The following is a 133,342-nucleotide window of genomic DNA, read 5'->3' on the forward strand; positions in this document are numbered from 1 at the left end:
TAAATATTCGACAATGTTACAGTATTTATAATAACTAGTTGGTTTGGTATTTAGCCTTGAGGCAAATACATGAACTTCCCGATATGTGTAAATAATCGACACTTGATCAAACTGTGTAAATAATATACTTCATCAATCCTACTTTAAAAAAAACGATAATAATTTTAGCAAGTTTGACGAATTTTTAAAATTAAACTACTTGTTGTAAGGACGTAATATTACAGTAAGTTCTATAAGACCATGATGTATATCGCCGAAAAAAGTTCCATGAAAAACGGCTTAAATTTTCTTTTAACAGTTAATTACAAGAAAACGGCTCCGTAGATTTTCACCTAAAATTAATCAGTACCATTCCCAGCTAATATCTTTCGAACAGTTATTGATATTTTAAAATCGGTTCGGTAGGATGAGCTTAAATGTGGACGAAAAGTTTAACACTTTTTTTCAATATTTAATTACAAGAAAACGCTCGGTAGATTTTCACCTAAAATTAATCAGCATCATTCCCAAATGATATCTTTCGAACAGTTTTTGATTTTTCAAAATCGGTTCGGTAGGAATGAGCTTAAATGTGGACGAAAATTTTAACACTTTTTTTCAACAGTTAATTACAAGAAAAACGGCTCGGTAGATTTTCACCTAAAATTAATCAGCATCATTCCCAAATGATATCTTTCGAACAGTTTTTGATTTTTCAAAATCGGTTCGGTAGGATGAGCTTAAATGTGGACGAAAATTAACACTTTTTTTCAACATTTAATTACAAGAAAACGGCTCGGTAGATTTTCACCTAAATTAATCAGCATCATTCCCAAATGATATCTTTCGAACAGTTTTTTGATTTTTCAAAATCGGTTCGGTAGGATGAGCTTAAATGTGGACGAAAATGTAACACTTTTTTTCAACATTTAATTACAAGAAAACGGCTCGGTAGATTTTCACCTAAAATTAATCAGCATCATTCCCAATGAATATCTTTCGAACAGTTTTTGATTTTTCAAAATCGGTTCGGTAGGATGAGCTTAAATGTGGACGAAAATTTAACACTTTTTTTCAACATTTAATTACAAGAAAACGGCTCGGTAGATTTTCACCTAAAATTAATCAGCATCATTCCCAAATGATATCTTTCGAACAGTTTTTGATTTTTCAAAATCGGTTCGGTAGGATGAGCTTAAATGTGGACGAAATTTAACACTTTTTTTCAACAGTTAATTACAAGAAAACGGCTCGGTAGATTTTCACCTAAAATTAATCAGCATCATTCCCAAATGATATCTTTCGAACAGTTTTTGATTTTTCAAAATCGGTTCGGTAGGATGAGCTTAAATGTGGACGAAAATTTAACACTTTTTTCAACATTAATTACAAGAAAACGGCTCGGTAGATTTTCACCTAAATTAATCAGCATCATTCCCAAATGATATCTTTCGAACAGTTTTTTGATTTTTCAAAATCGGTTCGGTAGGATGAGCTTAAATGTGGACGAAAATTTAACACTTTTTTTCAACAGTTAATTACAAGAAAACGGCTTGGTAGATTTTCACCTAAAATTAATCAGCATCATTCCCAAATGATATCTTTCGAACAGTTTTTGATTTTTCAAAATCGGTTCGGTAGGATGAGCTTAAATGTGGACGAAAATTTAACACTTTTTTTCAACATTTAATTACAAGAAAACGGCTCGGTAGATTTTCACCTAAAATTAATCAGCATCATTCCCAAATGATATCTTTCGAACAGTTTTTGATTTTTTCAAAATCGTTCGGTAGGATGAGCTTAAATGTGGACGAAATTTAACACTTTTTTTCAACAGTTAATTACAAGAAAACGGCTCGGTAGATTTTCACCTAAAATTAATCAGCATCATTCCCAAATGATATCTTTCGAACAGTTTTTTGATTTTTTCAAAATCGGTTCGGTAGGATGAGCTTAAATGTGGACGAAAATTTAACACTTTTTTTCAACATTTAATTACAAAAAAACGGCTCGGTAGATTTTCACCTAAAATTAATCAGCATCATTCCCAAATGATATCTTTCGAACAGTTTTTGATTTTTCAAAATCGGTTCGGTAGGATGAGCTTAAATGTGGACGAAAATTTAACACTTTTTTTCAACATTTAATTACAAGAAAACGGCTCGGTAGATTTTCACCTAAAATTAATCAGCATCATTCCCAACTAATATCTTTCGAACAGTTTTTGATTTTTTAAAATCGGTTCGGTAGGATGAGCTTAAATGTGGACGAAAATGTAACACTTTTTTTCAACATTTAATTACAAGAAAACGGCTCGGTAGATTTTCACCTAAAATTAATCAGCATCATTCCCAAATGATATCTTTCGAACAGTTTTTGATTTTTCAAAATCGGTTCGGTAGGATGAGCTTAAATGTGGACGAAAATTTAACACTTTTTTTCAACATTTAATTACAAGAAAACGGCTCGGTAGATTTTCACCTAAAATTAATCAGCATCATTCCCAAATGATATCTTTCGAACAGTTTTTGATTTTTCAAAATCGGTTCGGTAGGATGAGCTTAAATGTGGACGAAAATTTAACACTTTTTTTCAACAGTTAATTACAAGAAAACGGCTCGGTAGATTTTCACCTAAAATTAATCAGCATCATTCCCAAATGATATCTTTCGAACAGTTTTTGATTTTTCAAAATCGGTTCGGTAGGATGAGCTTAAATGTGGACGAAAATTCAACACTTTTTTTCAACATTTAATTACAAGAAAACGGCTCGGTAGATTTTCACCTAAAATTAATCAGCATCATTCCCAAATGATATCTTTCGAACAGTTTTTGATTTTTCAAAATCGGTTCGGTAGGATGAGCTTAAATGTGGACGAAAATTTAACACTTTTTTTCAACAGTTAATTACAAGAAAACGGCTCGGTAGATTTTCACCTAAAATTAATCAGCATCATTCCCAAATGATATCTTTCGAACAGTTTTTGATTTTTCAAAATCGGTTCGGTAGGATGAGCTTAAATGTGGACGAAAATTTAACACTTTTTTTCAACATTTAATTACAAGAAAACGGCTCGGTAGATTTTCACCTAAAATTAATCAGCATCATTCCCAAATGATATCTTTCGAACAGTTTTTGATTTTTCAAAATCGGTTCGGTAGGATGAGCTTAAATGTGGACGAAAATTTAACACTTTTTTTCAACAGTTAATTACAAGAAAACGGCTCGGTAGATTTTCACCTAAAATTAATCAGCATCATTCCCAAATGATATCTTTCGAACAGTTTTTGATTTTTCAAAATCGGTTCGGTAGGATGAGCTTAAATGTGGACGAAAATTCAACACTTTTTTTCAACATTTAATTACAAGAAAACGGCTCGGTAGATTTTCACCTAAAATTAATCAGCATCATTCCCAAATGATATCTTTCGAACAGTTTTTGATTTTTCAAAATCGGTTCGGTAGGATGAGCTTAAATGTGGACGAAAATTTAACACTTTTTTTCAACAGTTAATTACAAGAAAACGGCTCGGTAGATTTTCACCTAAAATTAATCAGCATCATTCCCAAATGTTATCTTTCGAACAGTTTTTGATTTTTCAAAATCGGTTCGGTAGGATGAGCTTAAATGTGAACAAAAATTTAACACTTTTTTTCAACATTTAATTACAAGAAAACGGCTCGGTAGATTTTCACCTAAAATTAATCAGCATCATTCCCAACTAATATCTTTCGAACAGTTTTTGATTTTTTAAAATCGGTTCGGTAGGATGAGCTTAAATGTGGACGAAAAGTTCAACACTTTTTTTCAAATTACAAAGAAACGGCTTGGCAGATCGTTGCACAAAGCTGACAAACGATAGTCCTCACCGAAATACATCAAATGGCTTTTAAATTTCTAAAATCGGTTCAGGCGTTTTTGAGAAAACGTCGATCAAAAGTCTAATTTTGACAAATGCCAAAAAGACCATACTGATTTTTGCAAACTTTGACGAATTTTTAAAGCTGAACCAGTTGTCGTAGGGCCGTAATATTTTAGTATGACCTAGAAAACTATGGTATCCATCGTCAAAAAAATAATCATAAAAATCGTCAAAAAATTTTTTTTTAAAACTTTATTACAAGAAAACGGCCCGGCCGATCTTTACCAAAAACTAATCAGCACGATTCCCAACCAATATCTATCGAACGGTTTTTGAATTATCAGAATCGATTCAGAATTGCGGGCTAAAACGTGGACGAAAAATTTTTCACTTTTCTGCAATTTACAAAGAAACGGCCCGGCCGATCGCCGCACAAAACTCAGAGACGATAGTCCTCATCGAGATACATCAAATGGCTTTTAAATTTTTGAAATCGGTCCAACCGTTTTGGAGAAAACGTCGATTTACGGCAAAAAATCTGTTCACACACACACACACACACACATACACACACACACACACACACACACACACACATACTTTTTCCAAATTTGGTCTCATTCGATTCAGAATGGCTCGAAACGTCGAGAAAACATAAAATTAGCGATTCGGATTTTTTGATGAAAACATAAACTTCTCCTTCGGGAAGTTAATAATCTCTTTGAAAACATTTATTATTCCTAGAACATTTTGTTACGGTACGGAAAGTTCCAGCAATTTGCCTTAAGGTACGATGCCATACACCACTAGTTTTACACTTTGTTTGACATTAAATAAAAATGCATTCTATCAAATATAAAAATATCAAGAAAAGTTTGTTAAACCAAGATAGATTAGTAATAAAAATAGACAGAAATAATTTCTGGAAACTTATCGTTTCTTCACAATAATATTAACTACTCTGAATTTAATTTCACTGATGGTAAATCACAATATGTCAGTATTTGTGGCGTAACGCATTTCCGTTGCATTTTGGCTGAGTTACTGCCTACTCGCGCCTGAAGAAGTTTTACTTCAATAAATCTTCTTACTAAACGTACGAATTATTGTAGTATTTAGTTATTAGATTATTAACTTCCCGTCAAATTATAGTAATCCCAAAAAATCGAAAATGAAAATTTTTATATAAATTTACGTTTCAATAGTTTCTGAACATCTTTCAATAGTCAATCTTCTTCAAAAATTTGAAATTCCTTAAAAATCTAATTTTTCCAAAGCTTAAAAAAAAATTTTTTACCTTTTTTAAAAAAATTAATATTTGGTATATATTATATAATATATTACCATTATTGTTAAATTAGCAATTTGCGTTAAGGCACGATGCCATGCACTACTATATATGGACAACAATTTATTTTAATAAATAAATTTCCACAAAAAAGTAAAAGGTTTGACCAAAAATGAGTCTCTCATCATTCGTTTCTATTATAATTAATTGCCCGTAGGGTAAGTTATAGTAATGGCAAAAAAATCGAAAATGAAAATTTTTATATATCTTTACGTTTTAAAGGTTTCTGGACATTTTGGCATACCTTAAAAAAAATAAATGTATGTGTGTGTGCGTGCGGATAGAAATTTTCGTCGACGATTTCGGGAACATCGATCAACCGATTTGAATAATTCAAAAAACATTCGATTCGTATTGATAAGGAGACGTGCTGATCAGTTTTTGGCGAAAGCAGATCTAACCGTTTTGAAGATACAGAGCAAGAAAGGCAGAAAATCTGATTAGATCCTAGTCATCCACTCGTTAATAGATGAAAAAGTCAAAACTGATCGGGTTCGAATCCCACGTCTGTAATAGTCTTTTTTAATACTTTTTATGTTTGTATAGTTGATACTATATAAACTATTCAAAATTGTGAACTCAGTGCATATATTTCGCGAACGAAAATTTGATGCAATTGAAATAAAATATGTTCATTCTAACAATAAGTCCGCTTAATTAGATTTTGTTTATATTTATTTTATTCAAACATATATAAACAACGTCGTCTAATCTAATAAGTTTTCACATTTTGTCTACAAGGAACAAATAATGAAAATTCTAGTTTTTACAATATTTATTCATAGACATTTTTGTTGACTGATTATTTTTATTCTTCGAATGTTTGATTACGGTACGGGAAGATTCAGCAATTTGCCTTAAGGCACGACGCCTCACTAGTTGGTAAAAATCAATCGAACTGTACTTAATAATGATTAAAATATTTTTCCTTATTCATTTCTATTATTATTTTTCCTCGTCTCCTGTATATTTAACAAAGGATATTTCAAGTTATTTTCCAAGTGCTACGGAGAGGTGGCTGCGCTGACACAAACGCTAAAAGTTTCACTTTATGAGTACAAAGCGTTTGTTAGACGTTTTCATGCAAAATGTTAAAGAAAATACAAAAGAAAAGAAAATATGTGTTCGACTTGTCTATTGTAGAAAGGCGAAGTGCAATATGCATTGTGGGCGAATGACATAAATAAACACATTATTATGATGTAGGTACATGCACCTTAGGGTGATGGAAAATTGTGTAAACATGCTAAGAAAAAAATATATAAACTAGTGGTGTATGGCATCGTGCTTTGAGGCTAAGTGCTGGTACTTTCCGTACCGTAACGAAATGTTCGAGGAATACTGAATGTTTTCAAATAGATTATTATAAATACATTGTCAATAACATTAGTTATAAAAATTATATGAAGTGATTTACAAAGGTAAAATTATTAATTTAAAATATATAAGTGAACCTTAGAACTTTAGCCAAATAAAAATTATTATTATTTTTTTTTTAAATGAAATAATTTTTTGTCCCAAAAGCAATTATTTTGTCAAAACAAGCAGAAAGATTTTTGAATCATTCAAATGCGAATGCAGTTAAATTATTAGGTTGAACAAAAATTAAAAATATTGGAAATATTAAAATTTGTGTGGACATTTTATATCGATTATATTAGTATTATAACGGACGCTTAGTTCTCTCAAAAACTGCCATTTTTGCACATTTAGCTCTGTATCCTCGAAATGGCAAGACCTGCCTCTGCCAAAAACTCATCACCACTTTTCCAAATCATTACAAATTGAATGTAAAAAATTTAGCAAGCGATCGAATCAGTGTTAAACAAAAAAACGAAAAACTTGAAAAAAAATAATTTTATAATTATTTTTCAAGAGAAAAAATAGAATTCTTTGAATATGCTGAAATGAATTCTGTAAAGTTTATGTATATATAAAATAAGAACAAATCTCTAATACTATATGTATAATATTTTTCACTAAATAAAAGTACTTCACATTCTCCTATTATTAACTTTCCGTAGGGTAAGTTATTGTAATGGGCCAAAAATCGAAATTGAAAATTTTTATATTTCTCGACGTTTTGAAGGTTTCTGAACATTTTGGCATACCTCAGAAAAAATGGATGTGTGTGTGTGTATGTATGTATGGATACAAATTTCCAGTCACGTTTTCGGGCGCACGGATCAACCGATTCGAATGGTTCAAAAAACATTCGATTCCTATTGATAGGGAGATGTGCTGATTAGTTTTTGGCAAAGGCAGGTCCAGCAGTTACGGAGATAGTGCAAAGAGTGCAGAAAATAGAAATTGAGTTTTTGAGAGAACGGAGCATCCGATTTGAATGATCTGAAAAACATTCAATTAGTAATGATTGCGAGAAGTGGTTATTAGTTTTTTGGCAAAGGCAAGCCTAACCATTTCGGAGATACAGAGCTAAATGTGCAAAAAATGTCAGTTTTTGAGAGAACTAAGCGTCCGATTTGAATGATTCAAACAACTTTCTGCTTGTTTTAACAAAATAATTGATTTTGGAAAAAAAAATGTTTCAAAATTTTTTTTTTCAATTTTTTTTTTCAATTTTTTTTTTTTGTATATCGAAAATATTTCAGATTTTAATTGTAATTCGGACTAAAGTTCTAATGTACTTGAAACAAATATGTTTAACTTTGCAATTCAGTTTATATAATCTTATAAATATTAGACAATGTTACAATATTTATAATAATCTATTTGAAAACATTCAGTATTCTTCGAACATTTCGTTACGGTACGGGAAGTTCCAGCAATTTGCCTTAAGGCACGATGCCATACACCCCACTAGTTTCCTTTTCAAAAATCAATTGTATATCATGTAGTTTGATTAGCATACTATTACTTCTACACAATTATAAAATCATAGTCATGTAAAAATAATATAATACTAAATATTTTTTGCTGGTTGTATACCATTGTACAACTATATTAATACAGAATATAGAATACAAAATTGCATTATTTTGGACCATTGTGCCAAAAGTAATAAATTTGCCTGTGTATAAATGTTTGTATTAGTAAAAAATCTCAAGCAAATGTCTGTACGTGTTAACAGATTTAGTACCAGTTTAGGGAAGTCGGATATGACAAAATCTCCGATACAACTCCACTCGGATTCACTCCGAGGGTAGAGTTGTATCGGAGTGATAACTCCGGAGTGAGTTACCAATCTCTAATATATATATATATATATATATATATATATAACGATTTATTTATCTATTTTTTATCATTATCTTTTTGTTTCAGATAAATCCGTCTCCTTCGAGAAATCGGTGTCATTCTCCGACGAGCCTCCCGGAATATCGCCGAAGCAGCACTCGCCGCAGCACTCCGGTGAGATACCCCGTCTGAAATCCGGTTACCTAACTCCGCGAAACATCTCCGTCGTTAACTCCAACAGATATACTCCAACATCTTTCGGATACAAACCCAATAATAATCAAAATACCGCCCAAAATCGCGAAAACAATCATAATCGCGAAAACTCAATCAGACATTACTCCGCAATTAGTAGAGACAGGGAAAATAAAATCCCGGAGTTTTCCACCAAGTATAAAGGGAAAAAGTTAGATCGATTACCGATTTTTTTCCAGACCGGTACGGTGCCTCTGGATAGGCGGTCTCATAGTGGTAAGGAGTCGGTAGATAGTGGTTTGGGTAGCGGTAGGAGCACTCCGGTTTTTCCTCCGGTTATTTTGGCGAGGACCACCAGTTTGAAGTCGGCGAATCGAAAGTCGCCTACTTATGATACTATTTATGAACATCCTATCGAGTATAAGTATGGGAAAAAATAAGAATACGTTTGATATTTGAAGTGAAACTTTTTTAGAATCAAGGAGTAATAGATACATCATGTCTGATCGTACTTCAGTGATATCTGTATTGCCGGACAATTTTTTCTATAACATAAAAGTTGTTATAAAATTTATTATTCAGTATATAATGAACACACAATTAGAAAAATTTTATTCCAATTTTGAAATGGATACTCATTGACCAAGAAAGATTTTCATTGGTTATTTTACTGATTCTGACCTAATTTTTGTACTCAGTATGATTTTTTTTTAAGGGGCACAACTAGTGTTACCGCCTAAAAAAGTTGATTTTTGGGAATTTATATTAAAAAAAACTACTTTATCAATCATTTCAAAATTTTAGGAATATATTTATACATGTTTTAAGAATACATAGTAAAATTTTTGAAGAAAAAAATTAAATATTTTTTAAGTTATCTTCGATCTTCAACGGCGCGACAAAAAAAGGCCCTTAACTGCTGCAGTGATTTCGGCCTTCTACATGGATGAAATAAAAAAAAAAAATTCTCGTTAAACTATATAATATTGTCCATAAAATAAACTACGATAAAAAAATAAATCCAAAATTGACAAAATGGCGGCGTTTTAAAAAAAAAGCCGAATTTTACCCAAAATTTTGGTCGTTTTTCGACTGCCAAAATTTGATTTTTGATCCGATCAAAAAATCGATATTTCATTTTACGGAGAACTATATATAGAACATGTAAAAAAAAATTGACAGTGATTAGATCATTCGTTTTTGAGTAATCTTTGCAGCAAATTCGAAAATGCTGTTTCGAGAAAAACGCGTTTAAAGATAAAATGATCGTTGTACTATACACTGTATATATACTTTTTAAATGGCTGTAACTCAAAAACTGTTTGAGATATCGTATTGAAATTTTAATATGTTATTTTGAAAGGTGTAATCTACTGAAATATGAAAAAAAACAAAAACCCATTTTTTCGAAATTTCACACTAGTTGTTGTCCCTTAAATATCTGATGAGTTAGGGTAAGGCGTGACTCAAAGGTCCAATTTGACTTTTATCAAGTATACTGTAAAAACCAAATGTACTAAATTACAACAATTTAGTAGAAAATTCATCATCGTAAAAATATGTTTTTTTCTGTTTCTCAAAAATTTGCCATAGGCGTGGTAAAAAAAAACATTCTACTTTCTTTATAATTTTAAAGAATTTTTACGGAATTATAGCTAAATTGTTTAATCAGTGCAATGCAGTTAAATCATTAGGTTGGATAAATAAATTAAGAATATTTATCAACTCCTGTTTGGACATTTCATATCGATCATATTAATATTATACCATCATCATATTAATTATATTAGTTCTGGAGATTTTTTTTACATTTTTTCAAATAACTCAAAAACTTTGAATTGCGCTTTCTTTTTTAGTTACAGTAGCAGAAACTAGATGAAATTTACTAAAATTTGATCATAAATAATTTTAATCAATATTTGCAATATAGTTTTTTATACAGTTCTTTCACTTCGTCCGACCCAATTTTTGTCTCTGTTATGTAAAAGAAATTTTAAACTATATTTGAATATAACACATAAGTTTAATTCGGATGTAGAATTTCCAGGATAACTTTACTGACTTTGAACTAATTATCATAAATTATCACATAAGATGTTTAGTCTTGATTTTGAATATATATTTTACCAAATTAGATTTTTTTTAGTTCTGTAAAGCTTTTTTCTAGTAAACAGTTCAGTTCTTCTGATAAAAGTTTGAATTTTTTTTATAATTGGTTTTTATAAAATACCATTAAAAACAAAAACTTATATAATGAAAAACTTATATAGCCTTTAGTTAATAGAAAGCTAATTTTTAAAAATTTAATAATAGAAAATATTATTAACGCATTATAGTTGCAATTTTCTCAAAAAGCAGAAAATTATCAGTTGAAAATTGAGAATAAAAATTGTTTCTCATTCCTTTGGCAGGATTATATTTTGTTTGGAAATTAATACATTTTTAATATGAACGTTGTCTAAACATGTTTAAAAATGTATTTTTATTCGGATTCCGTATTTGTTAATTACCTTTTAAATACAAAAGTTTCACTTCAAAATTCAGTTACCGCATTAATTACATATAAAAAATTTATGACTTCAAAATTTTTAAGACTTAGTTTTGTAAAAACTTGTATCTAAGTATGTTGGGGTATATCTTATAAGTTCATTTTTCATCTCTTGACAAATATCTTATATCATTTTCACCCATCGATAATAATTATTCGAGTAGAATTTATTATTCGTCTCGATTTATTTGTTAATTATCATTATTCATATGGATTTCAAGATAAACTATGATATAGCTAGTTTATAATATTTTATTATAGCAGATACTTATAAATATTATCTTTTAAAAATTAATATCACAACAATCACAAAGCACACATAGCTTACTAATATTGAATTTATGCTTTTCGCTTTTAATTAAAATTTTACATATATGAAAAATGTGTTTTCAGGGAAATCTTGCAAATAATAAATAGATATATATTATCTATCTATATATATATATATATATATATATACGTATATATATACGAGTATATATATATACTCGTATATATATTTAATGCAAGATTTCTACTCTAAAAATACATTACAAAATTTTTGTCAAAATTTTGCTTTTTCGTTCTTATTTTTTACTTCGTTTTCTAAAAATTAAAAACGTTCGGAAAAATAAAATTTTATACGCCATTGTATATATTTTTAACAATATAAACAGTATTATTTTTAATTGAATATTTAATATATATAAAGTAAAATACTATGCTTGGAAAAATGGATTTGCTAAGGAAATTTGGTTACCAGAAAAATATATACATATATATTTAATCGATAATTATTCGAGTAGAATTTATTATTAGTTTAGTAGATTTTTTTAAATATTTTATTAATTGTATATTTTTTCTAAATGTTTTTAAGTTACCAATATATTTATTGAATATTTTGTGGACTTTGATGGAAGACGTCACTATGAGAATTGACATATTAAAAAAAAAATAGGCTCAAAATTTTGAGAATTTTTGTTAGCGAATACTTTAACACGTTCGTGGATAGTAAAAATGAGCAAGGAACAAAAATTGACAGTAATTTTATTTTTATATTAGTTGTGATATTCAAAATTTGATTGAACACTCATATTTAAATCTTTATATACGATGAATGCTATAGCATCCATGTCAAGTAATAGCGCTTCATTTTACGCAATGTGCTTGTCGAAGGTAAAAGATAAGATAATATCAAATTTCTTAAAGAATCAATTAGTCATTAGCTTGACAGGTATAATAATTACAAAAACGTAATGTTATAAAAAAATTAAAAATTTGAATGCTATAGCATCTACATCATTCTGCATTACAATGAAAATAAATGCTATAGCATTCACGTAATAGGTATTCTTGAAGTCAATTATGGTGCAAAAAATTAATCATATTTTTGATCATTATATTTTAATCGTTATATACTAGATGGATGCTATAGCATCCACGTCGAATATTACGCTTGTATTTTACGAAGAATCAGTTACTTATTAACTTGACAGGTAGAATGATTACAAAAACGTAAGGTTATATGAAATTTTAACATTTGAATGCTATAGCATCCACCTTATTCTGCATCACATTGAAAATGAACTTTAGAAAAAAAAATTTGAATTTTTTTTAATATTGTTGAAGTAAAAATTTATCATCTCAATGTGACGTCATAACCATCATCTACCCCTATTTTTCTTTAAAATTAGTTTCTATCTATTTCAGTCTTATTTATTATTATATAGATTATTTAAATATATTAATATATGTACTATATATGATTTAATATTTTCTTCAATATATGTAACTTTATGAACAACTAACTTTTTTATACATTTTTCTTATTAGGCTCAAATTATTTTTCATATTAACCTTTTTTGGCATGGTTTGGTTGTAAAATTGGTGTTTGGTCGTTTATTTTAATTTTTTATCGATTTTAATTCAAATCATTGCTGTTCTGATTAAAAAAGAAATTTAAGAAATCATTGGCTTAAATAAAAGTCGTTTTATTAAAAAAAATGTGGACAGGGAAGGATTAAGAATATAATAAACAAAGATTTTTAACAACTTATCATCATTGTCATCGTTGCCATATTTATTAATTTACATTACTATTATTTAGGTTTAGAATATGTAAAGGTTCATAAAAAAATTGAATAATTTAGGTAATTTTATGGTGGAGCCAACAAAATATAATTATAATTTATAAAAATTACTCTGAGGTACTTTTCGATTTCAATCACGGTTTTAAAAGAATATTTTTTTATATGATCAATAGTCTTTTCCAGCTATTTTTTTTGTAATTAAAAAACATATATAATAAATTTTCCAAAGAAATTCATCAAAAAAACCGATTCGCTAATTTTACGTTTTACCGACGTTTCAAGCCATTCTGAATCGAATGAGTCCAAATTTTGAAAAAGTAACACACGTTGTATGTGAGCAGATTCTAGACTGTTTGTCGAAGTTTTCCCAAAAACTGCTAGACCGATTTCAAAAAATTAAAAGCCATTTCATGTATCTCGATGAGGACTAAAGTTTATCAGTATGCGCTACCATCAGCCGAGCCGTTTTTTTGTAATTAGCAAAATAGTGAACAAATTTCGTCCACGTTTTAGCCCGCAATTCTGAATCGATTTTGAAAATTCAACAACTAAAAAGATATTGGTTGGAAATCGCACTGATTAGTTTTTGGTAAAGTTTTGCTGGCACAGGTTCTTATAATTAACTGCTGAAAAAAGATAGATATCATGGTCTTATTAAAATATTACAGTCCTACAAGTTTAAAAACATGAGCAGCGTTTTTTGACGTCTGTTAAAGTTAGACCTTTTACTCTTTTTTTCTCAAAAACGCTTAAACCGATTTCAAAAATTTGAAAGACATTCGATGCATCTCGATGAGGACTAGCGTTTATTAATTTTGTTTAATCATCGGTCGAACCGTTTCTTTAAAAAAAATTTAAAGTTTAAAAAGCGCAAACTTTTTCGTTCGCGTTTCAGCCATAAAGTTCTGAAGCGGTTTTGAAATTGTTATTCTGATGATTAATTTTGGACAAAGATCGGCAAGGCCGTTTCTTTGTAATTGATTGTTAGAAAAAAAAGGTCGACCATTTTAATTAATGTTTGTATGACATTAGAGTATATGATCTTAATGTACAGAGTAAAATATTATAGTCCTACAAAAAGTGGTTCAATTATAAAAATTAATTAAAATTTAGATTATTCAGCCGAGGTTTTAGAAAATACTCCGTATATGTATTTGGCACGTGTTTGTTCTACAAAAATGTGAAATAAAAAATTGTTCAAAATTGAATAATCTGCAATAGTTCCTCACATTACATGCTCTAAAGCAACTCTGTATACTCATAAATTACTCATAATTTATATATTGATTTACACTAAGTCGATTATTTACACATGTCGGAAAATTCTTGCCTCAAGCAAAATGACACTTTCAACCATTTTTAGAGATAACAAAAAATTAGCAAGTACGGTTTTTCTGATGACGACAAATTTTTCCTTTAGCAAGTCAATATATAAGTCGAGTCTATACGGTAAATTTATTACTACTTTAAAATAATAATAATAAAAATCGATTAGTACAATATTACATACACTTTTCTTAAAAAAGATTGAAATCGAAAGAGTTTTTCTAGCAAAATTGTCCAAGATTGGCAATTATCAATCCGATCATAATAGGCTTCACAAAATAATTAAAAATAAAAATGAATTTACGATTTCCTATTGGATGAGCGTTTCCACCTGCAGTTTTTACATTCAGCAATGAATTTTCGAATAAAAGTTTGACTTTATTGTATTTATTGCTGCTTTTGGTTTTGGACAATCAGCCGATAGTCGCCCTGCCAAGCCTGCTATCAAATCTTCCACTTTGCCTAGAACTTCTTCACAAGGTAAAAAAATATTTGGTGATGGGCACTTTTTCAAAGTTTGTGACAGTTTATTTAGTTACACAGTATTATAGTTAATTAGAGTAGTAATATGAAATTATAAGGTGTGAAGAAAAAAAAATAGATATATATACAGGGTGTCCCAGAACTCAACGTCAAACCGAAACGTGGTGATAGTATTGATAGTACCTATCGCGGAAAAAATAAAACTAAATGTGAACATTTAGTTTGCAAATTTTGAGCTTTTAAGTGCAATCTAGAACTTTGGTTGATCTTTGATCAATTTTTGGTTATTGTAGTTGAGTTTTTATTATTTTTGTTACATAATCGTAAATAAAATTTCTGGGACCACGGTCCGAAAATAATGGCACAATTACCCCAAGCTTTCTAGAAATAAGACTTTTCGTTAAACTAAAAATTTACAATATAAAAAAAATATTTATGCTAATACTTTTTATAAATATTCTCAAATTTGTGATAATATGATAAATTAGTAAATACATCATTTTTTGTTGTAAAATTACAAACAAAAATAGAATATTTATTTAGCACATGTAACCCTAATTTTTTACCCTCGTACCACAAACCTCTATTTCGTAAAAAAAATTATAGTCATGTTTTATATCGAACATATCTAACTTTTGATGGAACTTGCCAAGTCACTAAGTACGTTTTTTTCAAATGGGCCTTTTAAATTTTGGAAATTTTAAGTTAAAAGTTTGACAAATACTTTTAATTCTAGAAAACTTGGAAGAAGTTTGTTATTATTTTTGACTGTGGTCCCAGAAAAGTTATTTACGGTTTCGGTTCCAAAAAGTTTAAATGGACAAAAATAATGAAAATTAACCAAAATAACCAAAAAATGTTCCAGTTTTACCAAATCCTTGGGTTATACTTAAAAGCTCATAATTTTCAAACTTAATAAGATTATCTTTTTTCTATTTTTTTTGATAGTTATAATAAATTCTACTACCCTGTTCTGACTTGACGTTGAGCTCTGGGACACACTGTATATATATATATATATATATATATATACTATACGAATGCAGTGTATTGTACATACTTAGATAATTTTTTGAGTATGTTTGGTTTTATTAACTTTTTGTTTAATAAATACAAACTTTTGTAGACATTGCTATATATAAGAGATCACTTTATAAAACAAGTGAATATATAAAAAAATTATATAGGAATAATTAAGTTTTATATATATCAAAAAAGGAACTAATTATATATAATAGCAGGTTAGTTTTCAAAAATATTTTCGCAATTTCTATACAATATCTACTATATCTTTTTATTATATTTTGTTAAGAATATAAACTTACAATTAAAATTCATTAAATATTTCGTAAAATTCAATTTTACTCATTATTTACATGATTTACTATTGAATTCAAAATACTTCATTCAATTTTGATTTTACTTATTATTATAAAATATATTACGTTTCCCACTTTTGTCTACAAATAATTTCAATCAATTAAACTTTTTGGATGACAAGCATTTTATATGTATTTTATCTTGCAAATAATAAGTACAATTTCAGCAAAAATTATTTATTCACATCTCTAATTTACTTGGTGATATTTTTAGATTTTATAAAATATAATTATAAAATTATATAATATAATATACAATTTTTAGTATGAGTATTATTTGTTTTTCCAGTGTAAAATCTAACTACCTTGGAGGTATAAAGTTCCTTCCAAATTATGTTTATATATTTTTCAAAATTATTAATTAAACACGATTATCAGAACAGATATGAATGCAACATATATTATAGTAATAAGTATTAAAATAACTAATTGATAATTAATATTTTATTAAAGGTTCTGAATGCATGTGCTTGATAATAGAAATAATTAAACTTAGTAAAATAATTTTATATATTTTTATTATATTATAAACTTGATATGAAAATAATTTTTTGAATGTTATTTTTATTAACTTTTTGGACTTTTAATCTGACAAAAAAGTTGCTTGGCATTGCCTTATTATTGAAAATTAATATTATGTGTGTTAATTCAATAAAATATTAATAAATACTTATTATATAGTGGTCCATATAATTATAGAGTAAATGAAAATATGTTTTATGAAATAATTTTTTTGTATTTGTTATGTTAAACCATAAGCATCTGATTATTTCTAAATTAAATAAAAAAATGAATTTAAAACCAAAAAAATAGAACTAGTGATCTTAGAAAAATAAATGCTTATGGGTTAAGATAGCAAAGAAATAATTGTGTATATATAAATACAAATTTATATCAAATATATATTTATATTAATATTATTTATTTATACAGAACGAGACCGACTGAAACCATTACCGCCCCCGAAACCGATGGGATTAGCCCCTCAAGCCGGAGGAGCCCCTATGTATAGAGGCGATTTAATTTTAGCCCCTGAAGTGTACAATCATTTGAGAGGTTTGCAGAAAAAGGCAAAAGATTTAAGAACAGAGGTAAGTGTAACAAAATTATTAACTTCAAAAAATTTACAACAGCTTCTAACAAAACTCTTATAAAAAAATATATTTATCATTGAGTTGTCTTCTATACAATCACATAGTATTGAAGTATCGAAAAAGTTGGCCAAAAAGTTGACCAATGTTTTTTTTTTCTTGTTACTGACTATTTTTTTTATTTTCCAGGTACGAACTCTTCGTCGTATGTCCCAGGCCCAGGCTTTGGCAGTCCGAGAAGATATCAGGGACGCATTTATCAGAATAAGGGCCACTTTGCTGGCCGGAGGCGCATCTGCCTTCAGACAAACTGACCAGGATAAGGTAAAAAGATTTAACATATATATATATATATATATATATATATATATATATATACATATATAATTCATCTGTCCTGGTGTATGATTTGATACTTCTCCTAAACGATTAGTCGGATTTTGATCATTCTTTTTAGAGTTTGTCAAAGGAAATGTTTAAGATTTAATCTTGTATATTAAAATGAATCGCAAAATGTGTTGGTAAGCGCATAACTCAATAACGCCTGGACCAATTAGGCCAATTCATTTTTTAAAATGTACGTTCAAGTTCAAGGATGGTTCTTACAGCAAGAAAAAATCGAATTATTGTAGGGAAAACCCCAAAAACAGCACTTTTCTTTTTCACATACAAACGTTTTCTAACTAAAACGTAGAATCAATTTGAGCGATAAAATTCCTCTGTAATGATGTATGAAAGGATAATCCTACTAAACGATTATTCGAATTTTGATAAATCTTTCTGAAGTTTGTTATGGGAATTTTTTAGGATTTTTTGAATTATAGAAATATAGTTCGATTGTAGAAATAAATGAAAAAAAATTAATTTCAGAAAATATTTGAGGCATTGTTTAGCATTAAAAAGATTGTCATTTGCCATTACCTTTAAAATAGTATATTACAAGTTCTGATGAAGTCAGAATTAAAAAAGTTGTAATCCAATCAATGCGGGGGGTGATGACGGAGCGCAAATTGTTTTCACTTCTGAACTTGAGATTAAAATTAGTCTATTTCAAAAATGTCATGCAAATTGGAGCACAATAAAAAAATTCACAGGGTACACTCTTTTTCCTCTCCATTTACTGCAATAATTTTGTCGATCGTAGGTTGAATAGAGCACATGAGAACAGGATTTGACAAATTAATTCACTTCAAATATGAACATAAACGATAATATATATTGAATTATTGCTGAGAAAAATGTAATTTAGATATTAAAATCACTAAAAGCCATTTAAAATATGGTACAAAATTATAAAAATTATAGGCAATATTATTGAAGCAATTATTTTGGGTAGAAAATTCCCAGGTGATATTGTACCTATACCGCGAATGCTATATATTAATTCTTTCTGAATTTGTTATACCTTTTAAAAGACTTAAATTTTCAACGCGTGTATCTTATGCTATGACCATAAATCACAAAGGCTGACGATGATTTTTTGTGTGATAAATTTGGAAAATCAATGTTTTAGTCGTGAATAAAACCTTGGCATTAAAATAAATTGAGCTATTGGAAATAAATTTGTTCTATTAATTGCAGTGTATAATTTTTAATATACAATTTTATTGAACATATTTTAATATTTGTTAAAGGGATAATTAAAGTGTTAACTATGGAAATTGAGAATCATCATTTTATTTTAAGCAGTTCTACATTTAACATCGCTCAAATTTGTGTAAATAGTAATTCGAAGAATAATAATTATTATTTTTAAGTGAACGGTGTAAATATTAGTATAGGATATTAAAAAAATGTAGATGTGGGTACAGGACAACGTCTGTCGGGTCATCTAGTATATATATATATATATATATATATATAAATAATTTTTCTCAGATGCGACTAACCCGCGAAGAAGAGCTCTACAAGCAAGAAGTCCTCCGCCTCGAGTCCGATTTATCGGAGCTCGAAGGGTCCGTCGAGACCCTTCGAGGTGAGGTCATAAATCGGCGGACACGTGTCAATATGTCCGCCGTGGAGGACATGGCCCTGGTGTTGAGCAGAGCAAGTAAAACTGTCGCAGAACTCAAAATGCGATTCCCGTCTCTCCAGCAAGGCTTGAGGGTGGCTTTGGCTGGGGAAATGGAACAGGTGAAATAAATGATATTAATTAAATAATATATATATATATATATATATATATATACAGTATAATCTGATTAGTATGACGCCGGATATATTGAAAACCGCTTATAATGACGTAATCGCACTAGGAAGTTTGGTTTTCATATAAAATTCCTTAAAAAACAGCTGTCTAGTCGGATATATTGACATCGCTTACATTAACATGTCGCTTATAATGACCCATTTTTGCAAAAAATTATGTCCAATTATAATGATCGACATAATTTCACATGATGTGGCCAAGTCTACGAAAGCAATTGCTATGTCTTTTGTGCACAATAGCACTAGGGACTGTTTTTACAATAAAATTATGTAAAGAAATCAATCAAAAATTACTGATTACTTACATTAGAAATCACATTTGTATGTTTATGGGTAGGGTAGACCAATTAATGGTCCACCACGGATATCTCGTAAACAAATAAAATTAGATTTTTTTTTAACAAAAATATCTGATAGTAGAGGGCAAAAAATGTATAAATTCATAACCAGCCATCACCTTTATTCTTATGACTTTGCTATCAGAAGATAAGCAGCACATGAGTGGGATAAAAAGGACCAGCAGAACCTTTACTTCGGCAAAGGTGTAAGCAATAAAATAGTAAAGTTTTTTAAAAAAAGCAATTTTACAAGAGATTAATTAAATAAATTGTTATTCCGGCTCGTCTGATGAATATTTCTGACCAATAGCAGATTAATGTAATAAACTGTGTTATCTTTGTAACAAATGTATCCACAGAATTAATATTTTGCATTGGTTCAATAATGTTGCGTAAAATCCTTTTAAAATTTAATAGAAGAAATTGCATCTATTTGGCCCTTGGTTGTCCCACTTTACCCCGTATGTGAGGTAAAATGGATCATATACCAAATTTAGAAAAAATAGTAAAAAAAATAATATTTATATAATTAGGAATTATGTGAAATTTTTTCTGTACATAGTTCGATAGATGCTTGTTTGACGTGTGTTATGTGTTGCAAGTATAATTACTGAAAGTCAAATTGAACCTTTGTGCCCCGCCCTGCTCTATGTCAATTTTATTTTATATTAAATTTTAATATGTGTCATTTTTATTTTTAATTATAATGTATGTATAGGCTTTTCTTTTAAAGTACTGAAACATGTAACATATTTATATATTAGAAATTTTTTGTTCAGTATGCTTTGTATGACGACCGGTTAGTATGACGAGATTTTGGCATCCCTTTGATGTCATACTAACCGGATTCTACTGTTTATATATATATATATATATATATATATATGTGTGTGTATATAGTTATTTATCACTTGATTTAAACTTTATATCTATGCCTAAAGAACTATTTTTAAATTATCAATATCCAACAAATGAATTCCTCTTTGTTACATAAATGAATATTCTAAGGAAAATGTTTACATAATTGAATAAAAATGTTTTTTTTTCAAAAATTTCCAAGTTTTAATTATTTTTTCTAATTTCTATGCTAAATTCTAGGTTGTAAGAGAAGAAAAGTTCTTGAAGGAGGAGCCTGAACGTCTAGAAAGTGCACTACGTAGGTGCAAAAAGTTAACAGGAACTTTAGTTACACTGAAAAGGTAAGATCAATAGAAATAATCAACATATTATTACTTCAGATATTTTTTAAAAAGTTATTGGCAGAAAATCAGTATAGTTTACAATGTTATTACTATGAGGCTAAAAGTGCCCTCAGCCTGAAACTCGTCTAGTTTCAGGTCAGAGTACAATCTCGCATATCTTGAAAACCACCGTATGAACCAATTTCCAATTTTTGTCACAAATTTGGCCAAGTATAATAACAAAGAGTGCTAAGTTTCATAAAATACGCATAATTCGCTTTTGAGAAATTTACCATGGTGCACTTAGGCCAAAAGTGCTCTCAACCTGAAACTCGGTTAGTTTCAGGTCAGAGTGCAGTCTCACATATCTCGAAAACCACCGTATGTACCAAACTAAAAATGTTGTCACAAGCTTGTTCAAGTATAATAACAATGTGTGCCAAGTTTCATTAAATTCGCATGATCCGCTTTTGAGAAGATACCACTGTGCATTATTCGGTAGGTCAACCGTGTTCTCAACCTAAAACTAGTTTAGGCTGGTTCTTCACTTTTTCGACGATTGTTCGGCTTGTAGGATAGGATCCAAATTGAAACTGAATGTAGGACATGTAGCGAGAAATGACGTCATATAAAAATTATTTTAATACTAATATGCTTCCGGGTTAAATTCGCTGAAAACTCGAAAAATAGCCTGATCAAATGCACTAACAATTTTTGGCCGAAAAATCTTAGTACCTCGGATTTCGATAAAATTCATAGTGTTTATTATTTATGAAATTAGTAAAATGCTATAGACATTTCATGACAATTGCTTTATTAGTTTTCAATAGGGTTTGTCGGTTTTCAAAAACCGGTTTTTTTACTAAAATTATAAAATTCGAAAACCGGTTTTTTAGTGAAAAAATTCGGTTTTCACTGTATAAATGGAAAATGGCAAATATAGCCAAATATAAAAGATAGATGAAAGCGTTTTGATACTTGAAATCATATCGGTTCAATAGCATTTGATATCTTAGCAGTCTGTAATAGTTTCCAGAAAGTTTTTGTATATATTAATTTAGATTTTTATATCAGTGTATATATTAATTTAAATCAGTATGTCTTCTTCTTGAAGAAGTAAATTCCTCTACTCAAACTTCAAAAAAAAAAGAATTTTCAGCCCCTAGAAGCCACAAGTAAAAGAACAAAAAACTTAGAATTATTATATCAGGCTTTAAAAAAAATTAAGCCTAGTTCAGTCGCAAGTATGAGAGTGTTTTCTATTTCAGGAAATTTTGTGAGTAAACAAAGGACACGTCTAAGTAGTAATTCGATAGACGTTCTAAGTTTTTTTAAATCATATGTTATTAAACAAAAAACAATTAGAAAAGAAATTAGAAAATTAATTAATTAAAATTGCTTGAAACAGACAATATACGAGTTTAGCTTAATTGTTTTTAAACTAATAAAACATGTATATAATATTTTTTTTTTAATTTAATGATTTTTTTTTTAATTTAAAATTGTATTATTTTAATTTATTCGAAAACTTTCCTCTCACTATCATTCAGATATTTTTATTCTTATATGTGAAAATGATGCATGAATAACGAATGATTATTTTAAAAGATATTTAATCAAGATAAGCTATTATTTTTTAGTTGTACTAATTAAAATTAAAATGATTTTGTTTACTATCTATAAAATCGGACAAAAAATAAATTCAGTTAAATAATGCTCTAAATTACACTAAATTTGCAGATAAATTACAGAATATTCGAGCAAAAATTTATTTTTTATATAAAATTCGAAAACCGGCTGAAACCGGTTTTTTAGTAAAATTAAAATTCGAAAACCGGTTTTCTGAAATGTAGGTTTTTGTATAAACCCTAATGCGTGCCCTCCGTCGCTAAATCACTTCAACCTAAAATCGTCCTCTATTCCAGGTTGGCGAGCGTACAAGAACAGCGCCTACCGCCGCCCGCAGGAGAAGCGCAGGGCGAATCGCCGCCGCCGACGACTCCGACGTCGGCCCAGAGCAAGGTAGGACCGATTTAGCCTGCTTCGATATCTTTCTGTTTCTGTTTGTGATGTTTTGTTTTGTTTTGGTTTTTTACGTTCAATTAATTCACTGTCAATGTTTTTCCAACGAATCACAAATCAATACCACAAAGTACCTTTCGAACCCGGTGTGTCGTACAGCAAAAATTGTCCCACCATTTGTGAAATTGTCAGTACCTAGATAGATTAACCTGTGCATGGATAAAAAAGATTGAATTAAGTTGATACTGTGGCACTCCGAGGTACGAGACGCATAAAAAGGCGATTCGTTGCTTCGACATACGAGCAAAATTCGTTATAGGAGCTTTGAGCTAGTAAGAGTTTTTTAGAAAATTGTTAAAGGCAAAATGAAAATATGAAAAATTTCGTCGGTTGTAATAATGATTTTCATACTATAGAAATATTTTGGCTGTTTTATGATTAATATAATTAAAATTAATATATATTTAGACATTTTAAATATTTATTCATATTAATTGTGTAGTAACGATTCACGCATAAAAATTACGAATTATTTCAGATATTTGTTATTTCAAATAAATAGCAAATGACACTGTATTTTATGATAAAATAGTCTAGTTTTTGTGATAAAATTCAAAACTCTCGATTTTGCAAAAAAAAGCTACAACAGCTTTTATTTATTCATATTTCTTTACTTTTACGTAAAAAATTTGAATGATAAAAAAAATCAACAAAATGATTTAAAAAAAACGTGTACAAATTTTTAATATTTTAATAAGACCATTTAATCTCGACTAACAATTATTGCTGTATGAACAGTTTAAATAAACTCTCGAAATAAATATACAGGGTGTCCCAGAACTCAACGTCATATAAAAAAATTAGGAATAAATTATCCCATGCATTTTAAAAATTATGAGCTTTTTGGAAACAACTTAGGACTTTGGACCATTTTTTGGTTATTGTGGTTAAGTTTATTATTTTTGCTTGTTTGAACTTTGGAACTGAATATAAATAATATTTCTAGTATCATAGTAAAAAATAATGGCAAAATTACTGCCCTAAGTTTTCTAGAATTAATATTATTTGTTGTATTTATAATTTTCAAAAATCGACTTTCGTTTAAAAAAATGACTAAGGTACCTAAGGGACACTCTGTATTGCAGAAAATTAATTTTGGCAATTACTTTTAGTACTCCAAAACAAATGAGAGGACATACTTAAAATGTGAAATTGAACCATAAAAAGTTTTGCATGAAAATATAATGAGGAAACAAAATAACTGAAAATGGATTTTAAATTTTAACATAATTATCTTCAAAATATATTTTTTTTAATTTTGTCCATTATTTTGATAATTTACATATAATTAAAATAAATTGTATATATAAATAATGCATTTGCAACTGACATTTAAAATATGTACCATGTATGATTTTTATTTGTGTATTAAATTAATTTTTATTTTTTTCTAGTATTATTTTGTTTCTTCAAAAAAAATGCTAGTAATAAGACCACATTCAATATCATTTTCACCGTGTTTATGTTATATTTGTAAACTGAAACTCAAAAACGCCAAACATTTCCAATGTGACCTCTGTTTGATTATAATTTATAATTATTGTGACAAAATTCCATTATGAATAATTTTATTTGTCCAAACAAACGACTTAAAAAAATGTCGTGAAAATCTAAGTTTATTGGCAAATAATTATATTTAATTTTTATATTATTTTTATTTGTTACATCTTGGAATGTTTTGTTGCTCAAGAGCGTTTGATAAAAAAATATAATAAAATTATTATTTTTAATTATTTAAGTTTGTCCATAAAGATACTTCAAGACAAACGTGTATGTAATTTTCGTTTTCAATATTTTTTTTGTTTATTTATTATTGTAATTTTTCATGTGAAAAATGAAAGAAAAACACCTATTTTATGTGTCATGACATTTGTGGTGATCTGTATGTGTTTTTTGTCGAATTTTTCCATGAATGTTTTCATATTTCCATTTCCAAAATGGAGTTTAAGGTTTATGAAAAATGAATTATGAATTTAGTACAATAGTGTGGAAATATTTTGATAAAATAAATAAGCGGTTTTTATTTTTGAAATTTATAAATTAAGTTCAAAATAAACATGTAAGTAACAAAATTAGGAAAAACACTTCTTGTTAGTATTATTTTTCATAATAATTATTTTAGTCAAAAATAACATTTATTATCTTTAGACCAAATAAGTCATTCGTTTTAAATGAAAACTTAATTTCCCAATTAAAATAAATCCAAGTTTTTTTTAACAATTTTAAAAATCTCTCAAACTTTTTGGTTACGTGAATGTAACTTTTATTTCCCAAAAAGTAATTAATATCTGCATGTAATAGAGAGATTTAATTATTTATTTTTTCATGTTTTAAACAAAATTCTAATTTCCTAAATAATTCAAATTCAAGTTCTTAAAAAATAAATATAAGTTATTTTAAATATTGTTTATTCCAGCCTTACGTAAATATTTCGTACGTATCTTTGTAAAAAAAATTTAAAAGTCTTTTTGAAAAATCAAGTATTTTCTAAATATATTGTAGAGAAGATTTACTTTTCGGTTTATTTATGTTTTGAATAACATTTTAACTTTTCAATTAAAATAAATACGGTCTCTTCAAGAAAATTACAAGTGAGCAATTATAGAAAAAAATCTTATTGGTTACGTAAGTGTAACTTTTATTTTTCGAGAATCCAAAAGTTTATATGCTCTATATGCAATATAGGGATCGAATTTTTAATATTTTAAAACATAATCACAATACTTATGTATATTACACAAAAAATTACTAGCACTTCAATGTAATTCTTATAATAACACTCTAGTTTTGCATTAATAGTTAGAAAAATGTCAAATTTTTAAACTTATTTAGATATATCTGCAATTTTCAATTAAATTTGTACTCACCGATTTTTTCATTTTTTTATATAATTCAATTAGTCAAAATTAATTAGTAATTTTCAAAATTAATTAGTACTTTTCAAAATTAATTAGTAATTTTCAAAATTCAACAATTATTTGTAGAATAATCATATTTGTATGGCGTTTTTTATAATGCATTTTTATTTTATTTCCAAAACTCTTAAATTTCTAAATTGAACTAAATATAAATCTATAATTTGCAATTGATATTATTCTTATTATATTAATTGCTATATAAATCATCTATCAATAAATATTTGGAAATATATCCAAATTTCTTCAAATACTTCAAAATTTTTTGTATAAAATATTTATACTATTACCCAAATATTCTTTAAAATTATATTAATAATTTGAATAAAAAAATTAGTAATTTTTAATAATTTACCATTTTTTCAGAAAAATTTTCTTTGATTCGCGTTTTGTATGAAATGCTTGTTTTATTTTCCAAATATTCTATAAAACTATGTTTATAATTTCAAAGAAGTAAAAGTTTATATAATAAATATGAACAAATATCCACCTTTTTTTTAGAAAAATACTTGAATCGCGTTTTACATAGATTAAAATTGAAAATTAAAAGAAAACGAAAATTTGCTTTATTTCTCAAATATTCAATGTTTTTTATATTATTTTGATTTTTGGATCTGAACCATTCTTTGAAAATTTTATTTTCATTATTTCAAAAAGTAGATTTTTCTATTTTACATTCACGTAATTCAAGGAGTTTTTTTGGGTAAAAATGCAAAAAGATATAATAGTCAAACGAAAATCATATACATATTTATAAATCTTTATTTGAGGGTAATTATATATTTAATTCCTTAGATTTTGCATTTACGGAAAATTTCGACTAATTACGTAAAATTGTTTATTTTGTTAAAGAAAATTCTAACTACATTTCATGAAAAGTCAAATGTTACATGGTAATTCAAGTTACATTCTCGTAATTCAAGGAAAATTTTTAGCATTTGTTAAGTCAATTCTAGGATTACAAAAGATTCAGGTACTTTTCAATCTTTATTTTGGGTAATAATAAAATTCCTAGGTACGATAAACTTTGTATTAATCTTTTTATTATATTTCTAAATAGAGACGAAAAAGGTTTGTTGTAACAGTTTTTAAATAATAAATTTGGAACAATGCTGTAAATATTCCTTTATCAAATCAAGTGAAAATAATTCCATAACTAAGGAAAATTATTTTAAAATTAATTATTTTCTAGAAAAAGTGCGGTGTTACAATATTTACCTGTAAAAACGACTTCTTTATTTCTTGTTCAAATTTAACTACTACTAAATTTTGGTGAAAAATTTGTTCTCATACAATTCCAAAATTAAAATAGTATTCGTACTATTCATATATTTTATCATTACAACGATTTAATTTAAATTAAAAATTTTAGTATTTATGAACACCAACCTTGCAAATTTTTACAAGTTTGGTTTATTCCAACTTTGTCGTGTTTTTTTGCAAAATCTATAACACTTACAAAAGTCATATTAACAGAGAAGATTCTTTATAGTATTTTAAAAGATTTCTAATATTTCTTTTACTATCGCGGCTAAAAAAATAATCGAACAATTCTAATTTTTTCAATTTTCGTCCCATTATAGTATAGCTGGAAATGGAGCTCCAACTTCAAAGAGGCAATAGCACACGAGTAATTAATACAAACAAATTACAATTAATTTTATTTATGCATAAAGCATTTTTTTCTTTCAATCTATTTGTCATAATTGTATTGATTCGATATATAGCTACTTAATATTATATATTATGCGATGCCCATGAATTGATTTTATTGAAATCATTTTCGTTCGTATGCCTGTTTAATGATTTTTTATTTATAAATTTTATTATTCTTGTATTTTTGATTTTGCCAATATTTTTTTCTGTATATGATGATGTTCGATGAAATGTTGTTACTGTACAAAGCACTTGAGAAATTATCGACAAGAGTTTGTTGACAGCACTATTATTAATATTATTATTAAAAAATCTCTGACTGTTTTTTAATGGACTACTGGACTCGAAATTTTAGAGTATTAAAGTAAAAATATTAGAATTTGAGTATTCTGCTTGAAATATTTATTTGGCAAATTGAACTTCATGCTATGTATTTAACATTTTCATGAACTGCTAAATACGATTTTTTATTTAAATAAAGGTATTAACATTTTAAAATTTTACTTGAAACTATTCTTCGTCGAATAAAACTTCTCTCCATAATCTGAATAGATTCTATATTGCAATATTATTTGCATTATACAGAATTATTTTAAATAATTTTTGAAATTTTATATGACTCAAAAGTAATCTGGTTGAAATATTTCTTTAGCCAATAAAATTTCACACTTCACCTCAAATTTATTATCTGTATTCTTATAGATTTATTTCAAAATTAAAATAATTATATCGTAAAAATATTTCTAAATTTGATTTAATTACAAAATACTTATATCGTAAAAATACTCATAAGTTTGATTTAATTATAAAATACTTATATCATAAAAATCCTGAATAAGTTGTTAAACAAAATACTAATATTTTAAAAATACTTTGTTAAAAAAATTGTTAAAAAAATGGAAAAAAAAAGATAAAACTTATACTATAAATAGGCTAAAAAAATTATTTTTATAAAAATAATTATAAATTAACTAAAAATAATAAATAGATTATTTAAGTTAATAATAATAAATAAATAATTACTATTTCTTATAAAAAATTAGAGCTTTTAAAATAAATAAATTAATTAAAATAAATTTTTTTGAACCAGACAAGTCTTTTGTCTAAAAAAATTAATTAATGAAAAAAATTTACTTAATGCCTTGAAATTGCAATTTTTGAGCAATATTCTTGAAATGAAAATGTGACAATAAATTTGACTCAAAAATATATTACAAAGCCATTTTTTCTAATTTTTAATATTTGAACATATATAAAAGACTTATTTCAAAATTTTCAATTTTTGGCATTTTTTTGTCATCAATGCAATAAATAATATAAAATCATATTGTTTAATTTAAATAAATTACTAATATGAATCTATTGTATTGTATTTGTGTAAACATTTTTATGATATTTAAAATTCAAATTTTACCAAATTTTTCTAATTTTTCTAATTTTCTTTGCATTTTTATTTCATTTTTATTTTTTGCAGAAAAATGTTATTATTTATCAATAACAAAAATGCAATAAAATGCAAAAATATAAATTAATAGTATTGAAAATTCAACTGAGAAAAAAGGATAAAAGTATTAATATTTTAATATTATTTTATATTAAATCAAAATTTTTATATTCATATAATTAAAAAGTTTATATTGACAAATTCAAAATTTGTGATACAAACATTTTTGCTGTAAAAATATCTAGAATTACAATTTTTACAAAACTTAAATTTCCAAATTTCTCACATTTTTAATTTTTGTCAATCAAAATTTTGTCGTCGAGATAAAAAAAATTGTAATTTACTACGTTTTCTTCTAACAATATTCTATTTTGAATAAATATCAAATAAAAAATTTGGTGTAAACACGTGTGCTGAAAATACATCTAGAATTCCAATTTCTGCAAAACTTCAATTTTCAAAGTTTTCATATTTTCAATTTTTTTAAAAAATATTGCTATTTAAAAAAATAGTGTCTTGAATATACAGCATAAATTCAACTGGAAATAAAGGAAAGTATAAATAATGGATTGTTATTGAAAATTTGGCTATAAAATCAAAATGTTGAAAATTTTTTTCTGAGAAAATATCTAAAAAAAAAAGTTTAATATTAAAAGAAATTATTTGTGAAGTTTTAAATATATCACCACGTTTGTCTTTAACAATAATTTAAAAATAAAAAAGGCCAAAATTTTATGTTATATTTATGCTGAAATTTTTGTTAAAGAAATATCAAGAATATTTTGTTTAGTTTTAAAGCATAAAAACATTAAAAGTACACATTTCATAAATTACAGCGTTTTCTTCTAACGTAACTCTAAATTGATAAAGATAAAAAAAATCCCAACTTTGTCCATCAATTTGCTGAAGAAATATTCAAAAATTTTTATTTAATTTATCTTAATCAAGGTTTATGTCAGAGACTTCGATAAATTCTTGTCGATTTTGCAAAATTATGAACTAAAAACTAAACGTCAAGTAAGAAAATTGCAACATTTTATTTATTACTAAGCACTATTTTATCTTATTTGAACACCAATCACGTTTATAAAATTATCTCACCAAGTTAAAATAATATTTCAATAAAAATAGAAATAATTGAAATATTATTTTAACTCCAACTAAATCCCTAACGATGATTTTATAGTAAGGTACATTGGAAATGATAAGCGTTTAATAATAAAAAAATATAAATCAAACAAAGTGGTATATTGTAGTCTTGAAACCCTCTAACAATTTATAATATGTTAGTTAAAATTTTACATTACATTTTAGTTAAAATTCTGTCTCCAAACTGAAAAACAAGCTAAAAGTAGTGATGTCGTATTATAGTAATTTATTACATATATGCTTTGTACGTGCGTGAATTTTATTTATTATTGATTTATTTTTTTTAAATTATTTTAGAAGTTTGTGACTGCATCATACTTTTTATTTATTTATTTATTAGTTTGTTATATTAAATATTGTTTTTTTTTTGAAACTATCATTCCATATGATCCAAAAAAGTAGCCTTACTATCAGCGGGAGGGATCTAGTTATCGATGCATGTTAGATTTTTATTTTAAACAAAATATATAAATTTTATATTTTTTAAATTGTATATTGTTATATATATAAGCTATAAGATTTGTATCGTCCTTTGAAATGTATATATATTTTTACATGAATTGCATGACACGTTTTTGCAATAGCAAATGTTTAGCAAACATGGTTTGACTTATTTTCAATAATTTTATGAACTTAATATGGATAGTTTTGAATTTCTTTGCTCTCTGGGTCCCAAATGCTTCCAAATTGATACAAAAAAATTCTCTGAAAATTTTAGCTCTTAATATTAACTTTAAGATAGTGCGCACTCCAACCAAAGTTTCTCATGGAAATAACATGGGTAAAATCACATTTGTTTATTAGAATTTTCATAACTTAGCGGCAAGTGAATCAAAATTTTCAGAATAATAATGTGTTTGCTCATTTTGATCACAAATAAAACAATTACATCAAAATTTTATATATTTTATAAAATCAGTATTTACTTAGCATGAAAAAGCAAAGAAACTTTGGTTGTAATGCGGACTATCTCAAAGTTAATATTAAGACTTAAAATTTTCAGATAATTTTTTTTAATCATTTTGGATGCGTTTGAGCCCCTGGGAGCAAGGAAATTCGTAACAATCCATATTGAGGACCACCCTAATATACATAAAAAATATTATGGTGTGAACGTGCACTATTTATTAATAATTTTAAATTCTACAAACGTTCCGAGTCGCAGTTTGTCCCTTCATCCGTGTAATAAATTTAACTTAAATCACTAAAATTTAGACCAGGAGGTGCGTGTTCTCTTATGCACTATTCAGTGGCGTCGGAAACAAATTTTTGATGGTGGGCTCGTTTTTTAGGCAGCCAGTGCGCCTTGCTCGTTTTTTAGACATTGAACAATATCATATAATATTATATTTTTATAATTATAATATTATATTTTTGAGATTGATGGGTGGGCTCAAGCCCACACAGCCCACACGGTTCCGACGCCACTGGCACTATTCATGCCTTAACAAAAAACCATGTGTCAGTACCATGACTTATTTTATCCGAAATTACATCTTTTTGACTATGGTATGTCAAGAATTATGTCCTATTGAATACCTATACCAAATAAAACCTCTTGAAAAAAATCAGTGGCCGGTTCTGCCGCATAGCAGACCTATGTTATGGCAAGGCCATGTTATGAAAAACTTTCCATACTAAATATTGACAAAAGCCATGCGATAGAAAACCTAACCTAGAAACCGCACAAATGTCAAAAAAAACTATTTTAGATAACAGGGTGTTTCTGACCCAGCTTCATAACATACGAGTGACGTTGCAGTTTATGTGTAAAACACTTGAATGCACAGCAAGTGCATGACATTTTGACAGTATTCAGTATGATTCGGTAGCGTAATGTATGTAACATGGCCTTGCCATAACATTTTTCTGTTATGCCTCAATTATCTGTGTTTATCATAGTCAAAAGGGCGCAATTTCGCTTGACTCTCGATACGCGGTAAGAAATAGTTTTTTTGCCATTTTTTACAATTTTATTGGTTTATTTTTTCAAATCATGTTTGTAGCAAAAGTCCCCGAAAAAGCATGCGCTTTATATTTTGTTTGTTTTTAGAGTTTGTATATGCAACCGAATATATTCACAGTATGTTTGACCGCACCAGTACCAGAATGAAGTCACTGTTTTGTCGCATGTCGCATGTTCTAAAATCGAAATTCAGGTATAGTAATTGTTGTAGTAAATTTTTTACTAAAAGTCTTTTTGATATTATATTATATGATATCACATATTTTATCTTATAGAAGTCATTGTTGCAAGATTTTCAATTTTTGCACGTTTTTTTGCCATCATTGTATGAGCGAGAATATGTGGATAAAACTACTTATTAATAACTAATATATTGAATAAAAAATGTGAATTGTTTGTTATAACCAGTGCTGGATTTACAGTAGGGACAGTCGGGGCTACTGCCCAGGGCGGCAAATTTTATATTTTGAAATTATTTGAAAATTATGAACTTTTATTTGTTAAATTTATTAAAACTAAATTTTATTTGAACGATTCGAAACCTATTGATAACGAGACGTGCTGATTAGTTATTGGCCAAAGCAGTTCCAACTGTTTCGAAAATACGGGCTAAAATGACAGAAATGATAATTCAGTTTTTGAGAAACGGAACGTATAATATCATTCAAAAAAATTTACATGTATAGAACGAAGAAAATGAAGAACTGTTTAAATTTGTGGGAGGCAGGTCTAGCGGTTTCGGTGATCCAAAAAAGAAAATTGAAAAAGAAACATTTGGCGGTCAAAAGTAATCATTAGTAAGGTGACCATACGTCCCGGTTTGGCCGGAACAGTCCCGGATTTTCAGCTTGTGCCCCGGTTTTTTCTGAAAGCAATATTTGTCCCGGCTTTAGATCTTTTGTCCCGGATTGTTCCGGATTTTCGAAAAGTATAGGCCTATATAGTATGTTCGCTCTTACTTGATAATAAAATTATTAACTACTCGCATTTTTATTACATTCTTAAATAATGTTTGTTATTTTAAAATCATATCAAATTTAGTATCTAGAAATGTAAATAAAATTTATATTATTAAAATATTTGATAATTTGATGTGCATATGGCTAATGATCATTTTTGACCGCCAAATGTTTCTCTTTCAAATTTTTTTATTGGTTTACCGAAACCGCTAGACCTGCCTCCCACAAATTTAATCAGTTCTCCATTTTGTCTATATATGTAAATTTCTTTTAATGATATTGGACGTTCCTTTTTCAAAAGATGAATTATTATTTTTGGCATTTTGGCCCGTATTTTCGAAACAGTTGGATCTGTCTTGGCCAACAACTAATCAGCACGTCTCGCTATCAATAGAAATCGAATTATTCAAATAAAATTTAATTTTAATAAGTTTAATAAATGAAACTTAATAATTTTTAAAAAATTTCAAAATATAAAAAAAAATTAATTCAATTTTTATCATTTTTCAAAAAATTTTAAAGCTTTTAATGAAAGGTAATTTTCAGTACGGAAAGTTTCAGTAACTTGCCGTAAGGCACAATGCCATGCGTCACTAATTTAAATTTTTTTCGGCGCTATGAGCTTGGAAGTGCACAAATTCATCATCTTAAGAGGGCTCGATATCTGAAGAACATATTTTTCTTAAACTTTCAACTCACTTACGAATCTTTATATTAGCCAAATTGCCAAACTTTGCATTGCATTTGTATAATGTTTTGTTAATTATATTTCTTGAAATTAAAAATGTTATTAAAAAAATAAGTTAATTATATGGTATAGAATTTTCTTCTCACTATCCAAATTTTGCCGCCCCCGAGAGTCGGGGTAGTAGCCCCGACTCCCCCTACTGTAAATCCAGCACTGTATATGCCTATCCTGATAAAGAAGTAAAATCTAGTAATAACATTTTTCAATTTTGTAAAATAAACACATAATTCAAAATCTTATGCGCAACTCAACCTGTGATTGACGAATATACTCGTCATTAGCTCGATTTGGACGATACAAAACTGTGCGCACAGTTCGTCACGATTAACTGGTGCTTTTGAAATTCAATGGCAATAAAACTGTAAAAATTGAAAACGTTATATCAAAAATATTATTAATATTTTTTTAACATTTGTTAACATAACAACGTGTGTGTTTTATTACCAGGCCGTGCCCGGGTCGCGGATGGTCTCGGAGCCCGGCGTGGGGCCGCTCTCTGTCGGGCTCGGAGTCGGTTGCGCCGCCTCCGAGCGTCCGGAGAACGCACTCGACGCTCTGCTAGACGAGCTGCAGACATTCGCGAGACCTCAGGAGGACGGAGGAGCCCTCGCCGACAATAACAGCAGCAGCGGCTCCAGCGGCGGCCTGGAGAACGCCCCAAATGGACGAATGGGCACTCTGCGCCGAATGCACTCATACGACGGCCAACAGCCCCAAGGTAAACCTCCAGTTCCTGAAAGAAACTCCGAGTTAGTGGCTCAAGTCACAGGAAGACGTGTGCCACCTCCTCCGCCTCCGAGGACTTCTTCACGATCACCTTTGGCGTCCCCCACGTCGCCTTTGCCTTTGCCGAGGACAGCGATACCGGGAAATAACCAATTGGCAGCCACCAATGCTGCCAGTAACAGTAGTAGTTGCGAGTCTGTAAATTCCCAAGATGGTACGATTAAGAACAGGAACCACCAGTTGGACCAAAGGCATCAGGAGCTTCTGCGCAAACAAAAAGCACTTCAAGAACAATACGCGCGTTTGCAAAAACTCCAACAAACCAACACAACAACCCCACTAACCACCCTTAACGATGCTTCTTTGCTAAAAAAAACTGGCAGTGAAGGCAATCTTCTTCTCAAAATGAATCTGAACATTGCACCTGCCTTCAGCGGTAGCTTGACTCAACTGGCACAGGCGCCGGGTAAAAATAACGAAACTGCCCAAGTCAACAATATATCGGATACAAATAAAGTTTACGAAACTGATATTCTGTGACCTTAAGAATTATTTATCCAAAGTGGCGGGACAAAAGTGATTTCGTATAATTTAAACAGTGCGGTAGTATAAATTAAATGGTCTAGATATCGAAGAACAGTTCTTAAAGACCTATTTATGAATATTAGTTTTAATCGATTTTTAAGATCTTCATACAGTATTGATAACAAGTGATTATTCGACAAATTTGACGCGATTTATAGTTTATTCTATATATAAAATGGGGAATTTGCACGGTTTTGTAATAAATTGAACGTTGATGTAGAGATTTTTTTTAACTTTAAATTTTGTAACAAATTGAAAAACATCAGTTCATGATGTTATTACTTAAGTGGCACAACTTTTTTATCGAATTATATATATATAACTCAGTCATTGCGTACTACTTTTAAAATTAATTAAGGGGCACAACTAGTGTAACCGCCTAAAAAAAGGTGATTTTTGGGAATGTATATTAAAAAAACTACTTTATCAATCATTTCAAAATTTTAGGAATATCTTTATACATGTTTTAAGAATACATAGTTAAATTCTTGAAGAAAAAAATTAAATATTTTTTTAGTTATCGTCGATCTCCAAAGGCGCGTATAACCTATCGAAACATGGAAAAATTGAAAATTCGATTTTTTGAAAATTTCGCACTAGTTGTGCCCCTTAACACGTTAATCGCCAAGATAATATCAGAAAAATTTTTAAGAACCATCGTAACTTTATAAGATAAAGTTAGTTAAAAATGTATCCAAGAAACTAGTGGTGTATGGCATCGTGCCTTAAGGCAAATTGCTAAAAACGTACCGCAATGAAATATTTAAATAATATTAAATCCTTTCAAATAGATTATTATAAATGCTGTAACATTTATTATTCCTATTTCATAGACGAAATGTAAGAACATATAAATTGGACGATGACGTTTATATAAGTTTATTTGAAAAGTAAATAAACAAAACAAAATAAAGGATCTTCACATATTTTTAAGAATTATATGAATTATATGATTTGCAAAGTTATAATTATTTATATCAAGTATATAAGTGAGCTTTAGAATTTTAGCTTAAATCCGAATTATTTTCGAAATTCAAAAATAATTATTTTTTGGAAATTTCTGCCCAAAACTAGGACTCCCCATCTATAGGAATCATTGAACTATTCAAATTCGTTGATCCAGGCGCCCGAAATCGTCGACGAAAAATTGTATCCGTACATACATACACACACACATTGATTTTTTCTAAGGTATGCCAAACTTTCTAGACAAACACTATTTATATGTCATTTATATATGACTGGCATAGCCAAAAAGAATCTCCTTATGAATGACATGGCGATTAACGTGTTAAATAAAACTGTGAAATGATTTATAATATAAAAATAATTTCTAAATTATTTCCCCATTTTATTTTATATTAACCAGTTAGCTGTGGCTAACAGTATATATATACAGTTTTGTGTCCTGAATCGAGCTCATGACGAGTATAGACGTCAATCACAAAGTAAGTTGCACTTGTAAGATATCAAATGAAAATTATGGGTTTATTTTACAAAATTTTAAAATGTTATTACTATATCTCTCTTTTTTGTTAACATAAAACGAATCAAATTCAATAAATAAGTAAAAAAGTAAGACCAGTTTTTGATTAAAATCAACTATTTTCAAAATAAACAATAAAAGATATTATTTAAATAACTAAATTTCAATTCTTATTTATTAAGTATTATTTACAAATTTCGGGAAGTTTATACAAGTTGTCTCAAGGCAAAATGCCACTTACAACTATTTACTTTATACACTAAACTCTAAACAACCTGACATTTTAGAATATTTTGTGTATTTTTCAAAAATTTCAATTTAAATAGCAAATGATCCCTATTTAATACGCATGACGTGTATACTTGTCAATACGCAAAATTCTGCCACTTCCCATGACGTGTATATTCGTCAAACACAGTTAACTGGTTAAACTGATATAGTAAAACATTGATTTTAAATATGATTATTTTTACCGAATCCAAGTAAAAATGTTGTGTGATACTTGTAAAAACCTTTTTACTACATATTTATTTTATTACACAAATTGGCCTAACAAAATACATTCTACGTATTTGAATACACCGAAAAAAAATTTGCATAATTTTATAAAAATCCTTTTGTACTTATATTTGAAATCCGTAGCTGAATTTTCTATTACTTTATTAAATGGTTTTAAAAATTTTCACTAATATTTCAAATATTAGATTTATGTACAGAATATAAAAAATAATAATAATAGAAATATCAGTTGTGCCAATGATGCTAAAAATAATACGAATAAATAGAAATGGATAAATTAGATCAATTTATACAAAAACTAAAAATATCTATAATAATGTAATATGTTGAGATGTTTTTTAACTGGTAATTGTATTAATTAATTTATTTTTGTGCACCATGCAACATAGTTATAATTTCTTTCTAATTTTATGAATTCATCAATTTTATAATTTATTTGCATACTCCTTATGAAGAATTTTATTCAAATTATTTTTTAAAGAAAGAATTTTAGTTTATATGTGCAATTCAATTGTTGGCCTCAAAAAAAATGTGTTCAATTTATTTTTATTTTAAAATTTGCTAATGTTCTCTTTTCTCTTTTTTTTAAATTTTTCTGATATAATTAAATTGTTTTAAATGTTTTTCATTTATGCAATTTTTGTTCATATCTTCTATATAAACCAATTTATACCAACAAATTTAATTTTATCTGCAAGTTAAAATTACCTAACATATAATACAAAATTTAATTTTGCAAGTGAAATTTTTGGTTCGAATTATTATTCAAAGTTCAAATATTAAAACGTGCATTTTTTTTAATTTATATCTTATTAATTAATTCATTTTTTTTATTATTTTATACAGATGATTTACCATTTGAATTTCAGATGCACTTCCTTACTGTATACAGTGTGTCCCAGAACTCAACGTCAAGCTGAAATGGGGAGATAAAAAAATTAGAAAAAAAAAATTTTTTTTCACGTTTGGAAATTATGATGTTTGGTGAAATCGTAATCGTTTTTCGGTTATTGTGGTTATTTTTTTTAATTAGTTCATTTAAACTTTTGAACCATAACCACGAATGAAATTTTTAGGACCACAATAAAAAATAATAACACATTTGTCCCAAGTTTTCAAGAATTATGACATTTTTTGACCCTTCATTTAAAAAAATGTTTTAAAATATGTTAGCAAGTTTTATAAAAAATTTACATATTTAATCAGGATTGTAAAATGGTAAAATACTTGATGATTTTATTCTTGAAAATTCTCGAGTAAAAAATAGAAACTTTCTAATACACTTTAGTACATTATTTTTAAAGGAGAGCTTCTCAAAGTCAAAAGATTTTAAACATTTTAAATAAAACATAATTCAACAAAAAGTCTTAATTCTTGAAAACTTGGGAAAACTGTGTTATTATTTTTTACTGTGGTCCTAGAAATGTTATTCACGGTTACGGTTCCAAATTTTAAATGAATAAAATTAATAAGTTAACTACAATAACCGAAAAACGGTCATAATTTTACCAAAGCTTTTTATGACCTTTAAAGTTAAACTTTAACTTAAAAGCTCATATTTTCCAAACAATATGAGATTTTTTTTCTAAACTTTTTCAGAAGAGTTAAGGTCAATACTGCTTTGGCTTGACGTTGAATTCTGGGACACCCTGTATATATATATATATATATATATATATATATTTTTTTGATTATCATTTACAACCACTAAGAATAATTACTAAAAAAAGTAGGCACATAATAAGTATAAACAAAAATATCATAAACATGTTAAATGTGCTATTACTAAGGGCAAAGCAATCTATATAAATGTAAAGATAACTTAAAAAATTTGTTAAATAAATATATTTAATTCATTGCTATCTTACATAATATTTATATTGTTAATATATAAATTCGAAAGTATATATCATTTAAAATTATAAATAATCGTAATACAAAAATTGTATTTATGTGAAGACTAGAATTATTTACTTTTAAGTTAGACAACTATACTGTTATATTTATACAAAATTAATAAATTCAATAGACCTATCATTGAATTGTAAATGTATTGAAAACGATATGTAATAAACCACTTTATGCTAAAATAAATTTTGAAAACTGTGTTATAATCAATTTTGTCAATATTAGAAGATTAGAAGAGTTCTAATTTTGTTACATTTTTAACCTCCCGAAGGTGAAGTTTATGTTTTCATCAAAAAATTGCATTCGCTAATTTTATGTTTTCTCGACGTTTCAAGCCATTCTGAATCGAATGAGACCAAATTTGGAAAAAGTATGTGTGCATGTGCGTGTGTGTGTGTGAACAGATTTTTTGCCGTAAATCGACGTTTTCTCGAAAACGGCTGGGCCGATTTCAAAAATTTAAAAGCCATTCGATGTATCTCGACGAGGACTATTGTTTGTCAGTTTTGTGCGACGATCGGCCAAGCCGTTTCTTTATAAATCGCAGAAAAGTGAAAAAATTTTCGTCTACGTTTTAGCCCGCAATTCTGAATCGATTTTGAAAATTCAAAAACCGTTCGAAAGATATTGGTTGGGAATCGTGCTGATTAGGTTTTGGTAGAGATCGGCCAGGCCGTTTTCTTGTAATAAAGTTAAAGTTTTTTTTTTACGGTAGATACCATAGTCTTCTAGATCATACTAAAATATTACAGTCCTACGACAACTCGTTTAGCTTTAACAATTCTTCAAAGTTTGCAAAAATTGGTATCATTTTTTTGGCATTTGTCAAAATTAGACCTTTCATCGACGTTTGCTCAAAAACGCCTGAACCGATTTCAGAAATTTAAAAGCTCGATGTATCTCAATGAGCACTATGGTTTGTCAGTTTAGTGAGGCGATCTGTCGAGCCGTTTCTTTGTAATTTGAAAAAGAGTGTTAAACTTTTCGCCCACATTTAAGCTTATTCTACCGAATTGATTTTAAAAAATCAGACACTGTTCGAAAGATATTAGTTGGGAATAATACTGATTAGTTTTAATTAATTAACTGTTGAAAAAAAAATTAATCCGATTTTTATGGAACTTTTTTTGGCGATATATATCATTGTCTTATAAATCTTAGTAAAATAACACGGCCTTACGACAAGTAGTTTAATTTTAAAAATTCATCAAAGTTTGAGAAAATGAGTAGTTTTTTTGACGTTTGTTTAAATTAAAATTACATGACTTACTTGGTATAACGATAGATTATTTGGTTTAGAACTTACTAAACCATACGTCCTTCGAAAACTGCTTCAATTATAAAAATTGATTTCTCAACATTTGCTTTTAGAAAATACTCCGAGTTAACGTGTTCGTTCGTTTTCAATTATGTGTAATAAATCCTTTTGGAATACTTCTAATCACTCATAAATTAATTTGTTTATTGTTGATTAAGTCGATTATTTACACATATCGTAAAGTTCATGTAACTTGCCTCAAGGCTAAATACCAATACCAACTAGTTTGGGTATCGTATCAAGACTTTTAATTTTTAAAGCTCACTCAAAAAAAATCTGAAAATTTTGAAATCAATATGTATTGATCAATAATTTTTTTGCTCGAATCTTTAATTCTAGTACGGAAAGTTCCAGAAATTTCCCTTGAGACACAATGCCATTCACCACTAATTTTCGAATCATATTAATTTGAATGTAACGGTTTTTTTATCGTCCATTTTCTAACCTACAATCATTCCCAACTTCACGTCGTACAGCTCTCTTTATTTTCTATGAATATGTTTACGAAATCGTCAAACCGAATTTCTGATTTTCATGTCATATTAGTGTGCTAATTTTATATTTAAACTGAAACAAAAGCTTTTTAAAACAAACATGTGAATAATCAGATTTGAATCCTACACTTTTTTTCATATTAGTTCTCTCACCGAATAAAGTTAGGTTATGATAAAATTTTACTCTTGGAAGGAGTAAAAACATTGATTTATTGTTTCACTTGAAACTAGTTGGAAACAGGTATTATTATGGGTGATAATATTGAAGATATTGCAGTTAATGATACTGATTTAAATGCCAATAATGATTTGGTGACTTCTGGGGAAGTCGAAACGTCAAACGTTGAAGACTCCGTAAACTCACAGGCAAGTATAAACCTTAGTTTTGACCTATTTCAATCAACATAATCAAATTTTCATTACATTTTTTCATTCTAGAATGATCCAGTTAATGATGATATGTGTGACATATTAGATTCTACTACGAATAATGACACAGATGTTTTGGAGCTATCCGACTCTCAAAAGGACTTAGATGCAGGTATATAGGTTTATCTACTGTAATTACTTTGTGCACGAAACTTTGCCGGGCACAAACAGACACAGGGCTAACATTTTAATATGTTGCTCCATGATTTGATGTTATCGATACCCCCAGAGCTCAGTAACCTCATTATTTTATGCTTACTATTAATTTGGCCAATAAGAATAGCCAAGTTTTATTTACAAAATTGCAGGAAACTTATTCATGCAGTTTTTGCATAAACATTCCAAAAGAATCTGACAATTTTTTATATATAATCAATTAACACTATTCCTACTGATATTTCATGTTTACTATTCTTCAATGACCGATCATGCAAAATCTATATTTTTTAGTATTGAATGAAGAGTTAATGCTAGTTTAAAAGTTTATAAATACAAATACAAAATATTTGTTTTATTTTAGAATGCAAAATATACATTTTATTCTGTTTTATCCAATTTTTTACGATTTTTTTTCTTAGAGTGTATTTTCTGCACACGCAATTTTTACTTTTTTGGCTCATTTTGTTGGCCCTATCATCTTTCTGAAACATTATCTGGAACATTTTCTTTTAGGGAATCTGTTTTGTATTTGTACTTGGTTGATTTTTTTCTGAATTCTTGTTGGACCTATACGAGAAGTTAATTGGAATAGAAAGTACCTGCCTTGTACATCGTCTTCCCGTAATTTCTTTATGTGAAAATAATGAATTTATCCTGAATAAATACAAAATAATGTAAATCCTTGATAAATTCTCTCTAAAATTCATATTTTACCGAATGATTTCTGAATACTTTATGAATGACATTTACACCAAACACGACGATAATTCCAATTGAATTGACTCCCGTATTAGTGTAATTTGTTCAACATATGTGTATGTAAGTGAAAATTAGAATTTTCTTTCTTAGCTTCCAAAATTGTAAATATTATTTGAATCATTGATTTTTAGTTCTCCCAGTATTTGTAGCTTTAATATTGCTTAATTAATTGTACCTACCATCAGTTTTTTTTTTTTACTAAAAGTTTAGCTATAAGTAGGATGGTAAAAACGTTTGAATTTTTTACATCGTACTAGGGATTTTGATAATACGGTTTCATTGGTTATAAATCTTCAAAGCATTTCTCAGTTTTCTATGTATACTGGATGGTTATTAAAATTTTACACCCCATTTGTGCGATTTGTTGGGCTTAATTATATTTACATTGTATATTGACCAGTTACTAAAATTTTGTACTACGTTTTCTTGAATATTATTGAACATGTGTTGAATAATTTTACACCTTACCTTTATTGATAATATATGTTTGTTGATAGTAATACGTGATCTTTTACAACAATTTTGATTGCTGTCAATGTAGTTAAACCAACCTTTGGATTCAAAACAAAACCTATCAATTTGTTGTTTGGATTTCTTAGTAAAAATCTGTCTACACATAGACATTAAGCAAAAATAAGAAAACCCACTTTTTATACCGTAGAAGTGCAATATTTATACTCTTTGCCTCATATGCGCAGCGTGCATACAGGATTGGAAAAAATGCATATAAATTTGCAGAAGGCAGTTTTTACCACTCTAAATTCTTCTGAATTTACATTTTCTTGCAAGTTTGATCATATTCTTAACAATTACTACAAAAAATGCCGTACGAACATCGTCTTTCGTACTACCGGTCAAATGACCGGTCGCGGTAGGTAAGACAGCATACAATTTTTTTTCCAAAAATAAAAATTGAAAAAACAAATTAACATTGAAAAATGTTTTATACTCACATATTAGGAAAAGTCATAAAGTTTGATGACGATTCAATTACGTTTGATATGAAAAATACTAATCGAAAAATCAAAAACGGTCATTTGACCGGTTCCGGTAGGAATAGTGTTAAATTACTTACTTCAGAAAAAGTAGGTTATATTTATATTCTTATATTATACTTATAATGTAAAAACACTAAGTCTGAGTCTCTTTGTACATACTTAAAATCTGTTTCTGTCATGGTTAATGTACTGATTTTAATTGTTATAATTTTTTGTGTAGAAAAGTCTAATGACAGTGATGACTGTGATGAGTCTAGGACTGAACGAGGGAAATTTGTATCGGAACGTGTGACAGAATCAAATAGTAAGATAATTCTTTTTTAGTTCATTTCTTATTGGTGCATATTGTAATTTGATGTTTTTTTCTTTTACTTAACACAAAAGTATGTGCAAACTATGGTACTAAATTTTGTCAGTTTTTTTGAGCAAATTATCTAAATTGAAACCCAGTTGTTAGAAAAGGTGGGTTATCACGGTATGAATAATATATTAAATTAATTGTAAGGGGCATTTTGCCTCAAGGAAAGTTGCATGAACTTTCTGACATGTTTAAATAGTTTACTTAATTAATAAAAAATCAATAGATTAATTTATGAGTGTGGTATAAGTATACTAAGTTGCTGTAGAGCAAGGTTTTTCAATTTTTAACCATTTTTTATATTACACATTATTGAAAAAATCAGTTTCCAAATTTGGTCTCATTCGATTCAGATTGACTTGAAACGTTGGAAAAACATAAAATTAGCAAATAGGATTTTGAGTACATAAAAATTGTAACTTGTTTTCTGGTAAAAATAATATTCAACTAGTGGTGCATGGCATCGAGCCTTAAGGCAAATTGCTGGAACTTTTCAAACCAGAATTAAATATTCGAGGAAAAAAAATTAATAATCAATGAATATTGATCAATGATTAATAACAATTGTTTTAAATATTTTCAAAGTGATAATTATAATTACTATATATGTATTCGTTTATATATTATATAGTACAAGAAATGCCGAATGAATTCATCTGAGGATATATTTTTTATGATTAGAATAACTCATATGAAATATATACATTTTCAAATTGAATTGTAGTAATAAAATTTATATTTAAAATATAAAACATTGTATATTTTTGAAAATTTGGAAAAAAAAATTCTGATTATTTGAAATTTGTTTGAACTGTATAAGTAAACTTTAAAAATTAAAAATCTTGATACGGAACCCCAAAATTTGAACAAAATTAGTACTCATGTTTAAAATCTGTATAAAATATATGATAATTTGATATACATATGTCTAATGATCATTTTAGACCGCCAAATATAATTTTTTTTTTACATTTTTTTCTGTATCTCCGAAACCGCTGGACCCGCCTTCCCAAAAATTTAATCAGTTCTTCATTTTGTCAATACAAGTAAAATGTTTGTTGAATCATTCAAATCGGGCGCTCCGTTACCTTAAAAACTTAATTACTATTTTTGGCACTTTTTGCTCCGTATCTTCGAAACGGCTGGACCTGTCTTCGCCAAAAATTAATCAGCATGTCTCCCCATCAATAGGAATCGAATGTCAAATCGATTGATCTATGCGCCCGAAATCGTGGACGAAAAATTGTATCCAAACATACATACACACATACATCAATTTTTTCTAATTGTAAGTATGCCAAAATGTCCAGAAATCTCTAAAACCTGAAAATCAGTTTTCTAGAATGTCGGTTTTTGTAAAAAAAATCTTATATGCTACCTGTTTTATTTCTGCTACGACGTTTTTTTTTCTTTAAATAATGTATTTTTTAAATTCCCGTAGGGCAAGTTATAGTAATCGCAAAAAAATCGAAAATGAAAATTTTTATATATCTTTACGTTTCAGAGGTTTCTGAACATTTTGGCATACCTTAGAAAAAATGAATGTATGTGTGTGTGTGTGTGTGTGTGCGTGTATGTATGTGTGTGCGGATACAAATTTTCGTCGACGATTTCGGGAACACGGATCAACCGATTTGAATAATTCAAAAAACATTCGATTCGTATTGATAAGGAGACGTGCTGATTAGTTTTTGGCGAAGGCAGGTCCAGCCATTTCGAAGATACGGGGCAAAAAGTGCCAAAAACCGTGACTCACTTTTTAAGAGAACCGAGCGTCCGATGTGAATAATTCAAAAAACATTTCATTTGTATTGACAAGATGAAGAATTGATCAAATTTTCATGAAGGCAGGTCTAGCGGTTTCGGAGATCTAATGCAAAAAGTAAAAAAAATGCCATTTGGCGGTTAAAAATGATTATTAGATATATGCACATCAAATTATCAGATATTTTATAGAGATTTTAACAATAAGTATATTTTTTTTTACATTTCTATGGGTTCCGTACCAATGCTTATGCGTTAGAGGGCGGCGCGGCACTTGCGCGCTTTGACATTTCGTCTCTATGCAGTTCAAGCAGTACGATTGCTTTGAAAAAAAGTTCAGAATTTCCAAAATATGTCAAAATGAAGAAAACATTTTTCTTTTCAAAAAAATTTCGTTTTCAAAAAAAAAATTTTTTTTTTCAAAAAAAAAGTAATTTTTTGACAAATTTATAGTTTCTCAAAAATCTCATTTTTTCGAAATAAAATTTTTCAAAAATGTTAATCGTTTTTAAAAAAATAATAATTTTTGCTACGGGAAGTTCTAGCAATTTGCCTTAAGGCACGATGCCTTAATTGCCTTAAGACAGAATTCCACTTACAGCTAGTTTAATTTCTTTTCTTTAGATGGGAGTGATGTGGTACCCGCCAAGAACGTGGAACGTGTTCACGGAGCAAGAAAAAAAATAAACCCGCCGCCCCAGAGAAGAAATAACTTCTACAATAATCACAAGATGATGCACAATGATATGCGCCCTCGTTTCAATCAGCACAATAGATTTAGAAATCCCCTAGAAGGCCCCAGACTGAGAGCCAATCACGGTTTCATGCAGCCAAACTTCAATCCTAATGTACAGTTTCAACAAATGCAGCAAATGAATGCTGGCGTTCCAATTTTTGCCAATACCAGCAATTTTCCTAACATACCAACCATTCCGCAGTATCCTGTGCAACAGCAGTTCATAATAAATCCCGGTACTCCTTTTCAAAATCCTTATATAATAAATCAAATCCAATTACCGCAACAAGTCGGGAACGTGCAACCCATGATTCCAAATCAACCGAATTGTGGTTTTGCGCAAATTCCGATGCAAATAAACAATATGCCGATGCCACAAGGTTTTGCCTTTCAACAACCTGCTATGAGTGCACCGATACCAGCTGGTAATTCATCTAATTTCAATTTAGCCCCTCCAACCAACAGTACTAGTACCAATAATAACCCTGAATCAAGGAAAGTGCTTATTAATCCCCATTTCAAGGGGAGGATTAATGTGCAGGAGGGTATTAATAGGACAATGTTGGATGATATTGTGTTGTTGCGTCAGCAGGAAGAATTCATTAATCAAAATCGTAAGAATTTGCAGAAGCGTATGCACTCTTCACCTCGGTATTCTGAATCTCCGGAACCGGATTACAGGCCTTCACTTAAATCGAGGCATATGCAATCCAGGTATCGATACAAGAAGAATCAGGATCATCGTGATGATAATAGTAAGGCGGAAACGCAAAAGGTAATTTTTTAATTATTTTTAACTATTTTTAACATCCCGTACCAGTAATTGCAAAAGATTGAAAATGTAAGTTTTTGCAAATCTTTACATTTTAAAGGTTTAAGAGGGTTGTTTGGTTTTTATTTTTATTTTCATATTTGCGATTTTTTGATATTATGAAAGCCAAAAACCTTAGAATTATTTAAAAAAAAATCATCTCAATATCTATTTTTTTGACGAAGTTATAGATATATATATCTCTATATGTATGATCCTCTGAAACCTGAATCCTCTGAAAAGTTTTTTCATCCCTCCGCGAGCTATTGTATGCCAGCTGCTCTCTTTTTCATTATGATACCTCATGCTCGAGACCTTTTTAATGTGTCAGCATTCTTTGAACACCATGGTGTATTTAGTACATTAAATTAAGTGGTGTATTTAGTACATTATATTAAAAACTTTAAATACGTTTTTCTCAAATTGACTTTTTTCAATGCGGTGCCACAAGTTAAAAAAAACTACGCAAAAAATTTTCGCATAGCTTCTCGCCCCACAAAAAAAGGTCTTTTTTTAACACTTTTTTTTTTAAATAGCTGCCATTTTTTTCCTTCTTGCTTTTTTTTTCATTTTGGTAGGGGGACTGGATTCAAACTTCTTCTTCGACGTAGTTTCTTTTTTTTTATTTTGGCGCCCCTTGGTTAAAAAATGACAGCGAAAAAAAATTTTTTTTGTTATATTCTATAATTTTGTAATTTTTGTTAAAAAAAAAACGCATGTCTCTATGATAAATACATTTCGAGAAAAACAAACAAATACCTTGCATTTTTTGTAAAAACATGTAAAAACCCCCTTAAAAAACATGTATGAATGTGTGTGTGTGCAAATGTATGTATGTATGTGCGGATACAAATTTTTGTTGACGATTACGAGAGCATGGAATGATTTCTATTGATGGAGAGACGTGCTGATTAGTTTTTGGTAAAGGCAGGTCCAGCCGTTCTGAAGATACCGTGCAAAAAGTGCCAAAAATAGCAAGAGAATCCATATTGAATGATTCAAAAAGTATTTTAGTTGTGTTGCAAAATTGACTTTTTTTTGCAAATGCAGGCCCAGCGATTTTGAAGATTCAAAAACATTTTTACAAATTTCAAAAAAAATATTTTTTCAACATTTTCTAACAAAACTATTTTTTTTTTCTCAAGATATTCAAACAATTTGTGTGTGTTTGTATGTGTGGATACAATTTTTTGCCCATGTTTTTGGGAGCACGGATCAACCGATTTGAATTATTCAAAACGCGTTCAATTTTTATTGATAAGGAAACGTGCTGATTATATTTTAGCAAAGGTTGGTGCAGCCGTTTCGGAGATATGGTAGAAAGAGTATAGAAAATAGAATTTGATTTTTGAAAAAACGGAACATCCGATTTGAATGATTCAAAAAACATTCGATTGTTATTAATGGGGAGAAGTCCTGATTAGTTTTTGGCAGCGGCAGTTACAGCCGTTTCAAAGATACGGTGCAAACAGTGCCAGAAATGGTATTTCAAATTTTGAAAGAACGGAACATCCGATTTGAATGATTTAAAAAGTATTTTATTTGTATTGACGGAATGAAAAATTTACTTTTATTTTGCAAAGGTCTTTTGTTTTGCAAAGGTTTCGGAGATTCAAATAAAAAAGTTAGAGAAATGCCATTTGGTGGTGTAGAATGTCTTATGGAAAATTGCTGGAACTTTCCGTACCGTAATTTTAAATTTTTAAAAGCCGTTCTCTTAAAAACTGAGTTACCGTTTTCGGCACTTTTTGCCCCGTATCTTTGGAACAACTAGACCTGCTTTCGCCAAAAACTAATCAGCACGTCTCCTTATCAATACGAATCGAATGTTTTTTGAATTATTCAAATCGGTTGATCTGTATTCCCGAAATCGTCGACGAAAATTTGTATCCGAACATACATACATACACGCACACACATACACACACACACATCCATTTTTCCTAAGGTATGCCAAAATGTTCAGAAGGTTTTGAAACGTAAAGATCTATAAAAATTTTCATTTTCGATTTTTTGCGATTACTATAACTTGTCCTGCGAGAAGTTAATAAATATACTTCAAATATTTTTCTTGTTGAATTTCGTTTGAAAACTTAATAAACCTTAAATACAGATTTATAGAAAATTTTATAACATATTTAATGATATATAATACATTTGTTATATTTTAACTATTTATAATAAATCTAACGTGGTTTTAAAACAATGCGCCAAAATTTTACTCCAAATAGGTTTTATAAATAAATTTGTTCAAAATAAGTATATTTCAGATATATTTTTTTGATGAATTTTGTTCGAAAAGTTAACAAACGTTATATACAGATAAGGTTAAATGAAAACGGCGTGTTAAATTAGCCTTTCACACAGGGCCGGATTTCGAAATTTGGCATTGACAAATCTTTGAAATTTTACTTAAATTGTTTTTATATATTATTTCCGTTCCAAAAATTGATATTAAATTTTTTTTTGAAAACTTAAAAAAAATTAATTTTTGAAAATTTTGATTTTTTTTTTTTATTTTGAAATATTTTTGAAATTTTGAACATTTATTAATGGAGACAAAATATAGATGGGTGTAAGCGTCGCGTCGCAGCCTAACAAAACCCATAAAAATGTAAACAAAATTCATACTTTATTATTAAAATATCTATAAAATACCCTTTTTTCATTTTTCAGAAAAGTTTAAAGCTCGTTATAAAATGTAATTTTCAGTATGAGAAGTTCCAGTAATTTGCCTTAAGTAACAACGCCACTAGTCACTAGTTTAATTTTTTTGGCGCTATAAGCTTGGAAGTGAACTTTGTCGTCTTATAGGGGCTCGAGATCTGAAGAACATATTTTTCTTAAACTTCCAGCTCATTTACGAAACTTCATTTTAGCAAAATTGCCAAATTTGATAATAACTTATTAACTATTATTTAATAATTTACGTTTGGAGAGGTAGAAAAAGCAAAATAATAAATTATAATAATCGGTTATTTGGACCCAAATTTTGCATTGCAATTGTATTATGTTTTGTTAATTATATTTCTTGAAATAAAAAATGTTATTAAAAAAATAGTTAATAGTTATATATAAATAGTAAATAGTTAAATATTAGGTTGTCAAATATCTTCCTTCCGCCTTTTTGTATTATAAACCAAGAGCAAAAAAGCGGAAGGGAGATATTTGACAACCTAATATAGTCCAAATTTTGCCGCCCCCGATAATCTGCCGCCCTGGGCAGTAGCCCCGACTGCCCCTACTGTAAATCCAGCACTGCTCTCACATTCATAATTTTGGACTTGTATTTTCCGAAATTTTACGAAAATTAACAAAAATTATAAAAATGAACTTTTTGACTGCCTGGGATACCTAAGTGCTAGTTATTTCTAAACAATTATGAAGAAAATTGAGCAAGCATAATAGAAAGTTACCTTCCCGGTTTTGACTTGAATAAATATGGTCACCTTACCTCTAGTCAATTACTAATAAAGTACTAAATTTATTTAATTTTCCTTTAGAAAAGTGCTCCAGTTGAAGAAATTGTTGAAGACAATGAAACAAAAGAGTATCGAAAACGGGTCGAGGAACAGCGTAAAAAAAGGGAAATGTTTCTGAAGCAAAAAGAGGAGCGAAGAAGAAAACGTATGCAAAAGCGTGAATCGATGGAAGTCGATAGTACGGTAAAAGAACCTTTAGAAAACCCAGAAACCCCTGAACTGCATTTGGACGAAAGTAAATTTAAAGACGACAGTATTCACAATCGCCTGAACAAGCCCGTGCATCTTACTGGAGTCCTAAACCTTAAAACAGGTTTGATTAAACCAAAGTCCAAGGATGCTGATACTCCCAAAACCCCTGAAGCACAAACTAGTACAACACCTACCAAAGTACAAACCGTAGTAGATTCTAAGAAAGATAATGTTAATAGTACAAGTCCGACGAAAGTTAATAATGTAACTAACATAGATTCTATTACCAATGATATATCAGTACCAAAGCAGGAAGTTTCAAGTCCCGATGTAACAGAATCTGTATTAGATAAACCGATGGCACCTAAGGCTGGTTTCTTAGGAAGGCGGTTAGTCATTGCTTCCAATACATCGAAGCACAACATTGTTGTCCAGGCAGAAAATCGTGAGCCGGCTGAAGAGAAACCTGCAGTTAGTACCGGATCTGGTATTTTTAGCAAAGTTGTCGTCAATCAAGAGTTGAGTGATGATGATGAAGATCTCAGTTTCCTTGAAGAATCGTTTTGAAGACGTTTATTCCAAATAGTGAGTGATAATTGTACTATACATTTGACTTATGAATTTTTTATACAGAAGTATCAGCTTAAAAAAACTTTAATGGATTATGAACTAATATGGAGTTTATGAAAGTTTATACTTTTGTTCTATTATTATGATTAAATTAATTGCAATAATCAAACTAAAATGTATTATTAAGTTTATAACGAATAAGTTATATACGGTTTTTGCGAAATTATCCATTTTGCTGATTTTTTTCTCGACGTTTCAAGTCATTCTGAATCGAATGCGATCAAATTTGAAAAATATGTGTGTGTGCGTATGTGCGGATACGCACATATTCATCGGCGATTTCGAGTACACGGATCAACCGATTTGAATGATTCAATTCGTATTGATAAGGACTTGCTGATCAGTTTTTTTCAAAGGCAGGTCTAGCGGTTTTGGAGATTCAATAAAAAAATGTAAATTTGGCGGTTAAAAATGATCATTACTAGACATATGCACATCAAATTATCAGATATTTTATAAGGATTTTCATATGTAAAAAATTTGTGTTTATTTTTTTGAGTTTCGTGCCCATATTCATCTGTTAGGCTACGGTATTGCGTACGCGGCGCTTAAGCGCTTCGGTATTGCGTCTTCAAAGTTCAAAATTCTCAAAAAAATATCAAAATATGAAATAAAAAGAACTTTTCAAAAAAGTTATTTTTTTTAATTTTCCAAAAAAGATTAATTCACGGTTCGGAAAGTTCCAGTAATTTGCCTTAGGGTGTATTGTAATCGCAAAAAAATCGAACAAGATTTTTCTTTGCATATCTCACGTTTCGAAAATTATGTATATTTTATAAAAAATTGGACGTGTTTGTATTATGTGCGGATACAATTTTTCGTTGATGATTCAAAAAAATCATTTTATTGTGTTGGCGGTGTGAAGAAATCGTTAGATTCGGCGGTTTCAAAATTTTGAAAAAAAAAATCAAAAGTTTCAAAAAATAATCCAAAAGTTTTTCCATTTTTTCAAAATTTTCAGAGTTTCAAAATTTTCTAATTTTAGAAAAAAACATTTTTTAATTATTATAGCCGAGAAAGAATATCGGATTTTATTAATATTTTTAAGAATATGCAATTTTTTTTTTGAAAATTTCAAAATTTGATAAATTCTAAAGTTAATCGGCGATTTCAAAATATTGAAAAAAAAATCAAAAGTTTCAAGAAATTCGAATTTTCGATATTTTTCAGAATTTTCAAAGAGTTTCAAAATATCTTAATGTAAAATAAAACATTTTTCAATTAATATCGAAAAAGATTAGTGCGTTTTATTGAAATTTTTTCTGAAAATTTCAAAATTTGATAAAATCTAAAGTTAATTTAATCGGCGGTTTCAAAATTTTGAAAAAAATAAAAGTTTCAAGAAAAACAAATTTTCGATTATTTTTTCAGAATTTTCAAAGTTTCAAAATTTTCTAATTTAAAAAAAAAACATTTTTTAATTATTATCAAATAAGAATATCGGGTTTTATTAAAATTTTCAATAATATTCATAATTTGATTAATTCCAAAGCTATTGAATAATCTTAACTTTGCAATTCAGTTTAAAAATGTGTATATAATAAAAATAAGAAATATGAGATAAGGTCCTCGGAAGACTTCCTAGTAAGGATGCAATCTGTTTAGATTTTTTTTTAAGATGTTTTCTTTTCTTGTAAATATTGTTAGGAGGAAGCTTTATGGTTCCAGATTTGGAAACCAGTAAAGCCAATTTAAATTCAAATAAGCATTTTTAATAAATATTTTAAAGCATTTTATAATTTATATGAAAGCATTGTTTAATTTATAAGCATTTATAATAATTATTTGAAAGCATTTAAAACAATTGTTATTAATCATTGACCAAATAGTATTGATTGTTGATTATTTTTATTCCTTGAAGGTTCTGTAATTCGCTTTGAGGCACAATGCCATACACCACTAGTTAATATTTAATATATCAAATGTTATAAGAATAAAGAAACGTTTTTTTTAATTATTTATTTATTTTTCTGCATCAAGTTGAAAAAGATTGAGGGAGATTTTAATTTTTTATAATACATTTTACAATATATTCTAATGAGCTTATTTATACATTGTATCTGTACTGACTAAAACGCCAGTAAATAAAAAATACAAATTAAATCAACTATATTAACAATTAACACCATTTGAGGACTTGCTCTTGCAAAGGTACTTAATTTCCAAATTTGCACCTATAATATCACAGGCATGAGATGTTTTCGAAACATGATAAGGTTTAAACACAATCTTATATACACTTTTCATTCTTTTCAATTCATCTGAGATACACTTCCGCATCTCAACAGGTAAATCTATTAAACAACCGGACAAATCCTTTTTCGGCAAATTCAACTGTTCTGCCATTTCTGCATAATGCTCATTCAATTGCAAATACAGATCTTGAGATGTTTTAGTCAAAACATTTTCAGAATCATGGTGCGGCACTTGGTTATTCCACAATACCACTTCACCTAGTGCTTCGACTGTGCTATTTAATGGCAAGTTTGTACCAAGAAGGCCTGTTATTAATCTAATTCTAAAATAGCCATCGGGGAGTTGAATATCTTGAGGCAAGGCGGGGATGCGTAAACTTTCCAAGTAATACATTTTATCGTTTTCGTCGTATATTAATTTTCCTATTATACTGCATTTGCCGTAATGGGCTTCTAAAGGATGCTTTGTGGCCAGTAGGTCTTCTACAAGCAGGGGTTCGAAATATTCTCTTGGGGATTTCGGTTGTAGGGGAATGTCTTCGAATCTTGACATTGTTAAATCATAACTGAAAAATTAAGTGAATAAATTATAAGTTTTAAACTATAGCCAATAAGTTGTAAAGGACTTATTACCTATAATTTTAACCCTCCGTCGGTCGGCGTGGTCTGGCCAGACTTTTTTTCGACTTCAATTAAAAAAAAAAAATCTAGTAATCCTATCTTTTCCTAAAATTTCATTAGCTGACGATCAATGAAAAAATCAGGACGAAAAAATGTACAGAAGGATAATTATAAGGATATTAAATTTTTTATACTTCGAACGGTCGGAAAGGTCTGTCTAGACCACCCCGACATTTTGTATGAAATATACGCTTTTTGATATATGTAAATCAGTATTTTGTCTTTTTTCATGGTATTTTCTATTCAAACTGCGTTGTATATATTCTTTGCTATGTGTTGTAACATGAATGTTAGTATTTTCACGACGAAAGTTTCTTGAAAACCTACCAAACTTATTGGTAATCGCAAACACTGAAAATCGGATGAGTAATGTACACATTATCAATAATTTTTCTACCCGTACTGCGTTCGAATTTTTAATTGGAAAACCTGTAGTGAAATTATATTTTCATTTTGAGTTTTACAGCTCATTTCAAAGGCGACGCACCTCATTTCGTTTTCATTTGAATTTCACATTCATTTCAAAGGCGCCGAAAAAGAATAAATATTGTTTTTCATTGATATAAAACAGAAAAATTAACAAAAAAAGCAACGATTTTTTTATATTTCTTGATTTTTGTAATATAATATATAATGTAATATTTTTATTATAAGCAAGTACAACACATGCAAAAGACGGTAAGAAAAAGAAAAAATCAAAACTATAAATATTTACTACTAATAATCGTTAATATATAAGACACCAAAAACTCATTTATCCCATATAAATGCATGTAAAATGAATGGTGGTCCAGCCAGACCTTTCCGACCGTTCGAAGGTGAAAAAATATCCGACCAACGGAGGGTTAAGTAAGAGAAATGTTTTGAAATCTTTATTTGTTTAATTGCTCATTAATTAATTCAGATAAATCATAACTGAAAAATTCAGTAAATAAATCACAAGTTTAAAATAATAGATAAGATGTAAAAGATTGTTTTGTAAAGAATTTTGAAATATTGTCTAAAAAGTAAAGGAAAAAGATATTTGTGTCACACAACATGTTGTCGATTCGTTTTATTTACTGCTTATAAATCGTTTGAAATTATCCTTCATTATTCGGTTAAAAAAGTCTATATTGTGTTTTAAATTATTAATGTGGTCTGCAAGCACAGTTTTAAATTGTCTTGAATTTTTAGAATTATTTTTCTGTTGTTGCAATCGTTTAATCAACTTCTGGCTCGTCTCTCCTATGTAAATTAAATTACAATCAAGACAATTCATTTGATATACAATATTTCTAAGTCGTTCGATGTTGTCAAAGCTTACAATTTGATTTTCCTGATCCTGAATGTAAAGTATTACAAAGTTGCCTATTTTTATAAATAATGAAGAATGAATTGATATTCAGATTTATTACTCTAAACAAGAAATCAAGCACAACAATAGTTTGTGTAGCTGTGTATTATTTATATACCGATATACTTCATAATGGACATCTATGCAGTTTATTCATTGCTAGTGTTAATGCAATTATTCAAGATTGTTATATTACGAATGAATATCATAGAATTTATTAATCAGCAATTACTCTATTTCTCTAATAAAGGTTCAAGTCCTATATGCTAATTACAATGACAAAGAGAATAAAATTTTTGTAATTAAGTTCATGTTGCTGTTCCAAAATGTTTTGTCTGTAACTATAGTAACAATTTTCATTTTGAGTGGGTTATAAGAGAAATATTTGAGGTACCAGTCAGAGTTAATTGGTTTTTGGTACCGATTTGTTATTAATTTATTATCTGCAGTATGTATAAGTTTGATTTCTAAGAAACTAATTGAGTTCATTGTCTCTAAACCAACTGTAAATTTGTCGATTATGTTTTTAACTTATATTGCACACTATCTTTTTGTGATTTTTTAAGTTAGTATTTTGTGAAATTACAAGTGTAATGTTTATAATACATAGTGTAGTGCAATGCAATATCTTCATACCGTGAATTATCAAATTTTCTGCTCCTAATTCTAAGATAAACTAATTATGAGTACTTTTTACACCTATAATTTTTTAATCTCAATTGTTTTAGTTTTTAAATTTTATTTTTAGTTATCACTGAATGAAATCGAGTATAGGCAATATCTGCAAAAGTATTAATTAGATCACATATATGGTAAATGAAATACTATACCAGATTGTTATGGATATTTTCGAAAATTATAATTTTAAATAATTTTTGACACATAACCAAAAAAATTAATTTAAATTTTTGACAAATGAATTAGCAGCTGTCACTTTTGAGTTTTTCATTTCCTCACGTTGTCCGAGCTGATTTTTAAATTGCAAGTGTCTCATCCAAAACATCAGTCGACCATCATCTATGGTGCGGCCTCTCGCTCAGCCTCGCTTCTAACTTTTAACCAGATGATTTTACATCAGATTATTCTGATGTAGAATCAGGCGATAATTCTGATAGAGGGTAAACAAAACAATCTAATACAAAACCACAACAGTGTACTAATAGAATGAAAGGGCCAAGTAATTTTAATTCTAAATACCATTTGCAAAGAAAATAAGGAAGTTCACAGCGAAGGACATAATTCTTGCTTTGAAACAGTACAAAAAGTCTGCAAAGGCATCAAATGCATAAATGTTTATTCTGTTTATTGAAAACACCTGGCTTTATAGTTTTTCATCTTATATGGAAGTTTTAGTGTTAATGTTTTCATCATGATCATAAAATGGGTAAATGTGATGTTTAAAAAACACTTATACACAGAAACTATTCAAAGACTTCGTCAAATGTAACTTTATTATAATGATTGATTAGATAGCAAAATAACTATTAAATAGAGAGATAATAAAGAAGAATGTCACGTAAATGAATTTTAATCCTAGGAATTTAGTTTTATCTCAATTTGGTTGTCAATATATATATTTTTAATTTTTTGTAGGGTAAGTTATTGTCATAGATAAAAGAAGAGACCAGGGCTTAATTTACAAAATGTACATGTGCTGCCATCAAAGTTGCGCATTTAAATCGATGAAACGTTTGTACTCAGACATAGCGATCTATTTATATTTGTTTATCTACGCATGGGCCTGTCAATACCAATGCGATGAGGGTTGTGTCACATTGCGCGGGCTGTTTTAGTTCATTGTGTTTCAGAGTTCGGACCCATGTGGTTTGTGTGGGCTTGAGCCCCCCATGCAATTTGATGGGTGGGCTGAGCCCTAGTACACAAGAAATGCAGAATCGTTACACGACAGGAATATTTAAAAATGATAATGAAATGACCAGAGTTGCATTTATAATGGATCACCTTTGAACAGATCTCAGGACTTCGGGGGTAGCTCACCTTTTAATAGACTATCTAGGTAAGGATAATTGTATTTATTAAGGTGACCAACTCATGCTGAGTTTTGTACTTTGAAAGTGCTCATTTTCATAATTTTATACAAATAAATGGTCCCTTCAATTGAATGGAAAGAAGTTTTTTCAGCAGTCAGATTTGTAATGAAGGAAGCGAAGGATATAGTTACAAGCACCATTATTTTGAAAGAAATTCAGAGAGTAAATTTATATTTATGACTAACTAGTGGTTCACGGCATTATGTTATAAGATAAACTTCCGGAACTTTATGTGCCATAATTAAACATTTAAAAAATTAAAATAATTAATAATCAATACAAATTGATCACAAAAAAATGTTGGTTACGCTAACTTTATGCACATTGTTATAGATCTGTTATACAATCTTTTTGCAGGCATTCATTATCTGAAAATGTGGATCGTTCACCTATGAGCAGCACAAAATTAAATTCCTCCACAGTTTCGATCGAGAGCTGCTGGTGTAAAAACAATGCAGGCTGCGGCAGGACCACTGCTTCAACAAGACATAGAATAAATCCAAGGTAAGAAATTGTAAATTACACAAATATTAAATAAATGATATTTATGAGTTGTATTTATTTTTCAGTTTGTATACTGATGTAAATAGTCCAGGCTTAACGCAAAGAATTGTACACTACAGTGAAAGTTTTCAAAATGAAAGACCTACAATAGAGCAGCGTTATAAGGGTGTTGGACAATTACCTATAGTAAATTTAAATAGAAATCAGCCAAGAAAAACCTCCTGTAACTAATTCTTCTGTTAAGATAAAAATTGGACCTCCAGGTTTGTACTTACAGAAGAAATTTATGGTCTAATTAATACTTAATACTTAATTTTTTTTTATTTCATACTATGTATTTTTTGTCTCATCAGTAACAGAACAAAGACTACATATGCTGAACACAGATCAGCATCGGCCAATAGTTCCTTTGCCCATTCAGGAATCAATTGCATCTGCCACAAGAAGTGTGCTTGAAGCACTAAAAGAAATTAGTCGAAAAAGAATTCACACTCAGGTATATAATTAACCACAAATTTCAACTCACTTTTTACAATATCTATTTATTTTAACCTGATAAAATATTTTTTAGGACAATTCAGAATACAGCTTCTCAGAAGATATTTCCAAAAGACAAAGAAAGGAATCGTTGACCAGAAATAATGTTAGTTCCACTCCATTTGCAAGGCCTCCTATCTAAACGACCTAGAGATGACAAATTCCATGATTTTGCTGACACTTCTGTATTTAGTAGATTTTTGCCTAATGATACATATATATATATATATATATATATATATGTTAAAGTAGTTAATTTTGATGTTGAGAAATATGAGTAAGTTCTTCAAGGGCATACATCAAATAAAAGGCAAAGATTTAGAAGTTAATCTTTAATTTTTCCAAACGTTTCGACATAGTATTTTATGTCATCATCAGTGGATATAAATATGGTCTTACATCAGTAGCTAGCGCTAGGAACACAATTTTGCACTATCATATATACATTAACTTGTTTTTTTATATATTAATTTGTTGAACAGAGTATGGCAAAATATTTGTGAAATATATAATATATTTTGCACAGAGAACGTAGTTTATGTGACAGAGCCCGAGGCTGTAGTCACATAAACTACAGCCTCGGGCTCTGTCACATAAACTACGTTCTCTGTGCAAAATATATTATATATTTCACAAATATTTTGCCATACTCTGTTCAACAAATTAATATATAAAAAAACAAGTTAATGTATATATGATAGTGCAAAATTGTGTTCCTAGCGCTAGCTACTGATGTAAGACCATATTTATATCCACTGATGATGACATAAAATACTATGTCGAAACGTTTGGAAAAATTAAAGATTAACTTCTAAATCTTTGCCTTTTATTTGATGTATGCCCTTGAAGAACTTACTCATATATATATATATATATATATATATATATATATATATATATATATATATTAAATCTATATTACAATTACCCGTTGAACTCTTTCGTCTTGGAATCATGTTTACATTATTGGCGTGCTATTGGCTTTATGTAAGTTTTATTTGATGAAATTATAGTGCTAGAAGTTGATGGTTCAGTTGATACATTCTGATCATTGCTTTCACTATTTGCTATAAAGTTATATTCTTCCGAATTTACAAGATATTTCTTCTCCTCTTTGAAAGACTTTTCAAATTTTTACACCATTGAACTTTCATCATCGTTAATTACTACAGTGTCATTATCACTTTGTATGAAATTGAACAACATATTATTAATACATCATCATCATCATCAAATAATACTTTGTTTTCAATTTTTATACGTTTATTATCAATATCTATCGATTCATCTCCAATAGATCTCTTCCCAGATTTTTGAATATCATTTTGTAGTAATTTCTATTATTGATTAATTTGAAAACAAAAAATTCTTTACAAGGGAGTTGGTCACCAGGTATACATAATCCTATTATATATAAAAAGAATATCGTTTAACTTGTGATATGTATTTTTTGGAATCTTATTGTAATTTACATATGTACTGTTGGAACTGTGCAAGCAAGCAAAAGAAATTTATTAGAAAACTAACTAATTTTGATGTTGAATGCGAGACTTCAATGTTCATGTTTGAATTACACTTGCACAAGATTGATTGAGAATGTTCAATAAGCTAAGATATACCTTATTATCAATAATTTTGATAAAATCTTCAGACACTTCTATTATGCAGTGTGTCCTTGATACATAAAAGCTCGAACATCGAACTTCTGATTTAGCCTTTGTTCCCATTGCATTTTGCCCTAGTATTAAATCATATTTTCCATCATAAAACTGCTACTTGCACGCCATATTGAAACTGAAAAATCATAAAAAATTATCTTTTGTACCTCCATAATTATAAATGATAAAATACTTCAAATAACATTATTAATACATTACATTATCAATTAGAAATATTAATAAATAAATTTGTAACAAATTTTGTGTATAGAACAACTGTCATTCAATGAACTTGAAAATTATTACGAATGAAAAATAAATACACAGAAATTAAACTATCATAGTCGTTTTATTAAAGCAAAATACGTGCAAGAAATCCACAATTTTCGCTGAATTTTGTCAGGACAAATGCATTTCAAAGACGTTGGCTTTCACGTGCTAAAGTACTTCAAAGAGTGTTTGGGATCAAAAAAAAAATTGCCATATTTCTTGCTGATAACAAAACAGATGGAGCAGGTTTGTTTTAAGACACGAAGTTCTTCGCAAAATTTGCCTATTTAGTTGATATTTTTCAAAGACTAAGCGATTTAAATAAATCAATGCAAGGATCTCAAATTCATGCTTTTGTTCAGAAAGACAAGATTACGGCTTTTATGAAAAAATTTAAAACTGTGGATAGCTAGTGTGAAAACTAATAAATTTGACATGTTTCCCACCTTTAAAATGACTTGTGTTATTGATGAAATAGAAGTAAGTAAAGATCTTATTATCAATTATATGACTAGTCTAAGAAACCAATTTTCGCATTACTTTAAAGATCTAGATATGTCCCAATACGAATGGATTAGAAATGCACTCGTCATTGAGAAATATGATGATTTGGTAAAAAAACAAGCTCAACCGTCGCATTAAATTTTTTTCATGTTGTGTTAATTATTATTCTATGATTTGTTTTCATTAAATTATTTTTTCTTATAATCAATAGTTATGTTTGTATGTACAATTTTTTAAAACATTGTGTATTATTTGGCATAATTTCAGTTAAGTATATTTAAATTAAATTTATTTTTATTTATTTATTTACATATACACATTATTTTCATATCTCAGCCAGACAGAGGTGCCTGGTATGAGAGATTATGAAAAACAGTTTTCATATTTTATATATACATTTCATTTGACTATTTCATTAATATAATATCTATTATAATTAAAATATCTCTATCTTTATATATAACTCTACAGTCTTCTTTGTCTTCAATTTCCTTATAGTATTTCTTTATTTTTCTTTTTAAATTGCGTTAGCGGCTTAGAGACGAAATATAGAAGCGCGTAAACGCCGCGTTGCAGTCTAACGGAACGCATAGTAATGTAAACAAAATTTGTACTTATTAAAATCTTTACAAAATATCTGATAATTTGATGTGCATATGTCTAATGATCATTTTTGTTCGCCAAATGGCTTTTTATACACACACAAATACATAAATTTTTCTTTAGGTGTACCAAAATGTTCAGAAATCTTTGAAACGTAAAGATATATAAAAATTTTCATTTTCGATTTTTTGCGATAAGACCACTTGCATGGCCATAATATTTTAGGATGTTCTTTAAGACCATGAGGTCATCATCATTCATCAAAATAATTTAAAAACCGGTGTATTGCAGTGTATTTGTTGATTTATATTTCGATTTGATTGTATATTTATTATAATATAATATTATCTAGTATATTTTTGTTATTATTGTATTATTACAAAACAAAACATAATACGATTGTAATACCAAATTTAGTTTCAAATACCCGTGTACTAAAATTCATTAATTTTCATTTCAAATTTTGCGCCATTAATTTGAATGGCGAGTGCAGCGCCATCACGTCGAGCGGAGGACCCTTTAAGTATTCCTTGTCTAGGCTTCTAACTAATTCTTATTAACATAAGCCATCATGTAAGGAACGGAAAAGTCAAACAGTTGAAAAATGTTTATATCATGATCGTGCACAAACATTGGTTTTTATTCATTAGTGTTTTGTTATTTGCAATAAGTGTCGTTTACGATTATAAGTGGTTAAGTTTTATCTCTAGTATAGTTATAATATTTTATAGTGAATATAACCTTAAAATCAAAGTTTTAACACATTGCGCGGGCTGTTTTAGTTCATTGTATTCCAGAGTTCAAGGGTATTTTAGAAAGTATATTAACTATAGCACTCGTACAGGTGTTTATTGTAGTACACCAGAAATGCAGAATCGTTACACCACTGGAATATTTAAAAATGATAGTATGGTGTCTCCGATTAGAAAAAATGACCAGAGTGGCATTTATAATGGATCACCTTTGAACAGATCTCAGGACCTTGGGGGTGGCTCACCTTTTAACAGACTATCTAGGTAAGGACTAATCTAATTTATTAAGGTGACCAACTCATGCTGAGTTTTGTACTTTGAAAGTGCTCATTTTCATAATTTTATACAAATAAATGGTCCCTTCAATGGAATGGAAAGAAGTTTTTTCAGCAGTCAGATTTGTAATGAGGGAAGCGAAGGATGTAGTTACAAGCACAATTATTTTGAAAGAAAGAAATTCAAATAGCAACATTTATATTTATGACTAACTAGTGGTGCATTGCATTATGCCTTAAAGATATGCTGGTACTTTCTGTCCCATTAAACATTCCAGGCATGATTATCATCTAATCATATCATATAATAAAAATTGGTATTTGATTTGATAAAGATTGTTTTCAATAATATCTGTTACGCCTATAAAAATATTTTCCATTTTAATAACTTCAAAGATTTATGGAAACTACGAACAATGTAGAAATTATTTCAATAAACTTAAGTTTAGTATACGGCACTATTGTTTCATTTGTTTTATTAGTTTTATTATAATTATTTATGGGAGATAAGGTAAAATATTTTTCTAATTCAGTCATTTTTTATTAAATCAAGATTTTTACTACAATGTAACCTTTAAATCTTCACGACGACTATTTACTACATTTTTACTACAATGTAACCTTTAAATCTTCACGACGACTAATTACAATCGACCCGTATAGAAATGATCTCTTCTCAACTTCTGTTGGATTCTCACAGATTTACTCCCTAGTCGCTCCTAAAGAGTTTTACTTTAAAAATTTATTTTTTCTTTAACAATGTTGGTCACCTTTATGCATGTTGTTATGGAATGTTCATTACTCATACAATCTTTTCTGTAGGTATTCATTATCTGAAAATGTGGATCGTTCACCTATGAGCAGCACAAAATTAAATTCTTCATTTGGAAGTCCACAGTTTCGATCGAGAGCTGCTGGTGTAAAAACAATGCAGACTGTGGCAGGACCACTGCTAGCTTCAACAAGACATAGAATAAATCCAAGGTAATAAATTATAAATCACACAAATATTAAATAAATGATATTTATGAGTTGCATTCATTTTTCAGTTTGTATACTGATGTAAATAGTCCAGGCTTAACGCAAAGAATTGTACACTACAGTGAAAGTTTTCAAAATGAAAGACCTACAATAGAGCAGCGATATAAGGGTGTTGGACAGTTACCTATAGTAAATTTAAATAGAAATCAGCCTAGAAAACCTCCTGTAAATAAATCTTCTGTTAGGATAAGAATTGCACCTCCAGGTTAGTAATTAATTTATTACAATCTTATTTTTTTTTGCTTTCATACAATATATTTTTAGATGTCTCGTCAGTAACAGAACAAAGACTACATATGCTAAACACAGATCAGCATCGGCCAATAGTTCCTTCTCCGATTCAGGAATCAATTGCATCTCCTACAAAAAGTGTGCTTGAAGCACTAAAAGAAATCAGTCGAAAAAGAATTCACACCCAGGTACATAATTAACCACAACTCAACTTTTACAATATCAATTTATTTTAATGTGACAAAATTATTAATGTAAATAATTTTAATGTGATAAATTATTTTTTCAGGACGATTCAGAATATAGCTTTTCAGAAGATATTTCCAAAAGACAAAGAAAGGAATCGTTGACCAGAAATAATGTTAGTTCCACTCCATTTGCAAGGCCTCCTATATCTAAACGACCCAGAGATGACGAATCGCATGATTTTGTTGACACTTCTGTATTTAGTAGACTTTCGCCTAATGATAGCAGTTATAAAAATTGGAGGCCGAAAAAGAAACAGAGGAATGAAGTGCTGAAGTGCAATGATATTTTGAGCTCTCTGAGTTCAAGCAGGTAATAATTGGAATATGAAGCTATTCGATTCATTTTTATTTAATATGAATCATTGTTGAACTATCAAGATATAATTTTTATTTTTAATTATTTTTATCCTTATTTAAAAAAATGAGCAAAATTAAATTAATATTATTACATAATTGAAATGACTAACTATAAAATAATTTTCTATAATACAACAGTCAAAATATTGTTATAGTAAAAAAATTAAACTAACAAAATTTTTCATATTCATATTTTGCTGTTTAAGTTTTTCTTATACAATGTATTTTATATTTCAGTTTCTTTTAAATGTTCAATTAATTTTTTTTTTCAGGCATCTTCAAAGAGAAAATCACAAGAGAAAGGCTGAGCTAAGTCCTAGAGAAAACGCGAAACATATGAAACTCACAATTCATAATGTTTCCAACATCAGTATAGGTGGAGAAGATGACGACAAAGACAATGTCGAAGCATCTCCTTCTCCTAATGTTACTAATGTAAAAACTGCCACAATCATTGCCGTCAGTTCAGAAGATACAGAAAAGCCAAAAGAATCGCCGAAAGTGAAAATGTTTAATAAAAGTCACAATAAAGAAATAATTTCACATGCAGACAGCTCTGATGATGAAAATGATTTTGAGAAAATGGCCTTTGTTAAGCCAAGAAAGGAAATGTACAATCATACGGGATTAAATTATACTGAGGAATGTAAGTTGAAACAGATGTTGAATTGCTTGAGTGAAAAGGGCCTCGGGGATAAACTGAAGTTAAAAAGACAAGAAACTGTAGATAATCCTATTCCTATTCCCAAACTTGTTAATTTTACATTGGAAAAGGAAAATGAGTTAGTTAATCAAAGCAGTTCTATTATTACTAATGTATTAAAACCAGGAATAGATAATAATGCAGCAAAGACATCTGTTAGTAGTTTTGTGCCACCAACGACAACATCAAAAAGCAATGATGATGCTACTCCCAAAAGCACAATATCTATGGTGCCACCAAAAAGCACAACCTTTACTATGCCACCGAACAGTACTACTCTTTCTCCCGGTTTCACATTGCCAGCTGCATCAAAGCCTGCAGAGAAATTCCAAACAGTTACAAGTACCTCAAATTCTGCTTTAAATAATAAAATTCAAGTGAGTGCCACAAGTACAAGTACTTTGCCAACTTTAACAAGTTCACCTACATTTTCTTTTGGAAAGTCTAATCCAAGTGCAATATCATCTCCTTTAAACCAAACATTGAATTCCTCATCAAAAGATATCAATAGTGAAAAATTATTAGTATCTACATCCAATAGTGCACCAACGATCCTAAATTCAAGTATTCAATCAAACAAAATAGCTGTGAGTACACCAATGTTCAATTCTCCCACAACCACAACTCCAAATTTGAACAAAACACCAAGTTTATTTGGTAATTTGAATACAACAGCGTCCTTAACAGCAAGTACTACCAGTTTGAACTCTGATCAATTGAAATCAAACTTTAAACCAACCATTTTGCCAAAACAAGACTCTCCATCAATTAATGGTGAGGTAAAGTCGAACACTGGTTTTACTCTACCAACACAGGTTAAACCAGTGGTATCATCATCAGCACCGACATTTATTTTTGGAAACAGTACACCTCAGACTACAACTTCATCCCAAACTGCTGCTCCACAATTTAATTTTGTAAATAGTACAAGTACAAGTAAATCTGGTAATAATACTCTTAGTGGATTATCTGCTAATAAACAAGAAGCGTCAGTCACTTCAGCCTCAACTAATAATGCAACATTTAATTTTGGATCTGCAACCAATAATGGTGGTGGTAGTGGTTCAATTTTTGGAGCTAACAAATCAACAGTGTTTGGTGCAGCAACAAGTATTACAACCAGTGCTAGCTTTAATGCGCCGATAACAACTCCAGCCTTTGGTGCTACTAAGGCAGCTATGAATACAACTTTTGTTGCAACCACAGCATCAATTCCTGTTTCAAATACACCATCAATATTTGGAAATACAGCGACCACCAAGCCCACTTTTGGAGCATCAGTTACAACAGCATCATCTACTTTTGGAGCTTCAGTTACAACAGCATCATCCACTTTTGGAGCATCAGTTACAACAGCATCATCCACTTTTGGAGCTTCAGTTACAACAGCTTCATCTGCTTTTGGAGCATCAGTTACAACAGCATCTACTTTTGGAGCAGTTGCACCGGCTACAACCACATCCTCTATTTTTGGAGCAGTTGCATCAAAAACAACAGCATCATCTACTTTTGGAGCAGTTGCATCAGTTACAACAGCATCAACTACTTTTGGAATTTCTACTAAAACTTCATCGGCTACTTTTGGCCCTTCTACTACAACTTCATTATCTACTTTTGCCATTCCCACTACAACTGCATCTACTTTTGGTATCCCCACTACAACCTCATCAGTTTTTGGTGCAGCAAAGTCACCAATATCATTTGGTGCAACTGCAACTAAACCAAATGCGACGTCACTGTTTGGTAATGGTTTGCCATCTACAACTTCAAAGCCTGGAGGTTTCAGTTTTGGAAATAGCACTACAAATGCTTCTCCTTTAGGAACATTTGGTGCAAATTCAGTCACTACAGCTACTTTTGGTGCTACAACAACAGCAGTATCGTTTGGAACAGCGGCTTCTCCTCCTGTGTTTGGTGCCACGACCAAAGCGAGTGCGTTTGGAGGTGCAACTGCAGCACCTGCATTCGGAACAGCGTCGGCTACACCAACATTTGGGGCTACTACTTCAGCCTCTACATTTGGTGCAACTTCAGCCACACCAGCATTTGGGGCTACATCTTCAACCCCTGCATTTGGTGCAACGTCTGCTACCTCTTCTGCATTTGGTAATTCAACAGCTGCACCTGCTTTTGGTGCAAGCTCAGCAACAAAACCTGCTTTTGGCGTATCCTCAACAGCTCCCATTTTTGGTGGAGCTTCAAACCCTGGTTTTGGTGCAGCTACTCCAGCATTTGGTTCATCATCAACAACGCCTGCTTTTGGAGCTGCACCAGCAGCAGCACCGCCTGCTTACGGGGCAACAACTACAAGTGCTCCTGCATTTGGAACTGGCACAGCAACGGTTTCTTTTGGTGCCGGATCTACAAATACTGCATTTAACAGTCCAAGTGCAAGTGGCAGTATGTTTGGGGCTAATAATCAGCCAACAACAAATCCTACTGATAAAAGTGGTGTGTTTACTTTTGGAAGTAATACCAATAGTTCAACACCATTTCAGTTTGGTGCTCAAAACACTGCTGGAAAGGGATTTAATTTCAATGCTCCCGCTGTGACTCCTGCTTTTGGTGCAGGCACACCTTCTGTTGCCGCACCCAATTTCAATAGCACAATAGCCAGTCCAAGTCCTGCATTCGGGGTGCCTAATCCAGGATTTGGTGCAAATCCAGCTGGTGGAACTATGTTTAATATTGGAGCTGGAGGTGGAGCCAAGCCGAGAATCCGGGCTCGAAGGCAAAGATAATGTATATAAATCGAAACTAGTTTGTTGTATTGTTTATTGATATACTTGTAAACAGTATGATAATTTATAATTGAAATGACTCAGTTTGAGTTTGATATATAAAAATATTTATGTTAATTTAGGATAAGAATATGCGACGTTCGGCATGACATAGTAATTTTTATATCCCCTATATTTGAACAAATATTTATATAGGCGTTAATAATCGAAATGCAATTTTGTGATATTAGAAACTTTAAACTATTATGTAATTTATGATCATGCTGTACAGATACATAAATTTTATTTTTTTGTAAAATAAATAAATTATGGATTAAAAATCTAGCGTTTTATTAAATCGAAATTGAAAATTTTTGCATAACTTTACGTTTCAGAGGTTTCTGAACATTTTGGCATGAAAAAGGACAATTTTATGTCGATGATTTCGAGCGCACGAACCAAACGATTTGAAAGGTTCAAAAAACATTCGATTCCTATTAACAGGGAAATGAGCTGATTACTTTTTGGCAAAGGCAGGTTCAGCCGTTTCGGAGATACGGAGCAAAGAGTGTAGAAAATAGAAATGAAGTTTTTTTGATAGGGAGAACTGGTGATTAGTTTTTAGCAAAGGCAGGTCCAGCCGTCTCGGAAATACCGAGCTAAATGTGCAGAAAATGGCAGTTTTGAGAGAACTAAGCATCCGATTTGAATGATTCAAAAAACTTTCTGCTTGTCTTAAAAAAATAATTAATTTTGGAACAAAAAATTGTTACATTTTTTTTTCAAAAAAAAAAACAAAATAATTCAGATTTTATTTTTATTTCTGACTAAAGTTTTAATATACTTTAAACAAATAATTTCAACTTTGCAATTCACTTTATATAATTCTTATACATTCAGTATTCCTCGAACATTTTGTTACAGTACGGGAAGTTCCAGCAATTTGCCTTAAGGCACGATGCCATACATCCCACTAGTTTCATTTTTTTTTTGTATATCGAAAATAATTGATTTTAATTTTAATCCTAGCTAAAATTTATTATTAGTTATTACATTCTTAGAAATATGAGATAAGGTCCTTCATTGTAACTCCGTTTGATTAAGTTTTGTTTGTATATTTTTCATGTAAACATGTATAAACGTCATCGTTCAATTTATAAGCTCTTATATTTTGTCTATAAAATACTAATAAGTTACACAGTATTTATTATCATCTATTTGAAAACATTTAAAATTCCTAGAATATTTCATTACGGTACGGAAGTTCCGGTAATTATATTAATTAGTATTATAATTTGAATAATGTACAAAAATATTTTTATAATATACGTTTTTAAATGTTTCATATATAAATTTAATTAATTTCGAAACATTACTCGAAACTATATTCTTAAATCATTGTAATCTATTTCCATATTCAATTTTCGAGTTGAATTTCGTGCCGAAATAAATTTGCCCAACCTGAGTGTGCCGTGAAAACTTGAAACATGCGCATGCAATACTACGCGCATGATGCACAAACACCCGACGTACGTCGTCGCATGAGGCAATACGTCCGAACAAGTTTGCTAGCGTGCCGTATGTCCGCGTTCAAATCAATTTGTTATTTTTGTCATCACAAGCTAGAATGTAAAACAGAACATCTTAAAACGTGAGATTGGATAGTAGTTAACATCTCGGAGAGGTCGGGAGTGTATTAACATCTTAACCACCGTCACCCACTCGCCAAATTACACCATGGCTGAACCAGAAAAGGCTCCTGAACAACCAAAGGTGCCCCCACAGAAGCAAATCATCGGTTAGTTGCAATTATTTTATACTATTCATAGTACTATGCATGCCTCTGGCGACCGGCGGCCATGTTTGATAATGCGTCTTTACGATTCGTATTTATTGACCACATGGCGTTTTGTAAAGGAATTTCCTAGTTTATTCCTTAAACATCACTCATCCACTTTATACAAAGTGCCATTTACGTTATACATGATGCTGTAAAAGTTATAAGTTAATATTTTGTGCATGATTTTTTGTTCTATTTGTGCCGGTTTGGCAAAAACTTCGATTGCGAAGGAAGCGTCATAAAATTTTATTGCGTGATAAGCAAATAATAATCATGTATAACATAAAAATAAATTGTGCGATGATTGAAATTGATTGCTTTCAGATTTCTCGAGATAATGACGTATGATGCAAATCGTAAATTGATATTTTTATAAACAAATTTTATGGCTATAAACAATTTTTTTTGGTTATGTATTACAAATTGATTACAACTTAATTTCCACATTTTTTCCTTAGAATATATATTTTGGAGATACAGATGTTATCTGTTCTTATTAAATATTGTATTGTATTTAGCAAAATCGTTTTTTTGCTTAATTAATCATCATAATTTACAAAATTTCTTATGCAAATTCATTTCTACATTTAATCATGTTTACATTACCTATACAATATTATTTTGTTACATTTTTCACAACCACACGAGTTAAATGGAGTTAACTAACGATGGAGTTTTCAGGTTTATAATTTTTGTAAGGAACAATCACTTATTTTATTTGAAGGTAACAATTTCAGCCTTCGAAAGGCTCTATGCCAATCTCAAATTTATATTGATAGATTATAAATTTCACAGCTATAAACACTTTTTTTAAATTATGTATTATAAAATGATCAGAGCTCAATTTGGACTCTTTTCACAACCACACGTGTTAAATACAATTAACTAATGATGGAGTTTTCAGGTTTATAATTTTTGTAACAATCACTTATTATCATTGATTGCAAAGGAATTGGAAGGTAGCAATTTCAGCCCTTCGAGGGCTCTATGCCAATCTCAAATTTATATTGATATAAACATAAATTTCACAGCTATAAATACTTTTTTTTAAATTATGTATTATAAAATGATCAGAGCTCAATTTGGACTCTTTTTTTTAAATATCTACTTTTCTTTTAAAGATAATTACATAGGTGATGTTCTATTCATGTATATTTTACTAAATATCATATCCAAATTAAAAAAATCTCTATTCATTATTTCTTACTAGACAATGCTATGTAATTAACAAAATCGTGTTTTACTTAATTGTTAATTATAATTCAAGAAGTAGCCATACAAATTTATTTCTACATTCAATTATGTTTATATGAACCATTTTAATTATTTTTCCAAAAGGAGTTTTCAGGTTTATAATTTTTTTAAGGAACAATCAATTATTAATTGGAAGGTAGCAATTTCAGCCTTCGAGGGCTCTATGCCAATCTCAAATTTATATTGATATACACATAAATTTCACAGCTATACACTTTTTCTTGGTTATGTATTACAAATTGATTACAACTTAATTTCCACATTTTTTCTTTAAAATATCTATTTTGAGATACAGGTGATATCTATTCTTATTTATTAAATATTGTGTTGTATTTAGCAAAATCGTTTTTTACTTAATTGTTAATTATAATCCAAGAAGTAGCCAATGCAAATTTATTTCTACATTCAATTATGTTTATACAAACCATTGATTTGTTACATGTTTCACAACCAAACGAGTTAAATAAAACTAACGAATAAGTTTACAGGTTCCTAATATTTTTTGTAAGGAACAATCACTTATAACATTGACTGCGAAGGAATTGGAAGGCAGCAAATAATAATCTCATATAAAAATAATTCTTATGAAGGATAATACTTACCCTTCGAGGCCTGTTGCTAATCATGTATCATGCCAATCATCAATTCAATCATCATCAATTCATAAATTCATTCAATTATGCATCAGTATATAAATTTCACAGCTATAAAACATTTTTTGTTATGCATTATAAAATGGTCAGAACTCAATTTGGAATTTTTTACGATTTACTTCTTTAAGAAATAGTTACATAGTCTTCTTGTGTATTCGTGTATTCCTATTAAATAATGCATTGAAATTAACAAAATCGTTACCTGCTTAATTGTTCATTATAATTTGATGAGTTTCTAATACAAATTCATTTCTACATTCAATATTGCTTCAAGGACTTTTGTTAATTATGTATAACTCAATTTCCATTTCTTTTTAAATGTCACTTTTTTTTAGAGATACAGGTGATGTCTGTTCTTACTAAATATTGCTCAGTATCAGATCGATATTTTCATAAATTAATTTCAATTTTCATAAAAATATCAAGTTCCAAATATGTAATAATGTAATTGTACTATTATGTTCTTTTTTTTTAGCATTATGTTCTAAAGCTACACAAATTAAATCAAAATCAACTAAGTAATTAGTTTTCAAGTTTATAGCAATTTTTGTGATGAGCATGAATGCTGATTACGAAGGAATTATCATCAAATCTTATTATCACATAACCTAAAAATAAATCTTACGATGATGCAAATGTATTGCTTTCAGTCTTCGTGGGCTATTAATTAATATATGATGCAAATCACGCATAGTTCATATTTACAAAATTTGTTTCAAAAATGTATTTGTAAAATGGTCTCCAATTCAATTTTTGGTCAAGAGTTCACTTCAAACTTCTTGTAATATCTAACTTTTTTGAGAGATCTTTACATATGTGATGGCTTCCTATAAAAAATTCAATTAATATGAAAGATAAATTTAATTTTACTTTCATTACAATATTTTGTTCATTGTTTCAAAACTGCACTAGTTAAAACAAATGTAAGCAATGAATTGTTTTTCAATTTTATAGCTTTTCTGTACATAACATAAAAATTCAATTTAATTGCTTTGAGTCTTCATGGCTTTTGCTATGTTTTATCATTCAAATCTTAAATTACTGATATTGCTGTAAATACATCATATATATATATTTACAAAATCAATCATAAACATATTTTTGGATATTTTTTTTATATATTTGTTTTACTTCAACCAGTATTACTTTTTGCTTTAATCAATTTTTCTCTGGAAATGTATATTTATTAAATATTGTATGGAAATTAATGAACAAAATCTAATTTCAATTGTTGAAATTATGTTAATTTTTAACTAATGCCATTTTTTGTTACATGTATTAAAACCATTTAATTCGAAAAAATTAAAATGAACTAAATACTCTTTTTCAGCTTCAAAGGTGATGGGAACTGTGAAATGGTTCAATGTCAAAAGCGGATATGGATTTATAAATAGGTCAGTATAATAATTATAGATATTAAATAATTGATTTCAGAAATCTCACCAATTTTTTTTTTTATTTCAGAACTGACACCAAGGAAGATGTGTTTGTACATCAAGTAAGTATCTTAACATAACTATTCAAAATCTGCTTCTTATCTTAAAATCTGTTAGATACAACTTTTTCATATATTGCAATAAAACGTATTATTGAAGATCATTAGTTATCAATACATAACAGAAAAATTCCCAATGATCTCATAAATAGCCATTTGTAAATGCTAATATTATCTTATTTCTAATATTATTCTGTTATATTTATTATCTGTCACTTATTGTTTTTATTCCACTTTGTTCTTTTTCTAGTATTATGTTTGTTATTCACAAATTTAATTTTACTTATTAATTTTATTTGCTTTTATTTTATACTAGATGACCCGACAGACGTTGTCCTGTTCCCATGTCTACAATTTTTTAATATATATACTAATATTTACAGCTTACCTAAAATAATTATTGTTTTTTAAATTACTCTTTATGCCAAAATGCATATAAATTTATATATGAGCAATGTTAAATGTAGAACTGCTTTAAATAAAATCATGAGTCTCAATTCCCACACTATATTGGAAATTGAACTCTTTTAAACGGTATAACATAACCATAACAATACATTGGTACTTCATGTTGGATTAAATAAATTTAAGTTTTTATTATTTATGATATCCAAAATTGTATCGTAAACTTTTCCTAATCGATATAGTGAGGGCCGAATTGTATGTATTCATCTTTACTTTCCCATTTGTTGTTATAAAGTAATTTTTTTACGAATTTTAGAAATATTGTGGAAAGATTAGTAAAAGATGCAAAGAAATTATATATTGAAAAAAAAGCTATTTTGAAAATTTAATATCCGAAACTTGTGTTGGCGCCCCCTAAAGCGTGCGCTCGTATTTTTCGCATGCATCGCATTAAAGGTTGGACCGGCCCTGATTAATACTTGATTTCATATTTTAAGTGAATTAAATTGTCATATCCTGTTCATATGTGTATCATTCAATCTGTCATACATATACTGTATCTTATATTACTTGAATTTCTGGCACATCTCAGCTGCCTTTCGGCAATAATAATGTAGACATTTCATTTTTCTTATTCATAATAATAAATTTATTGTACATATTCTAATATTGTCTAGATTCATAAGTAAATTGAAATTTTTGGCAGATTGTTTTCATTTGTTCTCAATGCAAACAATATGTCGTTTTTTGCAATTTTTTCCATTTATTTCTACAATATGGCACATACATCCCAGTACTTTATAATCACATACGTTCTAGAAAATTTCCTTAACAAACTTCAGAAAGATTTATCAAAATCCGAATAATCGTTTAGGAGGAATATACAGCGAGTGCTTGTAATTTAATATGAACTTTATATGCAATGAAGCTCAAATTGATTATATTATTGATTTTAGTTAGAAAACGTTTGTATGTGAAAAAGAAAAGGGCTATTTTTAGGGTTTTTCCGGCAATTATTCGATTTTGTCTCGCCGTAAGAACCATCATTGGACTTCAACAAACATTTTAAAAAAAGAATTGGCAAATTGGTCCAGGCGTTGAGTTATGCGCTTACCAACACATTTAGCGATCCATTTTTATATATAAGATTAAATCATCATAATATGGATATCATTTTAATGTAAATACTATCCTTTATTTTGTACTCTATTTTCATAATATTTATGATATTGTTCATTAATGTTACTAGATGCTATATTATTCAGCAATTGTAACTAATATAATAATTTAAAAAAAAAATACATAATAGAAACATTGCTCTATTATATTTATGACTTAATATTTTTTCTACTTTTTATTTCCAGTCTGCCATAGTTAAAAACAACCCGAAGAAGGCTGTCCGCAGTGTAGGGGATGGAGAAACTGTGGAGTTTGATGTGGTAATTGGAGAGAAGGGAAATGAGGCAGCTAATGTGACCGGCCCAGAAGGAGAGCCAGTCAAGGGAAGCCCATATGCGGCCGACAAACGCCGCAGCTATCGCCAATGGAGCTACCCTCGTGGAGGACCCAGGGGACCCAGAAGAAGTTAGTAGAATCTTAGTAATAGTCGCACTACAAATTATAAGTGGTGGTCGTTCACTAATCACATGAAGCTTGATTAAAAAAACAAGTGGGGCGCATGGCATCGTGCCTTAAGGCAAATTGCTGGTACTTCCCGTACCAAAAATTATTATTTTTTAAAAACGATTAACATTTTTGAAAAAAATTTACTTCGAAAAAATTAGATTTTTGAGAAACTATAAATTTTACAAAAAATTACTTTCTTTTGAAGAAAAAAATTTTTTTTTAAAAAAATTCTTTATTTTGAACTATTTTGGAAATTCCGAACTTTTTTTTTTTTCAATGTAAATGTACTGCTTTAACAGCATAGAGACGAAATGTCAAAGCGCGTAAGCGCCGCGTTGCCGTCTAACGGATAAACATTGATACGGAACCGATAGGAATGTTAACACAATTTATACTTATTGTTAAAATCTCTATAAAATATCTGATAATTTCATGTGCGTATGTCTAATGATCATTTTTGACCGCCTAATGGCATTTAATTTTACTTTTTTTTTATTAGATCTCCGAAACCGCTAGACCTGCCTTCATGAAAATTTGACCAATTCATCTTGTCAATACAAGTAAAATGTTTTTTGAATTATTAAAATCGGACGCTCCGTTCTCTTAAAAACTGTTACCATTTTTGGAACTTTTTGCCCCGTATCTTCGGAATGGCTAGACCTACCTTCGCCAAAAACTAATCAGCACGTCTCCTTATCAATACGAATCGAATGTTTTTTGAATTATTCAAATCGGTTAATCTGTGTTCCCGAAATCGTCGACGAAAATTTGTATCCGCACACACATATATCCATTTTTTCTAAGGTATGCCAAAATATTCAGAAACCTCTGAAACATAAAAATATATAAAAATTTTCATTTTCGATTTTTTTGCGCTTGCTATAACTAGCCCTATGGGAAGTTAATACTTATCAAAAGGGGGATGTATTATTATAACTGGATTTAGAATGAATTTTCCAAATATATCTGTAATGTTAGATTGGGGAGTAGAGGTATTTTTATGTAATTTTTGGATGAAGATTTAAATGTGATTAGTGAATGGCCTCTGTAAATAATTTCAATTATTGCATTCTCCTTAGATCCACTTTCGGTTACCATAGAAAGTGCTTGAGTCATAAGGGTGCTAGATTACGGTACCTCCAAGTAAGACAATGATTTCAAATTTTTAATATTTGAAATCAAAATCTTTATTTGGGGAACAATATTTTAAATTACATTTTGCTTTTGTATACATTTATGGAACATACTTTGAGAAAGAATCCCAAAGGATACATCAGAATTAGTCAATATGCGTATTCAATTGAATATATGAAATATCATACATATAATTTTATATATAAAATTTCTGTGTCACAGTGTTCTTTCTCGTACTTCTCTGAAACGGCTTTACCGATTTTTACCAAATTTTCTATGCGTATTCAGTAGGTTACGTCTATTTTTCATACCCCTAGATGATAAGGATTGTTAACCCTTGAATATTTTTTTTTAAATTTTTGGACGAATTTTTTAGTTTCCACATTTTTTATAATGCAACCTTAAATTTTTACTTTATCACCAACCTCTATTGTTTAGTCATTTTTCATGCCATGTTCAGTCATTAAATATTTTTCACATGATTTTGGTTAAGATTTTTAAGCTTAAAAAATAAGCTTAAATTTTACTTTATAAAAGTTTATTTTTATAAAGGTTTGTCTAACCCTCTAATACATTCTTAAATTTTGGGATCAGTTTATGGATTTTTTTAATGCAGAATTGAAAACTGCAATTATTTTTACTTCAATTTACTATTTATTTCTCTCAAGGGTATATCCACCCCTCTCAAGTGCATTTTTTGCTGAAAAGTAGAAAGATTGAATATTAAAATCTGAAGATACAACAGTTTTTGATAGGAAGCTATAGGTACCATACAAATTATGGCAAAGCTATAACTTTTTTCATATCAATTTTTTTTAATCTGTCAATTTTCTGGGCATGTCACATAACAATGAAATTCAAAAATGAAAATTTAAAAATCTTAATTTGCTTTTTAATTAAAAAATTAATGAATTAATGAAAAATGCGTTAATAACATATCTAGTATTATTTTTATTATTCACAAATTTTATTTTGTTTATTAATTTTATTATTATTACTCGCTTTTATTTTATATTAAATCATCAAACTACGGATATCATTTTAATGAATATACTATCGTTTATTTTGTACTCTTTTATTTAAATTCATGTTATTGTTCATTATTGTTACTAGATGTTAAATTATTTAGCAGTTGTAACAAATATTGTGATTAAAAAAAAACATTAAAATCTTGCAACTTCAAATGGACCAATTCAATTTAAATCGTATCAGTTTCTTGCAAAGTCTATTAACTCTTTCGACTCGGCATAGTCATTTTATCGTCGCGCTCGGATGCCGCCACTCCGGCGGCAAATCGTGTCGTCGCTAACTAACCTTACAATATTTATTTAGTCAGGATATCAGGATTTATTATTTTGTAAGCCATTATAATAGATATTTTAATATACGCAGTGTTTTTTCAGAATATAACTATCACCAATTTTTGTTATTTACTCTAATAATGATCTGTGAAGAAATGATTTTTTAAACAATATACCATGGTCTTGGGCGCATTTTTTTAATTTTTAAAATTTACTATTTTATTATCATAATAACTATATTTTAAAGTAATATTACCACATTTTGAAAAAATCCGATACAAAAAAAAATTCGAGTTGAGAGATATGTATAGCACTATAATATTCCGAGCGCAGCGTACCGACCATCAGTCGGACTCCCTAGTGGAAAGTCTTAATATGACCCAGAAAATTGATATATGTGATAAGGAATCATAAGTCATTCTTTTATGAAATTTGAAACTAATGAAAGATGACAATAGAAATATGCGTTAAACAGTTAAAGTATGTTTTGTGTGAAATCTTCTGTGCAAGTAATAAAAACTTATATTTATTGCACTTTTCTGAAGCTTAAATTTGTTGAATTCATTATAAAAACACTTATTTATATTATCTTATCGTACAGCATAATTTTACATGGCTGAAAAATAAAACTTGAAGTAAAAATATTAATTTGTTACGCGTTTATATAAAAAACGCGTTGCAGTGGGAAAACTATATATTTTTTGTTACCTTCACCTTTCACTAATAATGAACATTTGCAATCTGCTATTTTTATACTAAACCTATTGTACTAGAAATATTTTTTATTGCATCATGTTTGCCGAGTCACCTGATAAATTATTAAATTTATCAGGTGACTCAGAATTAGGGATACATGAGCAAAATATAATTATTTAATAGTATGTCAAATAAATACATTTGATGTTAAAGCGTTTTATCATTTACAGTAATTTACATTGTATATTTTTCCCTTATCCTAGATTACGAAGGAGGCGAAGGTAAAGAAGGGTCGGGTTCGGGAGGCGAGAACGGTGATGGGCAAGGGCCCGTACAAGGAGGCGGCCCACCGCGTGGCCGATTCCGCGGTCGCGCACGATACAGCAGCTATTACGGCCGTGGCGGACCGCGAAGAGGACCACCGCGCGATCATCAGACGGACGGCGACGAACACGAAGGCGCCGACGACTCGCAGGTAAAGAAAATACGATTTTACACAAAATTCGTATCTTACTTCAAAGTCATACTAATGTATATAAGTGTAATAGCTATTATCGGTTACATGTACAGTAGAGCCTCTCGATTAATCGGACTAATTGTTGTCGATTGGGATTCGGATAATCGAAACTCCGGATAATCAAATGTATGAAGAATAATATTGTGTATTTATTAAAAATAATAATTACATACATACATAGCTACGAAAATGTTTATTAAGAAATTGAAATCTCCTTATGTATGTACACATATGTTTAACTTCCCGAAGGAGAAGTTTGTTTTCAACAAAAAATCCGATTCACTAATTTTATGTGTTCTCGACGTTTCAAGCCATTCTGAATCGAATGAGATCAAATTTGGAAAAAGTATGTGTGTGCGTGTGCATGCATCAACAGGATTTTTGCCGTTTTCTTGTAATAAGGTGTTAAAAAAAATTTCGTCGATTTTTATTATTTTTTTGACGGTAGACACCGTAGTCTTCTAGATCATACTAAAATATTACGGCCCTACAACAATTCGTTTAGCTTTAAAAATTCGTCAAAGTTTGCAAAAAATTAGTATGGTCTTTTTGGCATTTGTCAAAATTCAAACTTTCATCGATGTTTGCTCAAAAACGCCTGAACCTATTTCCAGATATTTAAAAAGCATTTGATGTATCTCGATGAGGACTATCATTTGTCAGTTTTGTGCGACGATCTGCCAAGGCGTTTCTTTATCATTTGGGAAAAAGTACATTTAAGCTCATACTACCGAAGAATCGATTTTGAAAAATCAAAAACTGTTTGAAAGATATTAGTTGGGAATGATGCTGAATAGTTTTAGGTGAAAATCTACCGAGCCGTTTTTTTGCAATTAACTGCTGAAAAAAAAAATTAGGCCGATTTTTATGGAACATTTTTTGGCTATATATTATGGTCTTATAGAACTTACTGAATTATTACGCCCTTACGATAAGTAGTTTAATTTTAAAAATTCATCAAGTTTAAGAAAATGAGTAGTTCTTTTGACATTTGTTAAAATTAAAATTAGACGATTTACTTGGTATAACAATATAGTACTTGGTCTTAATAAACATACTGAGCCATTAAAGTTCAATTATAAAAATTATTGATTTGTGAAAATTTGCATTTAGAAAATACTCCGAGTTAACGTGTTCGTTCGGGTTCAATTATGTGTAATAAATCCACTCAGAATACTTCTAATCAATCATAAATTAATTTATATTTTATGGATTAAGTCACTACACTTGTCTACATTAAATCAGCAACTGAGTAATTAGTTAAATGACTAATTGAGTAATTAATATATTAAGACCTCTGCAACAGTTTGAATTCGATGGTTTTTTAATGTACTTTGACTTATCAAATATAAATATTTGATATAATATTCAACTAATACTTACTTATATAATTAATTTCTTTGTGATTTATGTAATGTATTACATAGTCTATTATCTAGTTACTCATTTAGTTAAATCTATTTATAAAGACATTAAAATATTACCATTAATTATGGTTTGTTTTTAATTTTCTCCAACTTTTGTCTTCTTTTAATTTCCTGTAGGGTAATTTAGTTTTTCTTTTGTTAACAAATGGTAGTTATAATTGCATTCTCCTTAGATCCACTTTCGGTTATTATAGAAAGTGCTTGAGTCATAAGGATGCTAGATCACGATACCTCCAAGTAAGACAATGATTTCAAATTTTTTAATATTTGAAATCAAAATCTTTATTTGGGGAACAATTATTTTTTAATATATTTTTAACTTTTGATACTAACATTGTAACATCTTGAATACATTTCTATATAATATTTAATCATTATAAAGGTTCTCATTATTTAAATATAATTATTTTAAATATATATATTTTATTTCATTTCATTCTTACACGGCTCTACAATATTTTTGTTGCTTATTTATGATGAATTTAATATTTTGTATATTATTTCTTATGCCATTTTGTTGAAAGTTGACAATTTGACTGAGGAAGAGTCAAATTTGGACTAGAAATTCATGGATCTATTAAAATTATTTTAAGGAACATTCTATTTTTTTATTTTTATCTAAATGGATGTTCAAGAAGTATTTTGTTGTTAATCAACATATTTATCACCATTTGAAATATATATAAATATATATATATATATATATATATATATATATATATATTTATATATTTATATCTGAACTTAGGGTAAACTAGTGATCAATATTAATACATCTCCACATTCTTCAACTCAACTTACATTTCTCTTTACCTCTCTCCAGGGTCAACCCCGCGGCTTGCGTCGCGGTGGCGGAGCTCCGCGCCGCTTCTTCCGCCGCAACTTCCGCGGCGGTCGCGGCGGAATGCGCAGGCCGCGCAGCGAGGACGGCGGCCAATCGGCCGGCAACAATGACGGTGGCACCGGCGGCGGCGTCAGCGAAGGCGAGGGCGGACACGGCGAAGGCGGACAGGGACAGCGCGGACCGCCTCGCCCGCGCTACAGGCGCCGCTTGCCGCGTACAAACCGAATGCCCCGCTACCAGAGTGAGGGAGGGGACAAGAAGGTCAGTGGTCAATTATATAATAATTGATTGTGGTAATTTTGAACTGCTGTTTTGATTTAGGCTTTTACGGGACCCGTCAAATAATACTCAAAAAATAATAGCACTAGTCGTAAATTTATAATTTTATTAAGAAGGTATTCTAGTGTAGAAATTCAAAATAAGTTTCTTCGTTTTTTTTCATATTTTCATATTTTCAAAGTTTAACACTATTCCCATATCATGTTTGCTATTCCTACCGCGACCGATACAAAATCTATATTTTTCAGTATTGAATGAAGAGTTAATGCTAGTTTAAGGTTTTATACAGATACAAAATATTTCTTTTATTTTAGAATGCGAAATCAACATTTTATTCTGTTTTATCCAATTTTTTACGTTTTTTTTTCTTAGTGTATTTTCTGCACACGCATTTTTTACGGTTTTGGCTAATTTCGTTCGCCCTATCATCTTTCTGAAACATTATTTAAAATATTTTCTTTTAAGGAATCTGTTTTTTTGTATTTGTACTTAGTTAATTTTTTTTCTGAATTCTTGTTGGAACTATACCGGAAGTTAATTGTAATAGAAAGTTCCTGCCTTGTACAACGTCTTCCCGTAATTTCTTTATGTGACAACAATGGATTTATCCTGAATAAATACAAAATAATGTAAATCCTTGGTAAATTCTCTCTAAAATTCATATTTTACCGAATGATTTCTGGTTACTTTATGAATGACATCTACACCAAACACGACGCTAATACCAATTGAATTGACTCCCCGTATTAGTGTAATTTTTTCACCTTATGTGTATGTAAGTGAAAATTAGAATCTTCCTTCTTACCTTCCAAAATTGTAAATATTATTTGAGTGAAGTCCTTGATTTTTAGTTCTACCAGTATTTGTAACTGTTATATTGCTTCAATTGTACTTATCATCACAGTTTCTTTTTTACTAAAAGTTTAGCTATAAGTAGGATAGTAAAAATGCTTAAATTTTTTATACGGTTTCATTGGTTATAAATCTTCAAAGAAATTATGTTTTTCACGTATACTGGACGGTATCAAAATTTTACACCCCATTTTTGCGATTCACTGGGCATAATTATATTTACATAATACATTGAACAGTTACTAAAATTTTATACTACGTTTTCCTGAATATTATTGAACATGTGATGAATAAATTCACACCTTACCTTTATTGGAAATATGTTTGTCGGTAGTAATACGTGTTCTTTTACAACAATTTTGATTGCTGTAAATTTAGTTGAACCAACCTTTGGATTCAAAACAAAACCTATCAATTTGTTGTTCAGATTCCTTTGTAAAAATTTGTCTACACATAGACATTGATCAAAAATAGGAAAACCTACTTTTTGTATCGTAGAAGTGCAATATTTATACTCTTTGCCTCATATGCGCAGCGTGCATACAGATTTGGAAAAAGAGCATATAAATTTGCAGAAGGCAGTTTTTACCACTCTAAATTCTTCTGAATTTACATTTTCTTGTAAGTTCAATCATATTCTTAACAATTACTACAAAAAATGCCGTCCGAACATATGACCGGTCGTCAAATGACCGGTCATATTTATTTACTAAAACTGATTTACTTGAAATTTTCGGAGAATCTTCTTTATAGCCTTCTCTCAGGCAAATACTAGCCTCCACCTCAAATTTCAACTCGACTCATCCTCAAATTTCTAAAAAATTGAAACTCATGAAAGTGGTATAAAATTGATCCCTTTTTCTCGATCATATTTGTCAAAAAACAATTGTTTAACTTAATTGTAGTATATACCATAGCGACATCATTGTAGATTAATGATCTTTTTTTTTTCATTTACTTTAGGAGGGTTGCAATTGTGGATATGGTCACGTGTCAACTTTTTGATTACTTCTAATTTTTAATATTAACTTTTTTGGTTTTAACATTTAACTTGTACTTCTACACTAGAATACCCCTGTAATAAATATCGTATATACAATTTTAATTTTTTCAATCAAGTTTTCGAAACTTGAAAATTGATACGTGGTCAGTTGAATTTTTTTAAAATCAGTTGAATTTTTCGCTACATTTGTATATATATTTACATTTAGGAACACAATGCATGTTTAAGAATGGTTAGTTGTTTGGCCGACAAAATCTATTTCAATTTCCTAAGCCTGCACAATTTACTATTTCAGTATCTTTATTTCTTTTATTACTTAAATCCGCGGTTTCCAACCTGTGGTACGAAAATAAACGAAATAATATAAAAAACAACGAAAAAATATTTTTTTATGCAATATTTTTACATAATATTGCATATAATTTGTAGTCTGATAATACATTTATGAAATGAAATTTTTGTAAAAATTAAGGGGGGACAAAATGTTTCTTTATTATTGTAGCGCGGTGCAAGAAAGGTTGGAAACCACTGATTTTATTATTCTCAAACTTTATTTTATTTTTTATTTTTATCCTTTTTCTATATCAAAGATGAGCAACTCGCATTTCGCGGGCTTGATGCGGCCCTTTAAATATTTTTCAGCGGTCCGCGAATTACTTAATATTATCCTGTCAATAAATCATGTTTGTTTTCTTTACTGCATTAATTTATCAAATAATTACCTTTTTTAAATTTTGTACTTTTATTTACCAATGTTTATTGCTATATATCAAGCTTTGTGATTAATCAATAATTGCGGCCCGTAAGTTAAAAAAGGTTGTTCATCCTTGATCAATATCCTATTTATTATTTTATTATTCATTCTTTTGATTTTATTAGCCTGAGGCATCTTCAACTTCAAATGGAAGTTCGTCCACCCCTCAAGTAAGTTAGACTTCTAGCCTTTTAAATCGTTAATTGTATATTATTGTACGTACACCCTAAATTTTTGTTATAATTTGTAAAATTTTAGTGTTTTGTAAATAGTTTATATTGTGTGCGTTCAATAAAATCATGATGTTTATATATCGTCGCCTTTCCTTAATAATAATCTATAGACTTTATCCTAGGGAATGCAATACCGGTATACCCGTATACCGCCCAATTTTTTTCTAATAAGTAATTCTATAGTATAAACAAATGTCAAAATATGATCTTAACTCTTCAATAGAGGGTTATATACACTTAGGATTTTCTAAAAATTTAATTGGTTTTCGAAAAACCATTTTTTTAAAAGAAACTGCAATTTTCTCAAAAATTATTTTGTTTATTGCTTCAATTAATTACCACATTTATTATTTCTTTATTGAAATCTTTTTGGATTTTGAATTCCGCATTTTCTTCCGAGATAAAGTGGTTACCGCAAAACGTGTTTTTCAAGAGGTGGTCCCGCAATCTGCTGTTAATCCGCCGTCTAACGGATAGACATTGATACGGAACCCATAGGAATGTAGACAAAATTAATACACATTATCCATAAAATATCTGACAATTTGATGTGCATATGTCTATTGATCATTTTTGACCTCAAAATGGATTTTTTTCCCTAGATTTCCAAAACCGCTAGACCTGCCTTCCCAAAAATTTAATCAGTTCATCTTGTCAATACAAGTAAAATGTTTATTAAATTATTAAAATTGGACGCTCCAGTTCTCTTAAAAACTGGGTTGCCGTTTTTGTCACTTTTTGACCCGTATCTTCGAAATGGCTAGAAACTAATCAGCACGTTTCCTTATTAATAGGAATCGAATGTTTTTTTAATAATTGGAATCGGTTGAACTAATTGAATTATGGACGAAAATTTGTATCCGCACGCATGCACACACACATACATCCATCCATTTTTTCTAAGGTATGCCAGAATGTTCAGAAACCTCTGAAACGTAAAGATATATAAAAATTTTCAGTTTTGATTTTTTTGCAATTACTATAACTTGCGCTACGGGAAGTTAATTATAAGGCTTAAGTGCGATAAGTGTGAGTTTCATAAAAAATATATTTGAAATCTAGTGATAAAAAACGAAGTGTTTTTCCGAACAACCTTATATAATTTATATATGAAGTTTAGTTGTATATATAATTTTTTGTATTTGTACTAATGAGAAATTACCGCAAAAACCGGTATCGAAATTTATCGGTATTGCATTCCCTACCTTATTCATTATTTTTAACATTTCCTTCCTATTGTTTATTTTGTAAACACACTCTATTATGCATGACTATTTTTGGTACAATGGTAAATTAACAATTTAAAAAAAACTTGGGTATTAATATTGGTCTTTTTTGTTTTCTAGGAGGGTGGGCAACCCGTTCAGAACACCGTTACAGAAAGCACTGCTTGAGCAGTGGAACATGTCTCGGGAATCTCAAAGATACCTTTAGCGAATACAATATCTATTACTGTTTGCTAAAATAACATTTTTATAGACATCCCCCTTTAAAAATGATAAGGAAAATAGGTTGCACACATATTTTCTAATGCATAAAAACTGCAGGATTGGTTTTCTTTTTTATTTAATTTATTTATGTGTGAAGTATGAAACAATGCTTATTGCTGTGCAACCTCTTTGGTTATGTATTGTTAAATCATAAAACGTAAAGATCTGATTTTTAGTTTGTTTACATTTTGACAAACCTGCATTAGAATTGATTTGCAGTGAGTAATTTTAGAGTTTGACATTTAATTTCATTTTAAAATAATAAAAAAAAATGCTTTAACGATGCATATACCAATTTCATAGATATTATGTTAAACCAACTAGTTGAAAATGACACATCTAAGGTATATTTAAAATAAAACATCAAAAAAATTATATCAAATGACTTCGAATCATTTAATATCTGCTTGTAACAATATAGATATTAATAATTCACAAGTTGAGATATCAAAAAAAAAAAAACACCTTAATTTTTTTTGTCTAACAAAACCACCCTATGTAAGGAATAAAAATAAATAATCCAAGGTTCAAAATCTATTGTCTCTTGTAATTGTAATCATTGAATACAATTTGATTTAAAGCTAAAATATAATTCTTTTCAATAGTTTGATGTTTGTAATTATTTGTGATATGTGTAAAAAATAATTTTGAACCTTTGGACAAATAATTGTATAATATTATTGCTCTATATTGTATAAGAGAAATAACATGTCGGTTAACAACTGCACTTCCTGAATTGCTTTCGAAGTTGCATAGTAGCCACTTGTCTCTTAGTAGAAGACTCGATTTAAAATAAACATACCACGAAGTTGGTGTTCTGTTAATTTCATATTGCGGGTCCTAATAATATGGAAAATGCATGTGTGTGAAACATCAATTTAATAACTTAATGTACATGTTCTAAAAATATTAGAAAAAAAAAACGAATCCAATATTATCTGACATTGCTCAAATGTTTTTTTTGAACAATGTGTGTGTGGGTGGTGCTCACAGGACACCATTCTGATAACATCGGTACATTTATTTATCTTTGTGCTCCTCACGTTCAACACATTTATATTGGCAACATCAATGTGTACCATAAATCTGGTTGATAAAGTAGTTTTGTATTATTGATCAGATTTTTGTTCAATAACAATAATAGTTAATTGCCTTAATTTTTGATGTTTGAAGACATTCATGGAAATTAATCCAGTGTATTGGAAATTGTAAATTTGGTATATATAATTTTTTCACGAAACATGTGCATTTTAAAAAATCAATAAATCTACAAAAAAATTGAAAATATTTCTTTTCTTCCTCACTCTTCTTACAGGGAGTTTTTTTTACAGCTTTTTTTCTTGTTTGGGTATTTATTTGTACAGTATAAAAAAATGTTGATTGCTTAATGAATTAAGTTGTGCTCAATATCTGAGTTTTTTTTAAATAGGGAATGCAATACCAAAAAAGTATGCCGCCTGATTTTTCGGCGGTATTAGTATATAAAATTTACTATATAATTATATATTATACTATATAAAATTATTATATTATATAAAATTTACTAAAATCTAGTAAAAAGTGTTATATATGCTTGGATACAAAAATTTTGAGCAATTTATAGTTGAACTGTGAAGTTTAGTATTTTGATAAATTGCAATACATATATAGATTTAGAACTTTTTTTTTCCTTCAAATCACATAAAAATTTTGCGTTAATAAAAACTAGATAAAATCTGCATTAACAAAAACTAAATAAAATTTACTAGAATTTAGTAAAAACTTTTATATACACATGTACACAAATTTTGAATACCTTCTAGTTAAATGCGGACTTACATATTTTGATAATTTGCATTATATGCATTTAAAACTACATTCGCTAATGTTGTTTTCTCAACGTTTCAAGTCATTCTGGATCGAATGATACCAAATTTGAAAAAAGTTGTATGTGTGTGTGAACAGATTTTTTGCCGTAAATCGACGTTTTGTCAAAAACGGCTGGACCGATTTCAAAAATTTAAAAGCCATTCGTTGAGCATCTCGTTGAGGACTAGCGTTTATAAACATTGCGCGACGATCAGCCAAGCCGTTTCTTTGTAAATTATATGTAAAAAAAATTTCGTCCACGTTTCAGCTCGCAATTCTGAATCGATTTTGAAAATTCAAAAACCGTTCGAAAGATATTGCTTAGGAATTGTGCTGATTAGTTTTTGCTAAAGATCGCCCCGGCCGTTTTCTTGTAATAAAGTGTTAAAAAAATATTTTATTTGACGATTTTCATGATTTTTTTCATTGTTTATAGATATCATGGTCTTCTAGATCATACTGAAACATTTCGGCTCTACGACAAGTCGTTTAATTTTAAAAATTTGTCAAACTTTGCAAAAATTAGTATAGTTTTTTCGGCGTTTGTCAAAATTACACCTTTTATCTACTATTTATCTATTAATTAACTATTTAACTATTAACTATTTAATCATTGACTATTAACAATTTAACTATTCATTTATGTCTATACACTATTTACTGTGAACTATTTAACCATTTAATGTTAGCTATTTAACTATTTACTTTTAACTATTCAACTATTTACTCACCACTATTCACTATTTAACTATTTACTATTAACTATTTAACTATTAACTATCAAATATTTAACTGTTTACTATTTATTCTTAACTTATCACTATTCACTATTTACTATCAACTATTAACTGTTTAACTATATGACTATTTAACTGTTTAACTATTGACTATTGATTATTTTACTATTTACTATTTAGCTATTGACTATTCACTAATCATAATTAATTACTATTAGCTATTTATTATTCTTCATTCATTATTCATTATTTTTATTCATATTTATATATTTTTTTTATTTTTTTTATATTTATATTTAAAATGTAAAAGTATACATTTACCAAAACACAATGGTAAATGTGCACATTCACCAAGAGTGCACATTTACTGTAACATATATAATTTTTAATTTTTGTACTAGTAAGTTTCAATTTTGTTTACATTTAAGATAAAAATATCGGTATTTTACCAGTATTACTGGTTTTCAAATTGAAAAATCACCGAAATACTGGTATTGAAATCTTTTATCGGTATTGCATTCCCTAGTTTAAAATATTGAGGTAGTATCTATTAAATTTCAATAATTATTTTCACTAAAACCATTTGAATTCTTATGGAAGTATAATTTGTTTATTTACACATATTTATGAATTTATTTTTTGTATTAATTAATTATTATTCTTATAGGTATCGAGTGATGAATATTTGTCTGAATGATTGTTTTGGTTTTACAATTGTGTTTAAAATTAAATGTCAAATATTATAATTAAAAAATTAAATGTTTATTTTCTAGAAGATTTTTTTGATTTCAGAGTCTAATGTAGAGCTGCAACAGCAATTAAATATATTATTAATTTAATTTATTATTTATTAATAGCCGACTGTGCAAATAATAAAGGAGAGCTTAACAATGCATTTATAGTACATAATAAAATACTATTGAAACATTAAATTAAATAATTGGAAATAATATGCAATATTTATAGAAGCTGTTTTCATGATGTGTTTTTGTCAGTATCCTTTACTTATTGCATTAAAGTTAGTAAAAACATTAGGACTAAAGAATTTAAAGGCTTTAGATTTTGTAATAGAAAAATATTTGCGTTCGTAGAGAAAATCCAGATACATTAAAGGATACATAGTAATGATTTTCAGAAAAAAAACTATAGCATTATTATAAAATTTAAGTACTAATTAAACTCTTTCAGTAAAACGTGTGACGAAAGATGATATGTTAAATTCATTCAATAACATATTGTGGTCAAAGCCAAAGATTAGTATGTCCTTAAATGTAGTTGAAATTGGAAAATTATTTAACTTACATCTGATATTTTATTGAGAAAAATATTAAATTGTAGAGGACCAAGATTGGGTCCTTAAGGCAGACCTGAGCTAACAGACGCAAAACTGCTCAAAGATTTGTTGAGAATAACAAATTGCTTACAATTTTGAAGATAACTTATAAAAATGAGTAATGAAACCAATCGTAGTATATAATTGTATATACTACATATGTATGTACTAGGGTTTATACAAAAACCGACATTTCAGAAAACCGGTTTTCAAATTTTAATTTTACTAAAAAACCGTTTTTAACCGGTTTTCGAATTTTGTATAGAAAATAAATTTTTGCTCGAATATTCTGTAATTTATCCGCAAATTTAATGTAATTTAGAGTAATATTTGACTGAATTTATTTATAGTTCTATTTTATAGATAGTAAACAAAATTATTTTAATTTTAATTAGCAGAACTAAAAAATAATACTTTATCTTGATTAAATAACTTTGAAAATAATTATTCGTTATTCATGCATCATTATCACATATAAGAATGAAAATATTTTTATGTGATAGTGAAAGGAAAGTTTTCGAATAAATCACAATAATACATTTTTATATATAAAAAAATTCATTAAATTAAAAAATAAAAGTAAAAAAATATTAGATACGTGTTGATACATACTTGTTAATATCAATTTTAGTTTTAAAAATAATTAAGTTAAACTCGGGTATTGTCTGTTCCGAACAATTTTAATTATTTGATTTTAAACATTCTAATTGTTTTTTTGTTTAATAAAATATGATTAAAAAAAACTGAGAACGTCTATCGAATTGCTGCTTAGACGTGTCCTTTGATTACTCATAAAATTTCCTGAAATAGAAAATACTCTCATACTTGCGACCAAATTATGCTTAATTGTTTTTAAAGCCTGATATAATAATTCTGAGTTTTTTGTTCTTTAATTTGTGGCTTCTAGGGTTTAAAACTTTTTTTTTTAGTTTGAGTAGAGAAGTTACTTCTTCTAGAAGAAATCACACTGATTTAAATTAATATATACACTGGTATAAAAATCTAAATGAATATGAACAAAACCTTTCTGGGAACCATGCTATTGAACCGATATGATTTCAAGAATCAAAACGCTTTCATCTATCTTTTATATTTGGCTATATTTGCCATTTTCCATTTATACTGTGAAAATTGACTTTTTTCACTAAAAAACCGGTTTTCGAATTCCATAGTTTTTGCCAAAAAAACGGTTTTTGAAAACCGACAAAGCCTAGTATTCTATCAAAGCCTAGCATACAATGAGTGTATTAACTTTATTGAATGAATACTACTATTGTGTACATCTCCAGTGTTCGTAGTAAATGTGATTCAATGAGTAGTAAATATGAATGAATGAATTCAATGAGTGTAGCAAATTTATTGAATAGAATATAAATCTACTACTATTGTATAATAAGTCAAATTTTCAGTGAGTGTAGTAAATCTAATTATATAAATAGTAAATATACTACAATTACTGTAGTAAATTTATCGACGAACGTAAATCTACTACAATGAGTATAGTAAATTTAGGATGAATGAAAATCCACTACTGTTGTGTTGTAAGTCACTAGTGAGTGTAGTAAATCTACCACTAATAATACTACAATTGAGTGTAGTAAATTCATTGAAGAATGTGAATCTACTTCTACTGTGAGTAAATTTATCGACGAACGTAAATCTACTACTATAATATAATGTGTGTAGTAAATCTACTTCAATGAGTGTAGTAAATTTAGGATGAATGTAAATCTACCACTATTGTGTTGTAAGTCTCTAGTGAGTGTAGTAAATCTACTACAATAAGTAGTGAATATACTACAATCAGTGCTGGATTATCCCATAGGCCCGTGAGGCCCGGGCCTAGGGCGGCACAATTTGGGGGGCGGCAAATTTTTCCGATTTTTTTTTTTTGTCACGGCAATTTATTTTAAGGATTGATCTTGATCTAGATAATTCTCTATGAAATAGAATGTTATTCGTTTTCTAATCAAACTTATTCAAGGGCGCCTCATTAATATTTTTAGTGATGTATCATGTTTATTATCAAATTAATAAGCTTTTTTGTGAGAAATAAAATAAAATAAAACTAGTGGGGTGTATGGCATTGTGCCTTAAGGCAAATTGCTGGAACTTCTCGTACCGTAACGAAATGTTCGAAGAATATTAAATGTTTTCAAATAGATTATTACAAATAAATACTGTAACATTGTCTAATATTTATAAGAATTATATAAACTGAATTGTAAAGTTGAAACTATTTTATAAAGTATATAAGTGAGTTTTAAAACTTTAGTCAGAATCAAAAATAAAATCTGAATTATTTTCGATATAGTAAAAAAAATTGTTTTGAAAAAAAATTGAAACAGATTTTTTTTCCAAAATCAATTATTTTGTTAAAACAAGCAGAAAGTTTTTTTGAATCATTTAAATCGGACGCTGGACGCAAAGGTAGGCCCAGCGGTTTCGGAGATACAAACCTAAATGTTAAAAAATTGCAGTTTTTAAGAGAACTAAGCGTGCGATTTAGATGATTCAAAGAACTTTCTGCTTGTTTCAACAAAATAATTGCCTTTGTAATTGCACTGTTCCAATTTTGTGAAAAAAACTATTGAAAAATGTGAAAATGCCGCCAAGCTAAGCACAGTATAAGTGAAAATGTCGCACAGAATTATTTACAAATGCGTTTAGACTGTGACTATACGGGAGCTCTTTTTTCAACTTTGTGCAAATTTAGGCAACTATTTTTTTGAAATTGAATTAGAAAAGAAATGACGATTGTTAATGTCCTGCAGATAAATTGATTTATGATTTATATTTGATTTGCTCAGATATAACAAGATATAACAAAAAAATAAAGAAAGTTACTGTATCTGTAACAATATATTTGAAAACCGTTTAAAATTTTTCGAATATTCCATTACGGTACGGAAAGTTCCAGCAATTTGCCTTAAGGCACGATGCCATACACCACTAGTTTTATTTTACAATTATATATAAAAACGCACAAATTAATAAGACGCAAATACAAATAAAAACGTATTTAATACAAATAATACTTCACAATCAAATCAAATATATGAATCAAACAGAAATAGATGCAAATATTAGCAGTAATAATTTCGACCATCTCGCCACGAAGGTTGAATTATGACTGATTGTGAGGTACAATAAACATTTCGTATTGCACCCTCTATGGTTCCGTACCCGAAACTATTCAATTCGATAACAATTTTTGAATTTTTGAATTTTAGTATCATCTGGTAACAATTCATAGTTTTGTCCCTTTCTGACCCCAATAAAAGAAGTGCGTAATAAGAAATAAAATCATTATGTATTTGGACCTTTCGGTCGACACTACAGTCAGAGGTAAGTCTTTTAAAAAATATTTATGTATTATGTAATCATTTCGTGCATTCAGTTTCAAATACGTGTCATGAAACTTGTATTTAGGTTGATTCGATTTGAGTTGATTTTCTGGTGAATTATAATTATAAGAATGTAAATAAATTGAAGTAAAAATTCGTCTCTTTAATATTAAACGATTTGCGTTACATTTTCTAATCCAAATATTTGTGCTGAAGTATCGCCTTAGTGTTTATTGTTGTGAAAATATTTAATTTTAGCCTTTGAGTTAACATAAATAATTTAATGCAATCTTTAGATTATCAAATTTAAATATAATTAAATAATATTAAATTTTAATATAAATATAAAATGTTTAATATAAAATATTTACGATTGACTACATTTGTTTTGTTTCAGATTTCATACAGTGTTTTGCGCAGTGGCGGATTGCTTTAGGGATTTATTGTGCATGAATTTTTTTTTATTCAATCTCATTTACAATTTTTAATTATTTTTAATAATTTTGTTAAATTATTATGAGTTATTTGCGTCCACATTTTAATTTTTTTTTTTGTTCGTGCGAGGACTTATTCGTAATTTTAATATCGTTTAAAACGATTTCCGCGTTTAAATGTGTTCCTGTCGCCTACCCTCCACGGCAGGTTCTAGTAATTCGCGTTTCGTTATTATTTTTTTTTTCATTCGGTGTATGGGTCCTTGCGATGTTTTTCCCAGAAGCAACGCAACCCCATACACTTTAATTTATAATTAGTATTATTTATACTATGTTTATTTTTTTGGAATTATTTTATTAGTAGCATGGATGTAAATAACTCGTCTAAAAATCTAAAAACTTTGTTAAATAAATTACTTGTTTTTATTGACTGATTTTTCTACTGTAATGCAATGAACATATTTTAATTAAATATTTTAAATTTTTTGTGATTGCACAATAAGTCTCCTGAACGGAGAAATGTTGAAGACGTACTGTTTGAAGTTAAAGAAAAGTATGATGGTACAAAACCCTAAATTATGTAAAAAAATAACAAAATTAACATTTTAGTGTAAATGGGCCTCAACTAAAGATACCAGGAGGTTGAATACTACAACAACGAACAGGAGAAGATGTGTACCTATATGATGTACCAGAGCACTGGAATGATTACAAGCAGGCTGCCACATATAGTATTTATGATTCATCATCTATTCCATGTTCTCAAGTCACTTTTCATTTCAGGCATGCAGAGTTAAATTACCCTTCATATTTGGGAGTGAGATGCTAAACATACCAAATAGCAATCATTGCACTCTAACAAGAGTATCCTTAGTAACCCTTTCAGTTCACCTCAATATGGATACGTACAGGTTTTCTCGTATTCATAAGTTAATATTAAGTAGTTAGACCTTAGTTAGATATAAGTATAAAATATTTTTATTTTTGTTACCGGGGCCCCGTTTGTATGTTTGCCCCTATTTTTAGGGGCACTTGTGTTTTTTTATGTCATTTCAGATGTCTTTCCAAGAAAATTGCTTACCAAGTGAGTACCAAGAACTACTTCCTCAACCCATAGAAGAAATTGGTCAGACTAATTGATGTACCAAGACACTAAAATTATTGGCATACTGCTAAGTAATATGTATAAATCTTTTTTCTTTATATTTTCTAAACCGCTTTTTTATTTCAGGATTACAGAATTAATTTCTTTTCGCACCACAAAGCACCAGGACTTCTAAATAACTGCCAGGAGGATATGCATATTTAAAGGTTTTTATCCTATTATTGTTAATTTAATCTTATTATTAGTTATGAATATTTATTCCTTTATTAATATAACCGGGGCCCCGTGTATTTGTTTGCCCCTATTTTTAGGGGCATTTGTGTTTTTTTTTTCATTTCAGATGTCTTTCAAAGAAGACATTGTATTGTATGTCGTCTATATGTTTTACCAAGATATACACGAACCACCAAGAGACCACTGCCGAATTAAAGGATATGTACAAGTGGGTACCAACAATTACTTCTGCAACCCATACGAATAATTGTAATGAAATTCTATGTTTACCTGTTTTTAGGTCTTGCACGAGATTTGGCAGAAAATAACATCAACTCAACCAACCAGCACCACTACTACCTGAACTACCGCCTACAACTGAATTGGATCATATGACATAATCAAAAGGAAAATTAACTGTGAGATAAGACTTTCTATTATTATAGTAGTATTTAGTTAATATCAGGTTAGGGGACGTTTTGACATTTAAATCTTCGGTCGTACTTTTTTTCTGGTTGTTCGCGTACTTTTATTCAGAGCTCAAAAGGGTGGCGTCGTGAAAGAACCTCTCTTATATTTTTCGCGCTTTTCTTTACATTAATTAATTAATTATCATTTGTTCTTAAACTTCATAGGCTGGGAACCTATGAAGCTTTTTTCCAGGGTTTACATGGTGGATCTGGGGGGTACATCATGTAAATGCTCTTTTTTTATAAATTTACAATCACCGCTAAAATACTGAAGTACACATTTTATATTGATTTTTTTCTTCGCCACGAGAGGTTCTTTCATTTTTAAAAACCGAAATTTTTGGGTACATTAGGTCATTTCGCGGGGGTTCTTCTTTTCGCGATATATTCGGGTCAGTTAGGTATAATTAGTATGTAAGTTGGTTTAAGTGGATTAGGGCTGCACAAATCGATACTTAGTAATATTTACACTATATCCATTTCCATCTGAAATGTTAGAAACGTAAATATGAATAGAAGTATCTATTTCTGTGGCGACACCACATTAAAAAAAACGCGCCTGGCAACTCTACCCCATGGGTGGTGAGGAAAAGAGTTGCATCCTAATTAAGTATATATAATTATCAAAATTATAATATTTAAATAATTATGTTAATTAATAAACATAAATGTGTCAATATATGTGTGTGCATCACTGATAATTAACTAATATCGAAATATCTTAAAATAAAATTTTTGCAAAATAATCTTTGCTTTTTAATATGTGGTTTATGTTATTTTTAAATTTTTTTTTCAGAACTTCATAAAGAATTATTAGATGCTTTCAGAAAGAATATTGTCAATAATTATTAATTTTGAATTAGTTGAAAAAATACTATAATTATCTATAATTATATTTTATCTCTTTGCATTGTAGTATGAATATAGTATTTTTTCAACCTCTAATTCAAAATCAATAACTATTATTCTTTTCAAAAGCATCTAATTATTCTTTAGTATATGTGAAATTTAAAACTTTAGTCAGAATTAAAAATAAAATTTGAATTATTTTCAAAATTTCAAAATTACTTCTTTTGTTAAAATAAGTAGGAAGTAGTTGAATCATTCAAATCGGACGCTTAGTTCTTCTGTTTGCACATTTAGCTGGGTATCTCCAAAACGGCTGGACCTGCCTTTGCTAAAAGCTGATTACCACTTCTCCCCATCATTACAAATTGAATGTTTTCTAGATCATTCAAATTAAATGCTCCGTTCTCTCAAAAACTCGATTTCTATTTTCTGCACTCTTTGCTCCGTAACTTCGAAATTACTATAATTTACCCAACGCAAAGTTAAAAATTATATCTAAATAATTTAAAATAAATTGTTTAATTAAAAAAGTAAAATTTTGTCTATTAAAAAGGGCGCCTGAACGGATAGGGCCTAGGGCGGCAGAAATCTTAATCCGCCACTATTGTAGTAAATTCATTGAAGTATGTGAATCTACGCGTACTGTGAGTATAATGTGAGAAATAAGCCAATTATTATTTTTTCTAATTGTTCTAAATGTTGATGTTTAACAAATACGGGAATGCGGATATTAAACATTGATTGTAAGTTGCGGATATTAAACAATCAATTGAAAGAATGTAGTGTGTATAAAACAATGCAAAATTCATACTAAGAACAATATGGCTTACATATACAAATCATACACCCGTACAGAAGAATTTTATATTTAAGATTTAAAAAAGAGTGCGCGCAAAGTTCTCACGCGATTGAAGTAAAACTTATTTGCTACTGTACGAGATGGCATTTAAGTTAAAAATAAATACATCATATAACAATTTTAAATAATGTTTATTAGTAAAATGGTAACACTCGTGATGCACACATTTATTAGTGTCAACCCAACCATTATACACATTTATATAATTATAAATTATAAATTATATATTTATAATCAAATCAATCAAATATGTATAATATTTAAGAATAATACTGTAATTAAAGTCATACTTCAAATATGTCATGATCGGTTTGTCATTGTAATTAGTAATTTAAAAATGAACCTTTATTAGAGAAATGAAGTAATTGCTGATTAATAAATCCTATAATATTCGTTCACACAGTGGATTATGTTAAACAACACCTAAACAAATATTGTTTTTGCAACTTCACTCATCATGTAATAATTGTGTTTGAAGAACTTCATGTTTTTAAAATTAACATACATTCATTGACTGCTTGTATTTTTTTTACGTTTTCGCTGGCGATATAATCTCATTCTTTGAACAGCTGTAATATCTGTCTTGCCTAAAAAATATTTTTCATTTTAATAACTTCAAAGATTTAAACTACGAATAATGTATAAATAATTTCTAATCAATAAACTTACGTTTAGTACAAGTGTTTAATTTGTTTTATTATTCTCAAGGAACAGGGCAAAATATTTTTCCGATTCAGGCATTTGTCATTAAATCAAGATTTGTACTACGATGTAACTTTAAAATGCTTATTAGCCATGGCGATTTCCTTGTTGATATCTGTACGCATACAACGACAGATCTATATTCACATACGCGACGGCTAATCACAATCAACCCGTATAGAAATGATATCATCGAGAGCGAATGACGAATCATTGGCACTCGAGATTCTTATCGACTCTTATCTGCCGTAACTCACTTCCGTTGCATTTGTACGGATTTACACCCCAGTCGCGCCTAAAGAAATTTTACTTCAAAAATAATTTATAGTTAACTAAATAACAAGAATTAATATTATTAAGATAAATATCTACATATATATAAAAATAAGTGGGGTTTTCCTTCCTGACGATATAACTCCAGAACGCACGAACCGATTTTGACAATTTTGCATTTGTTGGAAAAGTTTCGGACTCCTCAAGGTTTATAGCTAAGAAAATTAGTGGTGCATGGCATCGTGCCTTAATGCAAATTGCTGGAACTTCACGCACCGTAATTAAAAATTCGAGTAATGAAAATAATCAATAATTGTTTTAAATAATTATATTTGTTGTGGGCAATTATACGTTGCCTGTTCACGAGTTGGGAAACCATCCGCTTTGTTTGTGTTAACGTCAGACCACAAAACAAAAAATGTGGTTTACCAAGGAGCACTTCAATGAATCGGATAATTTGCGGATTCACTTTCATTTACTTAGAGAAGTTCAACTAAAAAACACTTCACTTTTGTAATCGAAATAAATTCATTACTGTTGTGTAATAAAATTAAATTTTTTCTTTTCAAATTTAAAACAAACAAAAAATTTCTTCATCTTTCTCGCGAAACCATCTGGTGGCGAAACGGAGTTCGTCGGGTTTGCTAGTTTTATTATAATTAAAGCATATTGATATGTTTGTTATCAACAAACTTTGACAGCCACAAAAGTTTGACAATCTGTGGTTCGATAACTTCACTCCTATATCGATATAATTTAGTTCGAATAGTTGCCGCTCTTTATCACTGCAGTCAAGTCAACAGGTTGTTTTGCTCACCTGTACAGTTGTGCAATGTCAATTTCATTCAATAAATTTTACATAAAAACAAGCAAACGAACATTAAATGAACTAGAAACAATAATAAAAATAAAATAAAACTACTATCTACAATGTGCCATAGGAATTATTAGACTAATGTAAAGGAAAAAGTATTAGCACACATTATGGTGCATGTACATTTGACAGATAAGTTAATAGTGGGCGTATAATATTTTGTAAAAGAAAGGAAAATGATACAATGTCGTTTGTAAAAGATTATGGAGAGTATTTGTTAACAAATGTTGAGTGCCAGGCTTATAATTACCACAAGGATAAACGATTACTCTAGCAGAAGAAAATTGTCAGGTATACTAGGTCTATGTGGTAAATATCATGCTTGTATACATTATATTTTATTATGGCCCCAAAACTATAACATCAAGACTCACCTCAGTCTAACCTTCAATTACAATGCCTTTTAAATTAAAACTAAAAAAAACCCGTCAATACAATGTTGTATCTAAAAACCTCCTAGTTATCTCCATCGAGCTTTTAGATGGTACAAATGTCGAGTGCACTTTAAGCTCTGAAAGTCTGGGCAAAGAATGCTTCGAACATGTCTGCCAAAGGGCTATGATCAACCAAACACAGTTCTTCGGCTTGCGCTACATCACCAAACAAAACTATCCAAAATGGGTCGACATGGACATGCCTTTAAGAAAACAATTAGAGAAATACGCTTCATCCACAACTTTATATTTGAGAGTCATGTACTATGTTACCTCTGGAGTTTCTTTGATCACGGATGAAATGACTCGGTATCATTATTTCTTGCATCTCAAGAACGATGTGGCCGATGGTAGGATAGTTTGTAATTTTCAGCAAGCTGTACTGTTAGCGAGCTATAGTAAACAGGCTGAGTATGGGAATCATTTGGAAACTAATACAGAACATTTGAAGCCGCTTTTGGCTTGTCCTAAATATATTGTTGAGAATAATTTATTGGAGGCTTTAACGGAAGCTGTGATGAAGCATAGTGCTGTTTTGCAGAATATGTCGCAGGCTTTGGCTGAAGAATACTATATTGCGACTTGTCAGGAGTTGGATGGTTATGGATTGGAGAATTTTATAGCATATGAAGAAAGTAATAAAGAAGTTGTATTAGGGATTTCAGTTTTGGGTATAAGTGTTTCACATGAGGTTGCACAAACAAATACAAAATGGTATAGGTAAGTTTTGGTTAACAAACAATCAATATTTTTTTATTTTATATATCAAATTTCCATGTCACGGCTTTACCGTGACCAAATTTTATATTCAGCCTATTCAGTAGATCTAAGAATAAGCTACTATCTATTTTTCACACCCTTAAGGAATAAGGAATGTTCACTCTTACATTTTTTGTGTAAATTTTAGATCGAATTTATTTGTTTTTATTCCCGAAGGAGAAGTTTATGTTTTCATCAAAAAATCCGATTCGCTAATTTTGTTTTCTCGACGTTTCAAGCCATTCTGAATCGAATGAGACCAAATTTGGAAAAAGTATGTGTGTGTGTGTGTGTGTGTGCGTGTATGTGAACAGATTTTTTGCCGTAAATCGACGTTTTCTCAAAAACGGCTAGACCGATTTCAAAAATTTAAAAGCCATTCGATGTATCTCGATGAGGACTAGCGTTTCTGAATTTGTGCGACGATCGGCCGAGCCGTTTCTTTGTAAATCGCAGAAAAGTTAAAAAAAATTTCGTCCACGTTTCAGCCCGCAATTCTGAATCGATTTTGAAAATTCAAAAACCGTTCGAAAGATATTGGTTGGGAATCGACCTGATTAGTTTTTGGTAGAGATCGGCCAGGTTTTCTTGTAATAAGGTGTTAAAAATTTTTTTTGTCGATTTTTATTATTATTTTTTTGACGGTAGATACCATAGTCTTTTAGATCATACTAAAATATTACGGCCCTACGACAACTCGTTTAGCTTTAAAAAATCGTCAAAGTTTGCAAAAATTAGTATGGTTTTTTTGGCATTTGTCAAAATTAGAACTTTCATCGACGTTTGCTAAAAAACGCCTCAACCGATTTCAAAAATTTAAAAACCATTTGATGTATCTCGATGAGGATCATCGTTTCTCAGTTTTGTGCGACGATCGGCCGAGCCGTTTCTTTGTAATTTGATAAAAAGTGTTAAACTTTTCGTCCACATTTAAGCTTATTTTACCGAATCGATTATAAAAAATCAAAAACTGTTCGAAAGATATTAGTTGGGACTGGTACTGATTACTTTTAGGTGAAAATCTACCGAGCCGTTTTCTTGTAATTAAGTGTTGAAACAAAAATTCAAGCCGATTTTTATGGAACTTTTTTTGGCGATATATATCATGGTCTTATATAACTTATTGAAATATTACGCCCTTACGACAAGTAGTTTAATTTTAAAAATTCACACATATCGGGAAGTTCATGTAACTTGCCTCAAGGCTAAATACCAAACCAACTAGTTTTTAAATGTGGCATTAAAAATACACACAACCTTAAATTTTCACTTTTTTCATCATCAACCCCTATTTTTTTTATAGCCATTTTCATTTTTTAGATTACATTCAGTGATTGAATATTTTTCACATAAATTTAGATCAGATTTTTTTTGAGTTTAATATTATATTTCTTCCAGGTGGTCGGACATAAGTAACGTTATCAATAACAAGAGAACTTTTACAATAGAGTGTTCAGAAGATGAGAAAATGGTAAACTTTAATTTTAATAATGCTGAATATGCTAAATATGTTTGGAAACTGTGCGTTCTGCAACATACGTTTTATATGAAGTATGAACAAAATGGAACTTTTAAAAGTCCGGAGGATATAAGCAGAAATTTATTTGTTAATAGTGTTGAAGTAAGTATATATAGAAATACTATAGTGGTACCCGGACATACGAGTTTAATTTGTTTTCTAACTACTCGTAAGTCGAGATACCACTGTATTATTGATAAATGTGAATATTCTATTTTTAATGCAATGTTTTTGAATCTGCAGGATTATGTGAGTTCCGAAACTGCTGACAGTGCCTTAAGCAAACAGTTAGGATCTAGTGTCTCGTTAAATGCCAATACTCAATCTACGTCATGTTTGGATTTAAGTGTGGTTCCTGAAGCAAATCGAGCAAGGTATATAAATTTTTTTATTGCTAAATGTCTCTACTAAAAGATTACAAAATCGGAAATATTTTGATTACTTAAATCATGTTCCAATTCCTTCTGAACATTTTGGCATACCTTCGAAAAAATGGATTTGTGTGTGTGTGTATGTGTGGATACAATTTTTTGTCCACCACGGATCACCCGATTTGAATGATTAAAAAAAACATTAGATTCCTATTGATAGGAAGCCGTACTGATTAGTTTTTGGCAAAGGCAGATCCACCCGTTCCTAAGATACAGGACAAAAAGTGCAAAAATAGCATTTTTTAGGAGAACGGAGCATCCGATTAGAATGATTCAATAAACATTTTGCTTTCGTTGACGGTGCGAAGAAATGATTAGTTTTTGTGGAAGGCAGGTTCAGTAATTGCAAGTTTACAAAAAAAAAAAAATTAAAAAATTACAAAAAAATCTAAAATTACAGAAAGTTCAAAACTACAAAAAAATCAAAATTCCAAAGAAATACAAAAATATCAAAATTTAAAAAAAAATCCAAAATTACAAAAAGAACTAAAACTAAAAAAAAGTTCAAACTTACAAAATTCCAAAAATACAAAAAAATCCAAAATTCCCAAATTACAAAAATATTCCAAAATTAGATAATTACAAAAATACCATAATTCCAAAGAAATTCCAAAATTACAAAATAATTTGAAAATTACAGAAAAATTTCAAAATTACAGAAAAATTTGAAAATCACAGAAAAATTTGAAAATTACAGAAAAATTTGAAAATTACAAAAAAAAATTCAAAATTACAAGAACATCCAAAATTACAAAAAAACTAAAACTACAAAAAGTTCAAACTTACAAAATTTCAAAGTTACAAAAAAATTCCAAAATTCTCAAATTACAAAAATATTCCAAAATTAGATAATTACAAAAATACCATAATTCCAAAGAAACTCCAAAATTACAAAATAATTTGAAAATTACAAAAAAAATTGAAAATTACAGAAAAATTTGAAAATTACAAAAAAGTTTGAAAATTACAAAAAAAAATTCAAAATTACAAAAAAAATCAAAAATACAAAAAAACTAAAACTACAAAAAGTTCAAACTTACAAAATTCCAAAATTACAAAAAAATTCCAAAATTCCCAAATTACAAAAATATTCCAGAATTAGATAATTACAAAAATACCATAATTCCAAAGAAATTTCAAAATTACAAAATAATTTGAAAATTACAGAAAGAATTGAAAATTACAAAAAAATTCAAAATTACAAAAAAAAAATCAATTTTACAAAAAAATTCAAATTTACAAAAAATATTCAAAATTACAAAAAAAATCAAAAATATCGCAAAAGATTAAAAACGGATTTGATTAAATTTTTAAAAAATATACAGTTTTTCTACAAATTTCAGGAATTTTAATATGCACTTATATACTTGAAATAAATAATTTGCAACTTTGCAATTCAGTTTTGAAATTCATAAAAATATAAAATAAATTCGATTAGGTTTTGTTTAAATATGTTTATTGGTTTTGTAAACATACATTAAGGTCGTCGCCCAAATATAAGCACTTAGAACTATAAAATACAAATGATGAATTTTACAGTACTTAATAATTATTTTAAAATATTGAAAATGTTTATTAACTTCAAAATCGAAATTGAAAATTTTTACATTTCTCGACGTGTTGAAAGTTTCTGAACATTTTGGCATACCTCAGAAAAAAAAGTTGTGTGTGTGTGAGTGTGTGTGTGTATGTATGGATACAATTTTTCGTCCACGTTTTCAGGCGCACGGATCAACCGATTTGAATGGTTCAAAAAACATTCGATTCCTATTGATAGGGAAATGAGCTGATTAGTTTTTGGCAAAGGCGGTCTAGCAGTTACGGAGATAAAGAGCAAAGAGTGCAGCAAATAGAAATCGAGTTTTTGAGAGAACGGAGCATCCGATTTGAATGATTCCAAATACTTTCTGCTTGTTTTAACGTAATAACTGATTCTGGAAAAAAAATTGCATCAACATTTTTTTTTTATTTTTTTCCCCAAAAAAATTTTTTTTGTATATCGAAAATAATTCAGATTTTTATTTTAATTCTGTTCTAATATACTTCAAATAAATAATTTCAACTTTCCAATTTAGTTTATATAATTCTTATAAATATTAGACAATGTTACAATATTTATAATAATCTATTTTAAAACATTTAATATTCCTCGAACATTTCGTTACGGTACGGGAAGTTCCAGCAATTTGCCTTAAGGCACGATGCCATACACCCCACTAGTTTAATATTGATTTGTCTTTTGTTTCTCGTATATTGAATTATATGGTACGGGAAGTTCCAGCAATTTGCCTTAAGGCACAGTAGACTACAATTATCAATTCCTACAATCTATTTTCAGAGAATTACTAACACAATATCAGCTGCCATCAAATTCAACATTATCAGAACTAGTTTACGGAAGTCAACCTGATATTCATCAGCACAATCCTGACATACAAAACAGTGTTATGAAAGCAAATGCTTTATCAGCAAACGAAACCTATTTCAATTCTTCTCAAAGATATCCTGATGTTACCCACAATACTGGTCAATATGAAAATCAGTTGGTTCAAAATGCAAGTCAGAAGAACTTATATGAAGCCCATAACACGAGTCAAAGGAATCTTTATGAGAATCAATTTGAGGCTGCACCTTCTTGCGCAGTTGGCATGAAAAAGGTCTCGTGGAGGAGCGAACTCGATGAAAAAGGTAATAATAACATTATTATTAAACTACTAGCTGACCAGGCAAACGTTGTTTTGCTAAGTAAGGTATATTCTAAACCTTACCTATCTAGACCTTTATACCCTATAGGCGGGGTAACATGAAACGGGCAGGTGGCAAAAGGGTTTAAAGCCTTATTATTTTAAACGTATTTTACAAAATAATTACATTTTTAACTTATGCTAAAAAACTACCAACGGAAGATAATACTATTATTATAGATTTTCAAAGATTACCGTTTATCTCCCCCATTTCAAAGATTACCGTTTTCAAATCAAGGTTATAGCTGGTTATACATCTTTTTCCCTCTACTTTCAAATATTGTTGTTAAACAATGCTTAACTTTACTGATTTTTGACACATTGGTGGTGGACCTTTTTAACTCCGGACCTTCAAATATTACTATCTATTTTTCGATAAATTCTGGGAAATTATAACTGGGAAAATGTTATTCAACAAAATGTCCTTTTGATCGATACCAAATTTAGGTTCTGAATTTAAATAACATAAATAAAAAATAATATAATCTAGAAAATGTTTTATAAATACCAATGAGTATATAATTATACAAATGAGATCTTTCAGAGCACCGTTTGAGAAATATCTGCAAAAAGTGCATTTTCATATTAACATTTCAAAAAAGTTGATATTTTGAGTCTCTAGTAACACTTGCGGCCCGTTTACTAACGTTTTTGTATATAAATAGAACTACAAACAAATCTACTTACTACAATTCAATCATAATTAAATAATAGTCACGTGAAACATCCTATTAAACGTAATTGAGCATCATCCGTCAAAAGCGTTTGCCATTTCACCTATTAGCCACCGTCCATTGTTTTATTTAAATTACGCTTTTACAAAAAAATTCAAACTAAAAATGTAAAGTTTCTACGCGATTTTAAAATATTATCTCACCTTTCCGACCATCTTTGGATTGGCACGAATTTTTCAAGACTAAGACTGGCCAAATCGGTTTAGCCGTTTTCGAGTTTTACCGAATCATTTGATCGAGAGCTCCATTTTTATATATAAGATGATTTTATTTTGATGTTGTATTTTATTTTCAGCTTATCCGTCAGCAGCAGTTAATTATGGTTCAGATACCATTCACCAAATGGATAATTTGATTCATGGGAGTGGTGTGAATTTTTTGCACTTTTACAAACCACCGACAACTTTACCACCGCCTTATCCGACGAATAGACCACCGTATCTTATGAATAAACCGCCTTATTTAACTAATTCTACGCCGGACTTGGCATCCCAGCGAGTGAATGCACCACTGCATTTTGTGAATCATGTAAGTTTATTATAATTGTATTAAATAAAATAATTTGTATATTAACACGTTCGCGGACGGTAACGGATTGAACAAGGTAAAAGAAAATGTCAGTAATTTTATTTTTAAATTGGTTGTGATGTCCGAATTTTGTATAAAAACCGTTTATAAGGATAGCCAGATTATTATATTTTAATCGTTATGTACTATAAATGCTATAGCATCCACGTCTACTATTACGCTTCTATTTCAAGCAATTTGCTTGCCCAAGGGAAAAAGATAAGATAATAGGAAAATACCTAAGAATCAATTAGTCATCACTTGTCGTAAGGCCGTCATATTTCAGTAAGTTCTATAAGACCATGATATACATCACCAAAGGAAGTTTCATAAAAATCGGCTTAATTTTTTTTTCAACAGTTAATTTCAAGAAAACGGTTCGGTATATTTTCACCTAAAACTAATCAGTATCATTCCCAACTTATATCTTTCGAACAGTTCTTGATTTTTTAAAATCGGTTCGGTAGTATGAGCTTAAATGTGGACGAAAGGTTTAACGCTTTTTTCCAAATTACAAAGAAACGGCTCGGCCGATCGTCGCACAAAACTGACAAACTCATTGAGATACATCGAATGGCTTTTAAATTTCTGAAATCGGTTCAGGCGTTTTTGAGCAAACGTCGATGAAAGGTCTAATTTTGAGAAATGCCAAAAAAACGATACCAATTTTTGCAAACTTTGACGAATTTTTAAAGCTAAACGAGTTGTCGTAGGGCGGTGATATTTTAGCATGATCTAGAACAGAAATGCCGCCTGAAATATATAACCAGGTTCTGGGGGAGAAGAATTATAATCAAATTTATCTTTTAAACATTTTCATTAACTAGTGGGGTGCATGGCATCGTGCCTTAATTCAAATTGCTAGAACTTCCCATACTGAAATTAAAAATCTTGGTACTGAACCCAAAAAAAGTTACACAAAATATGTACACAGTATTAAAATCTCTATAAAATATCTGATAATTTGATGTACATAAGTCCAATGGGTGTAAAAATACTACAATGTTTGTAAGCAATACTACAATGGGTGTAAAATTACTACAATGTTTGTAAAAATACTACAATGGGTGTGAAATTACTACAATGTTTGTAAACAATATTACAATGGGTGTAAAAATACTACAATGGGTGTAAAATTACTACAATGTTTGTAAACAATACTACAATGGGTGTAAAATTACTACAATGTTTGTAAACAATACTACAATGGGTGTAAAATTACTACAATGTTTGTAAACAATACTACAATGGGTGTAAAATTACTACAATGTTTGTAAACAATACTACAATGGGTGTAAAATTACTACAATGTTTGTAAAAATACTACAATGGGTGTAAAATTACTACAATGGGTGTAAAATTACTACAATGGGTGTAAAAATACTACAATGGGCGTAAAATTACTACAATGTTTGTAAAAATACTACAATGGGTGTAAAATTACTTCAATGGGCGTAAAATTACTACAATGGGTGTGAAAATACTACAATGGGTGTAAAATAACTGCAATGGGTGTAAAATTACTACAATGTTTGTAAACAATACTACAATGGGTGTAAAATTACTACAATGTTTGTAAACAATACTACAATGGGTGTAAAATTACTACAATGTTTGTAAACAATACTACAATGGGTGTAAAATTACTACAATGTTTGTAAACAATACTACAATGGGTGTAAAATTATTACAAGGCTTGTAAAAATACTACAATGGGTGTAAAATACTACTATCTTTACACCCATTGTAGTATTGTTTACAAACATTGTAGCAATTTTACACCCATTGTAGTATCTTTACACCCATTGTAGTATTTTTACAAACGCGTGCCAAGCTTGGCACACGTGCCGTAGGTTGCCGATGCCTGATCTAGAAGACTATGGTATCTACCGTCAAAAAAAAATCATAAAAATTGTCGAATTTTTTTTTTAAATTTTATTACAAGAAACCGGCCGATCTTTACCAAAATCTAATCAGCACGATTCCCAACCAATATCTTTCGAACGGTTTTTGAATTTTCAGAATCGTTTCAGAATTGCGGGCTACGTGGACGAAAATTTTTCACTTTTCTGCTATTTATAAAGAAACGGCTTGGGCGATCGTCGCACAAAACTCAGAAACGCTAGTCCTCATTGAGATACATCGAATGGCTTTTAAATTTTTGAAATCGGTCGAACCGTTTTTGAGAAAACGTCGATTTACGGCAAAAAATCTGTTCACATACACGCGCACACACACACACATATACATACTTTTTCCAAATTTGGTTTGATTCAGAATGGCTTGAAACGTCGAGAAAACATAAAATTAGCGAATCGGATTTTTTTATGAAAACATAAACTTCTCCTTCGGGAAGTTAATAATTTCTTATTGATCATGCCGATTTTATATAAATATCGCGATGTTTATGCTACTTGTCTTAATCTAGCTTACTTACATCTAGCTTGTTTAATTTTCTAGGTATCCGGATCAAGTCCTGATCTCGTATCGTCCAGAACAATGCTGAACCACCACCTTTACCTAAATTCCCTGTCAAACCGAAATTATTTATCAAATGCACATGTTGCATACGAGAACCTAAACCGTTTCTCTAAACAATTCGAGAACGAAAATAGATTTCCCAACAAAAACTCCTCAATAACTGAACACATCCAAAAAATCTACGATGACAGGGGTAATGTAATTTATTGCATGCCCCGAGACATTGAAGAGATCGTTGAAAATCAAATCAAAAATGTAAAAATCAGTTCGGGTAATATTTATAACGGGGTACGTGTCGAAGGTGAACCCATTTATGAAAATGTTCCAATGAGGAACGAAATGCGACAAAGGGCTCATAGTATACAATCCATGAGATTCGGGGATAAACCTCAGTTGGTAATAAATGAAGAGGTAATGAACCATGCTGGTAAAATATCATCCGCAATGCGACTTAGTTCCAATTCGGTGAACAAGGAATTAAATATTAAACCACATAATCTTACACCGAGTCATAATGTGAGTGATTCAAATTTGTATGACCAACTTGCTATGGAACTTAGTCAACAACGTGCTCCAGTGGTATCATCTAATCCAACAACTGATATGCACCAGTTTGCTGCAGAGTTAGCGAAACAACAAAACTATAAAACATCAAACAATATCAGCGATTTAAATCTTCACGATAGGATAAACCTGGAGGTCAACAAGCAGTTGCACATGTCTGCCCAAAATCTGCACGAGTATAATAAAAAGTTATCTAGTCTTAAACCTGATGATCACCTGTCTAACTTTATCAAACCTAACAGAAGGGACAGTGCAAACCTGAAAACGTTCCAAAAGGACGAACTTTCTAATATCAAACTAAACGAGGGCTTGAATCTTAAAATCAGCGATGAACTTTCAAATCTAAATATATCCAATGGTACAAGGTTGAACAAAATTCAAAGTCTGATGGAACTGCCAGTTATGCACAAGGATAATATAAAAGTAACTAAAGCTGAGAGTTTTAACGATAAAGAAAATTTGTTAATGGGTTTGTCCTTGGAGAAAGAAAAATCATCATCACTATTGTTAAACAGATCTATATCACACATAGAAAGTAAATCGATGAATTCATCAAAATCACAATCGTTATTCAGTGACGAAAGTATTGTCAGTGATAATTCTAAAACCGACCCCAACACTGGTAAAAAGAAAAAATTGCGATGGGGTTTGTTAGGAGCTCGTGGGAAAACGACTGACAAAATCAAGGTAATACATTGAATACATATTAGATTTTAATTATACTATTCTTAAATTTTTGTCTAATTTTAGAGTGCTACCTTAGGTCGCGAGAAAAAAGATGGTTCCAAGCAGTTGTTTTCAAAAGACACTTTTAACACGAGAGATTTTGTTTCGAAGTCCGCAAATAATTCTAAAGATGAAAGTTCGAAACAACGTTGGTCCACTGGGTTGCCACCAACGATCAGCAAAGAAGCTTTGGTAAGATTAATTATCTTATATATAAAAATGGAGCTCTCGATCAAATGATTCGGTAAAACTCGAAAACGGCTAAATCGATTTGGCCAGTCTTAGTCTTGAAAAATTTGTGCTAATCAGTAGGTTGTCGGAAAGTTGAGATATTATTTCAAAATCGTATAGAAACTTTACATTTTTAATTTGAAAATTTTTGTAGAAGCGTAATTTGAATAAAACAATGGACGGTGACCAATCCGTCAAATGTCAAACGGTTTTGACAGATGATGTTTCAATTACGTTTAATAGGATGTTTTACGTGAATATTATTTAATTATGATTAAATTGTAGTAAGTAGTTTTGTTTGTAGTTTTATTTATATACAAAAACTGGTTTAGTAAACGGGCCGCAAGTGTTACTAGAGAGACTCAAAATATCAACTTTTTTTAAATGTTAATATGAAAATGCACTTTTTGGTATATTTTTCTCAAACACGGTGCTCTGATAGATCTCATTTTTATAATTATATACTTATAGGATAAGGTTGCATTGTATAGGATTGATATTTATAAAACATTTTCTAGGTTATATTATTTTTTATTTATGTTATTTAAATTCAGAACCTTTTAAAGACTTCCTCGATTTTCAATACTAAAGTACATTAGCTCAATAGTGATGCAATGCTTAAGGAGTATACGAATCAAATGGCGAATTACAATTGTTTTTGGATATGAAATAATAATTATAATCCTTTCGGCATTTTGGTAATTAGGAATAATATCTTTTGCAGAATCTTGCGTTTTACTTTTCATATTCAAAAAAAGAAAATGTGGACAAATTTTAATTGCAGTTTTAACATGCAAAATAATATAGATTTAATATAATTTTTTAGTAAGCCCTGAGAAATTTTCGATTTTGAAAAAAAAAACGCAAATCAAATTATGATAAATTCTTTTTTTTGGAAGTACGTATGTGCGCAAACAATTACACAGGTCCACAAAAGAAAAGTCGCTGAATAATAATTAATTCATTCAGAAAAAAATCTAGATTGAAGATTGTGCCAGTTTTTAAATGTTTTTCAATATTTTGTGCCCCAATTTTGACTATAGATTTATCTTCAGCGGTAAAAGGTACATTGTCGCACACCCAATCCAGATTTTTAAATCTTGTTCTTTATTTTAATTTTTTTATGCGAAATGGAAAACTACAGATAACTCCAAATTTTTATTATTTTATAATAAACATTTTAGTAGTCCAATCATTTTTTATATAGCTCGGTAATCGATCAATTAACTATTATCGCCTTTTTTGTGAACGTTTTTAATTGAAATTTGATCAAGATTTTTCTGATCTTATAAAAAAGCTTAAATTTATCCGCTCTATCCGTTGCAACATTTTAAAAATGGCTCCAAATTTTAAAAATGATTTGCAGGCTTATCCCATTGTGCAAATATTTCTCAATGTGCATAAGAAGTACATAGTTTTTGAATGTCTTACAAAAGGAGTTATTTCAGCAAAAAATTAGAAATTTAATTTTAAAATCAGGAGATAAAACTGTTTTTGAGAGAAAACTAGATTTTTTTTCAGAGTATAACATAATTACGATATGGATGTTAGTATTTTAGCTTTGCAGTGGGTAAATTATCCAATATTTATTAGTATTTTAGCGTTTGCAGTGGGTAAAGTTATATTAATTAAACTTAATAATATTTATACATTCGGGATTAGTTAGTCATTTCTAATACCAATGATTTTCTAAAAATATTATCCGTAGCTAAACGTTCGCCGGGTCAGCTATAATATATATAAATTACGTTCGGCCCGCCAAAAAATTTGAAAATTTAAATTGGCCCGTGGGTTAAAAAGGTTGCTCGCCCTTGCTCTAGAAGTCTATGATTCCCACTCTTAATTATACTTTCGTCCTAATCGACGAAGGACTTTTATAACGAAAGTATGTACGTGAGCTAGTTTTCCTAATATTACATCTTTTTCAATTAGTGTCAACTACTGGAAATAAAATTGGCTGATACTAAGTTAGCTTTCGAGTTTGAGCAAATACCGAACGAGATAAAAAGTGCTTCAAAATCAGTATCGAGAACCGAGAGTCTTTCCAGAACAGAAATCAGTTCTAGATTGGGAGCTGAAGCGCCTTTGACAAGATTGGAATCTGCTTCAAAGAATTTCTTCGAATACTTTCCATATGAGGAGAACCGGGTCAGGATAACTCCTAACAAGGATAATCGGACTGGTTTTGTCAATGCTTCACATATAACGGTAAAAATTAAATTATGAATAACAGACAAATGTTATTGCAAGGTAATGTTATGATCCAATTTCCACACATTATGCTACTGAATCGTAATGAATACTGTCAAAATGTTATATATTTGCTGTGCATTCAGGCGTTTTACACATAAACTGCAACGTCACTTCACTCTAGGGAATGCAATACCGGTTTATCGGTATACCGAATTACCGGTAAACCGCCCGATTTTTCGGCGGTATTTTTACCGGTATTCACCCCAAAAATACTGATATTTTCGGTATTTTTACATAAGCGCTATTTGATACATAATACACTAAAGTTTAAATTTCTCGGAACAAATTTATCTTTAAATTCCATAATCTCATAAACAGCTATATCTTCAAGTGATTCTATAAGATAAACAAATGTCAAATATTATCTCAACTCGTCATTAAATTGAATATTTATTGCTTTACCAAAGGCTTCATATCGTGTTACAGTAAATAGAATTGGACTGATAGATAATGATGTTTGTTTACATATTAAAAAAATGTTACGATTTTTAAGTGATATTTGCACCAAAATATTTTATATCATACATATTACCCCTGCGTAATCCAAATTTTTTTCTAACTTTAAACATAATAATTATGATAATTACCAAATATGTTTGATTCTTATTATAATTGTAAAATATTATTTTTCGAAAACGTTTCGAAGTTTGAAAATACTATAGAAGCATCACATTGTTTTAAATAACAATACTCAACAATGATAGTAACTTACTATTTATCTCGACAAAATATCCGATCTTAAATTAGTGTAGAAAAATATTTTTTTAAATATTGGAGATTATGCTAATTTAACACATAAGTTTGTTTTTGGTGAAAAGTACTCATTATACTCGATAATGATAATAAATTAATTAAATTGGATATACTTTTGTTGAATTATTATTTAAAAAAATAAATTTGTTTTATTTTATGTTTTTATTGTTTAGTTGAATATAGTTGTAGTTGTATATACATTTTTTATATTTGTACTAGTAACTTTCAATTTTGTTCACGTTTGTTTAAGATAATAAAAATACCGGTAATTTACCGGTATTCCGGCTTTAAAATAAAAAATTACCGAAATACCGGTATTGAAATTTTCCATCGGTATTGCATTCCCTAGTCACTCGTAAGTTATGAAGCTAGATCAGAAAAACCCTGTTATCTAAGATCGTTTTTTTTGACGTTAGTGCGGTTTCTCGGTTAGGTTTTCTATCTGACAAGCTAAGAAAGACGCCTGACTGCACAACAACCATATGGTTTTTGTCAAATTTAATACGAAAAGTTTTTCATAACATAGCCTTGCCATAACATTGGTCTGTTATGCGGTACAATTAGGATTTATACAAAAACCGACATTTCAGGAAACCGGTTTTCGAATTTTAATTTCACTAAAAAACCGGTTTTAACCGGTTTTCGAATTTTATATAGAAAATAAATTTTTGCTCGAATATTCTGTAATTTATCCGCAAAATCAGTGTAATTTAGACCAGTATTTGACTGAATTTATTTATTGTTCAATTTTATAGATAGTAAACAAAATTATTTTAATTTTAATTAGTAGAACTAAAAAATAATAGTATATATTGATTAAATAACTTTGAAAATAATTATTTATGCATCATTTTCACATGTAAGAGTGAAAATATTTTTATGATAGTGAAAGGAAAATTTTCGAATAAATAAAAATAATACATTTTTAAATAAAAAAAATTCAATATTTTAAAAAATAAAAGTAAAATAATATTAGATACATGTTGATACATGCTTGTTAATATCAATTTTTATTTTTAAAAACAATTAAACTAAACTTGGGTATTGTCTGTTCCGAGAAATTTTAATTAATAAATTTTAAACATTCTAATTGTTTTTGTTTAATGAAATGATTTCAAAAAACTGAGAACGTCTATCGAATTGGTACTTATTGTTAGATGTGTCCTTTGTTTACTCATAAAATTTCCTGAAATAGAAAATACTCTCGTACTAGCGACCAAATTATGCTTAATTATTTTTAAAGCCTGATATAATAATTCTAAATTTTTTTTCTTTAATTTGTGGCTTCTAGGGTTTAAAACTTTTTTTTTAAGTCTGGGTAGTGGAAGTTACTTCTTCAAGAAGAAGTCACACTGATTTAAATTAATATATACACTGCTATAAAAATCTAAATTAATATATACAAAATATTTCTGGGAACCATTGCAGACTGATAAGGTGTCAAATGCTATTGAACCGATATGATTTCAAGAATCAAAAGGCTTTCATCTATCTTTTATATTTGGCTATATTTATCATTTCCCATTTATACAGTGAAAACCGGGTTTTTCTACTGAAAAACCGATTTTCGAATTCCATAATTTTCGTCAAAAAACGGTTTTTAAAACCGGTTTTTGAATACCGACAAACCCTAGGCACAATAGGTCCCCATGTCTACAAATCTACAAGTGTTTTTTTTTACTTTTTAGGCATCAATTGGTGCCAAACAAGTGTTCTACATCTGCGCCGAAAGCCCTTCAGAAAAAACCATTGGATACTTTTTGCAGTGCATCTGGGAAGCCGATGTCTATTTAGTTGTCGAACTTCCGAATTCCACGGAAAATTTTAACTATCTGCCTTTGAATAGTGATAGGTGTCAAGAATATGGACAAGTAAGTTAAACTCAGTTACTTATATAAATATAGCACAATTGTTTTAATTTTAACTTGGTTGTTTCTATTTTTAGTACCAAGTTTGGAAAGAATACTCACAGGATAACAGTCAATGTGTCACCAGCAAATTGAGGTTGTATCAATTGAATTCTCGAAGTTATAGATCTGTTTGGCATTTGCAGTATGCTAAGTGGTCCAATGAAGGATTGCCGCAGGATGTTGGACACTTTTTAGGTATTAAATTCGGAACTAAATTTAACTAGTTGGTATTAGTATTTTGCCTTGAGGCAAGTTACATGAACTTCCCGAAATGTATAAATAATCGATTTAATTATTAAACAATAAATTAACTTATGAGCGATTAAAAGTATTCCGAGTGGATTTATTACACATAATGATCACGTTAACTCGGAGTATTTTCTAAAAGCGAATTTTCAAAAATCAACAATTTTTATAATTGAACCGGTTTCCGTAGTACTTTAATGATTTAGTATGTTCATTAAGACCAAATACTCTATTGTTATACCAAGTAAATCGTCTAATTTTAATTTTAACAAACGTCAAAAAACTACACATTTTCTCAAACTTTGATGAATTTTTGAAATTAAACTACTTGTCGTAAGGCCGTAATATTTCAGTAAGTTCTATAAGGCTATGATATATATCGCCAAAAAAGTTCCATAAAAATCGGCTTAAATTTCTTTTTCAACAGTTAATTGCAAGAAAACGGTTCGGTAGATTTTCCCCTAAAACTAATCAGCATCATTCCCAACTAATGTCTTTCGAACAGTTTTTGATTTTTCAAAATCGATTCGGTAGTATGAGCTTAAATGTGGACCACTTTTTTCCAAATTACAAAGAAACAGCTTGGCAGATCGTCGCACAAAACTCACGAACGATAGTCCTCATTGAGATACATCAAATGGCTTTTAAATTTCTGAAATCGGTTCAGGCGTTTTTGAGAAAACGTCGATCAAAGGTCTAATTTTGACAAATGCCAAAAAAACGATACTAATTTTTGCAAACTTTGACGAATTTTCAAAATTAAACGACTTGTCGTAGGACCGTAATATTTTAGTATGATCTATAAGACTATGGTATCTACCGTCAAAAAATAATAATAAAAATTGTCGATTTTTTTTTTAACACTTTATTACAAGAAAACGGCCCGGCCGATCTCAACCAAAAACTAATCAGCACGATTCCCAACCAATATCTATCGAACAGTTTTTGAATTTTCAAAATCGATTCAGAATTGCGGGCTAAAACGTGGACGAAAATTTTTTTCACTTTTCTGCTATTTATAAGGGGGAAAAAACGTCGATTTACGCCAAAAAATCTGTTCACACACACACATACATACTTTTCCCAAATGTTGGTCTCATTCAATTCAGAATGGCTTGAAACGTCGAGAAAACATAAAATTAGCAAATCGGATTTTTTGATGACAGCAAACTTCTCCTTCGGAAAGTTAAAAAAACGCAAAACGAAACGACGCAATTCTGAAGCGTTTTCGGCATAATGACTATTATTAATTAGTGACATCACAAAATTATTTTTTCAGGATTTTTGGAAGAACTGTGTTCAGTCAGGCAGCAAAGCATTTTGGAAGTCCCTATAGGGCACAATCGTAATCCACCTGTGATGATACATTGTCCGAGTGGAGGATTGCGATCAGGACTTACCATGGCAAGTCATTTACTCCTACATACTGTGGACCATAACCAGGTAAGATTTAAATGATTCTTTTATATCTACATATATATAAAAATAAGTCGGGTTTTCCTTCCTGACGAAATAACTCCAGAACGCACGAACCGACTTCGACAATTTTGCATTCGTTGGAAAGGTCTCGGGCTCCGCAAGGTTTATAGCTAAGAAAATTAGTTGTGCATGGCATCGTGCCATTCAGAAAATCATTGTTTTTCACATGGGCAGTTACACGTTGCCTGCTCACGAGCGAAAACCATCCGCTTTGTTTGTGTTAACGTCAGACCATAAAACAAAAAATGTGGTTTGCACTTCAATGAAACGGATAATTTGCGGATTCATTTTCATTTACTTAGAGAAGTTCAACTAAAAAACACTTCATTTTTGTAATCGAAATAAATTCATTACTGCTGTGCAATAAAATTATTTTTTTCCTTTTCAAATATAAAACAAACAAAAAATTTCTTTATCTTTCTCACGAAACCATCTGGTGGCGAAACGGTGTTCGTCGGGTTTGCTAGTTAAATTATAATTATTGATCATAATTGTAAAGACGTTGCTTAAAAGTTTTTGAAAGTTCATCCTCACTTGCTGATATCGTTGTTTACTAAAACAAAGGGGTAAAACAATGTAACAACTAAAAAATATATTTTTTTGTAATTTTTTTTATGAAAAAAAAAGTTAATGAATTTTTTATAATGAAGAGAGATCATCAGCGTGAATTTAAATAACAAAATAGAAAGTTATTTAAAAACGATAGTTCCAGGCATTTTTATGAGGCTTGTAGAATTTGAGATTTGTGAAAAAATTGTGCACTAGACAAATACATGGAGGATATGAAAAAAAAAGATTTTTGTGTGATTAGCAAGTATTTGAATTACGTTGTAAATTTTCATCAACAAGTAATAAATAATGATTAAATTTGCATATTGAAAATTATTTTAAAGATTACAAAGAAGTGTAAGAAATTCGTATGAAAGTAATTTCCACTTTTAGAGTTGTGGTGCGTGTCATTTAAAAAAAAATGTATTTTGAGCATTTAAAGTTTTGAAATACGTATAGACATATAACTTGAGTACTGTTTGGATTTTTTAAATTTAAATTTTATATTTATTCTTTGTAGGAACTCGATATACCCAGAGTTATCGGACTACTTAGACAACAACGTGCAAATTTGTTGCCCACCTTAGAACAATATAAGTTTTTATATAAAGTCATAATACACTACTTACAGCAAACCAGACTTATTTAAGGAAAAACATTATTATTTTTAAAAATTGTACATACTAATGAAAACATATATTTTATTTTGAGGTAAGCATAAAATGTATAATATTTTTGTTTACGATCTGATGAGAATTATATATTTATTTCACGTTTTAATTTAGTTTATAAGATAGAAATAATTTTATCTACATACATGGCTATTAAATTTGGAAGAATTTTTATTATAAAAAAGTGATTGAGGTGAAGAAGTATTATGGTAAAAGTATTTTTATTTAAAAATTTGTATATATATTTTTTAACAGATTTTAACTATTTTATTAATAAAAATTTAAATAATTTGCATGTTATTGCAATTTTGGATAAAATTTTGTATATTACATATAAGCCCATCGATGAATAGGAAAAATGAAGTCGATTTAGAAATTTAGTCTAAACTTATCATCAAAGCTTTACTAAAACTTTTAATAATAACACCAGATAAAAAACGAATTTGAAAGTATTATGAAGATTTGAAAAGTATTTCATTTTTAAAAAAAAATTATCTCGTCTATACAAATTTTAATTATTTTATTATAATTTTTATAAACAAAAACGTAATAAATTTGTTTTGCAAGTACATTTTATCTAAAATGCAAGTGCATTTATGCAGCTTTACTTAAAGTTTTCATATTAACTCCAGATAAAAAACGAATTTGAAAGTATTATGAAAAATTAAAAAGTGCTCTACACAAAAATTAATCTACAAAGATTTTAACTGTATTATTATAAACTTGTTCACAAAAACAATAAATTTGAGTTGTAAGTGCATTTTTACTAGAATGCAAGTGCATTTTCAATAAAATGCAAGTGCATTTTTACTAACGTGCAAGTGCATTTTTACTAACGTGCAAGTGCATTTTTATTAAAGTGCAAGTGCATTTTTATTAAAGTGCAAGTGCATTTTTATTAAAGTGCAAGTACATTTTTTAACAACATGCACATGCACTTTTACCAAAAATGCAAGTGCACTTTTACCAAAAATGCAAGTGCATTTTTAACAAAATGCAAGTGCGTTTTTGTTAAATTGCAAGTGTAATTTTAGCTTTACTAAAACTTTTATAATAACCGTAGATAAAAAAGGAATTTGAAAAAAGTATTATGAAAAATTAATAAGTATTTCAGTTTAAAAAGTGTTCTACACAAAAAATATCATATAAAGATTTTAATTATATCATTCTAGATCTTATTCACAAAAACGTAATAAATTTGCATTGCGAATGCTTTTTTTTGTAAAAATGATTGTATTTGTATATAAAATATCGATGGATAGTAAAAACTAAGTCATCAAATAGAATTTTAAAGTATTATGAAAAATCAATAAGTATTTCAATTCAAATAGTATTCTGCTAATTCAAAAAATATTTAAATATATTATTATACAATTTTATACATAAATAATATATGACGTGCGTTGCAATTGCATTTTTAGGTAAAATTTGGTATCAATGAATAGGAAAAATTGAGTCGATTTTAGCCTAAAGTTATTAATATAACCTTCACTAGAACTTTTTATAACACTAAAAAATTTTAATCAGCTAAAACTTGCATGAATTTTTCATCCCTTAAAATTTGTTTGATTATGATCTAAAGCAAAAAAGCGTTTATCTAATATTTCTTGAGCGTTTTCCAAAACAAGAATTTTTTAAATTTTTGTTCAAAATAATTGAATATTTAATAAATCTAAATTTGAGATATAATTATATTGTGCCTTGATACTTAAGTTTTAAATTACTTTACAATTACAATAAATTCTAGCAAATTCGTATATACTGCTTTTTATCTCTTACCTAATTTTATATTATCCAATTAGTCAGAAAAGTAGAAAAAAGGATTTTAATATTTATTTTTTAAACAGGAATTAAAATAATTCTATAAAAAGTATGTACTTAAGTGCAAATATAGCGCAGCTATTATTCATAATAATAAAATGACTGCTAATTTTAAACTTACAAGTGTACTTAAACAATATATAAATATAAATAAGTAAAATGCTTAATTAATCAATAAAATGTTAGTCGAAAATTTTTATAATTATTTTAAATAAGCACACGTGAATATAAATGTATACCAATAATTATATTTATATGTTTATATTATATTAGGTGTATTATTTTATAGGTGTATATTATTCAAATGTTTTATCTATAGAATTGCAACATATCAATTAAGTAATAATAAATCATTTATATATTATTTCAATTATGTACATTTTATACCGCAATTATTATAATATAAATATATTATTGTTATTTTATTGAATTTAATGCAATTTTATTACTGTAAGGCGGTATTAATAGAAGACAACCCAGTGGTTGTCCACTGTCTTTGTTATGAGATTAATATAAATATATTAATATATATATATATATATATATATATATATATGTATATGTATATGTATAATTGAAAATAATTAACAGCCCATTTATTTATTACATGTTTCGACACTTAGTGTGTGCCATCATTCAGCAACTTTAAAATACAATTTAATGAATTATAAAGATTTGAAAAATTTATAGTGAGAAAAAATATAAATAACGTTAAAAAAAACTCAAAACACTAAAATTACTTAAATTTTATTTTTTCTATTTTTATCTTTTTTATTTCGACGAATGTGCTGTTAATTAAAAATGTTTCAACGTAAAAAAAAAACTTTCAAAAACTATTTTCAGTTTTTTTAATGAAATCACTTTTCACAGGCTCCCACAAATTATTTGGAGAAGACTATAAACAGTTTACCAATTTTTGGTCAGGATGGACGTCATTTATTTATCAAATTTTTATCAAATACAAATTATTTGGAATACACTAAGAAACAGTTTACGAACTTTTGGTCAGGATGGACGTCAATTATTTATTAAATTTTTATCAAACACACAAATTATTTGGAATACACGAAGAAAAAGTTTACGAACTTTTGATCAGGATGGACGTCATTTTTTAAATTAAATTGCTCTACTCTATTTACCACTCTTTTTTTAATACATTTTTAATATTGATGTGAACAAAAATTGCAGAAATACCGTAAAAGACTATTTTTTTGAACTTGATATCAAATTTGAGGGTGGTAAGTGAAAATTTGATATCATTATTGCTTGATATCAAGCTGGCCAAAGTGATTATCAAATCTGGAACCACAGTCAGCTCTATAAAATTAGTTGATAAGAAATAATAAGTACCAAAGCAAAATTATTCAATTTATTTTCAATACATAATACGAAAATAAAAACAAATTGTGCATCGATATTTGTGGGCCAATTCTCGGATAAAATAGAAATGTTATGTTAGGGGTCTATATTCGATGCACTTGTGATAAAATTGTTATTTGGAGATTAAGATTTATGTATAAAACATACAGCAAATGCATAGTTTTTAAACAGTTTGTTACTACAAACTCATACGAATATAGACCCGTAACAATTTTATCTATTTATTACAATTGACCCATTTGTTCTTCTAGCAAATATTATTTTTTTTTTAGTCGATTTCAGTGATAGTACACGTCGGAGCCACTCTGGGCATAACGTCTTCTTCTTCAATGTTATTTTGATTAGTAGATTTTGGATTTCTGAAAGTATTTCCAGTGAAGGCCATGCAGGATCTGAGGGCCTCTTGAGCGACGTGGGTGTCCTTGTGCGGCCCTGAAGCTACCAAGTGGAATCTGTCCAGGGCCGAACAGAAGAGGGAGATTGCTTTTTGGCCATTTTCTTCCTAGAAGGTGATAATAAAGAAAAAATTCAAAAAAATCTCTAGTAGTATTTTACTTTATGAATATAAACAGAAAATTTAAAGAAGTCTGCAATAACTTTAGGTTATAGGTTAGATATATATATATATATATATATATATATATATATATATATTTGAAAATAATTAACAGCCCATTTATTAATTACATGATTCGACACTTAGTGTGTGCCATCATTCAGCAACTTTAAAATACAATTTAATGAATTATAAAGATTTGAAAAATTTATAGTGAGAAAAAATATACATACCGATAAAAAAAACAAAACCTCAAAGCACTAAAATTAGTTAATTTTTTTTTTCTGATTTTATCTCTTTTAATTAAGTAATTTTGAAATAATTATAATTATTAAAATAGATGTTTATATAAAAGTGTACTTATAATTAAATCAGGGCAAGTTGAATTAAATCGAGAGCTAAATATAGGATCAATAATCTTTATCAATTTATACTAATGCAATAATTAAATTAAAAGTTTTATATGGGAACTAAGCCTTTAAAGAGCAATTAATTTAATGATAAAATAAGCAAGGTATCTAAAGCATTCTAAATCGTAGAAGAGACTTTATATATATAAGTATTTATAATTATTAAATATAAAACATATTATATATTGCGATGTCACACAAATATTCACAAAGACAAATATATATATGTTGTGATATCACAATCGAAAGGCCTTTGAGACTTATCTATATAAATTTAAATATAAACGAAACAAAGGGAGCAACTGTAGTTTTTAATAAGAGAGCTTATATTAAGTTAAGCCTTATATTTGTATCTTGCTGGTATTATAAAATAATGATAGGATTTAATTACGGGTGCAGAACCCTTTAAACAAATATTTTAGTATTAGATCTCGTGATATACATAGTATTTTATGCAACTTTATTCCATTCCTTTCAAATCATTTATTATTATAAGATTACGATTGAACATGCGCATATCAAAAATGAAATAATAAATATGTTAATGAATAAATATTTTTATTTATACATCGAATTATGTAACCTTTTGTTTGGTGTTTTTGATTTCAGACAGAATTATTTATCCAGAACCGTATAAATTATTCCACTTCACGTATTGGTCTAAGTCCATGTCTGATATACTAGCTCGAACTCGTTTCAAAGCAGTCTCAAAATCTTGGAATGTTATTGGACAAAGCTGTAAAAAAACTAGGTTCAGTAACATTTTCCTCAAGGTAAGTTGCATCAAGTATTAGCAATTTTATTACTAATGTTTTAATCCAGCGGAATTAAAATGAAGACTCTTACGAGTCGTATATCATACGAAGACTCGTATATCATATTTTTAAGCATCATGTAAAGTGAATTGCAAAGTTAAGTCAAGTGGATAAGTGAATTAAAATTCAAGTCTTGCCTTTGCCAAAACCTAGACATTTCTTTACACTATCAATACATTTTTTTCTAAAGTATGCCAAAATGTTCAGAAACCTTCAAAACGTAAAGATACTCAAAAGTTTCATTTTCAATTACTATAACTTACCTTCGGAAATTTAACTGCTTTGTTGAGAAGTGGTTCAGAATCTTCATCAGTATTTTCATATACTTATTAGAATTAATCAATTATTACTAATTTTGCTCAATTCAATGCCCTTCATCTTGTTTTGAATGAACCTTTGCAGCATCGCTTTATTTGCCTTGCTTGCCACACCTCATAATTGGATACCGTAGGTTCAGATAAGCTTGATTATAGTTTTCTATTTCATTATCTGTAGAGATCTCTATATTAAAGAGAAGAGAAAATAATTTTATGTATACAAACTTGTGTAAAACACAATAAGTTAAAAGATTTATTTCATATTTAGCATATAAACAAACAACCAGATAACCTCACAAACACTAAAACTTGTAATGTTTTGGATTAGCGACAAATTAATTAATTTTGAAATTTTCTACAATAATTTATACGTGAGAATATAAACTTTCTTTAGGCTTTAAGCGCGTGTAACAAAGTGAAAACAAAAAAAAAGCGCTTATGACGCAAGTGTTATTTTGACATTTGTGCTTTTTAGAGGTTAGGTTTTAAAATTAAAACTTTTAATCGCACAGCAAAAATCTAGTTTTTTGACAATTTTCGACTACCAATAGATATAATAATAGACCTGTAACATAGCATTCTAATTTATCCCAGAATTGGCCCCTTAATTCTTTTGATCCCTATGTTTAATCGATATACTGGTCGATGTAATTTTTGATTACTGAAGGAATAGAGCTTACTGAATTATGTATTTAATGTTATTGTTAGCATATTTATTATGTCAAACACAGTTATTCACTTATGCAGTTTGATTTAAATCGAAATTTGAAGCCGGATTATGTTTTCCGTACGGCTTTTTTTTGACAGCATCCTGGTCCGCCATATTGAAAGTCCGCAGGTATAAAAGGAGTAGCTGATCAGAACGCTGCTCATTCGTGCGTCAGATTCCGAACAGTAAACAGTGAAATGAATAGTGAATAGTAAATAGTGAATAGTAAAGTGAAATGTTCAAAGTTAATAGTAAATAGAGAATAGTGAATAGTGAAGTGAAATGTTCAAAGTTAATAGTAAATAGAGAATAGTGAATAGTGAATAGTAAAGTGAAATGTTCAAAGTTAATAGTGAATAAAGCGTGTTTCAGTGTGTATACAATAAAGGTAAGAGCCATAGATAAAAGAAGAGTACAGTAGAACCTCGATTATCCGGACTAATTGTTCTCGATAGGCATCCGGATAATCCAAATTATGAAGAATAATGTTTTGTTTATCAAAAATAACTAATGCATACATAGATATCAACAAAAATCGATGTTTATTAGAAAATTAACACTTACATATTTTCTTAGATTACATTATACATATTGTATTAATCATGAGGTAAAATATTCAGGTGGTACGTAAAGTATCAATGAAGAAGAAAAGTTGCTTACGAATAATTTGTTGATCGTTTTTGTAAAAACCAACAATATAGAGCTTCTTCTAAGAGTTCATTTTCGGTCTTTTCACCATTTTCCGATTTTCACTACCCTCTTTACTATCTAACTTGCAAGTGTACGACTTATAGTGGATGTACCTACACCATACCTACCAGCTAACTTACGGCCGGTTTCGCCTTTTTTAATGATTCTATAATATTTATTTTATCTTTAAGGGATAACACCACCCTTTAAAAATGTATATATGCACGTCAAAACATAGAATGTATTAATGTATATATGCACCAGGGGCGTAACTACCGCCGTATCAGCCGTATCAAAAATACGGGGCCCCGAAGCCAGGGGGGCCCCCAACGAGCGCAAGCAGACAGCGAAACAAAATTTTTTCAAAAAATTGAATAATTTTAACGTAGTTTGCATTTCCTTTTGTTATCGAGAGATATTGAACTTCAACTTGTAAGCTAACGCTTAAACGCTTCAAGAGAATTCATTTCTGCTGCAATATTTCTGCACACTCTATCAAACAATTCAATTAGTAAACTTTTGCACATCCTTGCGTAGATATGAACAAATCTAGAAAAACTAATACAGTTTATACATTCTTCATCGAAAATTGGAATTTGGAATTTTTATAATTATATTTATAACATTTTTATATCTATTTTTGTTACTACTTGAATTGTCTGCATGACGCGTAAGTTTAATAGTTATATTTCAATCAACATGGTCAATTAAATCATTTTCAGATTTCTTTCTTTACTGTTTCAAATGATTAGTTTCATTTCTAAAACTTTATACAAAAATCCAGTATTTATTAAGTAATCTTTTAAATACACTATGAGATAAAGTCCAAATGATTTGCAAAAAAGATGGATTGCAATAACTATTTTAAAGAAGAAAAGACAAAAGATAATGAAGCGTTATTATGATGAGTTATCACAAGATGATAGAATTTTAGACCCGAAATTTTATTTTAATAATACTATTGCTATTTGGATATATTAATTTCACAAACCAAACAAAGACTTCAAAACCTTTGCGACTTAAGTAGTATCATTTGTCTTTTTGAAATCGATTATTAATAAACGTTTCTCATATGATTATGACCAATTGATGGTTCTAGAAATAGGTTTGAATACAGAAATCTAAGAAATTTATTATATTAAGATACAATGATGGATGCAATAGGCTTGCCCTTCTGGTTACAATCGCAACTACTTTAAAATGATATTTTTTAAATTAAAACTAATTAAAAATTACGTTATAACTTTAAGACAGAATCCTCTACCAGACCTGTATGTTCCTAGAGACAGAACCTTTATAAAATTTGAAGAACATTAAATAATTCAGTTTTTCCAAAAAAGGCAAGGAGAGTGAACATTTGGAATCATTCGTGAAAAATTCAGAAAATTAGTACGTTACACTCATTTTAATTTACGAAAAGATCACTACATAGCAGCACATGTACATACAGTATGCAAATTAACCCCTGGTATTACTTCTACGTATTGTACATAAAATCAATACAGCCCAAAGATTTGAAAAAAAATAGTTATTTGAAATAAGAACAAAACGTACGAAATACAAAATATATTTTCAAATACACCTAAGTCTGTTTTTACATGATCTTTTTGTACACGGTTTTGATATAACACGGTTTAAAAATTGAACATTTTTAATTTTTTTACACGATTTTATTCCATTTAGCACGATTTGAAATTTTATGTACACCTAAGTCTGTTTTTACACGGTCTTTTTGTACACGGTTTTGATATAACACGGTTTGAAAATTGAATATTTTTAATTTTTTTACACGATTTTATTCCATTTAGCACGATTTGAAATTTTATGTACTTAATTTTTTTTTGTCAAATTAAATTTTTGCGAAGTATGTTCATATCACAAAAAAGTATTTATGAAAGAAAATAGTCTGAAACCATCGATAGTATCGATAGTTTGCGAACACTAGCTTAAAGATTTAAGTGAATTCCACTTTAGCGCGTACAAACAATTTTTACTGGTCACAGCAAATGTGAATAGCACTAACTAAAATAAACATGAATTTTTGTTCTTAAAAATTCTTGTTTTTCACTAATTTTAATAGGTTTTAGAGATTAGGAACAAATCACCCATTTTTGTATAAGATCAATGTCTTTTTTTACACGTTTTTTTTTTACACGGATTCTTCTGGAACCAATCTACCGTGTAAAAACAGACATAGTTGTATATATATTGATATCCAAATTGAGATAAAACTAAATTTCTAGGATTAAAATTCATTTACGAGACATTCTTGTTTGTTATCTCTCCATTTAATAGCTATTTTGCTATCTAATCAATCATTAATAAAGTTATATTTGACGAAATCTTTTAATAGTTTCTGTATAAGTGTTTTTTTAAACGTAAGTAACCAAAACTCTGAACTACTTTTAATTTATACCAATTGTAGCTCAAACCTATCTATCGTTTTAATCCAGTTTTTATTGCAAAGTTTATTTAAAACTATAACTAAACCCTTGCGCTTTATAAACTGTCTGGTCTTTAAGTATGCTCTCTTAATTGAGACAATATCAAAATTCTTGCCCTTGCATTTTAAGTTTCCGGAATATTTGAAAACTTCTCAGAACATTGTATACTCTGTTGAAATTTATCCTTTAAATTATTGCATTGTTCGTTAATCCTTTTTAATCCCGAAACAAAATTGGATGTATCATACATCTTCTGGGTGTTAAGGCACTCCTACGCCTTATCATTGCATTCTGCGGCAATTTGCAGCTACCATCAAGGACTTCTATTGGATATATTGTTATATCATATTAATTGAAGATATTGTAATTATCATATTAAATATTTTTGCTGCAATTAGTATGAAAAAATACCTTTTCGGAAAACTGGTGTTAGAATAGGTGATTTTTAACCTGCACTTCACAATCTTAGAGGTGCTACAAAAATCTTTTTCAAGGTGTTTAGGCTTCCATCTCCTAAAAACATAAGATCCATTTATTAATATTTTTTCGCAAATGTTATTGAAGTATTTAGAGTTATAATTACTTGGCTTTGTCCTTGGAGTTGCAGATTTTTCTTCTGGTTCTGTATCAGAGCATTCTCCAGCGACTTGAAAACTATTCTGTTATTGCCGTAAAGGAGACACTTCTATTTGGTTTCGATTTCAAATTATCATTGATTTGTGCCACAAACCGAAGAGTTAGGTCATCCATTAAAAGATTATTCGCCCTCTGCATCCAAATTGAAAGCATCTTTTTACACACAAATTTTTACACACAAATATATATAATATATATATATATATATATATATATATATATATATATATATATACTAGCTAACCCGGCAAACGTTGTTTTGCCATAAAAAATATGCCTAAATTGATAAAAAATTAATAATAGTGCCAAAAATCAAATTTTTAATAGCTTTGGACTCTGATTCTTTGACAAGTAGTTAAAAACTTGTATAATTTTCAAAATTATTTGACATTTCATACTTCAAAAATTAATTCACTCGCATCATAGTTTTTTGTTTATTATACTTTTGTCATGTCATATATGTCAATAAAGTTTTCTTTCAAATATTATTCATTTGTTAATAAATTAATAATTATTTTAATCATCAATGAATAATTATGTAATTGTTAAATTCATAAGTTTGGCTAAATCGACACAGGAAAGATCTGATTTTTGACATTTGCATTTTATTTCAAATTAATTATAACTGTCAAAATATTTTCTTTTCGGTCAAAATTCAATATAATATGATATAATAATTAGTTTGTCTAGTTTGTTTTTGTCAGATTCCAATGATACCCTCAGATTGTACTATTCCATTTGAGAATTTACAATTTCCTGTAAGATTAGCATTTGCGATGACAATCAAAATATATCTCAACTGATATATTAATAATAATATTATATTTTAATTACACAAATAATAAATTTATTGCTTCTTATTGAAGTAAGTCGTTAAACATTTTTTTGTGAAATGTCAACATTTTGTTTATGATTAATTTTAAATTCAATATGCCGCTTTTTTATTGTGATCTCTAATGTTTTGATGAAGTTTTGGTTTTCAAAATAATTTGGTAAGCTAATCAATTAAATCTAAATCGTAAATCTATTTATATAATTATTTTTATAAATACTGGCAAATGACATTTAATTTTTTTACATGTCAACATTTATTCAAATTTTTGAGCATTGATTTTTAATTAGATTTAAAACTATAAACAGTGATTTTGAATATAGCATTTCATCTAATTTGGATTTAAATGTTGGATTTTCTATATATGTACATGTTTTTGATTTTTATTTTTTGAAATGTCACATTTTTTTATCAAAAATTATATATCGAAATTTCCTTAAATTTTGACATTTGTCATTTTAGTGTTTTGTTTTTTTTGGTCATTTTCTGTCAAAATTTTTAGAAATTTATAAAAATTATTATATTTATATTCCAAATTTACTTTTCAAAATTTCCTATAACCTAAGTTGAATATATATATATATGCACACGATGAGCCAATAAAATTTAAAATCGGTTCAGTAGTTTGGGCGTCCATCGCGAACCAACATCGTGACACGAGATATATATATATATATATATATATATATAACATTTTAATAGTATTTTCATAATACATATTCATTATATGCATAATACATCATTATATACATACCTGATAATTAGATGCGGGAAAGACATGCATTTTTTTATTATATTTGGGGTTATAACACTTTATCATTTTAACTTAATAATAAATGAAAAAAGTATTCACCAAAACATAATTATATATAAACAATCATAGAAAAACAAATATAACACATCTCAACTACAATACGCGATGACAACTTGACAACTTATAGAAAATGGCGATCGAATCAATCGAATGTAGATCAAGCTAGATCAATGAAATTGGAAATCGTTTAAATCGCCATCCTTCGAAATATTCAAATACCAGTGAACATTTAAGTGAAATTTAATATGGCAAAGTGTTTTTGTAGTACACAAAGTGTCAAGTGCGGGTTAAAATATTCAGCTATTCCAATACCAGTTCCCACAAAGGTATTTTTTTTATAATAATTGCAGCAATAATTATATATAATCAAGATATTTCAACATGTTATTATGTTGAATAGGTGTCTTGGGGGTACCTGCAAATTGCTGCAAAATGCACGAACAAGGCGCAGGAGTACTTTTGACACCCAAGGAATGCATGACACTTTCAAAATTTTATTCAAGGAGATAGAATAAGAAGAATTCATAAACAATGCAATAATTTAAGGAATAAATAGTAAGAGTATTAAATGTTCTAAGAAGTGTTCGAATTTAAAAGGAAGAAAATTCACAGCCGTTGACATATCCTCAAACATTGAGAAAGTTGCATTCAGAGGTACAATAGTATAGCGGTATTAATGAGTGTCTATTTAAAACATTAGATTTTCCAGCTATTTCTCTTAAAATGTATTAGTAGCAGATACTGTGTTTTGATGTTTGATGAAATATCATTATCTTCAGAATTGTTATGATTGGATTGAATCTTATATTGTTGATGTTGCAAAACAGTTATTTAGTATTGGTTTAAATGTTCATGAACGTAAGTTCATTGTTATATTTAATAAGATTATCTATAACATTAGCAAATGTAAACACTTATAAAGCGAGTCTATCCCATACATAATTTAATGTATTTTGATTGAAGATTAGTATTATAATATTCTTCAGATAAAACTTGAGCCACATCCCAATATAATGTTTAAATTCAAGATATATCTGTTACCGACTTTGAGAATAAAAAATATTGCTTTTATCTTTCAATTCATAAACAATTGTATGTGCAAAACCTTATTTGCTGTTAATTGTAAACACTTTGTTGATCTTTTATGGCAAATTCAATGATAAAGTTTTCATGATGAACCATGGTTAAATGTAATGTTATAAAATACTCATACAAAAACTATTCAAAGGTTTCGTTAAATGCAACTTTACTATTAATTCATTAGATAGCAAAATAACTATTAAATGCAGAATTAATAAAGAACAATGTCACGTAAATGAGTTTTAATCCTAGGAATTTGGTATTCTCTCAATTTTCATATCAATATATATATTTTATGTTTTTAGGACTTTTTTGTTTGTGAAGTATAAAATAGATAAATTAACCGCTGTTTTTTTTTTTAGATATGGTTCATATACGTAATACAGTAAAAGGAAACCCAAATAATTTCTTACGTTAGAAATGAGAACAAAATATATGAAGTATAAAATATATTTTCAAATACATCGCAAACCAATTTTATAAAAAGTATTTCACAAATATAAGTAACTAATAAAAAGTCCTTACATTGGAATTAATATTATACATAATAAAAAGTATTTCACGATTATAAGTAACTAAGAAAAAGTGCTTACATTGGAATTAATTATTATACATAATAAAAAGTATTACAATTTTACAATTATAAGTAACTAAGGGAAAGTATTTACATGACAAATTTCCAAGAAATTTATATAACAATAATACAATATACAATACAACAATATATAAAAACTACACAGAAATACAGTGTAGGAGCATTTACAATAGAGTGATAAATTCTCTTTATTTCATCAAATATCAAAACACAGTATTTGCTACTCTCATATATTTCTCATACTTATGAGAAATAGCTGAACCTAATGTATTAAAAAGACACTCATTAATACCACTATACAAAGGTAACTACTCTGAAAGCAACATCCTCAATGTTTGAGGAGATGGCAAAATAAATATTTGTCTCCAAAAATAGTAAGTCTTTGGGGACTTTTTATACAGAATTAAAGCAAGAATTTTGTCTTCGTCTGTGAATTTTCTTCCTTTCGGATGCTCTCTTAATTGAGACAATATAAAATTTCTTGCCCTAATATTTAATGTTTCTGGAATATTTGAAAACTTTTCAGAACATTGTATACTCTGTTGCAATTTATCCTTTAAATTATTACATTGTTTATTAATCCTTCTTACCTCCCGGAACAAAATTTTTGATGTATCATACATCTTCTGGGTGTCGAGGCACTCCTATACTGAAGCAATTTGCAGCTACCCCCGAAGACTCCTATTAAACATAATAGAATGTTATAATATCATAGTTGATAAATTAATTATTATTGCTGCAATTATTATAAAAAAATACCTTTGCGGGAAACTGGTGTCATAATAGATGACTGTTTTAACCCGCACTTCTTTGAGGTACTGCAAAAAACTTCTTCAATATTTTTAGGATTGCATCTCCCAACTAAGAACAAAAGATTCATTTATTAATTTTTTTTTGCAAATGGTATTAAAGTATTTAGAGTTATAATTACTTGGCCTTGTTCTTGGATGTTGCAGATTGTTCTTCTGATTCTGCCTCAGAACATTCTCTTGCAACCTGAGATCTTTAATTGAATTGCGCTCTATCTAAATGTTAATATTAAGAGCTAAAACTTTCAAAGAATCAAACTATCTATTTGGAACCATTTGAGCCCCTGGGAGCAAGGAAATTCGAAAAGGACCACCCTAATATATATAATAAATATAATATATATATAAATAAATTTATATAAATATATAATATATATATAAATATAAAGTTGTGTTAAAAATCTGAGGGTTGCTTTGTTCATATTTAACATTTGATATATATATATATATATATATATATATATATATATATAAATTTTCAATGAACTCTAACCTTTAATATTATTCTCAGGTGATAATATTGTCTTATTGCTACAAGCCTGAATGCTCCAGCTCGGATGAATTATTACAAGCAGTCGAGAAATTCTACTTATAATACAAAAGATACATGTCGAAGATGCTGCAAAGGTAAGATTGTTATTTTATCATATGCAATATACAAAATGGCACTCTCTGTTGGTATTTTAGTCTGTAAGAATAGAACTCTGAAATGAAATATACAAAATGCATACAAAATGGGCGTATACAAAAATAAATACGCCAAGCACTCTCGAGTGCACCTGTAGGAATTTTCAGATCTTGGGGATAATAGCTAGTATATAACTGAAATATAACAATGGCCATGCAATATGCAATATATATACGAAACAAACATTTCCAAAAAAATTTAGTAAGGCACTCTAGAGTGCACCTGTAGGGATTTTTAGGTCTTGGGGATAATAGCTAGTATATAACTGAAATATAACAATGGCCATGCAATATGCAATATGCAATATACAACATACAACATACATACGAAACGAACATTTTCAAAAAAAATTAGTAAGGCACTCTAGAGTGCACCTGTAGGGATTTTCAGGTCTTGGGGTTAATAGCTAGTATATAACTGAAATATAACAATGGCCATGCAATATGCAATATACAACATACATACGAAACAAGCATTTCCAAAAAAATTTAGTAAGGCACTCTAAAGTGCACCTGTAGGGATTTTCAGGTCTTGGGGATAATAGCTAGTATATAACTGAAATATAACAATGGCCATGCAATATGCAATATGCAATATACAACATACATACGAAACAACATTTCCAAAAAATTTAGTAAGGCACTCTAGAGTGCACCTGTAGGGATTTTCAGGTCTTGGGGTTAATAGCTAGTAATAACTGAA

The 133,342-nt window shown here is 28.9% G+C and overlaps 6 protein-coding genes, 3 long non-coding RNA genes and 1 other non-coding gene across 16 annotated transcripts in view; 8 read left to right on the plus strand and 2 right to left on the minus strand.

Moving 5' to 3' along the window:
* The window catches only part of LOC113366302 (coiled-coil domain-containing protein AGAP005037), a 399,838-nt gene extending 365,235 nt beyond the window's left edge, over positions 1 to 34,603 (plus strand). For 3 of the 5 annotated variants that reach the window (XM_026607886.1, XM_026607887.1, XM_026607888.1), the window contains 9 exons: positions 8,477 to 8,563; positions 14,945 to 15,007; positions 17,323 to 17,480; positions 17,670 to 17,804; positions 19,359 to 19,613; positions 21,125 to 21,225; positions 23,133 to 23,229; positions 32,507 to 32,612; positions 34,574 to 34,603. In XM_026607886.1, the coding sequence (XP_026463671.1) occupies positions 8,477 to 8,563; positions 14,945 to 15,007; positions 17,323 to 17,480; positions 17,670 to 17,804; positions 19,359 to 19,613; positions 21,125 to 21,225; positions 23,133 to 23,229; positions 32,507 to 32,566 (956 nt within the window). In that variant the 3' untranslated portion in view covers positions 32,567 to 32,612; positions 34,574 to 34,603. Of the gene's footprint in view, positions 1 to 8,476; positions 8,564 to 14,944; positions 15,008 to 17,322; positions 17,481 to 17,669; positions 17,805 to 19,358; positions 19,614 to 21,124; positions 21,226 to 23,132; positions 23,230 to 32,506; positions 32,614 to 34,573 lie in introns of those variants that run through there. The other 2 variants (XM_026607890.1, XM_026607889.1) reach the window with 2 other exon arrangements.
* Positions 34,604 to 41,296: 6,693 nt separating this feature from the next.
* Positions 41,297 to 51,468, plus strand: LOC113366159 (histone-lysine N-methyltransferase, H3 lysine-79 specific-like). Its single transcript, XM_026607723.1, has 5 exons — positions 41,297 to 41,528; positions 41,601 to 41,703; positions 43,728 to 43,811; positions 46,254 to 47,140; positions 50,680 to 51,468. Exons 1-5 carry the CDS (start codon positions 41,412 to 41,414, stop codon positions 51,415 to 51,417), a joined length of 1,929 nt encoding a protein of 642 aa, XP_026463508.1. The 5' UTR covers positions 41,297 to 41,411; the 3' UTR covers positions 51,418 to 51,468.
* Positions 51,469 to 53,580: 2,112 nt separating this feature from the next.
* LOC113368154 lies at positions 53,581 to 56,573 on the minus strand. 2 transcript variants are annotated; one of them, XM_026609723.1, is made up of 2 exons: positions 56,523 to 56,573; positions 53,581 to 54,241 (listed from the first exon to the last, which is right to left on the minus strand). In XM_026609723.1, exon 2 carries the CDS (start codon positions 54,226 to 54,228, stop codon positions 53,593 to 53,595), a length of 636 nt encoding a protein of 211 aa, XP_026465508.1. In that variant the 5' UTR covers positions 54,229 to 54,241; positions 56,523 to 56,573; the 3' UTR covers positions 53,581 to 53,592. The 2 variants fall into 2 exon arrangements, with proteins under 2 accessions (XP_026465508.1, XP_026465509.1); XM_026609724.1 differs by lacking the exon at positions 56,523 to 56,573 and adding an exon at positions 56,329 to 56,489.
* Positions 56,574 to 57,474: 901 nt separating this feature from the next.
* On the plus strand, positions 57,475 to 58,957 carry LOC113365904. The gene is made up of 5 exons (XR_003366241.1): positions 57,475 to 57,709; positions 58,101 to 58,247; positions 58,313 to 58,510; positions 58,601 to 58,743; positions 58,819 to 58,957. It is a non-coding gene; the product is annotated as an uncharacterized LOC113365904 (long non-coding RNA).
* Positions 58,958 to 62,385: 3,428 nt separating this feature from the next.
* On the plus strand, positions 62,386 to 68,369 carry LOC113365905 (nuclear pore complex protein DDB_G0274915). Its single transcript, XM_026607444.1, has 6 exons — positions 62,386 to 62,835; positions 63,669 to 63,830; positions 63,896 to 64,092; positions 64,152 to 64,306; positions 64,408 to 64,676; positions 64,996 to 68,369. The coding sequence occupies exons 1-6, from the start codon at positions 62,435 to 62,437 to the stop codon at positions 68,165 to 68,167; spliced, it is 4,356 nt and encodes a 1,451-aa protein (XP_026463229.1). The 5' UTR covers positions 62,386 to 62,434; the 3' UTR covers positions 68,168 to 68,369.
* A 1,365-nt stretch (positions 68,370 to 69,734) lies between these two features.
* On the plus strand, positions 69,735 to 86,467 carry LOC113366002 (Y-box factor homolog). Of its 2 annotated transcripts, XM_026607549.1 has the most exons (8): positions 69,735 to 69,944; positions 73,224 to 73,287; positions 73,358 to 73,391; positions 75,158 to 75,377; positions 78,814 to 79,025; positions 81,318 to 81,599; positions 84,352 to 84,396; positions 85,806 to 86,467. In XM_026607549.1, exons 1-8 carry the CDS (start codon positions 69,884 to 69,886, stop codon positions 85,851 to 85,853), a joined length of 966 nt encoding a protein of 321 aa, XP_026463334.1. In that variant the 5' UTR covers positions 69,735 to 69,883; the 3' UTR covers positions 85,854 to 86,467. The 2 variants fall into 2 exon arrangements, with proteins under 2 accessions (XP_026463334.1, XP_026463335.1); XM_026607550.1 differs by lacking the exon at positions 84,352 to 84,396.
* On the plus strand, positions 76,485 to 76,621 carry LOC113368505. The gene has a single exon (XR_003366418.1). It is a non-coding gene; the product is annotated as a small nucleolar RNA SNORA53 (small nucleolar RNA).
* Positions 86,468 to 94,098: 7,631 nt separating the features above from the next.
* On the plus strand, positions 94,099 to 94,519 carry LOC113365653. Its single transcript, XR_003366231.1, has 3 exons — positions 94,099 to 94,201; positions 94,258 to 94,379; positions 94,432 to 94,519. It is a non-coding gene; the product is annotated as an uncharacterized LOC113365653 (long non-coding RNA).
* Positions 94,520 to 99,334: 4,815 nt separating this feature from the next.
* LOC113368488 (tyrosine-protein phosphatase non-receptor type 21-like) lies at positions 99,335 to 120,963 on the plus strand. The gene is made up of 13 exons (XM_026610037.1): positions 99,335 to 100,147; positions 101,585 to 101,807; positions 101,949 to 102,079; positions 104,475 to 104,824; positions 105,910 to 106,142; positions 108,642 to 109,913; positions 109,977 to 110,144; positions 112,116 to 112,391; positions 114,878 to 115,060; positions 115,135 to 115,294; positions 116,625 to 116,788; positions 117,894 to 118,084; positions 120,736 to 120,963. Exons 1-12 carry the CDS (start codon positions 99,390 to 99,392, stop codon positions 118,020 to 118,022), a joined length of 4,047 nt encoding a protein of 1,348 aa, XP_026465822.1. The 5' UTR covers positions 99,335 to 99,389; the 3' UTR covers positions 118,023 to 118,084; positions 120,736 to 120,963.
* Positions 120,964 to 121,294: 331 nt separating this feature from the next.
* On the minus strand, positions 121,295 to 124,087 carry LOC113368489. Its single transcript, XR_003366404.1, has 4 exons — positions 123,909 to 124,087; positions 123,290 to 123,527; positions 122,795 to 122,947; positions 121,295 to 121,747 (listed from the first exon to the last, which is right to left on the minus strand). It is a non-coding gene; the product is annotated as an uncharacterized LOC113368489 (long non-coding RNA).
* Positions 124,088 to 133,342: the final 9,255 nt, after the last annotated feature.

The sequence above is a fragment of the Ctenocephalides felis genome, unplaced genomic scaffold, assembly GCF_003426905.1.
Source record: "Ctenocephalides felis isolate EL2017-DRISC unplaced genomic scaffold, ASM342690v1 CF-g0.4_SCAFFOLD_01170, whole genome shotgun sequence".
In the NCBI taxonomy this organism is placed as follows: Eukaryota; Metazoa; Arthropoda; class Insecta; order Siphonaptera; family Pulicidae; genus Ctenocephalides; species Ctenocephalides felis.

Excerpts from the sequence above, each read along its gene's own strand:
- LOC113366159 (XM_026607723.1), top strand. The coding sequence starts at position 41,412 with ATGGGTGATAATATTGAAGATATTGCAGTTAATGATACTGATTTAAAT. Across the intron at positions 43,812-46,253 it reads ACGTGTGACAGAATCAAATA|ATGGGAGTGATGTGGTACCC; the intron begins GTAAGATAATTC and ends TCTTTTCTTTAG. Across the intron at positions 47,141-50,679 it reads GTAAGGCGGAAACGCAAAAG|AAAAGTGCTCCAGTTGAAGA; the intron begins GTAATTTTTTAA and ends ATTTTCCTTTAG.
- LOC113368154 (XM_026609723.1), bottom strand. The coding sequence starts at position 54,228 with ATGTCAAGATTCGAAGACATTCCCCTACAACCGAAATCCCCAAGAGAA.
- LOC113365905 (XM_026607444.1), top strand. The coding sequence starts at position 62,435 with ATGATCGTGCACAAACATTGGTTTTTATTCATTAGTGTTTTGTTATTT. Across the intron at positions 62,836-63,668 it reads CCTTTTAACAGACTATCTAG|GTATTCATTATCTGAAAATG; the intron begins GTAAGGACTAAT and ends TCTTTTCTGTAG. Across the intron at positions 63,831-63,895 it reads AGACATAGAATAAATCCAAG|TTTGTATACTGATGTAAATA; the intron begins GTAATAAATTAT and ends TTCATTTTTCAG.
- LOC113366002 (XM_026607549.1), top strand. The coding sequence starts at position 69,884 with ATGGCTGAACCAGAAAAGGCTCCTGAACAACCAAAGGTGCCCCCACAG. Across the intron at positions 69,945-73,223 it reads CCCACAGAAGCAAATCATCG|CTTCAAAGGTGATGGGAACT; the intron begins GTTAGTTGCAAT and ends ACTCTTTTTCAG. Across the intron at positions 79,026-81,317 it reads AAGGCGCCGACGACTCGCAG|GGTCAACCCCGCGGCTTGCG; the intron begins GTAAAGAAAATA and ends ACCTCTCTCCAG.
- LOC113368488 (XM_026610037.1), top strand. The coding sequence starts at position 99,390 with ATGCCTTTTAAATTAAAACTAAAAAAAACCCGTCAATACAATGTTGTA. Across the intron at positions 115,295-116,624 it reads GGATGTTGGACACTTTTTAG|GATTTTTGGAAGAACTGTGT; the intron begins GTATTAAATTCG and ends TTATTTTTTCAG. Across the intron at positions 116,789-117,893 it reads ATACTGTGGACCATAACCAG|GAACTCGATATACCCAGAGT; the intron begins GTAAGATTTAAA and ends TATTCTTTGTAG.